The 119,769-nt window shown below is 57.4% G+C and overlaps 1 protein-coding gene across 3 annotated transcripts; it reads left to right on the top strand.

Annotated features, from left to right (window-relative positions):
* Positions 1-2,648: 2,648 nt before the first annotated feature.
* Positions 2,649-119,355, top strand: KDM4B (lysine demethylase 4B). Of its 3 annotated transcripts, XM_027969831.2 has the most exons (24): positions 2,649-2,767; positions 30,636-30,740; positions 37,779-37,944; positions 41,110-41,285; positions 42,087-42,201; positions 45,969-46,162; positions 65,423-65,472; positions 69,161-69,264; positions 73,471-73,608; positions 92,712-92,908; positions 99,058-99,159; positions 99,522-99,721; positions 105,484-105,911; positions 106,191-106,311; positions 106,868-107,046; positions 109,132-109,354; positions 110,885-110,961; positions 111,227-111,282; positions 111,465-111,573; positions 115,089-115,274; positions 115,352-115,516; positions 115,825-115,944; positions 116,408-116,500; positions 117,477-119,355. In XM_027969831.2, exons 3-24 carry the CDS (start codon positions 37,804-37,806, stop codon positions 117,651-117,653), a joined length of 3,351 nt encoding a protein of 1,116 aa, XP_027825632.1. In that variant the 5' UTR covers positions 2,649-2,767; positions 30,636-30,740; positions 37,779-37,803; the 3' UTR covers positions 117,654-119,355. The 3 variants fall into 3 exon arrangements, with proteins under 3 accessions (XP_027825632.1, XP_042106047.1, XP_027825634.1); XM_042250113.1 differs by lacking the exon at positions 30,636-30,740; XM_027969833.2 differs by lacking the exon at positions 99,058-99,159.
* The last annotated feature ends 414 nt before the right edge of the window (positions 119,356-119,769 follow it).

The raw sequence follows: 119,769 nt of genomic DNA, 5'->3' as shown, positions 1-119,769 counted from the left end.
TATTGAGTACAGCACTTTCACAGCATCATCTTTCAGGATTTGAAATAGCTCAACTATTTCAGATAGTGGAGGAATTCCATCACCTCCACTAGCTTTGCTCGTAGTGATGCTTTCTAAGGCCCACTTGACTTTGCATTCCAGAATGTTTTACTTAGTCATAAAAAAGAACCAAATCATGCTATTTGCAGCAACATGGATGGACATAGAGATTCTCATACTAAGTAAGCCAGACAAAGACAAACAACATGATATCACTTATATGTGAAATCTAGAATATGATACAAATGAAGTTATTTACAAAACAGAAATAGACTCAGATTTAGAAAACAAACTTATGGTTACCAAAGGGGAAAGGTGGTGGAGGAAGGGATAAGTATATATAAAAACTGAATTCCTTTGCTGTACAGCAGAAACTAACACCGTATTTTAAGTCAACTACACTAGAATTGTTTTTTAAAAAAGGAACTTGAGGAAAAATTTAAGTCCCCCTAAGCAAAATTGGAAAGCTGACAACCTATTTAGGTACCCTGATTTAAAAAAAATCAGAGTCTGTGAAATTCAAGCACCTGGAATTCACTGTCATATGGGGTAAAAAACTCAGTAGAAAAAAAAAAGGACTTCAGGTGGGAGGGGGAGAATCCCTTTAGGATTGTATTTTTGAGCCCCTATTAAGGCTACCAGATTATATTTCTGTCTTTCCCACAGGTTAGGGAGTTCCTTGGGAGCAGTTACTATTTCCTGTTTTTTAAGTTAAATTTTAACTGCACAAGGGTATATCTGAATATAGCCCCCACGAGGCTACAAAACACCCTAGAGCAGATTAACCTCCTCAGCAGCTACTCTTTTTAAACCAACCTGGATCCCTCCTCTCCAGAAGATTTACTTTTCTAGGTTTGGGGATGGCCTTGTTCTGCGTGGGGCCACAGGCAGGTGGCCCTTAGAAACCACACAGCCATGAGTTGCCCTGCTTTCCTTTCCATAAGACACTGAGTTGTGCACCATCCTGCTGCTGTCCATACGGGTGTAGGGGGGAGTCATTCCTTGACGCGTACTTGTAAATCTACCCCTTTTTAATGGCTACATAGTTAAAAGTATTCCAAAATTAGTTAATTATCTAATCTACAGGTGGATGTTTAGAGCACAACACTGGAAACAAACGAGTACATAACCGCAGCAGCTGCTGCTGCTGCTGCTAAGTTGCTTCAGGGGTGGCCGACTCTGTGCGACCCCATAAACAGCAGCCCATCAAGCTCCCCCGTCCCTGGGATTCTCAAGGCAAGAACACTGGAGTGGGTTGCCATTTCCTTCTCCAATGCATGAAAGTGAAGAGTGAAAGTGAAGTCGCTAAGTCGTGTCCGACTCTTAACGACCCCATGGACTGCAGCCTACCAGGCTCCTCCGTCCATGGGATTTTCCAGGCAAGAGTACTGGAGTGGGGTGCCATTGCCTTCTCCGATAAGTGCCGCAGTATCCTTGAACTAGGCAAGCTCCAAACTCCACAGCCTTTTCAGAGTCCAGGACCTCCGGAAATAGAGCGTAGATGCCCTAGCCACGTTATTATGAAACGCCCAGTTGTCCGATTGACACTCTACCAGATAAAAAGGGGCGTGGCCAGCTACTGCCTGGCATGCAATTAATAACCATCATGATGATCGTGCAAACCTTAATTACATGCTCACTTTGCCAAGTCACATCAAACGATTTACCTGCCTCCTCTCACCTGACTTAAACTTTCCAGGAGAGGGCACACGGTGAGGGATTCTATCGCTCTTGTATCTATTTCACAGGAGAAACGAGGCTCAACAAGGTTACTTCGACCACCGTGAGGCTTGTGGGCCCAGCTGAACTTTGAACTTAAGTCAGGAGGCACCAAAGTCCTCGCCTCTCTTACGTTTTAGGGATCCCGCAGAAGGTCACCTAGCTTTATCCGAAAGCCTTTGCAAAGTTTTGTGGATTGTGACAGAAATGAACTTGGAATTTGTGGCTGGTGGGGGAGAAAGGAGAAATGGAGGCAGAGGCGCTTGCTGTTTGAGTTTTACTTCTCCAGCTCTCAGTGCAAGTTATCTTTGCTATCTCCTGATTGTGAGAATTGGAAAACGTTGAGCCCAGTTTCCGGCTCTGGGTCTCGAACCCCCTCTTCGAAGCCTTCAGGCGCGATGCTGATGCTGTGCTGAGTCTCACGTACTCAGCTGCAGCCTGATAACCGGGGCGGGATTCGGGCCGTGATTGGCACCCGTCCCTGCCAGTCCGCGCCTGAGGCTGATCCTGTAAGCCAATATTCTCTTGCCCCCTTGCGGTCGTTGGGCTGTCCGAGGCGCCCTTGTCAATCCGAGCCCTAGCGCCGTCGGGTTGGTTGCAGCCTCTTAGCTGGCGTGCGTAGCCTGCAATGAGAACCGAGCCGGTCACCGGGCACGTGGGTAGGCGCCGGCGTGTCCCCAGAGGCCGGCCAATGGCGAGGCGAGGCCGGTGGCTGCGCCCGCCCAATCGAGGGGAGCGGGGGCGGGCCGTGCAGTGTTGATGGGCCCGGTGGAGGGGAGGGGCGGAGCTGTCAGCGAAAGCCAATAGGCACGCGGGCGTGGGCTCGGGGGCCAATGGTAGCCGGGGCGGAGCTGGCGCGCGGCCTTATAAGCCCCGCCCGGGGCGCTCGCGGAGGGCTCGGCCGCCAGCGACCGAGCGGGGCCCGGCCCGAGTGGGGCCTGGGGGTGCGACGCCGAGGGCGGGGGAGCGCGCGCCGCTGCTCCGGACCGAGCCGCGCGCGCCGCCTCAGGTGAGCCCGCGGGGAGGCGGCCGCCGCGTCCGAGCGCGGCCCCCACCGTCGCCGCCGCCCCCGCGCCGCGCCCGGGGCTGCGGGCGGGCGGGCGGGCGGGCGCCCGGGACTCGAGGCCCAGGCCTCGGGCGCGGCCTGCTCGGGCCGCGGTCGCCGCGCTTTGTCCGGGCCCGCGAGGCGGTTGGGGGCGTTAACCGCCCGGCCCTGGGCGCCCGCCCGGCCTCGGGCGGGGGCGGTGCGGCTGGACAATGGCGGGGCCAGGGGCGGGAGGCGGGGGCGCCCTCCCGGGGTCGGGGGCGTGCGGGGGCTGGGCCGGGGCGTCCCTGCCGGCCCCGCACAAAAGATGACAGCGTGGGTGGCCCGGCCCGGCTGGCCCTGCTTGGCGAGGCCCTCCTCTTCCATTATTCACAAGAATCCTAATAATTAAAAAAAATAAAGAGACAGAGATCCCAGGCCCTGGGATCAACCCGCCTGCATTTCCGGCCCTTTGGGAACCGGTGGGGTAAACGGGGCGCTTCCCAGTGGTGTCCCCTGAAATGTCCATCATTGCATCTCACCATACTGCCCGAGTCAATCCGCGGTGCCATCGCGGCTTCCAAACTCGCACCCCATTTCCCTGAGCCTCCCCTAAAATAAGCATGCAGTCTGGATTTCTCATTTAAAAAAATGTATCCACTTGCTATGCACAGAACAGTTTCCAGACGCGTTCCCCTAGGGCCTACCCATCTCTGCCCGATCGCCATCTCAAAGCCCCCCTTCTCTGTAGAGGTAAATCCTGGAGTCGCTCCCACGGGGACCCCCTGGGCTGCCCTTTGCCGCCGCTTGGGAGCTGGGGGACGGACTCCTGCCCAAAGGGACCTGCCCCAGATCTTCCAGGGCCTGGGTCTCCACCCAGTGGGCGCGATGACACCAGGCAGAATGGTGTGCAGGTCCACGGGGGCCAAAGTGGAAGGTTCTACCAAGGATTTTTTTTCCCCCGGGAGCGGGGGAGACGTGGACTGCGCCCTGGCGTGTCCCCTCTGTTTGGTCCTGGAGGATCTCTTGTTTTAATAATTCAGGTGCACCTGGGAACTGTTTCCCCAGTTATGAAACTAGTGAGAAGGTTCTGTTAAGTGGAGCCGAACGAGCCTGTTAAGACGTAGTGTGTGCCCTTTTCCATGTGTTTCTGTCCGCGGCATCGATTCAGAAGCTCCTTCGGGTCCCACTGGGAGCCAGCACTGTCTAGGGTCGGAGGTTACTCTCCCTAGCCCTCCGCAGTCATTCCTCCAAATGTCCCCAGGCTGGAGGAAAGCCCTAAGAGGGGCTCATTACAAGAGTCCTCTGGGCTTTGCTGGCTGCCTTGCAAGAGCTGATGGGTCCCCTAATTCTGAAATAATAGCTTCCTTATGAGGCGTCGGGAGGGTTTGTCAACTCCTGGGTCAGCCTTTCCTCGCCACCCTTGCGGAAGCAGTGGGCAGCCTCTTTTCCTCCCGCAGTTTGCTCTTTGGAACCCCGAAAGGATGGAGTGTAAGAATCTGGAGTCAACTTGCGATGATCTGAGGGGAGGGGTTCTGAAACTCGCCGGCCCTCTTTCCGTGTTTCTGATTGGACGCTTGGCAAACGTTGGCGCTCCCCTCTGGTGCAGTGGGCACCTCCACGGTCAGACTGCCCCGCCCCGGGGGGAGGTCACTGAGGGGAGGTCACCCCGAGGGGAGCGGAGGTGCAGTTGGAGAAATGCTCCCAGGTTTCGCAGCGATTCAAGCAGATAACTGTGTCACGCGCTGCGTGTGTGCATGTGTGTGCGTGTGTGTGCGAGCGAGTGTGCGTGTAGCTACTGAGATGATAGGTATACAGGTCTTACTAACAATTGGTTTTCTCACCTTTTCTAATTCTTGCCTCTCTGGGGAGTGGGCCGCTAAGGAGGTGTTAAGAGCTTAAAGGTACAGGCTAATCGGTCATTCGGGACCCCGCCCTCCCTTTGTTGTACTTTTCTGTCTCCTGGTGGAGACTAGTCCCCAGTCCCTCTGGGGTGATGTTGGGGGCCCTCCATGCCCCTCTCTCCCAGGCTGGCCTCTCTGCTGTACTTGACCTCGAATTTCCCCACCTCCTATGCATTTTTTTGCCCCTGCCCTCCTGTGCGCTGCCTCTTCCTGGCCCATCAGAACCCCAGCTCCAGGGAACCCATCTGTTCCTTGGTTCCATCTGACACTCACCTGGCCTGGGCACGTTGTGTTTTGAGCTCTGGGGCAGGTTGCTTGGGTCCCTAACTTCAGGGGGTGCTGGGTCTGGCGGGAGAATATGCCGAGGTGTGGGCATACTGCCCACCGCCAGCCCCCCACCCCCTCACTGGCTCAGGGAGTGGGCATGACAGGCTGAGGGGGTGAGGGCTGATATATGGTCGAATGACCATTTCTGGGTGACTCTCTTCTGGGGATCTGGAAGTGTGTGGGGGGTGGCAGGTTCAGAGTTGTGAGACCTTGCACAGGTTACTTGCTCAAGAGCAAAGCTGAGGGGGTGGTCACCCAACCTTCCCAAACCTCCTGGTCAGGGCTGGTGGGTGGGGTGGATAACAAACTGTGGGCAGACTGCAGGGCTGTGAGGTCCCCACCCTTGCATCTCCCCCTGGGAGCCCCTGGCTGCGCTCCAGAGACCTGCTCGCAGGCTCAGCGCGGCCTTACCATCAGAGCTCTGACCCATCAGAGGGCTTGACCCTGGACTCTTCTGACTTGTATCGTCTGTGCCTGGATTCCTGCCCTGATCTCCATTGCCCAGAGTCTGAAAGACCTACCCCTCCTCTGGGGCAGGCCCCTTCATGACTCTGGGCCTGGCTTTCCTCATCTGTAAGATGGGTATAATAAGAGCCCATGCCAGGGATCCAAGGGAATGAGAGTCAGGGAAGGGCTTCACAGGGCGCCAGGGTGCTCTGTGCTCTGAATCCAGCTCTGGTTTCTCACTGCCCTAGGCCCCTCCCTGCCCTGCCATGCCCGCGCTCAGGACTGGGTTCTCTTGTGGGAGGTTTGCTGTCCTGGACACTGGGGTATTGAGCAGCATCCCTGGCCCCCATCCTGGTGATACCAGTACTCCCTCCCAGTTGTGACAACCACAGACGTCCCCAGACGTGGGCAAGTGCCCTCTAGGGGGCGCTGTTGCCCCCCCCCCCCCCCGTGACCCCCCTCTCACTCTTTAACCTCACAACAGCTTGATATATATAAAATATTTAACCTTGACCCTGATCAACCTCAAATTCTGAGTCCCTTTGTCTGTTTCTTCCCTGACCCCTTCTAAAAAAGAGGCGCTGCTATTTGCAAAGTGTGTCCCTCCCACACTCTGCCAGCTCGCCCCCTGGAGGAGAGGAGCTTGCCTGCAGATGCACCCAGCAGGGGGCCGGCCAGGTGTGAAGTGGGGGTCTCCCGACCTCCACAGGGCCCCCACCCAGGCTTCCACCCACTCCTGGGGTCTGGAAGTGTGTGGGAGGGGCCAGGTTTAGAGCTGCGTGGCCCCTGCCTGTCTGTTGGCTCTGGCCGTTTTCTTCAGGTCGGCTCTGAGGTGAGTCAGTGCTGTCGTCTCTCTTCCTGAGGGTGGTGCCTGCAGCTCTGGGACTGTTACTGTGCCAGCTGCAGGCGCTCTCTGCACAGTGCACTGGACGGCCACACTTACTCACAAAGCTCTGTGCCACTCAAGGCCCGAGGGAATCCGTGAATCGACCGTGTGGTTGGAGGGACTGATTTTGAGTTTACTCCCGGCTTTGATGTGTTCAGGGAGTTTCTCGTGGGCTGGACAAGGCGTCCCAACTAGTCTGTCAATTCCTACTCCGGCTCCCTCGAAGGGCTTTTAGAAACTTGAAAAACCATCTTTCTTTGCTCAGGACCCTCCAGGGGCTTCTTGTCCTTGGAAAAAATTGCAGACCCTCTGAGGGGCCCTCCACTTCCCACCCAGCCCCCATGCCTGCTCCTTTCAGTTGAAACCACCTTAACTACCTTCTCTTCCTGCCTCAGGGCCTTTACACTTGCTGTTCCCTCTGCCAGGATGCTGTTCCCTCAGGTCTCTACCCAGTTGGCTCCTGGTCATTCAGGACTCAGAGAGGCCATCCCTGACCCCGCTGCCCAAGTTCACCCTTTTGTCCACCTTTCTCTCCGTCCTGCCATTCCTTCTTTGTATTCAGCACTACCAGAGATGCACATCCGTCTGTTCACATATTTACTGTCTGTCTCATCCAGTAGGGCCTAAGCCTTTCCTGTAAAGGGCTAGAGAGTGATGATTTTCAGCCTTGCAGGCTGGACAGTCTCCATTCTGACTGCTCCTGTCTACCCTTGTAATACAAAGTACAGAAACCAGTGATTGCGGCTTTGTTCCAATAAAACTTTTATTTGTGGTCACGGAAATGTGAATTCCATGTACATTTCACATGATGAACTGTCTTTCTTCTGTTGATCTTGCCACCCACCCAACCATTAAAAGCCATACAGAAACAGGAGGTGGGTTGGATTTGACCTGTGGGCCATTGGTTGGGCACACCCACAGTAGGATGCGAGGTCCCCACTGTGGGGATGACATCTGTCTTGGTTGCCGTGTGTACCCCCAGCATCTTGGACAGTTCCTGCCCACAGTGGGTGTTCAGTAAACATTCATTTGTTGGATGAATAAGTTTCCATCTTTCCTACAACAAAGTATAGTTGTACTTTATACGTTAAAAATGGGTCTTGGGTTGTTTTGAGGAAATTTAAAGAGCAGGGAATATAAAAAAATGTTCTGGCCCCATCCACCAAAACAATCTCAAAATTCAGAAGAGTAGATGTAGGGACTTCCCTGGTGGTCCAGTGGTTAGGGCTCCAAGCTTCTGCTGCAGGGGCTGCAGGTATGATCCCTGGTCAGGGAACTAAGATCCCGCATGCTGCAAGGCACAACCAAAAAAAAAAAAAAAAAAAAACTGGATGTAAACAAAGGCAAAAATTAATTTCATGGTTGGCCTTGTTGACCTCTCCAGAGTGTCACCTTTCTTTTGCAGCCCCGCAGCAGAAGATTGGGAAGGAGTGTACTCAGCCTAAGCTGTCTGTTTTGATCTGGCAGAGGCTGAGGGTTTAAAAGAAGGATGCTCTTTCCCAATCATTTTGTTTTGTAAGCATCAGACCCACCCTCCTTTGGCCTTCCGTAATGGCTCAGTGGTGGAATCTGACTGCAGTGCAGGAGATGTTGGAGATGTGGCTTTGATCCCTGGGTTGGGAAAATCCCCTGGAGGAGATCATGGCAACCCACTCCAGTATTTTTGCCTGGAGAATCCCAGGGACAGAGAAGCCTGCTGGACTACAGTCCACAAAGTTACAAAGAGTCAGACACAACTGAACCGACAGCACACCACACACATGACCCAACCTCTTTACCAACATCATGCCCCTTCAGAAAGGACAGCGTGGTCCTAGGTTGCAGCCACCCAGCTGCCCGCCTGCCTGGGGACGCTTGTGGGTGTGAGAATTGAGCTTTGTGGGGTGAGTAGAAGAGGGATGGCTGTGGAGAAGAATTGAGTCGGTTAGTGCCCATGGCCTTGCTCCCCCACCACGACTTTTGGGAGCGGAGACAGGCTGACGGGTGATTTCCAAGCTGGGCAGATCATTAGTGGCTTAGATCTGGGTCTGTCCCAGGAGTGTTCTGACTTGTCAAGGAAGCAGACTGTTAATTTACGGTCATGGCTTCTCCAGCTGATTGAAGTAAACAACCTGGAGAGTGTTGCTCAGAACTTCTTTGCTTCCCAAAGTTGCTTTTTAAATTTTTTTGCTGGTCTGTGTCTCTCTCTGCCCCTCCGCCATCTCCTTCTTCCTTCCCGCCTCTTTTCTTTTCCTGTGGCTCCCGTGGCCCCAAGGGCATTGATGAAAAGTTTGCCATGCTGTCTTTGCCTCGAGGGCGGCCTGTGGTTCTCGCAGTGGTCAAGCAAGATCTCTCTGAGACTTGTGTGTGTTTGTTTAGTGGACAAAGAATAAGAATCAGAAAGCGAGGCTCTGAATGGGTCTCTGGTTGTAGCACGGAGCCAGAGGTAATGTGTTTGGCCCCAGCTGCCAGGACTGGTGATTGGTGCTCCAGGTCTCAGGCAAGCCTGGAGGGTGATCTGTGAAGAGGCGATCTGGGGTAGGCAGGCAGGGTTTGTCCCCAGACCCACTTCCTTTCCGTGTTTGCCATTGGGCCCAAGCGAGGGCTGCTCCTGGGCAGGTAGGGGTGGAGGTGGACCCATTTTCATGGTTTTGTGGCTGCTGGCCCTGGTCTCAGGGGAGAGAATGTTGAGAGAAGCGATTTGCAGAGGATGAGCTGGCAGGGGACCTGGAATGGTGCTTTGTGCAGAAGGAAAGCAGGGATCCGGGGGGCCTCCTTTGAGCAGGAGCCAGCCCGAAGCAGCCGGTGGGCTCTTGAGTGGGCTAGAGAGGGGCTGTATGTGCGGCCAGAGCTCAGGACCCTGGCCTGTCTGGGCAACCTATCTGGCGAGGCGGCAGCCTGGGAGCTGCCCCCAGGGTGTCTGGAGGACCCTGGCTGGGCAGCTGGACCGGGACCTGCTCCTTGCATCTTCAGACCCCTGCTCTTCACCCATCTGTCCTTTACAACCCCCTCCAGCAGAAAAGTCGGCCTCCGCCAGCCGGCTCCCTACCCTGCATGGATCTGATTATCTCGGTCACGAGTCAGGAGTGAGCCTTGCTGGTCTCCAGCTTGCGTGTGAGCAAAGACCCTGGAGCTGAAAGTCCTGATTCACTGCTCTGCTCCAGCTCCTTTCCCCAAAGAAGAGGAGGGAGCGGTGAGGAAAGAGAGCTCGGACACCCTCCTGGGAAGGAAGGCGTCTCGTCTCTTGGCCTCCTGGCTGCTTCACCCGTGGCCTGAGCCCAAGCTGAGCTAGAGACCAAGGGGCAGCGTTGTTCTGGAGAAACGGGCTTCTCTGCATGTCTAGACCCCCAGACGGGGCCCCATGGAAGGAAGGGTGGTCGGAAGTCCGGTAGACAAGCTTTGGGGGGGGCGGGTGCAGGCGGGTCTAGGTTGACTAGGGTGGGGAGCGGGGCCCTAGTGGCCTCTGCAAATATCCAGCCATGCTGTTCTTCAACCTCGAGGTGAAGACACAAAATCAGACCCCGCAGCAGCCCTTTCACATGGTCTTAGCCTGGTGGTCAGCAGCTTGGTTTCTCGATCCGACAGACCTGACTCTACAGCAGACCCGCAGCCATCGGGCGTGCGCTGAGCCTGGGTCCATCTGCGTATTTGCTGTCACCCAGCCGGTGGTCCAGCCGCGTGCTCATGGCCAGGTGAACTACATCTCTTTCCTGCCCATGGGGGTCAGGGCCCGCAGTGGGAGCCTGGAGCCGGGCTCTCGGGAGCATCGGGGACAGCAGAGACTGGGGATGCAGAGTGGCTGAGACAGACGCAAACGGAGCACAGGGCCGGGGTGGCATATGCTGCTAGGGTGGCGGCCAGCGGGCGGCAGCAGAGTTGCCACCTGGGCTGAGCCTTGTTGTTATGGGCGAAGTGGCACCAGGCGGAGGACTTGGAGCGGGCACTCGGGGCTCTGCCTGGGAGACCTGCTGGAGGAGGCCAGGGAAGGAGGGAGCTCTCCAGCCCCTTAGGCGTCTCTGGGGACTCCCCATGCCAGGCTCCAAAGGTTAGGGGCAGAGGGCAGCAGCTCTGGCCTCAGGGAGCATAGTCTAGTCAGTGAGGCCAGACCAGAGTTGTTTGAGTCATGTGGGACCAGAGAGGGAGCCACGGATGGCTGCCTGGTGACTGGCTCCGGTGTGCTGACCAGACCTCGAGTTATCTAGGACAGCCGCTCCACAAATGCGCCTGCCCTGCCTTTTTAAAAATATGTTTTTAATTGTGATATTCATCCATGAAATTCATCCTTTTAAAGGGGACAATTCAGTGGCTTTTAGAACATTTACAAAATTGTAAACTGTCACCTTTATCCAATTCCAGAACGTTTTCCTCCCCCCGAAAAGAAAATCCCATACTTGCTAGACAGTCACTCCCCGTGTTCCTCTCCTCCTTGGCGACCAGGAGCCCACTCTCTGTGTCTGTAGACCTGCCTATTCTGGACATTTCCCATCAGTGGACTCACCCTGTGAGTCCCATGTCTGCTGCTTTCACTGAGCATCATGTTCTCAGGGTCTGTTAACGTGGGAGCGAGTCTCAGGGCTTCTGTCCTCTCCGTGGCGCATTGATGCTCCCATGTGTGGGTGGACACGTTGCGTGTTCACTGCCTGCTGTGGGGAGCTGGTAGTTTCTACTTTTTCCTGCCCCTTCTTCTCTGAACCATCTCAGAGTTCCAGAATTTCAGGGCTGGGCATTCAGAATGCTCACCCAGTGCTGTGCCCTCCCACACCCCACCCCGATCCCCCGCACAATCCTTTCCAGGATTCTGCGCCCCGCTCCCCCCACGTCTCGTGCCTGTATGGCCAGTGGGTTTGAACACAAGCTGCTTCCTGGGCCACTTCCCTTTCCTGGTCTGCTCACCCCGGCCCTGAAGGGTTTGTGGGTTGGGTCTTTGAAGGCAGTCCCCTGTGTTGTAAATATCCCCACCACCCCCACAGGGCCCTGTAAGGTACACTAGCCTCTGAGCAGAGTCCTGCCCAGGCTCCCTTGCCTCCAGGGAAAGCGCGGTCATTAGGCTGGGTGATTCGGAAATGCAGCTGGCTTCTCCAGGGACCGCAGGGGCTGGACGGGGTGTGGCTTCATAGCCTCACACAGTGCAGCCAGCCAGCTAGCGTCGGTCCTTCCAGCAGTCACAGAGATGTGACATGCGGATCAGACACTTGCTGCCCCCCCCCCCCCCAGCAGAGGATATAGGAGACCTGGGGGGTCCTGAGTGGCAGGGAGGCAGCTGCCTGTGGCACGGGAGGACCCCGTGGGAGACACGTGTGGACGCTGACGGGATGTCACTGCAGGAACAGCAGACTGTATGGTGCCCCCCGCCAGGCACCGAAACAGGCTTGAACGTGAGAACTGAAACAGCAGAACCCTCAGAAGAGGAACAGGTGAAAGTGTAAACAGTGGCTTTTCTGAGGCATCGCTGCCCAGTAAAGATGCAGAGCAAGCCCCGTGTGTCCTTTAAAGTTTTCTTGAAGGTGAAAGGAAGCAGGAGAAATTAATTTGAATAATGTATTTTATCTAAACCAGTATGCCCCAGAATGTTGCCATTCCAACGTGTGATCATCATAAGAATTGTTAGCGAGCTGTTTTCCTCTTCTTTTCTTGTGGTGCTGTCTTCAACATCCTGTGTACATTTCACATCTCGCGTTGGCCCTGGGTGAGCTGAGCGCTGGGGTGGTGGGGATGCTATATATGGGGGTGCCCATCCCCCACCCCATTCCCACCTGCCTTCTCAGTCCATCAGAAGTTCTGGATCTGTTAGCTTCTAGCTGGGGAGACCAGAGAGACCCAGGAGAAAGCAGCTTGGGGTGAGTGCAGTGGCCTGGCCCGTAGGATGTCGGCTGGAGGGCCAATCCCCATGGGCGGGGTGGCCTGGCCTGGGCCTTGATCCTTCCCATGGACCCTTGTAAGCAGCCTCTCCTCTTTAACCTTGTCCTGCCTAGGTCAGAGCTCAAGGCAGTGCGTGTGTGGCATGGGTGCTGACTGTCCTGGGGGCTTTCAACTTGGGGCTCAGGGTGGTTCTGTGAAGAGAATTGCAGGGACTTGGGGTGCTGCTTTGGCCGTGGGAAAGCTGAGACCTGTGTACAAGCAGAGTTCGGCAGTCACATCCCAGAGCTGCAGTCTTAAGTGGCCTGAGGTATCAAGGTAGGACTACCAGTGGGATCGGCCACTGGAGGCTGGTACCCGCGTGCCTGGCTTGCCTGGGCTTAGATCCCACCTCTGCTGGGTGTGTGCCCTTATCGCCAAAGTGGGGGTGACAGTGGAGAGCTCTGCTTCAAGGGTGGATGAGATTTAACTGAGTTAACCCATGGAAATCCTTCAGGGAAGTAGTTCCCGCCCTGGGGCAGTCCTGCCCCCAGAGGACCCTGGGTGATGTCTGGGAACATCTGGGGTTGTCATGACTAGTAGCGGCTTCTGGCATCAAGTGGGTGAAGGCCAGGAAGACTGCTCAGCGCTCCCTAGGGCCCAGGGTGACCCCCATAGACAGTGACCGGCTCTGATGCCACTGTCTCTCTGGCCCAGGGAGAGCCTTCAGAGATGACAGCGGCAATTTTCCTCTGGGCCTCTGCCTTTCCCTGACTGTGACTCAAGGTGTTGCAAAAGGAGTTTCTAAAATCACTTTCCATCCTGGAATAGCCCATGTTTTCACACTGCTGTTCTGTACTCGTGCAGGGAAGAAAGTTCAGGAACAACAGAGATTACTCAAAGGCACCTTGAAAACAAGTTGGTTTCTTCTCTTCCTGGAGCTTCTTTATGTTAAAGGGGTGGGTGAGAGGGTTTGGCTGGGCTTTTGGACCGGGAAGCTGGGGTGGTGGTCTTTGGGGCGGCTGGACTGGAAGCAGCCAGTGCAGAGCTCAGAGCCCCTTGGCCTGTCCCGCACGCCTCATCCAGGGTCCTCATCCGGTGACTTGGGGTTTGCTGTGGGCCACCTGGCTGAGGACGGGGTTTCTGGGTGAGTGGTGTCCCCCTGGGCAGGATGGTGGAGTTTGCAGATGAGCTCCGGGTGAGGAGGAGGACTGGGTTAGGCGTCCTTGGTGTGGCTGCCAAGATGGGGACGTGGAGCTGTTGCTTTGGGTTCCAGCACCTGCTCCTGAGGCCCCAGGTCTGCCCGTGTTGGTTAGTTTAGCCTTTAGCCAAGAGAAGGCCTGAGAACTTTGGACTGACCAAGCCAGAGTGGCTCTTTTTCTAATAGGACTGCAGGAGAGACGGTCATTGTAAAAATAATGATCTTCCCCATGTAGGCATCAGCAGTTACAGTGAGACAAAACCACATCAGCGAAGGCTGCCGTTGGTCCCTGCTGAGTCCCTGATGTGCGTCCAGGGGGCGGTGTGGCATTGGGGGTCTCTGTGTGCTGCCAGGATCCAGTGGTTGTCTTGGGGGGTGACAGGACATTCTTGTGACCCTGAGAGGCTCAGGCAGTGGTTGGGGAGGCAGGGACTCCCATGTGGGACCTGTGATGTCGCCCTGGGACCAACAGGCAGGGGTCTTGTCACACAGGCTGGCCTCCCGACCCCAGTGTGCTCCAGGTCACTCAAGGGGCAGGGAGTGGGCATTGCTGAGTGGTGGGCCTGCCCCCCCACTCGCCAGACGGGAGAGAGCCTGAACCCATGCTCCCCTTCTGCCTGTAGTGCTGGCTGAGAATGTCCCCCAGACCCGTGGTTTTGTCTGAGCCTCACTGGGCTCCCGTGAACTTGATTGGGGCCATGGAGATGGGCCTGAGTGGAGAGAGTGGCCCAAGAGTGGCCCTTTCTGGAACCTACCAGAACCCTCCTCTGTCTGCCCCCATAGATCTGCATCCAAGCTTTTCTCCCTGGGCACGGAGCAGCCCCACAGCCCTCGCCTGGGATAAAGAGCCCTTGCTAGCGCCCCCTGAATGCTGCTGTGGTGTCCTGGGGTGCTCACCCCCTTGTGGCTCTCAGATGAGCTTGGCGGTAGGGAGGGGCAGTGATGGCCCGAGTGATGGGACTCGGTGAATCATCTTCCCTGGAAAGTGGGGCTGTGCTGGGGTCCCCTGGCACCCCTGTGTACAGAGACCCCTAGCCGTCCAGGCTCTCAGAGGCCCAGGGGACTTTGTGGGGGTGACCAGCTTCTCCAGGGGTCTCTTGGGCCTTAGCCCCAGGCAGTGCTTGGTTTGGAGTCTAAAGCCCTAGCTCAGCAAGTGACCTGAGTGCCTGAACTCTGTCACTGCCACCAACATGGGGTCCCGGTGTCCTCGCATGCCCTCCTTGTTAGGTGACAGCGAGCTGTAAACGGGGTGTGTGTGTTAATAAGTGCTAGTTTTCACCCCTGGTTGCGGCTTCACCTCGTGGGGGCTGTGGTGGAGGAGACAGCAGGAACCCACAGCCCCTGTGGCCTGGGCTCTGCTGTCAGCCGGCCGGCTCCGCGTCAGTCCTGCAGGCCAGGAGCCCTGGAGCTGGCAGGGGGCAGTGGCCCTGTGTGTGATGGGGACCAGGGAGAGGTCTGATCACTAAAGCTGTGGGTGGTGCTTCCTTCATGGTGCACAGGGAAGGCCCCTCCCAGCTAACATTGGGCAGAGATTGAATGACTTGAAGGGGCAGGAAGCTCCTTGTTGAAGCACAGAACATGTGCAGAGGTCCTGAGGTAGAAATGCCGGGGAGGCTGCTGTGAGTGGGAGTGAGTGCGTGCGTGTGGAGTGTCAAGCTCAACTCCCCTGGGAGGTCGAGGTGTGGTCCACGTGCCCAGCCCAGGGGCAGCACTGGCTTCTGGGCCACAGTCGCTCGTCCTGTTGGTTGAGTCAGCCGGCTGTCCCTTTGTTGTTCTCCCTTTTAAATCTTCTCATTTGGGGAGAATTGAGACCTTGCTATTGAGCAGATCATTTCCACCTGGAACCAGGGATTTTGAAATGGAGAAACCTTTGCAGAACCCGGGGCACTCCCTCCCGCCATCTCAAATGCTGTTTTTAACACTATCGTTCTTCCCAGCAGTGCTTCATGGCGGTCCAGTGTCTCATTATGATCCTTGTTGTGAAAATACTATGGTAGGTGTTTCGGGGAAGACATCAGATGAGATGGCAGCAGTCCTGATGGTGGGACATCTCTGAAGGAGATTCGTGAATCCGAATGAGGAAGGGGTCAACATTGTTATGGCTCCCTTTGTTTTATATTTTAAGATTTTTCATTACTAGGAATTTGAACACACAGAAAGGTGCACAGAATCAGATAACCCTGAGTACTCATCACCCAACCCCAGACCATCAACCTGCGTGGCAGTCTGCCCTTCCATCCGTGATGGATTATCCCCTGTATTTTTTTTTTAACATTAAAAAAAAAAATTTACTTAGACCGTGCCACGCAGGTTGTGGGAGCTTAGTTTCCCGACTAGGGGTGGAAACCATGTCCCCTGCAGTGGAAGCTCAGAGTCCTAACCACTGGACCACTAGGGAAGTCCCAGAACATTTTGTTTTTAAAAATTATGGGGACTTCCCTGGCAGTCCAGTGGTTAAAACTTTGCCTTCTAATGTAGGAGGTGTGGGTTCAATCCCTGGTTGGGGAGCTAAGATCCCATGCCTCTCCTGACCAAAAAACCAAACCATAAACAGAAGCAGTATTGTAACAAATTCAATGAAGACTTTAAAAAGGGTCTGCATCAAAAAAGAAAAAAAGAGTTGTGGACTTCCAAGAACTTGCGAAACATAGAACAGGGTGGGTCTCAATGTACTTTTCCCCTGGTGGTGACATTTTGCATGACCAGAATCCACTGTCAAAACCCAGGAACTGGCATCGGTACAGAACACTACAGACCTTACTCAGATTTCCCTCATTTTAGCATGAACTCATTTTTGTGTGTTTCTGTGTGATACCATCACCCGAGCAGACTTGTGTAACCATCATCACAATCAAAATACAGAGCTGTCAAAAAACAAAACAAAACCCTACAGACCTGTCTTATCAACACAGACCAGCTCCCTCTTGCTCCTTCCTTAAAGCATCTCCCACCCAGTTCCCACCCTCAGCCCTCAGCAACCACAGGTCTGTTCTCCAGGTCTATAACCTCGTCACTGTGAGAGATTCAGGGAATTGTAGGTAACCTTTTGGGATTGGTTTTTTTCACATAAGATCCATCTGAGTTGTTGTGTGCATCCACATTCCATTCCTTTTTCATTGCTCGTAGCACTCTAATTATCAAGTATTGTTATTTTAAAAATATTTATTGTTTGTTTACTTGGCTGTGTTGGGTCTTAGCTGTGGGTTCTTTGTTGTGGGACGTGGGCTTCGTGGGCTTCCTTGCGACCAGGGATCAAACCTACTTCCGCTGCATTGGAAGGTGGATCCTTAACCGCTGGACTGCCTGGGAAGCCCCTCCAGTCTTGTTTTATCATCTTTATTTCTGTAAGGTAGGTGGTAGTAGTGATGTCCCGGCTGACATTCCTGATTTTAGCAGTTTGAGCTTTCTCTCTCCTTTCTCTTGATCTTTCTACCTAAATGTTTGTCAGTTTTGTTGATCTTTTCAAAGAACCAACTTTCGGTTTAGTTCATTTTCTCAGTTTTCTATTTCTGTTTTGTTAATTTCTGCTCTGATCTTTGTTATTTCCTTCCTTCTGCTTGCTTTAGGTACTGTTTGCTCTTTTCTTTCCAATGCCTTTAAGGCAGAAGTTTAGATTATTGATCTGAGAGCTTTCGTTTTTGCTTCAAATAGACAGCTATAAATTTCCCTCCCAGTTCTGCTTTTAGCTGTGCTGTGTAAGTTCTGGTTTGTTGTGTCCTTGTTTTCATTCACCTCAAAGTATTTTTTAAAAAATATCTATGTATTTGGGTGCGTCGGGTCTTAGTTGCAGCATGCAGGATCTACGTTGCATTGCGTGGGATCTCCCGTTGCACGCACGGACTCTAGTTGTGACGCAGGCTCCGTCGTATGCAGGGTTAGTCGTTGCTCCAGGGCAAGCTGCCCATTGAAGCTGACTGGTCTGTGGCCCTGATTCTGCCTTGGGGTCCCACATCTGGGTCAGTGTGCCACATCCACGTGGAGGTGGGTCTTGGGGCTTAAGCAGTGCCCGGTGCAAGGAGTCCCAGGTCAGCCTCGAGATAAATTTGTGGCAGGCCAGCGAGCTGGTGGGGCTCTGACTTGGATGTTCACTGTGGCTCTTTCTGTGAGAGTCCAGGTGGGCAGCTTGGCAGGTGGCAGTCAGGATGGCTCTGGGCAGAGAACCAGGGCCAGATAGAGTGGGCGCCTCTGGTCACTGACATCATGGGCGGCCACGAAGTTCTGGGTACATTCAGTTAAAGCTTCATAATAGCATCAGAGTTTTGATCAGAATGTTGGGGAGCTCTCATGCTTCTTTTTTTTTCTTCTGGCTTGGTGTTTTTAAAATTTAATTTTCATTTATTTAAAAAAATATTTATTGAAGTGAGTCTTGGATATACCCTCAGGATCTTTGTTGTGGTGCTCCAGCTCTCTAGTTGTGTTGTGCAGGCTCAGCTGTTGCCTCTCATGGGCTTAGTGGCCCAGCTGCGTGTGGCATCTTAGTTCTATGACCAGGGAGCAAACCTATGTCCTCTGCACTGCAAAGTAGATTCTTAACCACTGGATCATCAGGGAGGTCCCTTGGTATTTTGTTTAATAGCAGATTATTAAGTATTATTCACATCCACACAATCCACCCCTTTAAAGTGTACAGCTCAGTGATTATTAGTATATATAATGTGCTGTATTATATATACATATACATACTTACACATACATACAGGGATGTGTGACAGTCACCACCCTCGAATTCTAGAACGTTTTCATCATTCCAGAAGGAAACTCCGTACCTGTTAAACAGTTCCTCTCCATTCCCCGCTCTTCCTGGCAAGCATGAACCCACTCTATGTCTCTGTGGATTGGCCTCTTCTGGGCGTGTCCCATCCGTGTAATCGCAGAGCCCCCCAGCAGATCTACCTGTCTGTGGGTTTGCCGGCGTGGGTGCTCCGTAGAGAGAGCCCCGCGCTAGGCGGCCTTTGGTGTCTGCTTCTCTCGCGCCTCGTGTTCTCGCAGACTCTGGGCGGCCTTTGGTGTCTGCTCCGCGCGCCTCGTGTTCTCGTGTTCCCTCTCGACGCGTCAGACATTCGTGTGCAAGTTTCTGTGTGGACACAAGTTTGATTCTTTTGGGTAGACACCTAGGAGTGGAATTGCCGGGTCAGATGGAAACTGTGTTTGAGGCTCTAAGAAACTGCCGAATTGTCTTCCTAAGCGGCTGCACCCTGGTCCAGTCCTACCAGTCATAGACGAGGGTTCCAGTGTGGTTTGGTGTTATAAATCTGAATTAGGTTGGGGACCATGATCATTTTGGTGATGGTTTATTCCCAGGCACTCTGCCTCTTTATCCTGAGGTCAGCTCCTGTCCACCTAGATGGACCAGCCAGGGAGCTGCTGGAGGGACAGGACCATGGGTCCTAGGTACAGCCCTCCAGGCGGTTCTGAGTCGTCTTTGTTTTTTTCAAAAGTGACACAAACGTGTTGTCAGTAGAGACAGAAGCCTGTGTGAATTACACGTTTCCCCAGGTCCTGCCCCCCAGAGACCCGTTCTTGGTGTCGACTGTCTGGCCATCACTCTGTGTCCGGTAGACGTCTTTCTAGCTCATCAGCTCCACATTCCTTCGTTTTGTGTGAGTGGGTATGATTTTCTTACTGCTGCTTCTCTCTTGTTTTTTAATGATTTTTTTTGGTTGCATCTCGAGGCATGTGTGATTTTAGCTCCCCGACTAGGGACTGAGCCTGCACCGCCTGCACTGGAAGCGCAGTGTTAGCCACTGGACCGCCAGGGAAGTCCCACTGCCTGTCCTCTTAACTTGCACTGAACTTACTTCTGTTTTTCCTCTCTAACACTGCAGTGAACACCTTGGCTGCTGTCTCCTCGAGGTAGACTCCCATGAGCGTTGTTGCTCAGGCTCCTCTTCTGTCTGGAATAGTGCTTCTCAGTTGTCCCCAGAAAGCTGGGAATACTCTTGCAACAGCTGGAGGCTCTCGTCATCCTGGTGACAGCCCCAGCTTTTGTCCCTCCTTCTAATCTGTCACTTCCTAGTCAAGCTGTTTTAGAGTTGCCAGTTCATAGCCATCCCCCGTATTAAATTGGGGTATTTGTTTTCTGACTTTTAACGGGGATGTTCAGCCTCAGCCTGTGGATATGTCTAAGCCAGACCCTTCTGTGGGGCTGCCCTGGGCCTGGGGGTCTGAACAGCGCCCCTGACCCCCACCTCCGCTACGCTAGGGGCCTCTTTCCTCCCCCGGCTGTGACAGCCACAGATGTCCCCGGATGCCACCAGTGTCCCCTGGGGGACAGTCGCCTCTGGCTGAGAACCAGTGTTCTCTTATAACCCTGTCTATATTAGGGCTATTAGCGTCTTTTGTGTTATACACTTTTTGTCAGTTTCTCGTTTCTCATCCAACTTTATTTTTGATGTGTTGTTACATAGAATATTTTAAAGTTTATTGCCAAATTTGTCCTTTCTTTTAAAGCGCCTGATCTTGTGACCAGCCCAGAGAGGTCCTCCCTTCCTTAAGATGACCACAATGTTGGTCCACTTTTTTTCTCCTCCATTTTTCCAGTTTTAGAAGGATCCAGTCTGGAGGCACTGGGTGGGGCCTGAGCTGCCTATTTTTCCGTGTGGCTCCTGGCTGTGCTGGTCTGTGTGGGTTGGTGAGGCTCACTGCTGGGGCTGTGATCTCGAGCTGGCTCCCCTGGTGCTGGCTGTGTGATGCCAGCTGCCCCGTGCCTCAGCTTGCTCATCTGTGAAATGGGCAATGGCAGCAGTACCTGCTTCCAAGGATCTTGGGGGCTGCTTGAATGTGCCTGGTGCTTAGAGCTGGCCTGCACCTGGTGACCCTGGGTCCCCATCTTTGGCCTTTTCATCTGTCCTGGTCATCCCTGACCCTCACACCAGCTCTGAGGGAAGCCCCAGGCAAACTGGAAGACAGTGATGTTCACGAGGTCAGGGAGTCCATCCAGGGTCCCTGCCTGGGGCTGTGGATGATGGGCAGGGGCCTCTCTGGGCACAGAACGTGTGTACATGTTCATCCTTCACGCCTACACAGATGCCCACAAGATTAGGAGCACATTTGCAGAGAAATAGGAAGATGATTCTCTTAACGATTACTGTTTTAAGTGGTTAGTCATGGAGCGTCTAAGACCTACACACGTGAATAGAGAATGGGCTGGTGTTTTGAGTGTCTGCCAGGTGTGGCCTTCTGGCCAGGCAGGCTTGCTGGGGTGCCCCCTCCCAGGGCGCTGGCATCCACCCCTCTCTCTGTGTGGTGCCTGCCCCTTGCCTGGGCTCTGGGCCAGGGGGACAGGTGGCCTTCACCCAGGCTGCCTCCCTGACCCCCCGAGCCCAGTGAAGATGTAGGTGGGCCGGTAGGCCGTGTTCTTGTCCACGACGTTCCAAAAGCAGGTGCTGGCAGCCTCCGGGGCTCGCTGGCCTTTCGCCCACGTGCTTCCTTTTATTTTTATCTTTTCAAGCCAAGTGCTTTCTTTCTCTCTCTCTTTCTTTTTTTTGAATAAAATTATCTGGGGATGTGATTTCAGTTTTCCAGAAAAGTCACAAGAACGGCACACAGACTCCGCAGACGCCTTTCCCCTGTTCGCTAGTTCTCCACGAGTTCGCTTTCAGTTTGCTGGCTATTATTCCTTTTCTTTTGTTTTTGGCCTCTCTCTCTCTCTGCACATTTTTTCCTTAACTGTTCCAGATACATGCCTCTTTACCTCCCAACACTTCAGTGTTCATCTCTTCTGAACAAGGGATGCTCTTAATCACATTATCAAAATCAGAAAGTGAATTCCCAGAGGAGAGTCCAGGTTCACTCCCTGCATTTCATCCATCATGTTGCTTTCATTTCTGTTTATCAGAAATGGGTCAGTTTCCGAGTCTGCCCTTTAAGCTCATGGCTTGGGCTTTGGGAGAGTTCAGGCCTGTTGTCCTGTGGGGCGTTGCTTGATGTGGGTGTGTCTGGTGGTTCCCACCGTCTGTCAGGAATGTCCTGGAAGTGGTATGGAGTCCCTGGTGTCTGGAGCCCACTTCTGTTGACGTCAGCCTGGCCTACTAGGATAAGGGCGTGTTCACCAGATTTCCCCACCCTGAAGTCACAATTTTATCATTTATAATTGATAAGTTTCTTGCAGCAGGTCCTTGGGGACCGTGTAAACATGCTGTTGTTCCCCAAACAATCACTGTTTTTTTGGGTAGCCATCATTGATTCTTTTTAAAAAAATTAATTAATTGGGCTGCACTGGGTCTTAGTTGGTCATAGCTGTGGTATGTGGGATCAGGGTCCCTGACGGGGGGATCGAAACTGAGCCCCTTGCATTGGGAGTGCGGAGTCTTAGCCTCTGGACCACCATGGGAGTTGCAGTCACAGTCGATTCTTGCAAAGTAGGGGGTTGTCTCATTTCACCACTTCTTCCGCACTTGTCAGTCGGCTTTCTCCTGGGAACAGCAGCTGTCTCTTCATCCCCACTTGTTCGTTGGTGTCAGCGAGGCCGTGTGCATCCTCACCTGACTCTGGGTTGTAACCCATGGCTGTGCTTGGTTTCTGTTACTCCAGTGGTCCCAGATCTCCCCCGGGGCGGGGGGTGGTCTCATCACCTTGTGGCTCCTTGTGTCCTTCTGGCAAGTGCCCGAAGCCTCTGGGCACTTAATTCCCTGCTTTGGGGCCTCAGCTCTGGGCTTGACTTCTCCAGGGAGCCCTGGTTCTTCTTGTGGGTGCTTAGAAGCCAAGACCTGGGTGTTTAGAGTGCTCACTGCCAAAGGGGCGTCTCTGCTGCTGGGCCCTCTCGCCTGGGAAATACATGTGTAAATAAGTACACACGTGCACAGTGTATCTGTGTATGTATACCACACAGACACCACATCTATTTCTGCTTCGGCACACACACGCTAGTGCCCATGAATTCACGTCGACACCTGCACTTTCAGGCCTCCGTGCGGACTGCGTGCCAACCTCCCCTTTCCTGTTCTGTAACCCCTGACTCTGTCGCTGAGAACCCTGCGTCACCCACAGTAAAAGAAGCCTCTGGAATAAGTCAGTGTTTGTTTTATCTTGATCTCAAAGGCATGTAGCTCCAAAGCCATGTCTAAAAGCCACATGGGCCAGTTATTCCTTTTCCTCATCCTTGTGGTTGTGTTATTTACTTGAAATTCGGTATGGTTTGCTTCTGTTTGTATTTCATTGTAGGATTTCTGTCCACCCAAGTTCTTGTTGATTTTATTCATTCCCTCTTTCTTTCAATATGTGGGACATAGCATGGTTCAAGGTCAGAACTGTGCAGAAAGGTGTCTGGAGAGATGTCAGTCCCCCCCTCCCTCCTCAGGAACCATCTCATTAGCTTATGTCTTAGAAGGGCAGACATTTTTTTTTGGCTGTGCAGCACTGAAGTGACTTAGCAGCAGCAGCAGCAGCAGCATGGCTTGCGGGATCTGAGGTCTCTGACCAGGGCGTGAACCCACTCCCTCAGCAGTGCAAGCGCAGAGTCCTAACCATTGGACCTCCAGGGAAGTCCCATGTATGCTTTCTCATTCATGAAAAGTGCCACAGTGGGTTCTCTGGGTCAGAAGATAAGCACAGGTGTTAGCGTCCACCTGTGTCCCTCCCAGGAGGGCTGATGGGTTTGTTCCTCCGGCAGCACTGAGAGGGTCTGGGCCCTCAGCCTCACCAGCAGGGGGCTCTGTTCTCTTTAGAACAGACCTGCTGTCCTGAGCCGTCAGTACCAGGGTCTCTGTGTAGTTTTACTTGACATTTCCAAAAATGAGGAGTGAGGTTGAGCATCACCTAATATGTGAAAAGCCAGTTTGATATCTTCTGTGAGTAGTCTGTTGATGCTTTTCACCCACTTTTCATTGGATTTGTGCCCTTTCCCCCCTAATTTTGTAAACTTAGTAATAATATGTCTTAGGGAGCCCTTTGCAGCATGTATTACAAGCCTGTAATCTCAGTGTCCTGGGTGCATTTTGGCTTTTTAATGGTGGTTTAATTTTGTTGAGATAGTCAGAGTTACGAATCTTTTGTTTTTCTTGTGGCTGCACTGAGCGGCCTGTGGGGTCTTAGGCCCCTAGCCAGGGATTGAACTCGCGCCCCCTGCATTGGAAGTGCAGCTTAACCGTTGGACTGCCAGGAAGGCGCCTGAATCTTTCCTTCTGCTGCCTCTTTTGAGCCGCCGTTGGAAAGCCTTTTCCTCCGTGTTCCCTGTCAGTGCTTGTGTGGGTCCTCATTCCTCATGAGTTCCTTGTGGATCTGACTTGACCTTCCTCCCAGTGGTGGACCCCCATCCCAGCCCCATTGTTTAAATTCCATCCTTCCCCAGTGCTTTGAGATGCCACCCTGCCTCCCCCGCCACCTGACCTGTGACCTCCACCCCCAGTCCCCAGAGGGGGTCACCCTCTAGAAAGCTGTGTGCATGCACCTCCCTTTGCGGCATGCAGCGCACATACAGTGTGCCCCTCAGGACTTGGTGGGTCACTTTCCTGTGTTTCGGGCCCACGAAATCTGGGCCTGGTGCTTGCTCAGAAGTCTGTTTCTTAACACCCTCCCCACACCCAGTCACCAGGCCCTTGTGCTCCCAGCCCTGCAGGGGCTGTTCCTGCAGAGGAGCCAGGTTGGACAGGGAGACCATGTGTCCAGGTCATGAAGGCCTGAGGGCAGCCTGCTGGAAGCGGGTGGGGGTATTTTTTTCAAAAATGAGATGCTGCCAGACTGCCCTTGGGAGAGGTCCTGGGGGCCTGTCATCAGATCTTCCTTTCTGGTCCTGCTGAGGCTCCTAGGTGACATGGCCCAGGACAGCTGCCATTTACGAGGGTGTGCTTTGCGCCAGGGTTCTCGGATGCCTCTGTCTGTGGTCAACAGCACGAGCAGGCTGTGGTGCCCCACTTGAGAGGCGAGGAATCTGAAGCACAGGGATTAGGAACTTGCTCCCGGTCATGTGGTGGGTGGGGACCAGGCCTCTAGGGATCCGTGCCGGCCCCTGGAGCCCCACGGTGGTCTCTAGAGAGTAGAGAAGGATGTGCAGTGGGAAGTGTGATCGTGAAGCTGTGTGAAGCTCCGCCACCCGGGAGTGGGCTCTAGAGGCCGCCTCTGGGGTGTAGCTTCTTTTTGTCCTTGGCTCCATTGCTGCAGCATCTAGCGTCTTCTCAGGTCCTTGTTGGCTGCTTCTAGATCTCCTTCCAGGAAGTGTCCATTTAAGTCCTTTACCCACTTGTGAATCAGATTTTGTGTTTGTTGTTGTTGAACTGTAAGAGCGCTTTATATATTCTGGATGCAAGTTCCTTTTGAGATCTAAGGTTTGCAGATATCTTCACCTCTCCTGTGGGTTGTCTTCACCTTCTTGATTATGTCCTTTGAAGCACTAAGTCAGTTTGTTACTTTTTTTCTGTAGTCACTTGTGCTTTTGCTGTTGTATCTAGACACCATTGTCTAATCCCAGGTCACAAAGGTTAATTCATGTGTTTTCTTCTCAGAGTTTTCGCACTAACATTTAAACCCGTGAGCTAATTTTGAGTTAGTTTCTGTCTGTCGTGTGAGATAGGGGTCCAGCTTCATTCTTTGGCACGTGGACATCCAGTCGTCCCAGCACCATCGTGGAAAAGACTGCTCTTCACCCCTTGGACAGTCTTGGCAACCTCATTGAAAACCAGCTAACTTGACATGTTTATTTTTGGACTGTCCACTCTTGTCCACTGAGTTCTCTGTCCATCCTGAGGCCGGGACCACATTGTCTTAATCGCTGCGGCTTTGTCACCCCAAGTTATTTTATTTCGCCATTGATTTATTTGGCTGCCCAGGGTCTTAGCTGCGGCAGGCGGGATCTTTGGTCTGTGTTGTGGCATGCAGGATCTTTAGTTGCAACATGTGGAATCCAGTTCCCTGACCAGGGATTGAACCTCAGCCCCCTGCTTTGGGAGCGTGGAGTCTTAGCCCACTGGACCACCAGGGAAGTCCCCCAAACTATTTTGTATCTAGTCTCAGGGGTGGACGTTAAAGAGAAACAATACAGTTCTTATGCCTCCAGGTGATGAGGTGAGAGCCTCCCTAGTGGGGATCCAGACAACACAGAGGACCCACCTCCTCTCTGAGCCATCACCGCTTCCGCAGGGGCATTTTGTTGTCCATAAGGACACAGGATCTGGTGAGATATCTGTACATGAGCGGCTCTTGTCCCAGGACGTGAAGGCGGATGAAAACACTAGCTTTTCAGGTCTGTCAAACAGGAAGCACCGGGAACTCATGTTCAGCAGGTTGGGTCTTTAATCGGCCCTGAAACCGGACTGCAGGCTGCTGTCAGCTGGCTTCTGCTTTTCTTAGAGGTTTGGATCTTTTGACATCCAGGCTCTCCTCTTCCAACTAAGACCCGCTGTGCGGTGAGCTTCAGAGGAAGAAGACAGAGGTGGTTGTGTTTTAAAGTTTTTTTGTGGGTGTGCTTTTGATACTTTATTTTGAAATAATTTGAGAGGCACTGAAATGTTACAAAAACAGTACCGAGAGTTCCCTGTGTTCCTTTCAGCCAGCCTCCCCGGATGTTAGCACCTGACGTAACTGCAGAAGGGTGACCGGAAGGAGTGATAATAATAGCTTCAGATTTGATTAGGGTCCCAGTCCCCTCCCTGAGAGGGCTTGACCCTCTCAGCCCTGTTTCTGCTCAGGACCCCAGCCAGGACCGCAGTGAAGGTGTCAGCCTCCTTAGACTCCTCAGAGCCAAGGCTGTTTCTCAGTCCGCGTGGCTGTCATGTCCTTGACACTTGTGGAGAGCGCTGCTTGGGGGTTTTGGAGCATCCCTCACCTTGGCTTGGTTTCTCACCGTTACACAAAAGCTGGGCGTTTGCTGGAGGCTGCCCTGGGGTGATGTGCTGATGCGTCTCCTTGCCTGTGGGGTCAGCCTTCACCCCTCGGATAAGGTGGCCCTGGCCGGGATTCTCTGATGTGAAGTTTCAGGCTCTCCTGCTGGGACCTCGAGACAGCGTGCCTATTTCTTATCAAGTATTTGCGTGCCGCTCTCGGTGTCCACCGTGGGTTTTCCTGGCAGCGGTGGTCACTGTGTGGACTCACATTGCATTGCATTTATGTGCCTGCATTCCTCCTGCATTTATGAACTAGAACGCTTTTTTTTTTCCCTTTGATATTTATTGACTTGGCTGTGCCAGGTCTTAGTTGCAGCCCTTGAGATTTTCGATCATCCTTGTGGCATGCAGGATCTTTGGTTGAGGCATGTGGGATCTAGTTCCCTGACCAGGGATCAAACCCAGCCCACCTGCATTGGGAGCCTGGAGTCTTAGCCACTGGACCACCAAGGAAGTTCCTATGAACTAGAATTCTTCTCTAGAAGACAGCTGTCGCTTCTTCCCCTTTCCATACATTTTGAATTTCATACCTAAGGATGGGCATGTGTTTATAGTATCCTGTGGGTTACAGTCCAGGATGCTAGCTGTTCATCTTGTCCTCACTTTTGTCGTTGGGGGCCCCCATCTTTTAGTGTTTGCACCCTCCCTGCCCCCACAAGGGCTCCAGCTCACCTTGTATCTTCCCTGCCCCCGCCCTGCACTTGACTTTCTCCAGGGAGCCCTGGGTCCTGCTGTAGGAGAGGGTGGTTAAAAGCCGACATCTAGGTGCTGGTATGTTCAGTGCTGTGGGTGGCATGGCTTCCCAGGCCCTTGGGTCCATACAACCTGGAACTGTGAATGTGAATCCCTACATAGGGGACATCTGTGCTTATTTCTGTGTCTTTCTGTGTATATTTTTCAAAAGCCCTTGAGTTCATGCTACTTTGATGATGGAGGCTCTGGGTGGCCTCCTTGCCCAGTGATGGGCACACAGAGCCCCTGCAGGCCAGGCTGAGTGACAGGAAGCTCCAGACCCCTTTTGAGAGCTTCTTAGGGCTCATGGCCGAGGGCAGAGCAGGCCAAATCGAGCCCTGAGCCCTCCTGGGTTAGGTAACACACAGGCGCCTGCTTCCTGCCTTTCTGGGCAACAGACACTGGTCAATTTGTCGTCTCTCAGGCCCTGGGCCCAGCTCCAAGGTCATGTGGGTGGCATAGGTGGCTCCACCGGAGGGCCAGCCCTGGGTGGCCCAGGTACCCCTGTGGGGTCTCCATAGATGCCAGCAGTCAATGGCAGTTCCGGTGCCCCAGCATGTAGGAACAGATGGCTCGTCCCTTGTTCTGCCGCTTCTTCTCTGCCCCACCTGCCTGCCCTGTGCGGAGGGCGGAGGAGGAGGTGAAGGAGGAGCCATCAGCATCTGGGGCGTTGGCGGGTGCCTCCAACAGCGACATCATCTGATCGCCGCATGGCGCTTTTTAAAGGAGAAATGGTCAGACCGTGCCTCTTCGAGGTGGTGGTGTCTGAGGCCTAGCCTGTCATCTTGCTGCCTACCCCCGCCTACTGGATACCCCCGTCTACCCTGAGTTCTGTCTTCAGCACGGGCTTTCCGGCCCTGCCAGCTTGTACGGTGGGAGACACCAGGCCTTTCTGTTCTGTTTTCCTTAAAAAAAAAAATTACTTAGACTTTAATTTTTAAACAGTTATAGATTTATAGAGAAATTGAGGCTGGTAGGGCGAGTTCCCTATACCCTTGACCCCGACACCCAGTCTCCAGTTACTCTGTGTTACATGATGGGTGCGTTTGTTGCAATCCATGAACCTTATGGAGACTTTCTTGTAGACTAGGGTCCTGCTTCATCCAGCTTGCCTCATGTCTTCCTGGTGTCCTCTTCTGTCCCAGGACCCTGATCAGGACCCCTGTGATGTTGAGACGTCCCGTCTCCTCAGGCTCCTCTGGGCTCTGGTAGTCCTCAGACTTTCCTTGTTGATGCCCTGGATGGCTTTGAGGAGGACTGGGGTCAGAGATTTTGTTTAACTTCCCTCCGTGGGAGTTGGTGTTCTCTCACGGTGACACTGGGGCGCTGGGTGTGGGGAGAGGACACAGGTGAGGGGCCGTCTCATCCTTCATCTTGGGGTGCCTGCCGTCAGCATGACTCCTCCCTGCTGGTGTTGACCTGGGTCCCCGGGCTGAGGTCGTGCTGGTCAGGTGTCTCCACTGTAGAGTCACGCCACCCCTCTTCCCATGCCGTCCCCTTTGGAAGGAGGTCACCGTGCCCAGCCAACTCTTAAGCCCCCTCTGATCCCTTCATCCTGGCTCCCCTTTGCCAGGTTGGCTGTGGCTGGGAAGGAGGCCAAGCCCCTGGTGGTGTCCTCAAGCCCTTATGGGAGCAAGAGAGGTGGGTGAGCCTAGCCCTGCATGGTCCGGGTGGACAGAGGCCTTGCCTTGCCTGTAGCCTGAAGACTGAGCCATGACCTCAGCCTCAGAGCTTGCAGCCTCCTCTCCTGGGGTCAGTGCTGTCATCCCCCAGAGCACGAGGGCAGGAGGACCTATGGTCTCAGTGACCTTGCAGCTATGGACGGCAATAGACTGGGGTCTGTCCAGCCGAGGACCACAGGCTCAGGTGGTCTCTGCCTAACCACCAACGTGCTGCTGGGTCGTCATTGTCCTCCGGGGGGAGAGTGTGCTGAGAGGCAGTGACAAGTGACAGGGGAGACCCGTGGTCCATTAGACATGCGTGAAGGGGGGGTACCTGTGGGCACTGGGAGTGAAAGGGCGCCCTCCTCCATCATCAGGGGGATGCGTTTGGAAGCTGCCGGGTCAGTTACTCTTTGCTGCTGTAACAAATGACCACAGACACAGTGGCTTAACATAGTGTGAGTCTGTCGTCTCACTTCCCTGGAGGCCAGAAGTCTGGCCCGGGTCTCCCTGGGTTGGGACCAAGGCCTAGGCAGGGCTGTGTTCCTCCTGGAGGCCCCGGGGGTGAATCTGTCCTCTCCATTTCCAGCTTCTAGAGGTGCCGCCTCCTCGGCTGGTGGGCCCTTGTCTTCAGAGCGCGTCGCTTTGACCTCTGCCGACTCTGACCCTCTCACCTCCCTCTCCTAAGGACCCTTGGGTGACACTGGGCCCCCTGATAACCCAGGAGCATCTGCCATGTCAAGATGCTTAATCCTGCCTGTGGTCTGTCGCCACTGAAGAGTACAGTCGCAGCTCCCGGGAACCAGGATGGGAATGTGCCGGGGGCCATTGTTCCGCCAGGCACAGCCGCGTGGGGGCGTGGAGGGGGATGCCAGAGTAATTGAATCCCCAGACACCAGCTCTTGTTGCTGGAGGGGCAGGTGGTAGCCGGGCAAGTGGGAGAGGCCAGGGAGCCCTTGGGATCTCACGTTGCCATGGGCGGCTTAGCAGGTTCAGAGGAGGCGGCAAGCACCCGAGGCTGGTAATTCCACAGCTTGGTGTGGCCTTTCAGCCCTGGAGGTGGGACCTGTTAGAAGGCAGTTAGATCAGGACTTCCCTGGTAGGCCAGTGGTTAAGACTCCACACTTCCAGTGCAGGGGCCACAGGTTCAAAGCCTGGTGAGGGAACTAAGATTCTACATGCCATGTGGCTCAGCTGAAAAAAAAAGTGTACAGAAGACCATGAAATCAATTTAGTGGGTTGTGCCCAATAATTTTAGTAACCCAATTAAAATAAGAAAACGTCAATAGGCATTGTCTATTGAAATGGTGTTTGTGGGACTCATGCTATTTAAAGCTACTGCTGAGTTGGGGGAAGTACGGGGGACCTAGTTCCATGCAGCCAGGACCCCAGGGCCCTAGGACCTAGCTGCCCAGCCCAGAAGGTCAGCCCTCAGCAACCGTGGGCAACATGTGCGATGGCACTGGCAGGAAGGATCTGGCAGACCCCAAGCCCCTGTGTCTGGAAAGTGGGGGTGGGGAGGCCAGACTGCTGGGGCCCTGGCACCACACCCCACGTTTGGAGTCTGGTCCTGTGTCCATTCATCTAGTGTCCCTGAGCCCGGCTGTGAGTGCTGTGATTGGGACCCTGTGCTCTGTGAGGGTCTCAGCTGCACAACGGCTGCCCCTGGGGGTGTAAATGGCAGTCACCGCGTGGCAGTTCCCGTCCAACTGTCCTCCTTCAGGGGCACCTTCCCTGCCTGCGGGGTTCCCAAGGAGGCAGGACTTTGTGTTCATCTCCCAGGAGGGCCTGTACCCTAAGGCTTCCAGAAGCTTCTTGGGTCTGATGTGATTGTTCATGGAGGCCCTCACTTCCTCAGCTGATGTTTAGGAGCTGCGTGTAGACTAGGCCGTTTTCGGGAGGCTTTGGGGGAAAGGTGCCCATGGTTGTGGATTTTCATGTCCCTGGAAACGTCTGAACAGAGGCAGGCGTGCCTGGGCTACACGCAGCTGCGAGCTGCATAATTTGGAGTTGAGATCCAGCAGCCATCAGTTTCGTTCACCGTGGTTTTATTCTGTGCGTTTTAGAAACCATCGCCATTGCTGAAACCCAACAGAAACCCTAAGAGAAGCCACTTACTGGGCTGTTGGTCTCTGCGGCCTCGCTCCCCACGACCGACAAGGAACCGTGAAGTAAGTGCTGTGTGGTTCCCAGGGCTGCTGGTGGAGAAGGCGGCCCTGTTTGGTTCTGAGTTCCTGGGGTGTCCAGGGACCTGATGCCCCAGGAGGAGCCCAGACCCCTCAGGGTGGTTCTGCTGGGTGGGTCTGTTCTCCTATGGGCTCCATGTCTGCACGTTGGGTCCTCGCTTCTAGAAGCCCTGAGAAGCCTCGTGTGTTTCAGGGGACACCACCAGGCTTGCTCAGGACAAGCAGCACTGTCTGTGTCATGTCCCTGGGCGGGATGCCATATCTGGCTTCACCGAGGGGCATATTCACCCCACCCCAGTCATGGGGAGAGGAGGGTCTCTAAAAATGAAGGATTATTTTTTGAATCCTTTGAAAAGAATCCTGTGGCCCAGCTGCTTCTGAGTTTCAGTTCCAGGGTTTCCACCTTCTCCCAGACTTTTCTAATTAACCAGGGACAGAGGGTTCACAGGGGGTGGCCGTGACAGGAGAGGGTGCAGCCTGAGTGTCTTGTGGTCAGCACCCACGGGTCGGGGAGGATTCAGGGTGGGACGGGCGGCCGCATGCTCCAAGCCACGGTGAGGAAGGCTTGTGTTCAGTGTTTACCTTATCCGGAGGCTCCTACCAAGGCCTCATGGCTGATGAGGGCCCTGCATGGACTAGAACGTGGTCTTGTGTGTTCTACCATGATTTAGGAACCCAGGAGTTGGGCCGTGGAGCTCAGGTTCCCCTCTCCCTGGGGTGGCGTGCAGTTTTGCTCCTTAAAGGGTAGCTGTCAGGCTTCTGAGTCCGTGGTGTGGCCTGAGGACCCCTTGGCCCACTGTCTGTTCTTGTAAATAAAGTTTTATTGGTGCATAGCTGCATCTGTTCATTGATGTCTCCCTTCTCACAGTGGTGTGGTTGAGTGGTGCCCAAGGGGCTCTGTGGGCAGCCTCATGATGGGCACATCCTCTTGAGAGGGTCGTGACAAGGAGAGGTTTTTTTTTTTCAAAGTTCAAACAGATACTGAAGATCAGGAGCAATTAGCCCACGTTTTTCAGTGGAGAAATGAGCTAAATGTTTCTTGTTTGCTCCTGTCGTTTTGAGTAAAGGCCCCGACCCTAGGGTACACGTGACTGTTGATTCGCCTGCCGCCTGCAGTTTGGGGGGAGGTACTTAAGTGGAAAGACTGGGTGTCGAACCAGGACACCCTTATTGCCCGAGGTTGTGACCACGCCATTCATGGGGCTTTGCCCCACGTGGCTTATTGAGGTTTCTGTGGGCCAGTGCTGCTGGCCCTGCAGCATCTTCCAAGTGTGGGGGCCTGATCCTCGCTGTTCCCGGGTGGTACATGCTTGCTCTGGGATCAGCCACGGGGCTCTGGGAATGTGGAGGACGGGCCGAGCCTGGGCATAGAGCTCCAGGGCGGGACCTCTGCCTGCGGTGTCACATAGTCCAGCTTGCAGCTCACACCTCCTGACTCCTCCCCACAGCTCAGCCGAGTGGCAGGGGGCCTGATGAGGTGACAGCCTTGCACCTCTCTGCAGGAGCATTGGCACCAACGTGAAGATGCAGGCCAAGGTCACCTGGGGCAGAGACAAGTGGCTGGAAGCAGCTTCCAAGGCTCTCTGGGGCCTCAGGCTGTGCCCGTGAGTCAGCTCTGCGGCCAGAGAAAGACTCCAGGCTCTGTGCATGGTGGGAGGACAGTGGGGATGGGGGGCGGCATTGCAGACCACGGGGTATTGCTTGGTCCTCTTCCTGGTTTTCTAGAAACTTCTGTCTGAGCGAGTGGGCAGAGGTGTTTGTCCTTCCAGGCCGCCCCTCACAGACGCAGTCCCAGGTGGCAGGGGCGTGGTGACTGTTACTTCTTTCTTTCTGTGATGGATTTTTTTTTAATACTCTGTAAAAAATATATTTTTGGCCCTGCTGGGTCTTGGTTGCTGAGCGCATGGTTTTCTCAAGTTGCGGTGAGTCGGGGGTACTCTTTGCTGCAGAGCGTGGGCTTCACGTTGCAGAGCACAGTGTGGGCACGTGGACTTCAGTAGGTGCGTCTCACGGGGCTTAGTTGTCCAGAGGCATGTGGACTCTTCCGGGACCAGGGATCCAACCCGTGTTGCCCGCATCATGAGGCAGAGTCTTAACCACTGACCTGCCAGGGAAGCCCTATGTGATGGATTTTTCTCGTGGTGTTTGAGGGAGATGGAATAGTGACCCCCAGGATGCTCAGGCCCTAATCATGGGACCTGTGAAGATGCTCCCTGACCTAGCGAGAGGGTCTCAGTGGCTGGGACGATGTTACAGATCAGGAGATGGGTGCTCAGCCTGGGTTATCTGAGCTGTCTGACAGCATCACAGGAGTTCTTCTAAGAAGGAGATGGGTTCAGAGGAGGAGACTGGTGATGGAGGCAGAGGTCAGAGAAAAGAGTCTGAGGGACGGGAGATGCCGCACTGCTGGCTCTGAGGATGGAGGGAGGGGCCTGAGCCAGGGAGGTGGCGCCTCTAGCAGCTGGGAGAGTCAGGAGCCCCCCAGAAGGCACACAGCTCATGAGAGATCCGCACAGGACTCCTGGCCCTCACCTCGGAGGGCACTCTGTGCCGTTGGAGCCCTGGGTTTGTGGAGCTTGTCTGGTGGCTGGCAGGAATGTGCACAGAGCTGTGGGCCGCTCTTCCTCTGTGGCTCTCAGCCTTGGCGTCGTTCAGATAAGCGGTAGGAGGGACCCAGCCGCCCCCGCCCTGTGCCCACACAAGCCCCGTCAGGCTGTGGCCTCCCAGCGTCCTGCTCTGGGGCTCTGCTCGCCTTGTCCATCTCACCCCTGGAGCAGGTGCAGTCCAGTGTCACGGGGCGGACTCAGGTTGAGGCCGTGTCCTCGCGTCCTCTGAGGGGCCCCTGGCGCCTGTGATCCCCCGTCTTAGTGTTCCTGCTGTGTGGAGGCAGCACCCTGAGCCCCTGGTCCAGCTGCACAGGCCAGGGAGCAGAAGGGGCAAAGGTTCCTCCGATGTGGGCTGGGGATGTGGAAGGGCATCAGGTAGTGGCCCTGAGTGCCCCCCTGGACTTCAGGCCCTGTGTGATCAGTGAGAGTGCCTGGTGCACAGAGAACCTGGGTGGACTTCAGGCTCCGTGTGATCAGGGAGAGTGCCTGGTGCACAGAGAACCTGGGTGGACTTCAGGCTCCGTGTGATCAGGGAGCACGCCTAGTGTGCAGGGAACCCAGGTGGTAGACGGTGCTCCACGCAGAGAAGGAGGAAGTGGGGAACTGTATGCAGGTTCGAGGGGCGCGTGACAGAGTGCCAGGCCCATGTGGTAGGCTGGAGAGGAGGTCGGGACAGGGCTGGGAATATCACGCCCTGCCTCCGTGGTGGGTTTCGTCTTGGCTCTTGTTGGAGGGGCAGCCGTTCCTCCTGGGCCCAGTCCTGCTCAGGGGCCCCTGGTTGTCGTCCCCTGTTGGGAACTGTGCTTTGGTGGCAGGAGCTGAGCCGAGATGGGGGCAGGCCCAGGGCTGGCCAGGAGTCCCAGGGAGGCTGGGCTTTTCGTGGCAGCAGGTGGAGCAGGTAGAGGGAGGGGCCGGGGGAGAGATCTGGGGGAGAGACACCTCTGGGGTGGGGGCATATTGTACTCGGAGAGCCCCGGAATCCTTTTCAAAGACAGAGCACTCCTCAAGGTTTAGCTGTGTTGTGAGGTTCCGTTTTCTCCAGAGGACATACCTTCCCACACACTGTATTCTTGTCAAACCCCAGAGTTGCAGGTTCCCAACGTCCAGTTCCTGGACAACATCTGCCATTAGCTTCAGAAACCTTTAGTCCAGGGCCCACTGGGTCAGAAAGACGAGACTGTCTCCTGGGGAGGCGGCGTCCCTGCCAGTCACCTCTTGTCTGAATCCTGGGTCTCAGATGGACAGAGTGTGCTTGGCTGTAGGAGGCCCACCCCTTGGGGTGTTTCTTACCCACCCTCTCCTTCCTGAGGCACTCAGGCTCAGCATACTCCACTGTCCCGGGCTCCTGGGGGTGCCTATCCCAGGCCAGGGTCCAGATCCAGAGAGCCTTCTGCTCCTGGGAGGGGCGGGAAAGAACCTACCTGGTCACCGCAGTGCAGCACAAGTCGGGTGGCAACCTTCGTGGGGGGCAGCCAGAGTACCCCCATGGCCCAGCCCACGAGTCCCCAAGTTTGAAGGCCACTGGGGGAGGTACCAGTGCAGGAGGGCCCCTCTGGGCTGGACTCACTGGGACCTAGAGAGCGGGGGATCCCGTCAGCCTGACTCAGTGCCCTCTGTCGTCAGCTGTGCCTTGGTGAGGAGGAGCCGCCCAGGACGGCCGGGAAATGCCCGTCCCGTGTGGTCCTGCTCCTCTGTCCCAGGCGGTGGGGTGCAGGGGGCCTGGGGGAACTGAGCGACTTCACTTTCACTTTTCCCTTTCATGCATTGGAGAGGGAAATGGCAACCCACTCGTGTTCTTGCCTGGAGAATCCCAGGGACAACGGAGCCTGGTGGGCTGCCGTCTATGGGGTTGCACAGAGTTGGACACAACTGACGAGGCTTAGCAGCAGCAGCAGCTTTATTGAGATTGACTCCACCCACCAGCCAGTTCCTCCATTTAAAATATATAATTTTGACGTGTGTGTTCAGAGTCCTGCAGCCGTTGCCACAGTTGACTGGGGAACGTTTCCATCGCTCCCTACAGAAACCCGACCTTGGCCTCTGGGGCCCTTCTGGGTCTGCTCCATCCCACTGTGGCAGGTGTCAGGGCTTCCTTTCATTCCGTGGCTGAGCCACGCTCCCAACGTGCCGCTGAGTGGAGGGGCTTGGTTTGTGTACCTTCATTTGCTGATGGACACTCGAGGTGCTTCCAACTTTTGGCTGCTGTGAGTCGTGCTGCTGTGGACATCTGTGTATAAGTTTTTGTGTGGACAGATGTTTCTTGGGTGGGTACTTAGTGGTAGGATTGCTGACTTGTGCGGTCAGTGCCACATTTAACTTCGGGGAACTGCCGGGCTGTTTTCCCCAGCGGCAGGCCAGCTGGGAGTCGGGCTTCCTGTTTCTGCGCCTCCTCGCCTGCCCTTGTCATTACCTGCTTTCTCACTCTGGCTGCTGAGGGCAAGGTGTATCTCTCTGTGGTTTCCATTTGCTTTTCCCTGGTGGCTGACCGCCTCGAGCATCTTTCCATGCGCTTATTGGCCATCTGTGTCTCTTTGGAAAAATGTCTGTTCGAGTCCTTTGCCCACTGTTTAATTGTGCTGCTTGTCTGTTCACGACTGAGTCGTTAGAACCCCGCTTGTCTTGCCACGGCATGGTCTGGTCAAGAGTGTGTCCGTCTTTCTGGACTGTTCTGTGAGTTCCCTCATGGGGGGTCCTCGGTCCCCCTGTGTTCCCAGAAGGTTGGCCCAGGGCTGGATTTCAGTCAGATTCCTTTTGTTATCTTTTTAAGTAAGCACGTGTTTGATTTTCATTTGCCCTCCTTTAAAGAAACGTGCCACGGGTTATGGAGTATTGGGATTATAAACTGTTTTAATTTTCTTTTTCATATTTACTTACTGAAAGCTTCATTGCAAAGGGCACGAATAAGAGGAAAAACCTCACACTCGCCTCCCTGCTGAGCTGAACCTACATGGCGGTGGCGGGTGGAGAAGCCGGGGCTCTTGCTGGGTGCAGCTGTAGGAAGCTCCACCTGCTCGCATCCCCGCCCCTTGATGGGAAAGTGGAGGGCGCTTGGGTGGGCAGGACCCTGGGGCCACCCCACCCTGCGCAGGACAGGCTGGTCTTGAGGGGAGACAGGTGTCCTGCTTGGGCTCATCTCCCACCAACAATGTGGGGCAGGGATGGGGGGCAGTCCCTGAGGAAGGGTGGGCTCCCCGCTTGGTGATACAGTGGTGACCCTGTGTGTGCCAGGACCCCCAGAGCCTGTACCAGTTCTGCCAGCCGTGAGTGTGACCGTCACAGCGGGGCCTTGCCTGCCGCCCCCGCCCCTGCCCTGTACGCCCAAGTGTAGCGTGGGGTGGCCCAGGGCCCAGCCTGGTTCCAAGGAGCTGCCTGGCTTGGCGGCTGTTCCTGGGCCTGTGGTGCCCTCTAGTGCCCACTGTGGGGAGTGTATTTGGAGAGCTGGTGGCTGTGACTTGGTGAATGGACACCGCCTGCCACTTTCCAGACAGGCAGGAGTCCTGCCCTTCTCACCCCCCCCCCCCCCCCCCCGCCCCTACTCACTTTGTGGGAGTGTGGGCTTGGTGAGTTTTCCTCTGAGTTCTGGGTGTGCGTGCACTGGGGTTCCTACCTTGTCCACATCCTGGAGCGAGTCTGGTTTTCTCTTCTTCGGAGAATTTAATCTGCCAACAGGGACCCTCCCCCTTTGTGTATCCCTCAAGTGTCTCCCTGACTAGAATGGGCCACAGCCTCCCTGCTGGTCCCTGTGACTCTCAAAACAGGATGGGCCTCTCTAGCCTGCAGCCTTGTCACCTGGAGGAGGTCCTCCCACCCCACTGACTCTCCCCCTCTATGCCACGTGGTCCAGGCTTGGCTGTAGCCCGGGGTGATGGGGCTCTGCTCTCCTGGTTTCGGGTCCTGCCTTGTGCAGCCTGTGGGTCGCTTGCATGGGTCGCTGGGGCCTGGGCTCCCTGACAGCAGCTGGCCCATTGCTTGAGGGACCCAGGCGCTGCTTGCCTGCTTGCCTCCTTGCCCATGGTGGCCCTGCCTGAGGAGGGCTTCCCTATTCAGGAAACACACACATATGACCTTACTCCCTTTTCCAGTCTGCCCCATGCCGCTGCCCCTGGATTCCAGCTCCATGATCAATGTCAGTGAATCTGGACATGGCCCTGATATGAAAAGATTTTTATTTCCAGGGCCCCTTGTTTGAAATGGGGGCTCAGGCCTCCAGCATCGCAGGGGCTCTTAGGACGAGTCATCTCTCTTTGTAATTAATTGAAGTCATTTGGTCTTTTGTGTGGGAGATGAAGCAGCCCTGGCTCCCCTGGGCCCCATTCAGCTGCACAGCCTCTGTCCTTGGGTAGGGTGCTTTGGGCCCTTGTGGGGGCCAGGGGGCCGGCTGGCAATGGTGGTGCTGACGTCCTCTGTCTCTTCACAGGTGTGGCCATCCCCCCGCCGCAGCCATGGGGTCTGAGGATCATGGGGCCCAGAACCCAAGCTGTAAGATCATGACGTTCCGCCCAACCATGGAGGAGTTCAAGGACTTCAACAAATATGTGGCCTACATTGAGTCCCAGGGGGCCCACCGGGCGGGCCTGGCCAAGGTGAGTGACCCCTGGCCCTGTAGCCATTTTCCATGGCTGCTGCCCTGTACCCACCCCACCCCCGCCCCGGGACTTGGGGCCCATGAGGCACCCATTAATCCGCTCCTTGAGCCCCTTATTTATTAAGGACACCTGTACGTTCTTTCCCCAAGCCCAGCACTGTTTTGGGCACCAGGATCCCCGAGGGCGTGGACACAGGGTGGGACTCAGCGCGTCATGATGGGACCTGCAGCCACCTCACCTCCCTGGGGCTTCGCAGACTTGATGCTGAAGAGGGCTGACTTTCTGCCTTAATATTCCTCCTTAAACACGTTTTTTTGGAGACTGTCATGTACACGGGCAAGTTCAAACATTGTGATGGGGTCCAGGGAGAGCGAGCGCCCCCCTGACCCCAGCCCGCCTGCCTGGAGCAGCAGGGCACCAGTTCCTGCTTCTCTTCCCGTGCCTTTCCCACACGGTGTGAGCATGCGCACGTGCCAGAGCTGGCTGCCCACACCCTCCTGTGCAGCGGATAGGTCTCGGAGAGCTCCTTCGTGTGCACGTGAGCCTGTGTATGTGTGGTTCTGCCCAGCACGTAATCTGGGAGATTAATCTGGGGGCCTGTTTGGGGTTCTTTGAGTTGCTTCCCATATGCCTGCCATTGCATCTCACACCCAGTCCTCTGTTAGTGATGCTGGGGGTTGCCCAGCCTTTTCTGCAAAGGCCAGATAGGAAATATTTTCACATTCTTGAGCCGGACTGTCTTTCACCACCTCTCAGCTCTGCAGCTGTGGTTGATTCGCATCCCCACAGGCCTGGCCGTGTGCCCATAAAACCTGATGTATAGACATCAAAGTGAAGGTTTCTAGAATTTTCACCCATTCTGAAATAAGTCTTGTCGTTTTCCCCTAACCGTTTAAAAATGAAAAAAAAAAAAAAAACAAAACATGACATCAGCTTGCTGGCTGGACAGAAGCAGGTGGTGGGTGGTCCTGGGCCGCAGGCCCTGGGGTCTGTCCCCCAGGCAGTGTCTGCTGTGAGGGGCAGGTGTGCTGGCCTCCCCCATCCTCGGCTGGCTTTGGTGGCCGTGTCACACCCATGCTTTTTGTCTCAGCTGCGTGGAGAGTGAGAGGAGTGCCGTGGGCCTGCGGGGCCTCCTCCCTCCCATCTCTCTTCCTGGCACACCCCCCTGCTCCCAACCCCCATCGCACAGACTCAGCAGAGCATTTTCATCAAGGCCCCTGGCTCTGGAAGCCCCCTGCCTGGTTCTTGTAGGTTCAGAGCCTGTGTTTGGGGCCGAGAGATTGGCTGGCGGCAGTTGTCGGGCCCCTTTCCCCCAGGTGCCCCATCTGTCTGGGGTGGAGGGGGACTCCTGAGGCCTCCCTTTATCTGGCACGTCTTCTGTCCCTGACCTCGTTCTGCGTCTGCTGGGATGCGGCGCCAGTTCTGTTTTTGGATCCCAGTCGTGCTTTCTGCCAGGAATCTTGTTAACATCATGGAATGTTCTGCCGGCAGCACCTGGCGCTCCCCCCAGCCTCTCCTCTCTGTCCTCTGCTGTCACCTCCGGCTCCCACTTCTGGGTGTTTCCAGTATTTTCTGTCGCAGGGCCACTCGGGGTGCAGACTTGTGTGCTGTGACCGAGTCTCAGCACAGACCTCGCCAGCCTGTATCCTCTGGGCTCTGCATCTCTGTTCTAAGCTCTTCAAGCCGCTGGACCCATTTTTTGCCAGCTTACTTGAATCAAAGGGAAACCACTCAGCCTGGATATTTTTGTGCGTCAGATGTCTTCAGGCACATCTTCTCTCTGCCCTTTGCTTGAAGGTTCCTTTCCACTCCTCTTAAGCGGTGTTTTCTGTGCCGTGTTTGCTATGGGCGGGCAGGCCTCTCTGGAAGGGCCAGGTGGGGGCAGGCGTGGCTGCTGGGAGAACTCCCCCGCTGTCACCGAGAGATGCTATGAGGAGAGTCACGCCGACGCACACGCTTGCACGCGCACCCGCCCTGCCCCCGTCTTCAGGGACGGCGTGCTGATGCCTCTCCAGGGACAGACGGGTCCAGGGAGGCACCCTGCCACGTCCCTCTTCTCACCCCCCCGCATACCGCGTATCACTTCTTCCCCGCGCAGCCCTCAGCCCTGCCAGTCTCCTTGGAGAAGGGGCTGGGTGTCTTGCTGGCCTGAGCGAGCTCTGCAGACACCAGGTCCCCTTCACTCTAGTCACCCCGGCCGTGACTGCCCTTCTGGGGTCGGGGTGTGTGTGTGGTGTTGGGGTTTCCTTTTCCATCAAAGATACGTTTGATGACTGCCCTGCAACACCAACAAAAGCTCTGTTGGGCTCAGGGCAGCTGGGTGGGGGTGGGGTGAGCACTCAGTGTGAGTGGAGGGCTGGAGCTCTGGAGGGTGGGGGACTCTGGGTATGTGTGGGACTTTCCGGATGACCAGCCATATTCCTCAGCTGTTCTTGTGCTCTGGGCCACTGCCCAGCTGGGGTCCTTTCCTCAGGCTGCTGGAGAAGGGCCGAGGGATGAGGAGTCAGGAGGGGGAATGGCCTGGGGTCCTAGGGCCGGGATTAAGGGTGGTTGGGGTCCTCAGTGCATCCCTGCCTGGCTCCTCTGAACACCAGGCCCGCCACCTTCAGGCCGGCTTGGGGTTCCGCTGGTTCCCAGGAGCAGAGGCTGGCCCCTCCCTTGCATCTCACAGGGTCCCCTCCACGTGCACCCCAGCTGCCCACTGCTCCCGGCTTGGCCATTCAGCCCGTGTCCCTGTTCCCTGGGCTGTGTGGTCTCTTCCCAGGAGGTGTCCCAGAAGTGGGGCTCCTGGGATGGGTGTTCACTGCAGCATCCGCAACTCTGCTCTGGGGCCTCATCCATGGGAGTCCTGAGCTGGGCACGCGGTGGCCAGAGGGTATGAGAGTGGAGCCCCCGGATGCAGCGAGTGCATACTGTGCCAGGCAGCACCCACAGCCCACCCTGCCCACAGCTGCTCACTGTGTGATCACACAGATCCTAGGCAGCTGCGCAGTCTGCCCACTGCCCAAGCTGGTGATGCCCAGGTTGGCCTGGCCCTGGGGCTCCCGGGAGCTCGGTGATGTGGATGGGGGTGCCCAGTCCCTTGGTCTCTCTCCATCTGGCACCTGGTCCCGAGCGGCTGAGCCCAGGGAGGGGCCGCTGACCACTCTGCTGGTCTTACAGATCATCCCCCCAAAGGAGTGGAAGCCGCGGCAGACGTACGACGACATCGACGACGTGGTCATCCCAGCGCCCATCCAGCAGGTGGTGACGGGCCAGTCGGGCCTCTTCACACAGTATAACATCCAGAAGAAGGCCATGACGGTCGGCGAGTACCGGCGCCTGGCCAACAGCGAGAAGTACGCAGGCTGGGGCGGCGGGAGGCGGCGGGCGGACCGTGCCCACAGAGCCTGCCTGGGGGCCCTGGGTGGGCCCAGCACCCGAGACTCTCAGCCCCCAGGTTCTTACGGGGCGAAATCCAGCCCCTCACCTGAGCCAGGGCCACGCTGTGCACGCTGAGTGGCCCTCAGCACTGACTGCAGAAGGCTAGCCTTTGAGGGCCCGCCCATGTCCCCCAGCCCTGGAGTGCCTCCCTGCTCCTCCTGGGATGTCTCAGCTCTGTGGCACTTCCTCAGAGGGAGGCCCCCTGGCAGGGTCTCTCCGAGCTCCTGGTTCAGCAGGGCCCACATGGGCACACACTCCAGCAGCCCGTGGACACTCTCCCTCTCTGTGGGGCTCTCAGCCTCCCTGGCTCGCTGAACCCGTTGGTGCATTGCTCGCAGTGTGCTTGCTTGTTTGCTTTCAAACAGGCATCCTGTGAGGCAGGCGTTGTCTGCCCCCACCCCATGGTGCCCGGCCCGTCATTGGTACCGTCTATATCTTCAAGAACCGTCAGAGACCAGGTCCCTCCTCCAGCTCCCATGCCCCTGGCCTGTGGTCTGATGTGGGGGTCCTGGGCCCCGAGAGCTGGTGAGACAGGACCGCTGGGCACTGTTCCAGGCTGGACTGCCCGCCCGTCCACCCACCGCCCCGATGGTCATCACACCTCGTCCTCGTGCTCCGGGGCTGGGCCCGCACCTGGGTGGCCTGCGCTTGAGCAGAGCTCCTCCCTTGGTTCACCCAGCAGATGCCCTGAGCCCCAATACCCTGTCTGTCCCCAGGTACTGCACGCCCCGGCACCAGGACTTCGACGACCTGGAGCGCAAGTACTGGAAGAACCTGACATTTGTGTCACCCATCTACGGGGCTGACATCAGCGGCTCCTTGTACGATGACGTAAGTACTGAGGCCACCCGGCGTCTGGATGGACAGTGAGGGCGAAGGGGCCAGTGGGCTTCCCCCGGAAGGTCAGGGCAGGGATGATGCAGGGCGCTCCGTTGGGCTTCTGCTGGGGCTCTACTTATAGGTGGGTGCCGAGCTCAGGATGAGAGAAGGAGGCTGGAGGTCTGTAGACTCTTTCCTGCCAGGTCAGAGTGTAGCCCTGCCTGGATGGCATGCTGGGCCGCTGACCTGCAGCCTGACCACGGGCAGTTTTAAAAAGACAACAGCTACATTCCGTCCCTTGTCCCAGTTGCTGTTTCGTCTCAGTCGTGTCTAACTCTGGCAACCCCGCAGCCTGCAGCCTGCCAGGGTTCCCAGTCTTGGCCTCCCAGGGCCTCTGTCAGTTCCCATTTGAATGCTTTTCTGCTCGAGTTTCTATCACCGCATCTTCCTAGAGACCTGGGAGCTGAGTTCCCAGCCAGCCGAGCTGCCCCTGGCTGCATCCCGGCCCGTCCCTGTGCTGCCTTTGGGCCTTGCTGCCCGAGGCCTGTCCAAGGGGTGAGACCAGACCACTCCCCTGCCTGAGGCTTGATGCCAAGGCCTTGGGCAGTGCTGTTGTCCAGCAGAGTGGGACCATGTTTTGGGGGGATGGTTTGTAAATATTTATGGGACCTCGAATATTTGGGGGGATGGTTTATAAATATTTATGGGACCTCGGATAACCCTGGGATGGACCTAATGGGGTTCATTTCAGGGTTCCGAAGCCTGGCTCTCTCGTAGGTGTTCTGCATTGGTAGGATCCAGGCCTCTCCACTCCCCCTCTGCCCTCTGCGTGCCCCCCACTCTGTCGCTCTGAAGGTTGTCTGCTGAGAACACTCTTGTCCACTCAGCCCTGCTCCCCTGAGGGCGGCTGTGGGCACCACCTGGTCTCAGGCTGGGAGGTAAGGGTGGGAATAAAGCCCCTCCTGAGAGAAGGGTCAGGACCGTCCCGGGCACCCAGGGGAGGAGCATGTTAGAACCAGCGGCTCGTGTTTCCCAAGAAGCATGGGAAACGTGACCTTGCTTGGGTCCCGAGCTGAGTCGCTGCTGGTGTTTCAGCTTCACAGAGCCCGTCTGACCTGCAGCGTCTTCCCTCTTCTGCTAGCGGGTTTGCCTTGTGGTACAAGGCGCCAAGGGCATTAGTTTGTTGCCTGGGAGTCGCGGGTCAGGCTTCTTCAAGTGAGCTCACCCATGTCCGCTAGAACCCAGAGAGATACCCTCATCCTGGGTCCAGTACCGAGTTTGCCCCCCACCCCTGCCTCCTCCTTTCTGGGCCTTGGTTTCCCCATCAGTAAAGTGGGGCACCGTGAGCGCAAGGAGCCCTTCACTGGGGGTATCCCAGACCCTGAGCTCGTCCGCTTGGCCTTGACCCCAGAGTCAGGTGACCTGCAAACCCAGCCCTCCTCTGGACCAGCACGCAGCCCCTGGGAGCAGGGCAGTGCCTACTTGGAGGGCACGGCACAGATGCCCTGTCGCATGCGCTGCTGCCTGGGCCCGTGACTGCCCCTGCGCCATGCCCCTGCCCCCAGCATGTCCCTGCCCTGTGCACCTCCCAAGCACCTCGCCCCGTCTCCTGGCCGCGCACCTCTGAACACCGGGACGTCGAGTTTTGCAGTTACACCGGTGTGTTTTTGTACCACCAGTCAGCTTGCCCTTGGGCCAGTGCAGAGGTTCCAGTGTCAGATTGATGGGGGGCTAGTGGGGCCGTGTGCCTTGCACTTCCTGGTGCTCCTTGGGGTCCATTCATTGCTCCCCCTGCTTCTCTGCTTACCTCAAGGGCCTCCAGACCCAGGGAGAGGGGCTTCACCTCCAGGCCCCCATTTCCCACATCAGGCCACTGAGGCCCTGAGTTGCCCTCCCTAGAGGCCAGAATCAGGGCTGGGCTCCCCCACCTCTCTCTGGTTTCATTGTTTTCATGCCTTCTCCTGGGAGCAGCTCTGGCAGAGCCCTGCGGTGGGCATCCCCAGGGCTGCGTCTGGTCTCTAAACACAAAGAGGGCTATTTCCCCGGGTGGGACAGAGCCCCTGTTCTCTAACTAGCACCCTTTCCCTTCGGACGCTTAGTCCCTACAGGAGCTTCCCCAGCTCTGAGTGGGGACGTCTCGGCTCCATGGCTGGAACCTTGCTGCATCCCACTCCGTGTCCAGTCCCAAGCTGGTGTTAAAATCCAGGCCGGCTGGCTGGTGGCCCCAGCTGCCTCTGTTCTGCGCCTCCAGCCAGCTGCCGTCCTGATTTGGCCATGGGTGGGCCTCCGTGTGGGCGTGGTGGTGGGGGGTCAGTGTTCGCCTCCCTGCCTGCCCGAACAGCCTGGCCCCAGCTGGCCGCTCTGCTGCTCAGTTTATGGATCGTGACTTCTTGCAGGGGAATTTGACCCCAGCAGTCTGATGGGGCAGAAGAATGGAAGTTCGTGTGCTTGAGTACAGGGTGCGTGTGGAGTTGTACGCCTGTTGGTCAAACGACCCGTCATTTTCCACATAGAGTTTTGGAAAGTTAGTGCCAGTTGGGTTGCTTTGTTTATTTGTTGAGTATTTGAGCCATTGCTTTTTAAAACATTATTAAGATATAATTCACATACCATACAAACCACTCGTTTAAAACACGTTTGATACTGTTTAGTTGCCCGGTTGTGTCCGACTCTTTGCGACCCCATGGACCGTATAGGCTGCCAGGCTCCTCTGTCCATGGGATTCTCCAGGCAAGAATACTGGAGTGGGTTGCTCTTTCCTTCTCCAGGGGATCTGCCTGACCCAGGGATCAAACAGGCATCTCATACATTGGCAGGCAGATTCTTTACCACTGAGCCACCTGAAAAGCCCTATTTAAAGTGTATAATTCGGTGTTTTTTGGAGTTACATGGTGGATGTGTAGGCCTGACGGCAGGGTGAATGCACAGGGCTTTGGGGAGGTGCCCCCTAACGTCAGGCAGCTTCTACTGGAAGTGACGCCAGGCTTCTCATGCTTATGGTGGGGGTCTGATCCTGGCCTTCCCCTGCATCCTGGGCTCCAGCCACAGCTCACCTTGTAGAGACCTACCACTGGCCCTGTGAAGTCAGGGCCTGGAACGTGGATGTGGCATGAGGCAGGGTTGGATCTGGGGTATGAAGGAACACCGCCGTGTGCTCAGCATCTCAGCATCTCCCTGAGGCTTCCCCAGGGACTGGGAGTCAATGGAAGCGTGTTTTATGAGCTCTCATGACAAGACTGGGCTTGTTTGCTTGCGGCATTAGGAATAGATGAACCTGGTTGGCGGGGATCCTCCCGCGTTTGCCTGGCTCTGAGCACCGTCCTCGCCTTGCGGTGGGAAGGTGCAGGAAGGCCTGTCTGGCTCTTGACTGTGAGGTCCCGTTTGATGTGTCCTTCCTCCCTCTGTGTCAGTGAGCTCAAGGCATGTCAGTTATTCCTCACTGGCCATGGCCTCTGCAGCATGGCCTTCACTGCCCGTGATTCCCGCACAACCACGCACAGCTCAGTGCAGGATTGGGGGAAGCTGCGTCTGACCATCTGGCCCAGGGTGGGGGCTGGGCGCGGCCCAGGGTGGGTTTTAGACACCAGCCTGAGCGAGGCTGTGAGGTGGGCGGGTGTGCGGCTGGTTGCTGCCTCTCAGTCCCTTTGTGGGGGTCATGTTGCTGCAGGGGGGCTCAGAGGGAATGATGTAGGTGTCTCACTGCTGGCATCTGGGGGCAGGGGTCAGGGGAGCTGGGTACCCAGGGTGGCCAGTGGGCTGACCGTGTGCTCGCCCTGCAGGACGTGGCCCAGTGGAACATCGGGAACCTGCGGACCATCCTGGACATGGTGGAGCGTGAGTGTGGCACCATCATCGAGGGTGTTAACACTCCCTACCTGTACTTCGGCATGTGGAAGACCACCTTCGCTTGGCACACGGAGGACATGGACCTGTACAGCATCAACTACCTGCACTTCGGGGAGCCCAAGTCCTGGTGAGGGCAGGCAGGGAGATGCGAGGGGCTCTACAGGTTGGGGGATATGGCTGCAGTGCTGGGTAGGGCTCTGCCAGCCCAGGCCCCTCTAGACAAGGCCACGCAAGCCCCCCAGAAACAAGCTTCAGATCCCCAGAGCTTGTGGTTTCAGCTGGAGAGCCTCACACTGAATGTGCCCGTAGTCAGGCTTCCGATAGTACCTCGTGGGGTTATGTGAGGCTGTTGTCTTGGGGCTCGAGGAACCGCGGTGTCAGCCTCCCTGTACCTCCCTCTTGACCTCCAGGTTGGAGTGGGGTTGGTGTTGCCCCTCCTGATTTCTGAGGGGCGGGCTCCACCTGCTGTTTATAATGTGGACGCGGGCATGTAGGCCCCTGAAAGGCAGTCTGAGAGCGTCGGGCCCCGCAGGCGCGGCCGGCTGTCCCGTGCGGTGGTCTGGTAGCTCGAGCTGAGCGCTCCCCTGACACGGCTTCTGCTGGTGGGATGGCGAGCGGCTGTCAGTGCTCCTGCGTCTCCAGCAGAGACTCCTGAGCTGGGGCCGCTGGGGCCCCCTGCCTCTCCCCAGCCGTTAGGAGGCTGGTTCTGTTGTCACAGTAGTTGTTGCAGCTCAGAAGGGGACGGGAGCTGGGGAGCAGAGGGAGACACTCAGGAGCTCAGCTGGAGAGCTGTGCTTGCCTCTGTTGCGGGGCAGCAGGGTCCCAGGCGGGCCCTGGCCCAGGTGCCCTGCCTTATCCCAGCAGAGAGCTGAGCTCTGAGAGGAAGGTTACCCTCTGCCCCTAAGTCATGGGGACATCCTGGGCCATTTGCTGAGGGGCGGGGAACAGGCCCTCTGGGCAGAGGGCCCAGAAGCCAGGCTCCCCTGTTGGCTGCTGGCTTGCGACCACCTCTCCTTGCCCCTGCCGTGGACAGGGCGAAGCCCCCACCCACCCCAGTCTGGCCATGGTTCCCGCTTAGTCGGGCAGGGGAAGCTGGGGACGTGTGGTTTCCCAGGGCTGCTGTGACAAAGGATTACAGGTCTGGTGGCTTTACCTCCCTGCGCATTAATTCTCTGAGAGTCCTGGAGCCAGGAGGCTGACCTGGACCTCATGAGGCTTAATCCAGGCACGGGCAGGGCTGGTCCCTCCGGAGGCTCCAGGGAGCACCAGCTCCTGCCTTTTCCAGCTTCTAGAGGCACCACATCCCTGGCTTACGGCCCCTCCCTGGATCCTCACAGCCAGAAGCTCAGCATCTCCTGTCTCTCTCTGCCTCTGACCCCCCCGCCCCCCGCTTACAAGGACGCTGTGATGACACTGGGGCCCTAGGGATGCAGGCTCGTCCCCATCTCAGGGGCCTAGGGATGCAGGCTCGTCCCCATCTCAGGGGCCTAGGGATGCAGGCTCGTCCCCATCTCAGGGGCCTAGGGATGCAGGCTCGTCCCCATCTCAGGGGCCTAGGGATGCAGGCTCGTCCCCATCTCAGGGGCCTCTGCTTAACGCCTCCTGCAGAATCCCCCCTGCTGTGAGGTGACAGGTCGTCAGATCGTAGGACTGGGCCACGGCGGTCTGTGGGGCCGTCTCTCTGCTGGCCGCAGGCGCTCTGGTCTGGCAGCTGTGCAGTATCGTGGGTTGCTGGGCTCTTGTTGCCCTCCCACAGGCTTCCTGTCTTCACCCTGTGCCTCTTCTTGTGTGCCTTTCTGTGGCTTCCCATGAGCCCACGATCATCAAAACCTCTAGGCCCTGGGGGTATTCGTCTTTGGGAGAGATTTGGAGAGAAGTTGGTGGGGTTGGTGATGGTGGCCTGAGTCTCGCGCCTGTGGTGTGGCCCTCTGCACAGAGCAGAGGGGCTTCCTGGTCTGAGTGCTGCCCAGTCTGGGTGCTGCCCAGAGCTGCCCCCAAGGCCCCCCGACAGCACAGCTCCCCGCACAGCAACACTGGGCTGGGACTGCCTGGTAGGAGGGGCCCTTGTTCTGCTCAGGCCAACATCTGGGGGGTGAGGAGGGTTCTGGCGCCGTTTCCCGCAGGCAGTGCGCTCCCCATGGGCCTGGTGGGCAGAGTGCGGACAGATACCCAGTCTGGGGCTGCATGTGTGCATGTGAGTGTGTGTCTGTGTATATGTGAATACATTTGTATGTATTTGTGTGTGTATTTGTGTTTGTGTATATACAAATGAGTGTGTTAGTGTATATGAGTATATATATGAGTGTGTATATATGAGTGTGTGTATATGAGTGTATATGCTTGTCAGGTATCTATATATGTAGTGTAAATGTGTGTGAGTGTGTGTGTATCAGGTGCCTGTGTGTGTGTATATTGTGTGTGTGCTGCTGGGCCTAGCTCCCTGGCCTGGTCGGTGGAGGAAGAACAGCCACCAGGGTCTCTTGAGTGGCTGTGTCCAGTCTTTTTAATTAAATGAAATTAAAAGACGCTTGCTCCTTGGAAGAAAAGTTATGACCAACCTAGACAGCTTATTAAAAAGCAGAGACATTACTTTGCCACAAAGGTCCATCTACTCAAAGCTATGGTTTTTTCCAGTAGTCATGTATGGATGTGAGAGTTGGACTGTAAAGAAAGCTGAGTGCCGAAGAATTAATGCTTTTGAACTGTGAGGTTGGACGGTCCCTTGGATTGCAAGGAAATCCAACCAGTCCATCCTAAAGGAAATCAGTACTAAATATTCATTGAAAGGACTGAAGCTGAAGCTCCAATACTTTGGCCACCTAACGCAAATAAATGACTCATTGGAAAAGACCCTGATTCTGGGAAAGATTGAAGGCAGGAGAAGAAGGGGATGACAGAGGATGAGATGGTTGGATGGCATCATCGACTCGATGGACGTGAGTTTGAGTGAACTCTGGGAGTCAGCGATGGACAGGGAGGCCTGGCGTGCTGTAGTCCATGTAGTTGCAAAGAGTCAGACATTACTGAGCAACTGAACTGAACTGTTCAGTCCTGCCCCGACACTGCTCCCCAATGACCACTAGATGGCACTCTCACCCTTCTCTCCTGGCCATGGCTCCAGGCGCAGTGGTGGAAATCTCCCACTTTCTTCCTAGACTCTTTGCCTGGTAGGGGCAGCGATCTGTCGCCCCCACAGCCTCCTGGGAACAATGGCAGGAGGAGAGTCTGCCTCCTGGCAGTGGGACCGCTCAGCTCTGCTCAGCCCTGGGTTTGGTTGGCATCTCTCATCAGGGGGTCCTAAGAGGAGAAAACCCACCTCTTCCTTATAAAAAAGAAAGAAGAAAAAGCAAGCTGCCGCTGCTAGGTCCTGGCATGTGCTCGGAATGGGAGGTGGAGCTTTCAGACACAGGCCTGCCTGGAGATGGGGTGACCCCTGGAGACTGGGGCCCTATGTGTTCTCTGGGACATGAGGCTGGGGAAGAGCAGCGAGGGCCCCCCGCAAGAAGAGTGCGCAGGCACACTGGGGTCCAGGGCGATTGGAAAGCAGTGGGACTGGGTTCCAGGGAGGTCCCTGAGAGAGGGGACGCTGGGGACATGAGGGCCAGCAGCCCTGGGTGACGGGGCAGGGTGGTGTCTGGCTCTGCACACTCCCTGTCCCCCGGGACGGCCCCCAGCACCTTGCGCCCTGTGCTGCACCCCTGGTTTGCTTGGGGTGGCCCCTGCTGTTCCCCCCGCCACCTGCCCCCTCCAGCCCGATTCCTGAGTGCTAAGAAGCAGCCAGAGGGGTGTGCTGACCACAGCGCTGGTTCCCTGAAGGAAGAACATTCTGGAAGGCACTGGACATGAATCTTGGCTTCTGGTTCAGAGGGGGTGGGAGTGCACGTGGGGTCCCTCATGCTGCCAGTGTGGCTAGTTCAGCTGGACAGGGTGGGGACCCCAGATGCTGGCACGGCACCCCATGCTCGTCCTTCAGTGGTCACGTGCAGGCTGTGTGTGATGCAGGTGTCAGTCTTTCCCTGCCAGACATGGACCCCGTGGAGTCAGGGCCTTCGGTGCCCCCTGCGTCCCCATCCCCAGCAGCCTTACGTGGGAGGGGGAGGGCTCTGACTACCAGGAGAGCTGGGAGCACCATGGGCATGGAGATTCATGGCGTGTGGAGGCCACATTCCCTCCTGGGCCAACGCAGACATCACCCTGGGGGCAGGGTGGCAGGGGCTGCCGAGGTGTTCTCTTGTCCCTGGGCTGGGGATTCAGGAGCCGCCCAGGATCCTGGGAGGGCGGTGCCCTGCTCCCCACCCTTCCCCTGGGCCCTGAGTGTTCCCCAGTGGATCGCACGCCCACATCTGTCTCCCTGATCACACCACGCTCTTGTGTCTGCAGGAGCTTAATTGCAACTATTTCAGTGTTACGGTGGCAGCACTCTTCTTTAAGTGTTGACTTACTCAGGTTGTCTTCCTGAGCCTTTCTGAGCCTGTTGTTACTTTGGCAGTGTGACTTGAGTGTCGGCGTGATGCGAACAGCCTGGTGTCGATAAAGTCGTGGAATTTACTTTGCGAGGCCGGCACTGTGCCACACTCAGGCAGCAAGGCTAAGGATGCCTGCAGGTCTGAGGCTCCAGATCCCTTTAGAGACAAGATTTAAAATAGACCTGGCCTTGCCGCAGCCTGGACCTCGGGCAGTGAGGCCAGGAGGTCGTGGGTGGCGGGAGGCAGCCGTTGCAGTTCTGTGTGATTCGGGGACCCCTCCTGTTGGGCTGGGCCTGGGTGCAGGTGGTGCTGGGTCAGCATCCCAGGGTCCATGTGTCTTCCCGGGCTCCCTGGGCAGCACACTGCCAGAGACCACAGGTGAGTGTGTGGCACACCTGCCTATGCTTGCTGCCTGGACATAGGGCTGTATATCCATACGTAGCGGTCGGGGGACTGGGCGGCGGGACCAGCTGTGTTCCCTGTGGGGAGTGTCCTGGCCGTGACTTTGGACTCTGCGGTTGGTTTCCCCCGGCTTCCCCAGCTGCTTGTGGTTGCTGGGGCATCAGGCTCGCCCGAGTCAGGGCACGGAGGAGAGGCTCTTAGGTGCTCAGTCCTGGGGTATAACGGGCGGATTGCCGCAGGCAGTCGGTGGAAGAGGGTGCAGGCGGGAGAGCCTGGGAGTGGAGAGCCTGGCCATCTCCCTGACCTTTTAAGGAGCCTGAGCGCTGCTCTAGGCGTGGTGAGAATTTCTCCTTTTGACTGCTTGGCACCTGCAGTTTTTCTTTGGCATCTTTGCTCAGGGGAGTTCTGTAGGAGAGGGATCAGGCAGGCTTTCTTTTGCTGCTGGGAAATGTAACGCCAAGCAGGCAATTGGCTGAGTCTGCACTTGGTACTCTGGAGGTGTGCGTGTGTGTGTGTGAGTGTGCATGTGTGTGCATGCATGGGCATGAGTGTGCTCGTGTGTGCACAGGCACATTTGAAGGTGTGTGCTCCCTGCCTTGGGGCCCAGGGAGGACGCCAACTGGTGTTCCCTGCCCTTTGGCTGCAGCTTGGGGAAAAGGCTGTGAGTTAGGCTCAAGTCTGTTGCTATTTGGGGGCGGGGGCTGCTGGGCTGCTCCCCTCCCCCTTGATGAGTGCCCTGCTGGCCCCTGGGGACCCCCTTGCAGGCCCAGCCCAGGCAGCAGCTGCCCAGTGCCCAGCTGTGCCTACTGTCCCAGGGGACCAGCTCCTCCCCACCCCCCACCCCCCACTCCCTCCTCCTCCCTGACCGCAGGCTGCAGGCTCCCACTCCGCCTGCAGGTGGCGCTGCTTTACCACAGTGCTGAGCCCTCTGTGAGGGCCTTGGCTTTGTTGTCCCCGGTGGCAGAACTGGGAATTCTGATGCTGGATGGAGCCAAGCAAAGAGACCCCATGCGACCTCCTAAAGGCACAGGATGCTGGCACAGGGCTGGGAGAAGCAGTTTAACAGGAGCCCAGGAGGGCTGAGCCCCTGGGGCATATGGGAAGCACAGCTGTGTTACTCCCCTTCCCTCTGGGACCTCTTCTCCTCCCCGCATAAAGCCCTAGGCCCCTTCTTGTCCAGACCACGCTGTCTTCCCTGATGCCACCAACCCCACCTTTCTGCTTGTCAGGGTTGTGTCAGAACTCTAAAACCAAAAGCTGGCCTTGGCATTCGGAAACTAACTCCTGGAGTTGGAGAGACCTCCCAGTCTCACACCAGGGCATCGAGTGTCATCAGGCTGCGAGGGTAGGATGGCATCGCTACGTATGCTGGCGGGTGAGACAGCCAGCAACTTCAGAGGGTTTTGTGTGGCGTGGCTCAGCATGGTTTGAATCACAGATCAGCCTAGTTATCGGACTGCTTCTCGCCAGCCTCGCTTGCACTGACCCCGTGGAAGCCTGGTGCTGCCCCTGCAGAGCTGGACAGTTTTGTCAGTTGACAACCCATGCTGCAGGCACCTCAGGTGGATTGGGCACCCGGGAGATCCCAGGGCACCCCTGGGGGCCTGCGCCCGCCTACTGCCCGCTTGGCAGTGGGATCCAGTCCGGAGGCTGCTTCCTGGGATCTCGCAGTGCTGGGGGTACAGGCACAGTTGGTGTTCGTTCGGCGATGCAAAGCGGTTTCACTTCACACTAGGCAGAGCTAGGTCAGCCTTCTGCGGAGGAGGATCTCACCATATGCTCTACTCCACAGCCAGTGAGGTTGAGGGGGTGATCCGCTGAGGTTCCTGGTGGTCTGATGCCTCGTGGTGAGCCTGGGCAGCCAGGAGGCACTCCGGCCCAATTGGCTTCTTGGTGGGCAGGGCTGGGAGGGCTCGTGACGCAGGGTGCCCTGCACAGGTGGTTTGCGATCCACTGAGAGACCATTTTCCCTGTTCTTTCCGTGTTTGCCACGAGCTTGTCTGTTTACCCACTGTCTTGGTGGCCTACTCCCTCCCTCTCTTTTTACAAGAGTTTGTTTTTTAGAACTGTTTTAGATTTGCAGAAAACTGAGAAGCTAGCGCAGAGTCCTGTGCACCCACCACCCAGCTCCTCCTTAGTTCAGATGTGGCTGGAGCATTTGTTGCAGTTCATGAACCTTATGGAGAGATTCTTGTTGACTGGGGTCCTGCTTCATCCAGCTTGCCTCGTGTCTCCCTGGCGTCCTCTTCTGTCCCAGGACCCCCGTGACGCTCAGACGTTCTGTCTCCTCAGGACCCTCTGGGCTGTGATAGTCCTCAGAGTTTCCTTGCTCTTTTTTATTTTTTAGAAATTTATTTTATGGAAGTACGTACAACAAAGGGATTTAGTTATATGTTTGTATATATACGTACACACACACGCTTTTCATGTTCCTTTCCACTGTGGCTTACCGTAAGGTCTTGAGTATAGCTCCGTGTGCTCTACAGTGGGGCCTTGTTGTCTGTCCATCCTAAAATAATTTGCGTCTGCTCATCCCAAACTCCCACTCGACCCGTCTCCCCTTGGCATCCGTAAGTCTGTTCTCTCTCTGTGCGTCTGTTTATTTTTCATAGATAATTTCATTTTCTCATATTTTAGATTTTATTCAAGTGCCATCGTATGGTATTTGTCCTTCTGTTTGATTTACTCCATGTAGTACGATCCTCTGTAGGGCCATCCATGTTGCCGCAAATGGCATTATTTCATTCTTTTTACTGGCTGAGTAATATCCCATTGAATACATAAACCACATCTTCTTTACCCACTCATCTGTGGATGGACAGTTAGGTTGTTTGCGTGTCCTGGCTATTGTAAATAGTGCTGCAGTGATCACTGGGATGCATGTATCTTTTCGAATTACAGTTTTCTTTGGATATGTATGCCCAGGAGTGGGGTTGCTGGGTCATGTGGTAACTCATTGTAGTTTTTTGGGAGAACCCTTATGCTGTTCTTCACAGTGGATGAACATTCCACCAACAGTGGGGAAGGAGTCCCCCACTTTCCTTGTTGTTGATGCCCTTATGATTTTGAGGAGGACTGGGGTCAGAGATTTCATAGAGCTTCCCTCCGTGGGAGTTTGTCTGGTGTTTTCTCACGGTGACACTGGGGCACAGGATGTGGGGAGAGGACACAGGTGAGGGGCCGAATCATCCTTCATCTTGGGGTGCCTGTCCTCAGCATGACTCCTGCCTGTTGGTGTTGACCTGGGTCCCCGGGCTGAGGTCGTGCTGGTCAGGTGCCTCCACTGTAGAGTCACGCCACCCCGTTCCCATATGGCCTCCCTTTGGAATATACTTTTTTTTCCCTTCAGTGCCTCAAATTTCAGAAAAGAAAAGAATAGTGAGCAGAACAGCCTAGTGTCTGACACCCAGATTGGACAGTTGTGGCCGATCAGGCGTCCTTCCGTTGGACGTCTTTCATCTCTGTCTTCCGCCTCCCTCGCGCTGGGCGGTCTCTGTTCCCCACTGCTCCATAGCTGATCCCACAGATGGACATCTCACGGCACCCAGGAGCAGGCCTGCTGGGGCCTTAGTTCAGGGCCTGAGGCAGAGTCGAGTGGTGGCGGGCCAGGCCCCTACCTGGGGCTCTGGAGAAGGTCCACTTGGCACTGGGGGTCCTCTCACACTTGGACCTTCTGACTTAGGGTGGGCCCAGTGCCTTTCCAGGGCTCAGCTGATTAGGTCAGGCCCACCTAGGTTCACCTCCCTATTTTAGGATCTGCTGATTTGGGGCCTCAGTTGTAACAGCCAAGTCCCCTCCAGCAGCACTGAGAAGGGTGTCGGAATGACCGAGCGCAGGGGCACCCGAGAACGGTGCCTGTCATGGTACGCTCCCTTCTCGGTGGATGTTTTTATCGTGAGACTTAACACAGAACAGAAAATCATATGGAATGCGTACTTGTCCAAGGGAAGATAATTACATGCAGTTTATCAGATGGCTCCCTGTCACCTCTGTGTAAGCCCCCAGGAAGGACGATGTTGGAAAAGGAACTGCCTCATTCCCTGTCCCTGACCCACAGAGCTGAGATCACCCTCCCGATTCTGGTGGTCTTCCTGTCACTGCTTCTCTGGGCTGTTTTCCACGTGTGTCTGAGTCCCTGGGGGACACGGCTGCGTGCTGGCCGGGTTTGAAACCCCAAATCCTGGGCTGATTTGTCTCGCGTCTCTGCTCTGGGTCTGTGAGGGTGTGCCCTGCCACACGTGGTGGCGCTACCCATCTTCACGGCTGCAGCATTTCCTGTCACGTGGCCGCGCCTCCATCTGTGTGTCTGTCCCCTTGTGGGTGGACGTTCGGGTTGTTGCTTCCAGTTTGCGGCCTGGCCACACTGCGTATTACCTTTTACCTGCTGCTCGTGAAGAAGTCAGTCACTGTACGTGACAACGTGACATGACAAGAAATAGCGGCAGCAGTAGCCACGTTGTCTTGCCCGCAGCTCCTTCACAGACAGGACCAGATTGCTGAGACCGTGGCTGGGGAGTTGGGGGCTGGGGCCGGGGCCAGGCTGTGGGGTGAGCCCACATTCCTAACCACTGCTCCACCCTGCCCCTTGAAGCATCGACCTGCAAACCAGGCAGGTGCTCCCATGGGGACAGGCTGTGTCCCAGTTGGCAGAGGGGGCTCGAACTCCGAGGTGTGGATCCTTTTCTTACAGAGTCCCCCAGACATCTCTGAATCAGGCCTGCTGAGCTGAAGTCAAAGCCTGTGGATCCTTGTGAGAGATGGAGAGGCTGCGGGGCTCTGGGGCCCAGGCCAGCAGAGGCTCTGCCACCTTAAACACATGGCTTCTGAGGTCACCCTGGGCAGAGACATTCCTGTGGGGCAGAGGGAGGTGTGTTCCTGGAACTGTGATGGGCGGGCTAGGGAGTCAGTACCTGGCTTCTGCCCACGTCTCCTTGGCCAGTGCTGGGTCATGGGGCCACACTTTCCAGCACTGGAGCCAGGAGTCATGGTCTGACCGTGTGTTGGGAGTGCAGGGAGGGAAGAGGGCAGGTGAGCCATAGCCTTGCCGCCTGTGGGTGCTGGATGAGGTGGTTTTGAGGTTATAGAGGAGATGGGTCAGCTCAGGCCCTGACGAGGTGCTCACTCTGGGCCGACCGTGAACCACACCAGGGCAGATGCCATCTGTCAGGGCAGGAGCTTGTGTGTGTAGCCCCGCTGTCCCCCACGCCCAGCCCCAGTGGGGCATAGAGGGCCAGGCAGGAGGCAGGCAGCAGCTGGGACCACTGAGATGGATGGAGGCAGAGAGGCTGCTGGGCTGAGGCTTGTGGGAGGAGAGGCCACTGGGAAGCCCATGGAAGGGCCCTGATGGAGGGCGGGCAGGCAGAACAGGAGCAGAGAGATGGGAGGGCCCTGAGTAGGGAGTTACCCCATGATTCCAGAAAGAGCCCTCCGGCCAGGGGGACGCTAGCTGTGGAAGGGAGACCGTGGGGGTTGGTCTGGCAGGTTGGGGTTAGCCCTTGCTGCCTGGGCAGGCCGGCCTGCCTCTGTGGGCACAGCCATCTCCTGTCTGTTACTCATGGCTGCAGGCGTGGCTGGCCCGTCGCACAGCCCTCACACTTGGTCTGGCAGGAGCAGATGGTCCTTCATTTTGGAGTCTTTTGTTCAGAGTGGGCGCTTTGGGGTTGGAACGGCCAAGGCTGTGCTGGCTCAGGCTGTTTGAGTGATCGCTATGTTTTTTGCTTTAGGGTAGCAGGGGCCAACCCCCCCACCCAGAACTCCAGGCTGGGGCACCAGGCTAGTCGCTTTAAGAAACCCTTGGTTCTAGAGAAATGTCGTCGCTGGGCATCTGTCCATCCTGAGATGCCCCAGCAGTGTTTGGATTAGAGGTTGGTTCAAACCTCCATGGTCTTGGCCCCAGGAGTCGCTTACCCTCCCACCCATCCTGTAGATCCGGCTCTGTGTGCTGGGTCTTGTTTCCATGGCAAACTTCTCTGCTGTTGGCCGCTTTCAGCTCCCTGGAAGGGAGATCCCTGCGAATCTGAGCTGAGGGCGTCTTCGTCAGCTTTGCTCCAGAACCTGGCTGAGGACGAGTTTCCCCTCACGTGGGCACAGCAGCAGGAGGTGGAAGCAGGGCTGCGCGGCCGGCAGGCTCACAGGGCGGGCGTGAGACGCGCTGCAGGTGCTCTCTCTGCGGCTCCTCTCGGCCTGTGTGCTCTAACTCTCCCGAAGCACCGGGGTCCCCACACGCGGACAGGCTGGAGCCGCTCCACTTCGAGGCCGCCCTGGCTCTCGCAGCCCGAGGACAGACCTGGACCCTGGGCACCCTCTCCAGCTCCCCCAGCTCCCCCCACACCCTGGCCTGGCCTGTGATGTCCAAGTCCTGCCCTGCAGATGCTCCTGCGCTCTGTGGACCTCCCTCTGTTCTTTCCTGTTCATACCTTCTGTGTGTTTCTGCAGAAATAAATCGAGGAGGGAGGGTTGTCCCCCACTGGAGCGGAGGCCATGGGCCTCAGCACGCTGGCAGGCTGCCTCCTGGTTTTATAATCAGCAGTTGAGGCCAGTTCAAGGGGGAGATGGCGGTGGCTTTTCCGGTGGGATTGGATGCTCACTGGCACTGCGTCCCCACAAATTGACCCCCCGTCACTGGCAGCACGAGGCCCTCTTTCCACTCTGACCTGAGGCTGTACTGATCGGCTCGCCTTTAAAACCTTACCTGAGAAGGGCCCCCACAGCTTCAAAAGCAACGTTGAAACCCAGCTCACATGTGACTTGGCATTTTTTGGTCCTGTTGTATAACAAAAATAATTCAAGGACCTGAAATAGACTAGGGCTGGAGATCAGATGCCTCCAATTCAGCGTTTAGTTGCCTTTAACACTTGCCTTGTAAAGCCTGCTCCTTAATAAAAGTGGTGACCGTTTCTTGTGAACCGGGCCCTGGGGCTGGGGGTCACTGAGGTGCTGACCCACCCCCAGGTTCCCTGGCCGCTCACGGGGCAAGTGTGCAGGCCAGGACGCCGTCCACCCACTTCCTGAGAGGCCTGGGTGGCCCCTCCGCCTGCAGAGCGTCCCCCGGGCTGGCGTCCCCACCTGAGGCTCCGCATTTTCTCAGAGCAGATGCTCCCAGGACTCTGTTTATCTCATGCTCCTCTCAATGAAAATGTCACTATTTGAAATCACTGACACTGCTGGCATGAGACACCAGATTCCATCGTCTATTGTCCCGTGAAACGATCCATTAAAGATAAAACCACCCGCAGCTCAGTGAGGTTCTATCCTGGGGACAATCCTCCTAGGTCCTTGGCTGATCCTATCTCCCCAGCAAGTGTCTGTATCTGTCACATAAAGGGCCCCAGTTCCGGGACAGATGAGGGGGGCGGCCTCCTCGTGCAGGCTGCGCCTCGGAGCCCGAGATGGGAGCTCCTGATAGAAGCAGGGCCGCCGTCCTTTCCTTCGCTGTCAGGCAGTTTCAGTCACTCTCAGGGAGCCATGCCTCCCGGCCTACGGCTCTGCACAGTGGTGCTCCAGTAGGGGAGGGGGGCGTCCCTTGGTGGGGACCCCCACCCTACCCACCCCCCCAACCTGGGCTGGAGTCTGACCTGGAGGCGCACTTCCCTGCTCTCCTGAGTGTTTAGAAAGGGCTCAGTCCCTGCTCCCCATGCTAGCAGGAGCTCTCCCACCTGCCCAGGCAGATGGGGTTGGTGGCAGCTCTTCGGCCGTGCCCTCCCAGGAAGGCAGGGGAGCCCGGGCATCCCGGTGTTCCCAGGGCTGTCCGTCCGCCCAGCCTTCAGACCCGCTCCCTCGTGTTTCAGGGGTGAGCAAGCCTGTCTGCCTCTCTCGTGTCTCTCATTTCTCCTGCCTGGTGCTGGGCGGTCGCTTGTCCCCCTTTAGCCCTCCTGTCAGTGTGACTGCTAGTAACGTGCCTTTCACGTTTGAACCGTCATAATGAGGCCGCCCGCTTGTACCTGACAAACTAGCCTGCCTTGTGTGCGCTCTGGAGTCACTGTTGTCGTGATCACATCTGTTATTGCCTCCTTTACTGAAGGACAAGGTTGGGGGCATGGGGGCGTTTTGTGGTACAGGCTCACCTTGTTTTATTGTGCTTCGTAGATGCTTCGATTTTTTTTTACAGATTGAAGGTTTGTGGTAACCGTATGTTGTCCAGTAATAGCACTTTAGAGTAAGAGAGCATTTTAAAATTGAGGTATGTGCAGTATTTTTTTAGATATAATGCTCTTACTGTACACTTAATAGACTACGGTAAGGGTACGGTCTAAATGTACCTTTTCTTATACACTGGGAAACCAAAACCTCACGTGGCTCAGTTAATCGCGGTGGCCTGGGACTAAGGGCGCCAGATCCCTGAGCTCTGCCTGTGCGCATCTTGCCCTGGCCCGCTCCGGGCGGGGATACCGTGCGGCTCGTTGGCGGCCTCGCTGAGGGCTTGCCGGTCTCCTGCGCCAGACTGGGGATTCTGTGAGGGGCGGGGGCCTGCCCAGGTTTCTGTTTGCCCTCGTTTGCGGTCAAGAATTCCTGCTTCTGGACCCCAGACAAGGGAGAGGGTTTACCTTAGTGGTTTTTGTAGTCTTCTGAGAAAGTACAGACGAAGCCTGGCTATCTATGTACTGATTTTTTTAAATTTTTAATTCTGCACCCTCACTTAACTGTTTAGTTCTTTTTTTAAAACGTTTTATTTAATTTTTAATTTTTTTTCTTCGCTTTTTGGCTGTGCTGGCTCTTCTTTCTTACTGCAAGGAGGCTTTCTCTAGTTGCGGTGGGCCGGGGCTACTCTTCATCATGGTACACAGGCTTCTCATTGCAGTGGCTTCTCTTGTGGAGCACAGACTCGAGGGTGCTCGGCTTCAGTAGTTGTGGCTTCAGGGCTTAATTGCTCCACGCCAGGTGGGGTCTTCCCAGAGCAGGGATCGAACCTGTGTTCCCTGCATTAACAGGCGGATTCTTCACTGCTGACCCACCAGGGAACTGGACTATTCCGTTCTTAATTTCCCAGCTCTCTCTCTTAGAAGGTCGTATTACTTTATGTGAGAAGTGTGTCTCCTCCCTGTTGACCATTATTCCCCTTATATCTTTTTGTCGGCTTCTCCCCTGGCCAGCGTCTTCATTGCAGTACTGTGGACCGCTTTGCCCCGACTTTCTGGGGTGCCTCTCCTGCCTCACCCCGGTGAAGTGTGACCGTGGGAAGGTCCCTTCCAGTTCTAGATAGCTAAGAATTTTTTATACTGGATGGTTTGGAAGTTTATATAAATGAAAGTCATCTGAAGTTCAGGGATGGGTCGGTAGAGCAAGTCTCTGTGGCTCATCTCCGTGTGGCTCATCTCTGTGGTAATCACATTCAGGGTAACTGTGTTTCTCTGGCCACTTGGCTCTGCACTGCTGAGGAGTGGAGCGTGGCTGCTCTGGCCGGGCTCATCTCTAACCAGTGTGGAGACGGTGCCTGGGTAGCTGGGAGTGTGAGGGGAACCCTGCTCTGTGACCAGGTTTTCCTGTTTGGCCCACCCAGACCACGGGGCAGTGAGCTGAGACTGTCCAACTGACGGTGTGGCTGGAGAGCACACGGGCCATGATGGGCTTTGTGCTTGAGGATCCCAGTAAACACAGCTCTTCTGTCTGGCCAGCACGTGGGGCTCTGGGGCCGCTGGCGTTGGGAGCTGCCGGGTCTCCCAGGGCGCGTGCGGGTGGCTGGCTCGTGCCTCGAGCGAGCGTGGTCTCGGCACTTCCCTGGACTCTGCCTTCTTGTTTCTGTTCCTGTCGTTACAGCCTGTTAGACGGCGAGGGGCCTGTCTGCCCCGGCCTTGTGCAGACACTGTGAAATTAACTTCCTCGCCCTCCGACTCGCATCGGGCTGAACTGACATTTCCAAAGGGCTCCTGGCTGGACCCCTGCTCTTGGCTCACGTTCCTTGGCAGAGAGGAAGGGGGAAGCTGAGCCTCATGCTGGGGGGAGCTGTCAGGCCAGTGATGGAAGAAATCCTGAGCACTGTTGTCACCAGCGAAGTCACACGCATCTCCGGGAACAGATACCGTCCGTGTCATGGTGCTTCCACCCTGGCTCCAAGCAGGATGGTCCTGCAGGCCTGGGCAGAGGCCGGGTGCCTCGGGAATGGGCAACAGGGTGTGAGAGGCAGGCCCCCTCAAGTCTCGTTACCCTGGCAGCTGGCAGGAGCATGTGGGAATTACCTTGTTGCCATGGCAATGTGCCCTGCTCACAGGGAACTCGATCCTCTCTGCCAGGCCCTGCAGTCCAGGGTGGGCGGCCAGCTGAGCTAGTGGGCCCTGTGGGGGTACACTCTCTCCCACTGGAGTGGGTGTTCCTTGTCCTGAGAATTTGTCCCATGACCTCAGGTTTTCCTACTGGTCTGAGAGGCAGTACCCACCTGTCGTTGTCTGTCCATGGCCCGGAAGAGGAGGGGCAGAGGCCAGCCCCCTACTTGCCTCATCTTCTGAGGTCTCATGTGGCTGTCCCAGGGCAGTGGCACATGACTCCCTGGACCTTTGGGGGTCAGTTGGACACACGGGTGCTGTGGTGCACACCTGCCAGTGTAGCCGTCCCTCCAGGGAGGTGATCCCAGGCGCCCACTCCCAGGACAGAGGGCACTAGGTGCCGGGAGTCCACACCCACAGAGGCCCGGGTACCCTTGTGGCCTGAAGCCACTTGTTCCGTCGGCAGAAGTGATGGCCCTTGAGCAGGTCCCTACTCCCCACGACGGCCTGTGTTCCTCTTCCTGACACACTCATTTAATTTTTAACTCACAAGGCATTTGCTTATTTATTTTCATTATTCTTGATAATAATTCTAAGCCATTAGAGGGGAAAATTATATTCAAAAATGCTGTTTCACACTTTATTTGTTTGATGATTTAGAGCGATAGAAAATAGCACATTTGCTGGCTTTTATAGTCTGATAATTATTCACATCCATCAAGCCATTCCAGGGGAATAAACAAAACACCAAGAAAATGACACTATTAATAGCATCCTTTGCTGCGGACGGGAAGACTCTCCGGCCCGCTATCTCTGCAGGAATGCAGGCGGCCCATCCCCGGCCCAAGGTGAGAGCTGCCCGCAGAGGGCATTTCCTTTCGATTGCCCTGTGTTCCTGGGCTCAAGAGCCACCCTCCTGCTGGACTGAGGCCTCTGTCCACCAGCACCCAGGAGCCCCAGCTTCCTTACTAGACTCGGCTTGGTTGAAGCAGGGCCCGTGGGATGCCCACCTCTGTCGTCCAGTCTCAGTGTGTCCCTGGCCCCCGTAAGCATGTCCAACCCCCACACCCATGTCAGGATGTGGATCTCAGATGTGATTGCTGGCAGCCATGGCCCCAGGCCTCCCTCTTACCCTATGCCAGGTGTGTGGTTTCTGCATTGCCTTTTTGGGGGTGGCTGTGATTGGGGGCGAGGGGTGTGTATCCACTCCTCCAGGCCTCAGTTGTAAAAGAAGAACCTAGAGGAGAGGCTGGCAGATGCCCACCTTGTGGTGCAGCCCCCCTGTCTCTCCCCAGACCAGGGGGCCGCTTCCTTCTGGATCATGACATCCGGGCCATGATCACCATCGTTCCCAGAAACATCTGCCCTCGTCAGCCGGTCACTTGAACAGTGAAACTGCTGGACTGGGCTTGTCTCATCACTGTCATGTGGCTTTGCACACATCTTGTGTGCCCGCCTGGGAGCCAGCTCCAGAGAGACCTGGCTTGGTCTTTCCCATCACCTCCATGGCTATGCAGCAGATCAAAAACCATTTTATTGTCTCACTGAAGCCCTTGATACAGAAGACTGCCTTTTTGAAAAAGGCATCTGGCAAGCAGTGCCCGAATTCGTCTCTCTCGGCCTCCTCAGCGATTCCACAACATTAAACCTGGAGTTATGGAGCCTGTCAGGCCCTGCTGCAGCCTCGCGGGGTCCCGTGCCTGTGGTTGCAAGGGCCACCAGGCCAAGAGCACTGAATTTTCCACAACTTTCTGGTTGAGTGTTGGCCAGAGTACTTTGTGTAAGAACTGTCACCACCAGAGAGAAAGGGTGGAGGAAGAGGGGTGCATAGGAAGGGCTGGGAAAACACGTGGGAAGGTCCAGAGGGACCTGCCTGGCCGGCCTCGGGACTGAGGCTCCCCATGCTGTGGGTGGAGGAACCAGGGTGGCCCCCTCCGCGGGTGGCCTGTCCCTCTGCAGCTTCCCCCACGGAGCTCCCCTATTTCCGACTCTGTCCCCCAAACCCCCGGTCTGTTTTCCCTCCCAGTGGTCCCCAGATTCTGGGAGTGGTGCTACCCTATCCTGTCTGGCCTGTCCAGGCTCTTCTGCCGTGACTGGGCCGTCTGGGACTGGACCCTACCCCCCGGGAGGAGCGAGGGGCTACTGGACCAGGGAGATGGCTGTAGTGTAGCAAGACTTGCAGAAAACTAGCCTTGCTGGGGAGGGGCGCTCATGCTGGCAGAGAGCAGGATTGGGGAATGAAGGGGGCCTGGGTGTGGGCTGGGGCAGGGCCGCCTGCCACCCGGGAGACCTCACACCAGCCCAATTGTGAGGCGGATGTGGTCCTGGCAGACAGTCTGTCCATCAAAATAGGCATGCATCCTTTGCCACCCAGGTGACCAGGGCTGCCATGTCCAGAGAGCAGCTGCCTGGGATCACAGGCGGGCAGAGCGGATTGGTTTTGGCCATGAGGTTTGACCTTGTGTTGGGGACAGGGTTCCTGGGGAGCAGGACAGACTGCTCCCATATTGGTGACCAATAAAGCTGACTCTGTTTTATGGCCCTGGAACCTGCTCTCTAATAGCCAGACAGATGCTTGCTACCTCGAGGGTGAGTAAGCAGCCCAGCTCAACCCAAGGAGCCCCTCTGCCTTCTTCCTTTCTTTTTTCTCCTTCCAGACCCGAGCCCAACCCGGTGGTGTGATGCTGGGTGGGGCTGTGATGATGTAACATGACCTGGGCCCTGGCTGGAGACCCCGTGAGGTTCTGCCATGAAAGCCCCTTGATTTGGGGACTTTCCTCCAGTGGTGAATGTCTGCTCTGCAAGGGAGGCCAGTCCTGTGGCCCACTCACCTGGGCCTCCATTGCACTGCCCTTGCTCAGGGGCCCCAGAGGGGAGGGCTGTGGCTGGGTGGGGGCTCGGTGGGCACCTACATTGCCACAGCCAGTAGAATTCGGGGAGCCTCACGGCTGCACGGATGAAGCCTCAGACACCCTCCCTGCCCTCTTTGTATGGATGGTCCACACTCAGCGCTTACGTAGTCAGAACTAGCACCCTGCCCTCCCCTGATGACGGAGGTTTTCATCCTTCAGGGTCCCTGGAGGCGGGAGGGGGTAGCTCTGGGGCCTCTCAGCACCCCGAGGGGGTCGCCCGGTGGTTGCCTCGTGGCAGGTGCCACGTGCTCTTGGCTGTCAGAGTCCAGACATCCCCGTGGCTGCTGGCTTCTGTCCATGAGTCCTTTCTCCTCTCTCCAGGGGCTGCCCTTCTGAACACTCGGCCCGCGTCCTGCAGTCTGTACTTTCTGATAACAGAGGAGCCACGTGCCAACATATTCAACTTTTAACATCCACCAGATTCAATTAATCTTATCTTTACAACTCCCAATTACAGGCGGTAATTAAGTGAAAGCAGCATTGTAGACCCGCGATATTGCATTAATCATCACAGCCTTGGAGCCGTAAATTAGTTCCTTCCCGGCCCTGGGCATCTTCCCAGAAGGGACGGAATGTTTCATTCTGCTGTTTGTGGGGGGTGACATTAATCCCACCAAGGTGCCTTGGATTGGGATTAACTTTGATCATCTTTATGTAAGCGATAAAAGGCCGTTTAAAAAAAGAGTCACCTCCTCTTTGTCCAGATAATGGGAAATTCTCTGATGACAGCAGAATTACAGGTGCCACAGCTGCCGCCTCCAGGGCCCCGAGCATGCTCGGAAATTCATTGTTTTTATCCTGTTGGATAAACGAGGCGGCATAGTGTTCACCTACCTCCTCCCCTCGCCCCCCTTTATTTTATTAAAGCAGTGATAAACCTCTCCATTGGGGTGGGTTCAGCTGGCCGCCACGTCTGGGCGATCTTCAGTGTTCCCTGTGGTTCCCCCATTTGGCTTCGTGCTCTGGGGGTGGGGTGGGGTAGGGGGGATGCACCCTGATAGGGTCTTGTTCTAGAGTTCCAGGTGTTGCCGGGCTTATTCAGGAGCACAGTCCCCCTCCCCTCCGCACTGCGGCCTTGGGCAGGTCACTCTCCGTGGGGGTGGGGGCATGGAGCAGTATCCCTGCCCCCACCCCCTTGCTGCCAGGACCCCCCCCCCCCCCGCAGTGGTGACAACTGGAAATGTCTCAGACGTGGCCTGGTGTCCCCTGGGGGGAGGATCGCTGGCTTGAGAGCCACTGTCTGGAGTTTTTCCCAACAGGTCTGGAGGCAGATGGTCTGATGACTGTAGTCGGACGCTTTACCACCCTCGCTCCTCCTTTGGACAAAGGACACACCCCACATTTGTTTGAAAATTGAGGTATCCACCTGGACACACACTGTCAACTCTGACATGCCTGCCTTCTCTCGTAGGTATGCCATCCCCCCGGAGCACGGCAAGCGCCTGGAGCGGCTGGCCATCGGTAGGTGCCCGGGGCCCCGGGGCTGGGTGGGCGGCGGGCGGCAGCCCCACCCTCCCCGGCTCCCTGCTGTTGTCTGGGTGTCGGTGTCCCGCACCGTGCCTGCTTGCTCCCTCTGGGTCAGGCCCTGGTTCCCCCGTGGGTCTGTCGCTTGACGCACGCTGCACGAGCGTTGGTGCTTCACACTCTCGTTTTCCAGACTCTGGGCATGGAGTGTGGGATGTGACCCCAGGCTTTGCAGGCTGGAGGCAGCCAGTGTTCTCGCCCCCACCCCCCAGCTCCTGGGGCTCCATCCCACACTCCTCTGTCTTGGTGGAGCCTTACATGAGAAGTTCAGTTCGGAGGTCCTCACAGTGCTGCACGGCCGAGGGGGCGCCATGGGGCTGTCGGCTGTCCGTGCAGGATTGGTTTGCCTGGGCTCCCTCAGTAATGTCCCGCTATCTGCATTGAGGCCGTAGCTGGGGCCTCTTGGGCTGACCGGATTTATCAGAGAGGGTCCTGGGCTGTGTCCGGACAGGGGGCCACTGACCACTTGGATATAGGAAGGCCCTCAGGGCATGGAATCCTTCAAGACAAGCAGACACCCCTGTTGGGAGGCCCTGAGGCCTCTGTGTGCCCCACCGGAGGGCCAGGCCATGGCCCTGACTCACTCTCACCATGGGCCTGCCCTGTCCCCACGGAGGCTCTTGTGTCATGAGGGTGGATGGCTGTCGGTGCTGGACAGACAGTAACAGACACCTGGCCCAGCCATCAGCCCTTGCTCCACAGCCAAGAACGGCCCCTCCTGCACAGGTTGCATCCAGGTGGGGGTGAGGGTCTGCCTCTAGACAGTGCTGGGCCTCTGGCCACCCTGACCTCTGTGGCAGCAGCAGGCAGCCCGTACCCTTAGGCCGTGGAACCTTCCAAAGCCATGGCTTGGTGCTGACGAGGCTCCCTGATGGCTCGCCACTGGCCTCCATGCCATTCCCACTCTGGGGAGCATGTTTCTCCTGGTGGAAACTACAGGACAGGCAGTCCTGGCAAAGGCCAATTGCGCTTACTTCCTATGATCTAAAGGGAAAGCCAAATTAGATTTTTTTCCCCATTATCTGACTTTTTAAAATGCCAATTAAAAATGTCTTTTCCTGTTGTATTAGCTTCTGGTTGATGTAACAAATTACCACAAACTCCCAGGGGGCACTAGTGGTAAAGAACCCGCCTGCCAGTGCAGGACACATAAGAGACCCAGGTTCCATCCAGGAGGGAAAGGGAAGATCTCCTGGAGAAGAAATGGCAACCCACTCCAGTATTCTTGCTTGGAGAATCCCATAGTCAGAGGAGCCTGGCAGGCTGCAGTCCTTGGTGTCACAAAGAGTCAGACACAACTTAGCACGAACGCATCACAAACTCAGTGACTTAAAACAACACAGATCCCCTCAATTTTGCTGTGAACCTTAAACTACACTTTTTTAAAAAGTCCTGATTAAACCCCCACAGACTTGTGTTCTCACGCTTGTGGAGGTCAGACATCTACAGCGAGCCTCCTGGGGCTGAGGTCGGGCGTCAGCGGGCTGGCTCCTTCCTGAGGCCCCCTTGGTGGGGTAGGGTCGGACAGAACCCAATCTCTGGCCTCTCTGACTCCTGGAGGCGCCCCGTCCTGGACCCGGGGCCCCATCGCTCTCGTCCTGTCTCGCTGGCCCATGGCTTCTGCTGCTATGGCTGGGCCACCCTTGCCCCCGTCTTAGAAGGACCTTCTGGAGGCCACAGTCCCCATCCCCAGGGGTCCAGGCCCATCTTACCTCAGGGGCCTGCACTTGGTCCCATCTTCAGAGCCCTTTTCTCCAAGGAGGGGACCTTACATGGGCTGTGGGGATCGGGGCGTGGGCGTCTTGGGGGAGCCATAGTTCAGCCCCCACCTGCAGAGCCAGGAACATCAGCACAGGTGCTCTCTCTGGGGACCCTAGGCCTTGTCTTCAGCATCTCTGCTCTTGCTGTTTGGTGGGGGGCCAAGGGTGTTTGCAGCTAGCCACACCCAGCTGTTCTCCCTGAATGTGCCTTCTCTATTGGAAGAGTGTGGGGTGATCTGAGCAACTAGAGAAGCTGGAGGCAGCCGGAACTGCTGCCGGGGCCTTTCTGACACCTGGACCTGGATGCTGGCTCGCTGCCTGGGCATCTGTGGATGGCTTGGTTTGGTGGCCAGGGCTGGGAGAGGATGGGTGGGTGAGCAAGCAGGAAGGTGGCCCTTGTGATGTCAGGCTGCACCTGAAATTCAGGAAAGGGGCTGGCAGATCTGGAGGAGGGGTGGGGGACCTCATGGTTCCTCTACAGTCCCTCGCTCTGGCTGCTCTCCCCTCCTCAGAGGAAGGATGGAGGAGGCTCCAGGGCTGGTGACTCACTGCCCTCCTGGGTGTCCCTTCCAAACTTTTTGGGGGCGTGCCTCCTGGGCGGCTTTGTTGAGATGGGTGGAAGGGGGTTGCAATTAATATGGAAAATGAATAGCTGCGCTCTGAATGGGCTCACTGGGAGGGTTGTGCAGCCCACGGGGAGAGCGTTAATGTGTTGGTGCATTATTGGTGCTAATCACTTAAAATGTGCGCCTTTATTAGAGCTTTAATGAGAGCCACTTAAACTGTGCATTAAAAAGAGGAACTGCAGAGAGGGCGGCGGGCCGGGCGGCAGGCAGCCGTAACTCTAATGGAAATGCTTTTAGTGCAGCGCAGAGTGTGGGATTCTGTCGTCCTGGCTCTTTCCAGAACCTCCACACTGGGTCCTTGCCTTCAGGAGCCTCCTCCAGCCTCGGCGTGTGGGTGGGGCCATGTGTGCACACAGACACATGCACACACGCACACACACACGTGCACACGTGCCCATCGAGGATGTGTGCTGGCTGGTCTCACTGGAAGGGCCCCGGGGCCACCCCTCACGCTGCTGCCTTGGGGACGTGTCTCACACCTCGAGGAGCCGTGTGGCCCTCCTGTGCCCACTCTGTGCGGTTTAGGGTGAGAATCTCAGCCACCATGGGCAGAACCTGAGGTTGGCTTTTCCTTAACCACGAGACTGGCTTGTTAGTGACTTGAGTTTCAGCCAACATGTGATGTGGGAACAGTGCTGAGCTGTGCTGGTGAAGCCTGGTATCTGGGTCTAGGTGTCTGGGCCTCCCATGGACTCACGGATCATCTTTTAAATTAGCTGCATGGCGCGCTCTGGGGCAGAAAGCAGAGGGGCTGTGAGCACAGATAGAGGTGCAGGCCTGGGTCGCCCACTCTACCCCCATGCCTGTGGGTCTGGGCCACAGGTGGGTGGGTCATATGACCACGTGGATAGAGAGCCCTTGCCCACTCAGGCAGCCCCCCTCTTTGTTGTGGACTTGGTCAGTGAGTGGGGGGTCTCACACTCACTCCACTCACTCCTCATCCCACAACTTGTCAGGCTCTAGAGAGCAGCTCCGCTGTCCTGTCTCGTGGTGGCTCTCTCACGTGGCCAAGTAACCGTGTGGAGGCCCCAGTGGGTTTTGCCTGAGGGGAGCTCAGAGTCGGGGGCAGTCTGTGGGCAGTCGTGCCCCAACTGCACACCTTGTCTGTAGTCACGAATGTGGTGCTGTGTGTGGGTACATTCCGCCTGGTGGGCCCCTGCGTGGCCTACGGGGCCACAGGAGGACAGGGCTGCCTGGCCACCCCGCCCCGTCTGGCTGACACTGTCTCGTCTGCTCCAGGCTTCTTCCCCGGAAGCTCCCAGGGCTGCGATGCCTTCCTTCGGCACAAGATGACCCTCATCTCGCCCATTATCCTCAAGAAGTACGGGATCCCGTTCAGCCGGGTATGTAGGGGTGGGTATGTAGCCTGCCAGTGGTTGGCTTCTGGGCCCCGGGCCCTGCTGACCATGAGCACCTCAGGAAACTGGCGTCTTCACGCTGGAGAAGGTTCTAGAAGCAGGCTGGGGTCGGGCCATACTGTTGGGCCATCAGCTCCTCCATGGTGGCGGTGAGGGTGGAGGTGAGTATCAGGACGGGCTTCCCTCATGGCCCCTCCCAACCCAGACTCGAATATCTGTTGGTCCTAGGGTCAGACTGGGGAGTGAATGGCGGGGTCAGCTCCTGATGACCCGCAGGAAGTGCTGAGGAGCTGGGCCCCGCTTTGTGGGAGCCCCATGCCCAGGGCAGACGGCCTCACTCCAGAGGGAGTGGATACCTGTTTAGAAATGAAGCGTCTGACTCGCCCGCAGCATGAGAGCTGCGATCTCATGCAGTTTCCTGTAAGGTGTCCACATGGGGCTGTGAGGGGTGAGGTTGCACTGGGGGCTAAGTTGGCAGGGACCCCACCACCTGGGGGAGTGGGGTGGGCAACAGGGACTGAGCTCTGGGGCTGGGCGCCTCTGTCCCGGGAGTGTGTCCAGCCGTCGCCACTCCAGGCCAGTCCCTCCCCATAGACAGGTCTCCTGGACACAAGGGTCCAGGCGAGTGGCCCATGCCTGGAACTTTCTGGAAGGCATGTGGGCCATGGCCCTGAGGGCAGAGGCAGCCCAGCTCCTGCAGGTCTCCCCAGAGAGTGATCTGTCAGGCACAGAGCGAGCTCTGCGAGCAGACTTCCACGCCTGCCTTAGCCTGGATGTCAGCAGGTCGGAAACTGGTTCTGATGTTTGAGGCACGCAGCCGCAGCATCACCATGCAGATGGGGGCGTGGCCTTCCTGCCAGGGCCGCCGCCGCCACTCGCGCTCTTCAGGTAGCGGGTCCCTGTTCTTCTCTCTGCCCCCTCTGTCTTCTGGTCGGAACGTTGTTTGTTACCAGGAACCGTGCAGACAGATCATAGCCTTGCTCACGAGACTGAGAGGTCCTTGTTTCCCATCACTTTGTCCAGAACATTCTCAACTCCCTGCATCCTGGAGAGGGATGCTGGTCATGGGAGTCAGCTAGTGGGTGCTGTCCATCCTCCCAGGTCGGTGCCAGTGTGGTCCTGCAGCTCATTTGTGAAATATCTAAGCATGACCCACAGGCAGTGGCCTCCTGCTGGTCACTCTGCTGGTGACCCAGGAGAGGTGGGGCTCAGTGGCCATACCGGCTCCCATGGGGCCAGGACAGAGCTTCACCCTGAGGCTGTGGGACCCAGGCCCTTGTCCGGCAGCAGAGAGCCCTCCGTGGGCTGCAGGCCTGGGGACCAGGCTCCAGGCCCTGCAGAGTCAGGGATGGACAGACACCTCTCTCAGGGCTCCACGTGTAGCCCCTCATCTGAATTCCTGGTAAAAGAGTCACTCCACACTCCACTTATAAATCTTTGTAATGGTATTTACTTCTGGAAGAAAAAGCAGATCAATAGTGGAGCTTTTTAATAATTAAAAGTGTCTGTTTCTGTGATCTGCCACAGACTTCCTCATTCATTCTTCGAGAGCTCGAGGGGCAGCCCAGCTCCGGGCTTACCCTGTGACTGGCATGCGGGGCCCAAGCTCCCTCCCCTCCTGACTGCTCCGCCTCAAGGCCGATCCATCATCCCTGACGCCTTCTAATTTATTGTCAGGCTAACGTTGATGGCGGCGACATGGAGGACAGCCTGCACGGGCCCGAGGTGGAGCCACCGAGATGTAGATTTTCTCATGGGAGCATAATCTTCTTGTCATTCCAAATGAGCACACCTTCCCTTCTGGGCCTTGATTTATGGGAGGGGTTGGGCGGGGGCCTCCAGCTTGGTGACAGGGACCCCGCTGCCTCCCTGAGGCTTGAGCAGACCAGCGTTGCTCAGAGGCATCAGAGGAAGAGTGATACAGCACTCTCTGGGATCAGCTCAAGTAGGATGAGAAAATCAGTAACTGGGTTTAACAGGCCATCCCCAAACCCGAGTTTATTTACCATTTCATGAACTCCTGAGTCCTGCGACAGAAGCCAACCCAGGGGGCCCTGCCTGAGGCCGAGGATGCCGGCCGCTGGCCCTGGGGACGTTGCCCATCCCCACCTCCCCCTCTCCTACTGTTGCTTCATCCCTGCACACAGCTGTCACTTGGACTGGAATTTAAAAATATAACTTAATGCACAGTGACTTCCCTTGATTGGTGCAATTCATTATTTGAAAAGGAAAATATCAGCGTGTTCTTAAGGACTGGCTTTCCTCCAGGCTACATCAGTTTTGATTGATTTTTGACTCTGTGGTTGGTTTCTGGACGTCTCACCCCCCACCACCTCCCACCGCTCCCCTTCCCCTGCCGAGGTTTGACTCCTCGTCAGTTCCGTAGATAAATCCAGCGATTTCTACTCGTCTCCTTGGGGTTATTAGCAGGGCGCAGAACCACAGTCAGTGACGAAGCAGTGAACGGCCTCCAAGTGGGGCAGGAAAATTGAACAGACACACTTGGCAAAAGGAGGCACACGCCTGCAACGGCAGGTCCAGACACACCAGGACCAGATGTGGTGGGTGGCACCTGGCAACCTGGGGGCAGGGCTGGAGCCTGTACCCCCCACTTGGGCCACGAAGACTCCTGACACTGCTGAGGGGGCAGGGGGATCTCGCTGTCACTGCCACTTGGTGCAAGATGGGTAGCTGTCATGGAAAGCCGTCGGGCAGTTTCCTGGGGCCCCAGTTCCCCCTCCGTGTCTGTTTACTCTGGAGAAACACCAGCACCATCTGGAGAAGTGGTTCCACTGGCCCCGCCGCTCTGCTTGCTGCATCCCGACCAGGGAACAACCACAGGCCTGTCAGCAGGAGGCCAGATGAGCAAGTAGGACACGTCCTCGTGACAGGAGGCCCTGTAGGAACAAAAAGGAGACAGCGGAGTGCCCACTGGGACGGATAAACCCTGAGGATGTGCCAAGTGGAAGAGGCCAGACCCAGAGTACAGACGATGTGGTCGGTGTCTGTGACACCCTAGAGAGACGTGGAGGATGGGATGGGGCGGCGTTTGGGGCCACAGTCCCTGGAACTCTAGACAAGCTGATCTCTGCTCCCAGCTCAATCCAGGAAATGATGGCCCTCCGGGTCACTCCTACACACGCCTCTATTCCAACAGCTCCACCTTGCATCGCAGGACATCATGAGCGGACGTGCTGGCTGCTGTTACTTCTCATCCCTTTCAGAACAGCCTGCTGTTGGAACGACTGCTGATGGCTGGGGGCGGTCAGTGGGGAGGGCCCTGGGGAGGAGGCTGCAGCCCCCACCTCCTCCTCCAAGTCTCAGGGAGGCAGTACTGGACGCCTTTGTGGTGTCATCATCCCTTGCCCCTCATGCCCAGCTCCTGGGTTTGGCGTCTTTGATGCAGAGGCCGGACCAGAGTCTGGCTGTCCAGACCATTTTGAATATGCCTAGAAACATCAGCTCCTCCTGTGGGGTTCTGACCTTGACATGTGTCCTCCCAGCCCGCCGACACGTCACTTCAGTCTCTCTGTCCTCACTTGGAAGGACCTACGTCTTAGGATCTAGTGGATAGGCGCCCTGCTCACAGTGGTGGGGTGACTCAGGCCAGGATCTGGGGCCGTTTCATGGATGGGCCTACTCCTTCCTCGCATGAGGACTGGACGCTGTGCTGCAGGCTCACACGTGTCCTGAGCTCCCAGACCTCTGAGCGTCCCCAGAGCTGACCGGCCCACCTTGCCAGCCCTGATGCCGTGTGGGAACATCTCACAGTGGACAGGAGGTGTGATAGCCACCTGTCTACAAAGCAGAAGCCGCCCCCCACGCCAAGCAGAAAGCACCTAGCGTCCCAGTGCTGCAGCTCGCCTGTCTGAGAGTCCAGACTGTCCCCTTGGGCCCGGTGGGGCCTCTCTGAGCGGTGGGGCTGGCAGCCACCCCAGCCACTCGCCTCACCTGCTCTACCAGCTCCGTGAGAACCAGGCTGCAGCCTGTAGAACCTTGGCCTTTCGCCTGGCCGCCTCCGTTGGCTCCTGAAGTCAGGTCCCCACACTTGGTGAGGTGTCCTGGAGCCCACATCCCCCTCCTGGGCCCCTCAGTGGCTCCTGGTGGCTTTGCTGCCAGCCTGTGATGCCCCATGTTAGGCGTTTCTTCCGGCTGGGCCTCATCCCTCACCTGTCACCCCTTCCTCCTCAGATCACACAGGAGGCGGGGGAGTTCATGATCACGTTCCCCTACGGTTACCATGCTGGCTTCAACCACGGATTCAACTGCGCCGAGTCCACCAACTTTGCCACACTGCGGTGGATCGATTACGGCAAGGTGGCCACCCAGGTGAGTGCACGCTAGCCACCCACCTGCCCTCCCAGCCCAGGGCCTAGGTGACAGCCACTTATATTCAGCCTGGGGCTCAGACTCTCCATCAGGGTCTGTTTCTGGATCCTCAGCAGACATGTCCTCAGCTCATTCCTCACTTGGAGGGAAGAGGGCATGGGCAGCTCAGGTGGTATGCAGCAGCCGGCGCCTGGCCAGGCCTGACTCAGGGCTCCCTCTGTCCTGGCAGGCCCAGGTTTGCCCCCACCATCTGGGGGCCAGGGAAGATTTGTTCCTTGTTAGTTGACTCTTAAGGGGCCTCTTGGTCAGGTGCGGGGTTTGCTCTGGCCCCAGAGCCTGTCTTCACCAGTCTGCAGTGTGTGTGTGTGTGCGTGCGCATGTGTGTGTGCGTGCATGTGCAAGAGAGAGCAGCGCCCTGGCAGGGCAGGCCCTGTGCTCGAGCCCAAGAGCCCAAGAGCTTCCTGCTGCCTCGTCATCTGCAGTGGTCACTCAGAGCCCAGGAGCCTCATTTGTTTTCCGCAGTACTTTGCCGACCTGCCCCCAGAGGGACGATAATCAGCCTGCAGACCTGATGCTTGAACTGAGTGCTTGTTATCAGCTTCTTTTTCCCCCGCGTGCACCCATCTGTGGTCCTGATGGGCAGCTCAGTGGGGCTCAGGGCCCCACAGTGGCGTGTCCAGGGAGCAGCTGGATAGTGGGCAGGTCCCTGGGAAGGGGATGCTGCTAGGAGGACTGTTGGGCATGCAGCAGGCCTAGCCCTTCTTTGGCAGCTGGGACCAGTGACCTTCCTCCCAGGACTGGCACCATGACCGCCCTGAGGAAGCCAGTGAGCTCCACCCATCCGGCTGGGCTCTGGCCGAGTGGCCCCGGCTCTCAGGTTTCAGCTGCTTGAATCTTTTCTCTCCAATGCAGAAAGGGGCCTAGCCTTGCACACATCTCACTCTGGCGCTGAGCACAAGGAACAGGAGAGGCCCCTCACTGCCTGTTCAGTGAAATCGGGGTTCCTCGTACCAGCCTCCTCAGCAGAGCCCTGGGGGTCTTCCGTGGAATCACTCAGCTGTTCAGAGTCAGGGCCTAGGGTTAGGGAGCATGATGGGTTTCTACCAGACACGGAAGTGGGGGCAGTGTGGACCAGAAGAACCCCGAGCCCAGATCCTGGTTTGGTCAGTCCACCTTTGACCCCAAATCTTTGCAGAAGTGGGTCTAGGCTGTGACGATTGGGCATCATAGCCTGGAGATATGGCCTCATGGGGAGGGAAGTTGGCATCCAGGTGCAACATGTGGCAAAGAGCAGGAAGGCCCAGACTGAGGGTTCTCAGGATGTTCACAGACTGGAGCTTGGTAGTAGACAGGGTTAAATGAGATCCATTGTGAGAGGGAACATCTGTTTCATTTCACGTTTGAGTGGGGTGAAAGACTGAGTGTGCTTAGCCGCTCGGTAGTGCCCAACTCTGCAACGCCATGGACTGTAGCCTTCCAGGCTCCTCTGTCCATGGGATTCTCCAGGCAAGAAACCTGGAGTGGGTTGCCCTTTTCTCCTCCAGGGGATCTTCCCCACCCAGGGTCAGACCTGCATCTCCTACGTCTCCTGCATTGCAGGTGGATTCTTTACCCACTGAGCTATTGGGGAAGAGGGTGAAAGACTAAGAAAATTAAGCTCTGGGGGTGGCCTTGTGGCACATCTCTGCTATACAGCACGGTCTAGACGGGTTGGCTCATCTCTGTTTTTCTAATGATCTCTCTAACTTTGCTGTGTCAGTGCAGTTGAGAAAAGGAAATAGGCTTTGCAGCCAGGAAGACTGGAGAGGCGCCCCGGGATGTGAAGCGTTGGGCTTTTAGACTTAATTCAGAAAATCGTGGTGAGAGTGTCTTTGGCAGAGAGTCTGACTTGGCTAAAAGAGGAGAAGTGGGGACGTCAGGATTGTCCGCTTAGATCCAGAGGAATAATTACACCTCCTGGGGCGTGTTCGCATTGTCGCCGAGAGTTCCACGTGTGCAGGGCTGCCTGGCTGCATCGGGCGCTGGATTGAGTTGTCAGCCCGGCGGGGGCTTGTTCTGGAGGCACTGCTGGAGCCAACCCTGCCACGGAGCCAGTGGGGACTGCCCGGATATTAAAAGTAATTTTGGGTTCAGCCATGTGTTCACAAACAAGTGACATCTGGGAGGTGCAGCCTGAGATGGGGCTCCACGCTTACATTGCCGGGCGGCGTAGCATGAAATTACTGAACCAGTGTGGTGCTCTGAGCCGGCCCAGGGTTCCAGGGGCCTGGCAGCTGGGGTAGGGCCCCCGCAGGAGTGGCCCCTGGCCCTGGGGTGCCCATCTGTGTCCACCTGATGTCAGCTCCTGGGCTGTTCGGTGGTGACCCGCTGAGCTCCGCTGCCCTGTAACTAGTCCGGGATGGAGAGGCTGCCTGGGTGCTTGGCCTCGCAGATGACAAGCTGAGCTATCGGGCAGGGGACTGTTCAGGTTCCGTGGTGCTAGGGCTGTGGATTTAAGGGAGGGGATGGGGTAGAGGGGCAGCCAGAGCCCCCTTCCCACTGAGCTGGGGCCTCTCCTTGCAGCCTGAGTGCCTGCCCCCCTAGTCTGTGTCCCCTTCTAGCACATTCCTCAGACACAGCCCAGGGGGAGAACGTCCACTTCCCAGGTTCTAGAGACCCTTTTACTTGCTGGTTTATTAGCTTCTCAGGCTCCCAGTGAACCCCCGCTCCCCCCATCGACCCGTTTCTGTCATTCTCTCTGTTGACACATGAAATGCTGAATGCCCAGGCTCGCCAGCCTGTGTGAACTTCAGGCGTGCCTGTTCTTTCTTCCAGATCAGCGTCAGCAAACGGGGCCCACAGACGAAACCTGGCTGGCTGACTGTTTTTGGTACTGTCTGCAAACAGCTATGCTTAGATGTCTGTGTTCTTCTGGCCACGTCACGTGGCATGTGGGATCTTAGTTTCCCAAACCAGGGATTGAACCTGCGCCCCCTGCAGTGGAAGCTCAGAGTCTCAACCACTGAACCTCCAGAGGAGTGCCGAGAGTTAGGTTTTTAAAGAGCTGGGGGAAAAGAAAATCGAAAGAAGTTATATGTGACACATGGCAACTAGATGAAACTCACGTTTCACATCGATAGTTTTTTAATTAATCTATGTATTTGGCTGTGCTAGGTCTTAGTTGCAGGATGTTCGCTGATTAGGGGTTGAACCCAGGCCCCCTGCCTTGGGAGCTCCGGGTCTCAACCACTGGGCCACAAGGGGAGTGCCGATAAGTAGAGTTCTAGTGGCATCGGCGCACCCATTCATTGACATGCTGTGCAGCGGCTGCTTGCATTCCGGTGTGGAGCTGAATAGGCGTGACAGGACCATCTCACCTGCAAAGTGGAAAATATTTGCTGTTGGCTCTTGTCAGGAGTTTGCAGTCCCTGGTCTAAAGAATCGATTTTGTGGACACCCTGGCTCCAGGCAGTCAGGGCTGAAGGGTCCCCCTCACTCTTTCCTCCACAGCCCCCAGGGTCTGTGGCATCAGAGTGGCTGTTCCCTCGAGCACGTTGGCCCCCAGCTGCTGCCTCATTGATTTTAACCAAGGAAAATTTATACCCATGACTGGGGGATTGGGTAGACTATGGAATATTATGTGGCCACAAAATTAGGTTCACTCTTTACTGACATGAAAAAATGGGCACGGCATTTTGGGTGGAAAAACTAGGTTTTGGATCATGAATATGTAATCCCATCATCCCATCATGTGTGTATGTTGGGGCGAGGGAATTTACCAAATGTTGATCAATGTTAGCTCCATGAGGTAGAATTTGAGGACTCAGCAGGGCCTGAGATCAGAGCCAGCAGCAGCCAGTCCTGGCTCAGGTCACGTGCTGCTGCTTTGGTTTTGAGCTATCCCTTTCCCTTGACCTCCTCCCCAAGCTCCGCAACCCCCTCCTGCAGCTACGTCTCTCTCTCCAGCTTTCCTGATGGATCTTGCCTGCATCAGGCTCTGATTCTGGGCCTCATGACCGGGCCTGCCGGTATTCCAGGAGACACCTTCTCCACCTCCGTGTCTCCCAGGCTGGCTGCCCCCTTCAGGCAGGTGTCCAGGGCTTGGCCTGGGACTGCAGGGGCCACCTCCACAGGCCTGTGCTCCGTTTCCAAGAACAGAATTCCCCAGGCAGGCGTTGTAGTGGGATTACCATTCGGGAAGATGAGAGGGCTGCTCCGTCTTCACTGCAGAAAATGAAGTGCGCACACATCAGCCTTTTAGGTCTGAGCTCGAATTAGTCTTACAAGGCTGCACGCCACATTGGATTAGCTGCGTGGGCTCGTTGCTCCCGCGGTGGGCGGCACTGGGTGAAGCCTGACAAGGGCCTCCTGCCTCCACCGAGGGCGCCCCACAAGGCGCAGGAGTTGACTTCGGATTAAACAGAGCAAGAGAGATTTAGAACCCAGCTTGAATGCTGGGAGCCCCGCACGCTTAGTTGGTTTTCTGCCCATTGTCTGGGCCGCTGCCTGGCAGCGCTCAGCCTCCAGGCAAGTCTGCTCCCCGGCAAGGTGTCTGCTGAGAGTGGAGGGCCGGAAGATGTGGCCCCCACATCCCCCCACTTCTGGATCTGGGTTGGGGGACCTCCCCTGAAACCCCCCTACCTGGGCTACCTTGAACTTCACTGCTGTGAAATGTGAGCCAAATTGTCCCCGCTGCTCCGAGGATGCTTGCCTTCTGTTTGGTGACACTACACCTGCTCTGGGTGATTAACCCAGAGCCCCTCCCCATAAGGGGAGGTGACAGAATAGGGGGAGGCGGGGGCGGGCAGAGGAGGGCCTAGGACAGAGCCACGTCTGTCCCCCCCAGACGGACAGATGCTTCTCTGGCCCACCCACACCCGCGGTGCTGGCCTGGGCACCCTGACTTATGGAGCTGTGGTGGCCAGTGCTCAGGGTTCGTGGCCAACTACCGTAGGAAATATGCTTGCCTCCCCCAGGCTCCCTATCACTCTGTCCCTGCAGCAGCTTGGAGCCTGTCCCCCGCCATATCCTGCCCTGGGAACTCAGGATGCACACAGCAGTGTGGGCAGGAATGGAGCAGAGGGCACGGCCCCCGCTCTGCCTCCCCGCTCACTTTGGCTTTGGCTTTAACTCTGACCATCTAGAACAGGTGCGACCTGATTTGGAAGGAAGGGTCTCAGGCAGAGTCTCCCTGCGTCACTGTGACCTTGGGTGGGCGGTGGGGGGTGGGGGGGAGCTCCCTCCTCCCTCCTCCCTCTGGTCGTGACCTGATGTCCTCTGGGCAGGGGTGAGAGCCTGGTCTGGAGAGAGGGTCGGGGGCAGTTGTCCCGCCACCTTTTCCGTTGTCACCACCCCACCCCCACAGACCACTTGGACACTTTTGTCCTCTGCCCATCGTGAGGTTCTGACTCCGTGGGTACACCCCACGTCTTTTCAGAGGGAAGCCTTTCTGCCCTTGAGAAGGAGTCTTCTCCCCTGGGGACTGTGTGCCCCGCCCCCATGAGGACACTCCCAAGGATGGGTCTGGGGAGCAGCCTTGGAGGCAGAGAGAGACACCCCCACCAGCTCATATGCAGGCAGGACTTCCACCAGCCCTGGGTTCAGAGCCCACCTGTCACCCCTGCCCCACTCTCTGCTACTGTGTCTGGGGGGCTGGTGGGGGACATATATGCCCCAAGGCCCTCCGAGACAGCTTTGCAGCTGAGAAGCCTTCTGTTTGTCTTCTGGGGAAGTCATTGCAAAGAATCACAAATGCATTGTAGCTGCAGCTCCCTCCCCCAGGGAGCGCGCCAGTCTGTTGCATCCCCTGCACTCCCCTGGCTTGTGTTCATTCTGGCCGTCAGCCCAGAGCCCCTCTCCCCCACTCCTGTCTGCTGCCCCCCACCTCCCGCCCAGCTGCCTGGGGTTGTCGCCTGGGTTACAGGCGGCTGTGTCCAGGCTCCCCACTCAGAGACTGGCCCTAGAGACACACACTGAGTGCTCTTGCACTGGTCTCTCTGGGGGCTGCCCGCTCCTCACCGTGCCACTTCAGCCGGCGGTTCCCCTGGTGGGTTGCCAGCGCTGGGTTGTCCCCACCAGCAAGCACATGACCACATGGCTCTGGCCTGGGTGCTGGCCGCTGCAGGCTGCACACCCCCCTGGGCCTGCTGCCCCTTGTCCTCATGGCTTTGCTGTGTTTTCCCATGAGAACTGGGAGCGTGTGATTCAGATCCACAGACCAGAGTTTCTGCCCCTTGGCACTGTGAATCGCAGGACTGCACCATCTGTGGGCCGTCCCTGCTGGGGCCCCACCCACTCAGCTCCAGGAGCCCCCCAGTGTGACAACCACAGGCATCCCAGATATCGCCCAGTGTCCCCTAGGGCGATTGGATCCCGTGTGTGAAAGCCATGGGCCAACGGGGCTCCTCAAGGGGGAATCTTTGCCCTGCGAAGGTATCTAGCCCGTATTGCCCAGAGATGCTGCTGGAAGGTCTGCTCCGGGAGAAGTGGCTGCGTCTGGCCCAGGGAAAGCGTAGAGGTCTTTCTTAGGTCAGGCGGTGGTCTGGGTCAGGGGACTTCAGGGGACACCAGCACCTGGACCTTTCTACTGTCCCGCTGTGGACAGAATTTGGTTCTTGGCCATGATCAATACTGCGACTTGGGATGGTGAGGTTTCTACAGAGGGTAGGTGGGCTGGCTCCCCTTGGAACCTGGAGAACAGAGGGAGAGAAGTCCACCGGGTGTCCCGGTCACCAGCAGGGCTGTGGGTGAAGGGCTGTGGCGATGGAAGAGCTGAGGGGCTAGTGGGGTCTTCAGGCAGGACGCCATTGGGAAGCATGGCCCAGAGCGCCTGGTGTATTAGCATCTGGGTAGAGAGGGAGGAAGAAAAGCGATGACAAACCTGGACAGCATATTAAAAGCAGAGACATTCCTTTGCCCACTAAGGTCCATCTAGTCAAAGCTATGGTTTTTCCAGTAGTCATGTATAGATGTGAGAACTGGGGCATAGGAAAAAATGAGCCAAGAGAATTGATGCTTTTGAACTGTGGTGCTCTTGAGTGTCCCTTGGACTGCAAGGATCCCAAAGGAAATCAGTCCTGAATATTAACTGGAAGGACTGATGTTGAAGCTGAAGCTCCAATGCTTTGGCCACCTGATGTGAAGAGCTGACTCACTAGGAAAGATCCTGATGCTGGGAAAGACTGAAGGCAGGAGAAGGGAATGACAGAGGATGAGATGGTTGGATGGCATCACTGACTCCACGGACATGAGTTTGAGCAACCTCTGGGAGTTGGTGATGGACAGGGAAGCCTGGTGTGCTGCAGTCCATGGGGTTGCAAAGAGTCTGACACAACTGAGTGACTGAACTGAACTGAGAAGGGGAGAGGGGTGGGGACCCTCACAGGAGGACCAGCTCGGCTGCTGGGCTGCAGCCACAGTGCCACGTGGATGAGGCTTTTCTGTGTGGAGGAGGAAAGAGAGTGACCTTCTGGTGGGGGTAGCATCCTGGGGGTCAAAGATTCGACCTGTGACCTTGCCCAGCCCCTAGGAAGCAGCCTCCCCAGCGGGAGCCCTGCACCTAATGGTTTTGTTTATGAAGCGCTTCTGAGGGCTTCCAGTGGATTTCCTAATGAACTGGTTTGTTATCCCGTCTCTGCAGCGAGTGGGTGATTACATCAGAAACAGGGGGCCAGGCTTCGAGCCGGCCTGGCAGATGCCGGCTCCTCAGCGGGGAATCTTCCCTGTCCCTGGGTGTTTAACGCTTTGTGGGCTGACGCGCCCCCTGCCCCCACCCCAGGATTGTTCCCTCGGAAGCATGTGTGTCGCTCCCCTGTCTGGATCTGCTCAGCAGCAGCCACCCTGCAAATCCTGGGAGACAGGAAGAAGCTGCTCAGAGGGGGATACGGACGGGGGACAGGACACCTGGGATGCTCAGACTCCGGGAGACCACAGCAGGCACGATGTGGGGGACAGGCAGTATCAGCCAGCAGGGGCTTCTGGAGGAGGGAAGGTTCAAGACCCCGGCCCTGTCACACCTGCATCTCAGACTTCTGGCCTCCAGGGCTGGGCGGGGACAACATCCTGTGGCTTTTAGGCCCTCTCTCCTGTTGATGGCATTCTGTGACAGGAATACGCCAGAGTCTTGAACACTTCCATCCACCAGAGGAGCAGGGATGTGACCCAAGTCCTCCGAGGATGCTGCCAGCCCTGCTCAGACTGGAGCAGGGCTTCTCGAACAAGGGGTGGAGGGCCGATCACCCCCAGCAGAGATGCTGCAGGGTGTGTGCATTCCTAGGGATCAGGTTCCAGTGGGCCCCCAGTTCCCTAGTTCCTGGCCCCTGGTGGAGAGGGTGGGGCAGGTGCCCCACAGGAGCTTCTTGTAGGGAGTACAGTGACTCTTTACAGAGTGCCCCCCGGGGTCCTTCCCGCCCACTTCCTACAGCACAGAGGGGTCTTACCCTCAGTGGGGGAGATCTGGCTTCCTGCCCCTGCTACAGCCCTAGACCCTGTCCTCTGCCTCCACGAGATGGGGCATTTGTGAACCTGGAGTTGGGGGTGACTGTGGTTATTAGTGGCTGCCCAGGTTCCCCTCCCTTTGCGATGCCTTCTGCAGCTGAGAGGCCGAGGGAACCCTGAACTGAGGGCAGACACCCCAAGGTGGGGAGGGCCGTAGGGATGTGAGGGGGTTTCTTTCAGAATCGGAGCTTTGAATACTGTGGACTTAACACGTGGGATAAAGAAAGTAGAACGGAAAGGAAAAAGCAGGTCACATCCGTCAGGAGACAAGGAGATGGTTGCCGTTAGCAGAGTCCGCCGAGTGAGGGAAGTTAATAGTCACCATGGCCAGGGCCGTGCCAACTCAGTGCCTGTGTGTTCTGAACCACGTGGCAGGAGACTGGAGACGGCCTGATGCCCACGTGCGGATGGGCCGTCTGTCCAGGCGCCGAGACACTGCACCCCAAGAGGAATGAGGGGCTGGTTGCCTGCTCCATTCCAGGGGGAGACACATGGGAACGGTGGTGGGCAGGTCTTCTCTGGGAGGACAGGATGCCTCTGTCTTGTGTGGGGATGCAGAGGATACGCCTGGAAGGAGGAAGTGGGAACTGCGGGGTTGCGGATGGAGTGGGGTGGGGGAGCGGAGCAGGCCTGAGTGTCTGTTGCCCTCTGTTCCTCAGACTCTGCACCCTGCGAGGGGCTGGCTGTTAGCCCAGTCCATCCTGAGCTGCGTCCCTGGGCAGCTTGGGGCTCTCTGTGTGGGGGGAGGGCCAGGGAGGGGCACATTGGTGAACACCTGCCAGGAGACGGGAGCCCTCACTCTCCTCTGGTGAGGATCCCCCTGAGTCCTGGGCCCTACCTTCTTTAGATCTCAGGCCTCAGAGCCCAAATGGTTTGGTCCAACGTGTGGCTTCACAGTTTTTGTGTGTTTGTTCCCCAAAGAGGCCCCCAGCTTGAGATGAATACAGAGCCCCTGGCAGTGCCTTCTGGGTTTCTTGTCTGAAGTCCTGACCAGGGAGACCCACAGAAGTGGAGGGGGCCTCAGGGTCACCGGGAACAGGCTGGGGTCAGGGAGTGTCTCAAGTGAGGGCGGGGTCAGTGGAACCCCTCTCCAGGCCGTGGGGCTTGACATGAGGGAGAGTTTCTTTTTGTGCTGAGGTGTTAAAGGAAGGTCTGGCTTTCAGTAGGTTTTTCATTTGATCTTTCATTACACTTTCCCAAAGCACGTCGTTTTATATGATTTCAGTTTTGCTGGGGATTATTAAAGTTTGTAAAGCGTAATTCCTTAGGCTTTGAGAATGTAGTAGCAGGCTGGGAAACCAGACAAAGAGCAGCCTGGCTGCCTTTCACCGTACAGATGAAAGGGAGGAAGGGGGCCTGGAGGGGAGAGGTTCAGAGGAAGAGGAGGGAGGGTTGGAGGGGTCTTGTTTTACTATCAGGATGCCCCAGTACTGGGAACATTGTTTAGGTGATCCCATTTCCAACCCTGATGGCATGAGGCAGAGGAGAGGATGTGCAGCCTTGTGCCGTCACAGTTGGAAATGAGATCACATGAGCAAAGCTCCCAGTACTGGGGCATCCTGATCCTAAAACAAGATCCTTGTCTCGAAGGCAAGCCAGCGCCACCCTCCCTAGGAAGGTGCAGGGTGCATATCTGAGCTTGTGGGATGTTGCTTTCTGATGCCTTCTTTCAGTTCAGTTCAGTCACTCAGTCGTGTCCAACTCTTTGCAACTCCATGAATCGCAGCACACCAGGCCTCCCTGTCCATCACCAGCTCCCAGAGTTCACTCAGACATCCATCGAGTCAGTGATGCCATCCAGCCATCTCATCCTCTGTCATGCCCTTCTCCTGCCCCTAATCCCTCCCAGCATCAGAATCTTTTCCAATGAGTCAACTCTTCGCGTGAGGTGGCCAAAGTACTGGAGTTTCAGCTTTAGCATCATTCCTTCCAAAGAACACCCAGGGCTGATCTCCTTCAGAATGGACTGGTTGGATCTCCTTGCAATCCAAGGCACCCTCAGGAGTCTTCTCTAATACCACAGTTCAAAACCATCAATTCTTCGGTGCTCAGCCTTCTTCACAGTCCAACTCTCACACCCATACATGACCACTGGAAAAACCATAGCCTTGACTAGACAGACCTTTGTTGGCAAAGTAATGTCTCTGCTTTTCAATATGCTATCTAGTTTGGTCATAACTTTCCTTCCGAGGAGTAAGCATCTTTTAATTTCATGGCTGCAATCACCATCTGCAGTGATTTTGGAGCCCAAAAAAATAAAGTCTGACACTGTTTCCACTGTTTTCCCGTCTATTTCCCATGAAGTGATGGGACCAGATGCCATGATCTTCGTTTTCTGAAATGTTGAGCTTTGAGCCAACTTTTACACTCTCCTCTTTCACTTTCGTCAAGAGGCTTTTTAGTTCCTCTTCACTTTCTGCCATAAGGGTGGTGTCATCTGCATATCTGAGGTTATTGATATTTCTCCCGGCAATCTTGATCCAGCTTGTGCTTTTTCCAGCCCAGCGTTTCTCATGATGTACTCTGCATATAAGTTAAATAATCAGAGCGACAATATACAGCCTTGACGTACTCCTTTTCCTATTTGGAACCAGTCTGTTGTTCCATGTCCAGTTCTAACTGTTGCTTCCTGACCTGCATATAGGTTTCTCAAGAGGCAGGTCAGCTGGTCTGGTATTCCCATCTCTTTCAGAATTTTCCACAGTTTATTGTGATCCACACAGTCAAAGGCTTTGGCACAGTCAATAAAGCAGAAATAGATGTTTTTCTGGAACTCTCTTGCCTTCTTTACATTTAGCAAAATGCTTGCTGAGGGGACCCCGGATTCAGTGGGACCCACTGCAGCACTGTCAGTGGCTGGGCATGTCCTGGGAAGCCCTGGGGAAGGGTAGGATGCTGGGGTGCTGGAAGGAACCCTCATTCGCTTTCTCTGTAGACACCCTGCTCTGACCTTACACTAGAAGTAGGCATCCTCCGGGGACTTGGAGAAAGGAGCAGGGCAGTAACGTTTTCTGAGACTTTCTACCTCTGGAAATAGGGAACAAACAAAAAGGGCAGAAAAACAGCACAGTGGAAAGGCTGACCCTGGTGTCTGAGGCGCTCTCCGAGGAGTTTCTACTGAGGACAGGGCTGATGGTTTGGCTGGGTGTGGAGTCTCTGTGGGCAATGGTTTCCTCCAGAACTTGGAGGTCTGACTCACGCGTGGTTTTTGTTCTCTACCGTGGCAGAAAGCCAGCTGCTCTTCCAGTCCCCCATCCTGGGTGGGTGGCAGGTGTTTCTCCGTTCTAGAAATTTCTTGAATCCTCTTTGTGTTCTGAAGTTTCTTTATTACGTCCTTGGTGTGAGTCTGATTTTAGCCACCTGACACTCCCTCGGCCCTTTTTTGGTACACCATGCTGGACACGACTGAGCGACTTCAGTTTCACTTTTCACTTGCATGCATTGGAGAAGGAAATGGCAACCCACTCCAGTGTTCTTGCCTGGAGAAATCCCAGGGATGGGGGAGCCTGGTGGGCTGCCATCTGTGGGGTCACACAGAGTCGGACACGACTGAAGCGACATAGCAGCAGCGGCGGCGGCGGCCCCAGGTGCACCTGTCTTATGAGTCCCTTAGCTGTGGTTTCAGGAGAGCAGGAAATGGCTCATTTAGACCCCAACCATCTGGCCATGGTACTGGCCTCCTCCTGCCCAGCAGCCATGGGTATGGGATGGCTCGAGGGAGAGTTTCATGGGCCTGGAAGGGTCAGCAGGTAGAGTTGGACCTTGTCAAGGATCAAAGCCAGAGATGAGTGAGGGTGCAAGGAGGAATGGAATGGGGTCCCCTGCTCCCCTCTCCCCACTGAAGCCTGGCTTTACTCGGGCCCCGCAGCTCAGAGACAGAGCTTCCTTCCCCACAGGAACGAGGAGTCCCCAGGAGGCGCCACTGCTCCACGCCCTCCATGTGGGGCACCCTCCTTCTCGGCCTGGACAGCTCATGCCGAGCGCTGCTGGACCCCAGGGGCCATCCTCTCTGATCCACACAATTCTCATTTCTGTTTTTTCAAGCTATGGAGAGGAAAAAAAATCTATTTGTGCTGCTTGGCTCCCTGCTCTGGTCGCCAGAGGCAGACCTTTGCTCTGCCTGTTTGCTCATTGTCCTCAAACTCGGCTGTAGGCCCTGCAGGACCCAGGCACGCGTGTCACTGCTCTGATGCGGCAGGCTTCCGACGCAGGTGACAACCCCCCTGCCTCAGCTGGGCGCTTGGAGCAGGCCCAGGGCCCCTGAACTCCACGGGCGTAACTCTCACCGTTTGTCATCTGGAAGTGACAGGCATGCGTCCTGCTGAGCCTCTGGCAGGCGCTGTCAAGACTCGGCCTTCTGTGCGAGGCTGTGATGGGATCGAGCTGTGGGGCAGGGGTTCACGTAGGTGGGTGCTTCCATGGCAGGAGGCGCCCTGTTGGGGCACCCTGTGTGGGGAACAGCCCAGGCCCCAGCGGCCAGGGTGCTGCCCTGTGTGGAAACCCTGATGGCCCTGAATCCTCCCTGCCCCCTTCCTTCCTAGCCCCTCTGTCCTCTCCCCTCCCCCATTCACCCCCTTCTCTCTGTGAATCCCTTCCTTCTGCAGAACTGAAGCAGGCCGGCCACATGTACACTGGGGTCCTTGGGGACCCTCGTGAGTCCCTGGGGCTCAGTAACTGGGAGGAAGGTGAAGAGGCAGGAGGAGCGCTCCTACCCCCCGCCAGGGCCTTGAAAAGGCAGAGAGTGCCCAGAACTGGAGGGGCTGGATTGGAAGAGCGCACAGCGGGCCCCTGGTCCTGGCAGCCACGGGGGGTAGCTCAGCGGGACCTCAGGGGGTGTGGCCCATCTTGGCCCTGAGTTCCTGCCCCCCTCCGCAGGTATTTAAGGAAGTTTCTCCCCATCTCCCTGGAAGCTGCTGCAGGGCCAGGCCTGTCACTGGGCTGAGGGGCCACAGCCATTTAGCCTGAGTAGTAAGGAGGGCGTGACGGTTCCAACGTGAGAGCTAAAAGTGGGAAACCATTTTGCTCTGGGACTTTACGGCTTCAATTGCCAAATCTAATTTAGATCAGAGCCTGTCTTTTTAAATGCCCAAATCTCGGGAAACTGAAGCCTTGGAATGTGCTTGTCAGACTGTTCTGAAGCTCCAGGAAGGTTTGTATCCGTCTTGCTCTGAGATGAGACGGAGCCAAGCCTGGACCTTGGGCCTCGTCTTAGATGCATCTCTGAGGTGTGAATAGAACATGGCTGCTGGGGGGTGCAATGTATTAGGGTGGATTCAGTAAGAAAAGGGGCCCCACTTGCACACCCCCCAGCATGAGAAATAGAATAAAACTCACCGTCAAGACTGGCCCTCTTGTGTCTTCTGCCAGAGGCCCTGGCAAGGTGACTGAGGGACTGACCCCTTCATTCTTTAGGTGTCATTCAGGGACCTTGATTCCCATGTTCCTCTACTTGTGAACACTGGCGTTGTTAAGTCAGAAAACCTCGGGCTGGCCTGGCAAAATATGAGATCTGTGGCTTGAGGTTAGGAGCTAGCACTCTCTAAGAAGCAGACTTGGTGCCCCCAGACTACATGGGGCTGGTCCCTTTGTCCAGCCTCCCGGTCCCCTTTGAGATGGGGTCCAGGCCCAGCTAGGGGGTGTGCGCCACTGGCCCAGGCCCACCAAGGTCCCAGTGAGCTCTGGGGGTGGGGGTGTGTTCTCCCAAGAGCAGCTGGCTTGGGTTGCTGGTATGAAGGCAGGTGCAGCCTAGAGGAGGTGATTCCAGGGCTGGGCCTCCACACGCCAGGTTCTAGGTGCTTCCTGGTACCTGTGAGCACCGGATCCTGACAGCAGGTGGTGGGGAGTGTGCAGCTCACTCTCCTCAGTGAACACTGGGCCCATAGTAGGTTTCCACATAGATACCAGTCTTCTGTCAACTGAGGCTGCTGGATCGCAGTACTGATAACTGGGCAGCTGAACTGCAGATACTTATCCCTCGCATTTCCTGAGTCCGGGAGCCTGAGACCAGGGTGCTGCTGGGGTTGGCTTCCTGGTAGGAACTCCAGTCCTGGTACGTGGACTGCCAGCTTCCTGCTGTGTCTTCACCTGGGGGTGGCGGGGGCCGGAGTCCTGTTTGTCTAGCCTATTCTTCTTATAAGGACACTGGTTCTATAGAGTTAGGGCCCCAGCCGCTTGACCTCATTTAACCTTCTTCACCTCCTGATTCCTTCTCTGTATGTACAGACACATTGAGGGGGTCAGGGCTTCAGGATACCTTGTAAGAGGGATTTTGTGACTTAAGGTTTTTCAAACTTTCTTTAAAGGATAAGATAGTGAATATTTGTGGATTTGGGGGCCTTCTAGTCTCTGTGTGACTGCTTGGCCCTGTGGTAGCATTAATGTGACTGTAGCTGGGGCCATGTGCCAATAAAACTTTATTTACAAAAACATGTGGCAGGCCAGATTCCATAATCTGCCTGGCTCTCAACCAACTTAAATGATGTACCTGCTCAATAAAGAGATTTGGAAAGAGAAAAAGCCACAAAATCATTTAATCCCCATTCTCCCATAAAAAGAACTGTGGTTGGGGTTTGACAAACGCCCTTGGCTTTCTCTGAAGATTTTTGGTTGTAACTGGGACTGTACTGTAATTGTGATTATGCATGCTGTATTTCTTATGACAGCAGACCCCTCCTGAGACCATTTCTGTAGTTGAGCTGGTGTTTAGGACTAGTTACCAGCCCCCGCAGGGCTGTCTGCGGGCTCCGCACCTGTCTAGTCGGTCCGCAGGTGTAGAGTGGTGTGGCTAGAGTTGTCCTGAGGTGTGTGCACGTGGTGTGTGCGTGCACACACAGTGTGTTTGTGTGCTGCAGCAGCAGTCTTTGGATTTCACGCCCTTAGGTGTGGTCCTTGGGAGGGGAGGCCTCCCCTCCGGTGGTCAGAGCTGCGCCCTCACCCTCCCTGTTGCCAGCCTTCCGCTCTGCATGTTGCCGCTGTCTGCTGCCAGGGCAGATGGGGTTCATCCTGTCCCTCCTCCTCTGGTGGGGGATGTGGGAGCGGAGGCCTTGTGTCTCCTCTCTGCTGTCACTTTAAACAGCTCTGTTCCTTCTGTGTCCCGCTGGTTAATTAACTTGGCCAGTCAAGGGCTCTCTGAGCTGCACTTTGTGGGGCTGTCGGACCCCCTTGATGAAAGGCTGCATCTGAGCCTGTTTTGTTCTGAGTGTTGAGGCACTTCCTCCCTCTGCTTGCAACATGGGGGGAGGCCACAGAATTTGGGGGTGGGGCCCAGTCAACGGGGGCCCAGAGCCCCCTGTGGACAGGCCCACCCTGGAGGTGGGCAGGGACCCACAGCCAGTGCAGCCTCTCGCCTCCTGGCCACGGGGCCCAGGCCCAGTGCAGCGTGTGTCCCACCCCAGCCCCTGCCCCTTGCTTTGCTCCTGCTGTCTGCGGGTGGCCCCTTGCCCCAAGTGCTGCCTGGTGCAGGACGCTCCAAAACAGGAGCCCCGCCCTGCAGCTCTGGGGGCCAAGTCTTTAAGGTACAGAGGCCCCTGGGGCACGCTCAGGCTACAGGGGGCCAGCGGTCCTCCCCGCCTTCCAGCCCATCTCTCCATCAGAACTACTGGCTGGCAGGCACCCGGGGAGAACGCTTTCCGGCTGGTCCCAGCTGACAGGGCTGCTGAGCACGGGCACTGGAGGGACAGTAGAAGATGCAGTCAGCTTTAGTGGCTCTGGCAGGGCCTCAGGATTGGCTGGGAGCCAGACAGGCTGCCCTGAGGGTCGTGGCCCGAGCCCCCTTTCCAGGCCAGCCCGGCAGCTCATGGCCCCATCCTTATTCACAGGCCCAGATGGAACAGCGCTGTGGGCAGTTCCACTGTGCGGGGGTCTTAAATCAGGAGACGGCAAGGGTTGGGGCTGTGGGGGCGAGGGGGTGCTCTGGTGTGCTCAGCCCTGCAAGTTCTTTTCGCTGGTCTTAGCAGATTTCTCTGCCAAACTGTGAGCTGAAACAAGGTGATGGGTCTATGGTGTCTGCAACCCTGGGCTCAGCTGCTCTGCCCATGGAGGTGACTGTTTCCCTGTCCTAAACCAGAGGTATCTCTTCTGTCCCCCAGGACCCATGGAGCCTTGGCTCCGTCCCTCCCACTGCTTTCTCGCCAGTGCCCATGCTCCCCGCACCTCCATGCCCACCAGCAACCAGCCCTGCCCCACCAAGGACCACACGGAGACATGAGGGCTGCTGTTCCTGGCACTGACCCTGGCTGGGCTATAGGCCATGATGACATGCCCCAGGTCTGCGCCATCCCCTCCAGGGCGCACATGGGTGCTTTTATTAATTACTTAAGGAAAAACAATTGCATGGTCACTCGATACAAATCCCTCAAGCTGCTGTTGGTGGCCACACCGACCAGGCCGCAGCCGGCCAGGATCCCAGAACCCAGGCGCCATCTGGACCCCTGCCACTCCACAGCCAGATTGTACTGCCAGCCTCTCTCTCTCGTACAATTTTTCATTAAATGATTGAGTTTGCTGGAAATCGCTGGGTCGTAAGTATTCCCTCGCACTTGATGTGGTTGGCTTATTGCTGTCCCCACACTGAGCTCCCAGATCTGGCCTGGGAGCAGGCAGGGTTGGGGAGTAGGGGCTGCAAGAAATGCTACGTTTGCCCCCCACCTCCCTGCCCAGCATCCTCAGACTTCCAGGTTGTAAATATCTCACTGTTTCTGAGCCAGCTGAGGGAGGTTGGGAAGGACTTGTCAGGGTAGGTACGTAATTGCTGCATTCAATTAAGTCTTTTCCTTCTGCTCCCTTCATTTCCATTGAGAAAGTGGCAGTGACGGAGGTGGTTGTACACGGAGACGGTTGTACACAGAGGCAAGACGCGCATTTAACATGGAAACGCATTCATAACATCCTTTGAAATTGTATGGGATGAAAAAATAAGTGCATATCCAATTATAAATGCATTCATACATATGCGCATCCATACACACGCTTGCATTTACCTGCGGGGGCATGTGCATACACACTCAACCTGGGACATAAAAATCCTGAGACATTTTTAAACTGTGGTTTTGGGAATAAGCATCTCCTGTGCCTGTTTCTCTGACAGGCGGGCATTGGAGCAGAGCTGCAGAGGTGGCAGTGCAGGTGCTCCTAGGGGCAGCCGCCCTGCGGCCTCCTGTTGCCACTCCTGGGACTGGCGTGGCCCCCTAAGGAGGCGAGGACCATACCCTTCAGAGGAAGGCGAGCACAGCCCTGCAGGTCAAGCCCACCCCAAGGAAGCGCCTCTCCCCGAAGCTGGCCTTTCCTCTCCAGCAGTGGTTCCCAACCTTTTTTTCACCGGGGACCGGTTTTGTGGAAGATGAAATTTTTCCACGGACCTGGGAATGGGGGGTGGTTTCTGTTTTGCCTCCTGGTCACCTCCTGCTGGGCAGGAGGTTCATAACAAGCTGTGGACCAGGACTGGGTTGGGGATCCCTGCCCTGGAGTCTACCCCTGGAGCTGGCAAACCATGGCCTGTGCCACATCCAGCCCTCTGCCTCTTTTGGCAGTAGTTTCACTGGCATTCGCCTACCCCCATGCGTTTATAAGTTGGTCTTGCTGCTTCCCAAGTGACGACAGAGCTGAGAGGTTGTCACAGAGCTCAGTAACCCATGGAGGTGGAAGCTTCCAGTCTTTGGTCCTTTCCACTCTCTGTGGGCAGGTCACCAGCCCTGCCCTAAACAGTGGTCCCCTCTGTCCCTCCTACTATCTCGCCATGGCCTCGGCCCACAGGTAAGTGGAAGGCCAGGGCTGCCTGGCTTCCTTCTCTTGACTGAAGGCGCGCTGTCCTGAGCCCAGCTTCTGCAGTCCTTGCCGGGCTTCTCCAGCCCCCAGCTCCCTGGGACATCCACGGTGCCTCCTGCTTGGGGCCTGGTTCCGGGGCATTTCTGACAGTGCGATACAAGGGAGAGGCTCCCAGAACACGTGGTGTGTGTGTGTTGAGGTGTTGAGAGTCTACACAGCAGAGGAGGGTGCAGAAGGACCCCATCTCAGCCCATCCTCCTCAGGCTTGTTTGCCCCTCACTTACCATGCCCAGGCACAAGGGGCTCCCCTGGCCAGGCTGGCATTGTGGCGAGCTCTGCCCGCCTGGGGTCCAGTGCCAAGCCTCCCAGACTCTCAGCCTCCTCCCCTGAAGCCAGTGGCGGGGACTCTGGGCCGTTTGAGCACCTTCTCCACATCACCTTCACTTCTCTGTCTGGCCCATGGAGATGGACAGCTTTCCCCTCTTCCTAACCTTTGTAATCACCGCTGTTACAAAACACTGCATGAGCGTTTTACCTGGTTGGGGGCACGTGCGTCTGACTCAGGGGGGTTTGGTTTGAAGTGACTTCAGGTGGCCGAAGCTCAGACCACGCGGCCTCTGGGCTCCTGAGTGGGTCTGGGCACCGCAGTGGACCCACTGCAGATGGGGTGTGACTCGCGGGGGTGGCCAGGGGTGCCCGCGGGGAATGCAGCAGCGTCTCCCCCCTCCCCCTCCCCACTGGGGTGAGAAGAGGCGCTTTCCTGTCTCATGAGAGAGCTGGGGAGGACCGGGTGGGTTCGGCACGCCCCAGGTGGGGTGGGCTTGCAGGCCCACGGGCTCAGCCGTCTCTCCCTTGCCCCCATGCAGTGCACGTGCCGGAAGGACATGGTCAAGATCTCCATGGACGTCTTCGTGCGCATCCTGCAGCCGGAGCGCTACGAGCTGTGGAAGCAGGGCAAAGACCTGACGGTGCTGGACCACACGCGGCCCACGGCCCTGAGCAGCCCCGAGCTGAGTACCTGGAGCGCCTCCCGGGCCTCGCTCAAGGCCAAGCTCCTGCGCAGGTGAGCTGCCCGGCCGCCGCGGCCGCTGCTCCTCCAGGCAGGCGGTCCCCCATTCTCCCTCTTCTCGTCTCTCCTCCTCCACCACCCGCCCACCGCTTCCCTCCTCCACCATTTCTCCTGCTTCGGAAGCAAAGTGTATTCTCAGGCTGACTTCTTCCTCCAACTCCTAGGGCATCGCCGCCTGCGCTGTCTATGTTGCCAGGGTCTCGGGTTCCCTCTCACTCCTTGTCTGCCCTCTCAGGGCCCCACACACTGTCTGTCTCAGGTGTTTGGTTCACTGTCTTGGGTGCGAGAGCCCCATTTCTGGATTGGGGCTGCAGGACCCTTCTTGACTCTTGAGCGAGGACAGGAGCTGTGGGGCCTAAGGTCTCCCCCTACCCAGATGGGAGCCTCACTCCTGCCCAGCGTGTCTGTGGCTGCTTGTTCTGGTGCCTCGGGTAATGTGTTCCTTGCATCCTGTTTGCAGATGGTGGTTATGGTGGTTACGGGGGTGGTCACATAGACCTGTCCCCTGGACGCTCTCTGCCCCCCATTCCACCTCAGAGGCCTCCTCCCAGCCCTCCTGCCCAGAATGCGTGTTCCTGCCCAGCTCCTGCCTGGTGTCAGGTGGGGAAGGAGAGGGCACCGTGGCCACCCCTCCCGGCATCTGCGCTTGGCATCTGGCCGGGAGGTTGCGGGTGGCAGAGAAAGACAGCATCGTGCAGCCTCGGAAGTGTCCATCTCCATCGTGTTCTTTCTCTGGGGAATATCCCGGCTCTCGAGGCCTGAGCTGCCCATAGACAGAGTTGAAACAGATTCCGTTTTGGTGCCCAAGGAACAGTCAGCGGATCCTCACCGGGCTTGGGGCATGGCTAGGGCAGATGGGGCAGCCCAGAGCATCACATGTGTCTGTGTCTGGGCTTCGAGGCCCAGCAGGCTCTCCTGTGACCTCTCAGCTCCATGGAGGTCACCCTGGATTGTAGACAGTCTGTTAACAGTGAGTGTGGTGTGTCTCAGTACTACTTTATTTATGGACATTGGAGTGGGAATTTCATACCATTTCCACATGCCATAGAATGTTATTAGCCTTTAACTTCTGAACCACTGAAAAACACGAACACCATTCCCAGTTTACGGGCTACACCAAAACAGACAGTGAGCAGATCCAGGCCTCCACGAGGCTTCCGTCTGTGGCCCTCGGTCACTGCTGGCAGAGCTTGTCCCCACTGGCCACGGATGGTGCCTCCCCAGAGCCTGGTCCCTGAAGGCTGAGGGGCTCGGCCACTTCACTCCTTGGGCAGTGCCTCCTTGGTGGCGCCCTGGGAGAAATCGTCCTGGCTGAGTGGGCACACCACCCAGCGCCTTCTCTCCCAGGGGGCTGGTCGCCTTTCTGTGCTCTCACCCGTGTGTTTCCACCCTCGCCCCCTCTCTGAGGACATGTCTCAGCGCTCCCGCTACTCCTGATAGCCTGAGGGAGGGGAGGCTCTCTGCTGATCGCTTCTGCTGTCTCTCTCTTTGATTTCCCGCTCTCCTGTGTGTTCCTCCCCGAGCGTACTGCCTCAGGGTGGCTCTTCATCTCTCCCAAGAGCGGGAAGTGAGCCTGCTGACTGTCCAGCTTCTGGCTCCCAACCCGATCCAGCGTTGCAGGACGGTTGGCTGGTGGTGGCTCAGGCTAACTGGTCAGTGGAGCGATTCAGGGCTCACTCCAGGGGGAGGAAAGGGATGAGGGGCTGTGAGAGGAGCCTGCCCAGAGGACAAGGACAAGGCCTCAGGCCAGGCCACACTGGAGCTGTCTGTGTACAGAGGAAGAACCCCGCGCCCCCCAGCGACTCCCCCGCCCCCGCCAATGTGTCCCACAGCACAGGGCTCCTTCCCACCTTCTCTCTCTGTATGCCAGCCTGGGACTGAATGACCAATTAGGTCATGTTCCCAAGGATACGTTTAGTATGTGAGATAAGGCCGAGTCCCCCACTTTGTGGGGGGGCATTCTGTGAAGAGGCTGACAGATGAAGGGCTCAGGTGTGGAGCCCCAAGCCCTGGCTGGGTGCTGAGGCCCCCCACTAGCAGCAGAGGCCCTTGTGAGCTTCCCTGCTGGCTGCCCTGCCCTCACCCAGCTGTGCCTGGCCTCCAGGGCCACCAGCTCCCTGAGCCTCCCTTGTTGGAGAGTTGGTTGAAGGGGGGGGCACCACCCAAATATCCTTGTCTCAGGCCAGATTGTTGGGGGAGAACAGAACAAATTGTGGGCGAGAGACAACAGAAGCGCTCAGCAGAGAGCCTCCCCTCCTCTTGGGCTGCCGGGAGCAGCGGGGAGCGCTGAGACAACGTCCTCAGGTTGGGATAAACCTGAGTCTATCCCTAGGCCAGAGTCTCCCTCCAGGCCTGCTGACATCCTCTGAGGGGACCGTCCAAGCTCTGGGGGTGCTGGAGCAGCAGCATCCTAGGCTCCACCCACTCGATCCCAGGATCACCCCCCAAGTGTGACACCCACACACGCCCCCATTGGGGTGGGCTCCTCACCTGCCGTCTGTGGGCCCCCCTGCCCCCCATGTCCCTGTGTACCCTCTGTACCCTCGCCACCTCTTCTGGGTCACTACAGTGGCTCCTCAGTCCTGGCTCAGACAGCTCATCCAGCCGCCGCCACCCCCGAGGGCCCAGCCTTCCTGCCCCCTCCCAGTACCACACCCCAGATGTCACCACAGAGCAGAATCTGGTGTTGGCCCCTTTAGGAGAAAAACGACACTCGTGGATTTACTTCTAATCCCTAAATCTTGTCTAGTGAGCTGACCCCACCCTGTGACAAACAGGACCCATGACCTGTGACCTTGTCCTTGCTGGTGCTCTGCCCAGCTGGTGTCTTGGCCACACTCCCCCGCCCCCACTCCTGCCTGAGCAGCCCTTCTCCGTATGTAGACAGTCCTTTCCGCTCGGCTCCTGATTATTTCCAACAGGCGCTGTGGCGCCCTCATGTTCCCGCAGGTGTGTGTTCCGCCTGCCCGTCATGTGCACCCTGCACAGAGCATCTGAGCAGCCAGGCTCGGTTGGGGGGCGGCGTGCTTGTCTCTGAGTACATGGTCCTCGTCCCTCCCCAGCCTCTGCTGCTGCCTCTGGTGGGACCTCCAGCTGCCCCCATAGGAGGCAAGAGCCCACCAGCCTCACTTACCCAGCCCTGCAGCTCCCACCCACCTCCTCTCTACCTACCATCCTCACTCACCATGGAAACGAGGAGTCAGAGAGGACATCCCTGTCCCCTCTGCTGCCCCCAGACCTGTGAGGGGCTGGCCTGGTCTCCCCACCTCCCTGCGCCTGATGCCCTGGCCAGACTGGACACCACTGTGCGTCCAGCTCACTCCCACCAGCTACCCTGACCATGCCGTGCTCCTGAGCCTTCCCCCACCATCACCTCCTGGCCTCTCAGAAGGGGCCATGACCACAGGCTGCCCCCTAAACCTCTGAGGAAATTCAGTGCAAAAGGGTCTCAAACAAAAAGCAGGACCTTGCAGAAGAGGCCGACAATGAGCAGAAGAAAACTTACTTCTTCCCTGAGAGAGTGGGTGACTTGACATTTATGGAAGAACCTGCTGCGTAAAAAAGAGACTTTTAGAAGAGGTGGCACTTGGGCATTTAAGAGAGAAAAGAGATGTAAGAGGTGGGTTGGGAGACACTTCACAACATGGGTTAGACAGAAGACACCCAAGCCTCTGGAACAAATAAACAGGTCAACAGAAAGAACATGGGGCCCAAATGGAATCGAACTTGGCGATTGTGATGCTGCAAGCTAGTAGACAAAGGACAAGGCCCTCAAAGGTCAGGAGAGCAGTCGTTTCAGCCCAGAAGTATGGACCCAGCCAAGTTACCAACCACGTGTGGGAAGGGAGCAAGTCCCAGGTTTCCCCTCCTGCCGAAGAAAGCTGCTGGAGGATGTGCTCCGGCTAAACAAGGGCATCAACCACGAGAGACATGCGGTCGAGGAAACTGGATCCAATTCAAGAGAGTCCAAGGCAGCCTCAGATAAGGGGGTGGCCCTGGGTTGTCATTTGGAAGCAAATGAGCCCTGCCCAGGAGGCAGCACTGAGAACTTGGAGATAGCTAGGAACACTAAGCATCAGGGATAGGAGGCCAGTTACTGACTCCAGGACGAGAAAGCAAAGACTGCAGTGCAAGCAGGTCAGCTGCTCATGGACAAGCTATGTTTATGGGATCAGAAAGACATGATATGGAGGTGGCCCCAGGGATCCCGTGGCAGCCAGACAGTGATTAGGGTGTGTGAGGTGATGTACCTCCTCCAGCTGTTAGCCCCGGATCCTCCCAGTGTTGTTCCCAGCTGATGTTCTCACGAAACAGATTTTCTTTGCATGCAGCATTCACTTTGCTGTCCCCTTTGCAGGAGGGCACAGTCCTTTGCCTTCACCTTTGTGCCTAGTTTCACTTATCATGGGGAGTCCTCAAACTAGTGAGGCCCAGTAGCTGCTGGGGGTTTTGGTGCTAGGGACAGAGCTCTGAGTCCAGTGGTGTGTTTGCTAATTTTATATATTTATGTATTTGTGGCTGTACTGGGTCTTCTTTGCTAGTCAATGAAGACTTTCTCTAGTTACGGCTTTCTCTAGTTATGACAATCAGGGGCTACTCTCCAGGTGCACGTGGGCTTCTCATTGTGGTTGCTTCTCTTGTGGAGCACAGGCTTTAGGGCGCATGGGCTTCAGTTGGTTGGGGCGCACAGGCTTAGTTGCCCCGCGGCATGTGAGATCTTCCCAGATCAAGGATTGAACCTGTGTCTCTTGCACTGGCAGGCGAATTCTTTACCGCTGAGCCACTGGGGAAGCCTCTCAGTAGTGGGTTGGGGGCTAAGGAGAGTCTGGGCTCTCTAGGGACCCTGAAAGTGGGCAGGGCAGGGTCTGAAGTGGCCTCTGGGGCTGGTTCCAGGTGGGGGGAGGGAACTTGCTGCAGGACACAGAGGCCAGGTGAGTGGCCAGGAGGAGGACAGCCTTCTGGGTGTGGTGGCCAGTGTAGGGGTTCGCTTGGGCACCTGGCCCTGCAGCGTCCCCAGACCCTGAGAGAAGCCTCCAGGTTACCGTGAGTGAAAAGCCCGCAGCTTCCCACCTGTCTCTGAGTCAGGGCTTCACCCAGTGTGGAGAGTGTCCCCCAGTGGGCCTGAGTCTCTCGGGCTCCCTCCCACCTTGCCATGCCTGCCTGTTCTCCCGCACCCCTCCCCATCGCCGTGCACCCCTGCACGCCATGCTGTGTGTGATGCCATGCTCTGCCCATGCCACGCCCTCCCTGGAATGCTCCCCACTCCCGCCTGTGGCCATCGGGGTGGTCCATGCTGCCAACATCAAGTAGGGCGTGTCACACGCTGGGCCATGCCTGGACTCAGGGCATAGAGCAGCTGCCAGCCAGGGGTAGGGGCCTGCTGGACAGGCAGCCAGCAGCAAAGGACCAGAAGTGGTCAGTGGTTAGCATCAGGGGACAGTTAGAAGTAGGCTTTCCAGGAGCCAGTGTCAAGGGCTAGGGCCACCACAGACACCCCAGGAGGAGGTGGGGGTCCTGGCATCTGGAGCCCTTGGGGGCCCCGCCCACCCAGCCCCAGTCAGATGGTTCCTCATTGAGCGCTTGGTCCTTGTTAGTGCCTAGACTCTCCGGGAAGGTCTTGGTGTCTGAGCCCGCCAGGGCACCTGGAGCGCTCCCCCGGGCGGGAAGCCCTAGCCTGCAGCCTGGGCTGGTCCACACCCCACCTCTGCCCCAACTCCTGGGCCAGTCACACACCTCCCGTGGTCTCTAAACTGCTCTGTTCCCTCCCTGGAAGGTTCTGGGAACTGGCAGAGACATCCTCCCAGCCCCGAGCCTGGCAGAGGTGCCCTGGCCACTAACCTGCAGCCCGCCCCCCTTATCGCTTTCCTTTCTTCTTTTTAACCCTGATTCCCCCTGGTTTTCACTAAGAAGCTGTAGCTCAGCCTAATCTGGGATGCTCACTTGGGGCCCGAGGACCTCCCTCAGTCCCTGGAGGCAGGGGCAGGGGTTGGGGGCCGGGTGCAGCTTAGACAAAGGGTTGCGGGATCACTGCAGGCTCTGGGCACAGAGCTCCTGTGGGTGGAGACACAGGGAAAGCCCAGGCGGTGAGCCATCTGGGGTTAACACGAGCCCTAGAGAAAAACCCCCTGACGTTTACATTCTAGACAAATTAGTCTGAAGGAAAACAGACACTGGAAAAAGACTGAGGAGGAGAGAAAACCCAGTCTAGAGAGGAAGAAAGAGCAGACCAGGAGACCGGGGCTCTCGTAAGTGCACCATTTGTCCGTCACGCAGGCATTTTCCACCAGCTGCTATTTCCACCCGGGTTCACACTCCTGTCTCCCCCGCGCCCTCCACACACAGGCTCTTAGAGCCGTCCATCCCTGCATCCCATCACGAGCTGCCATCGCACCTGCTTGATACTGCCCACCCTCGCCATCATCCTCCCCTCCCCCAGGCCTCTCTCCCTCTACCACCCCTGCCCCCAGGAGCCAACCCCACCCAGGGGCCTGCTTCCCCTGCCCTCCTGGGGGACGCTTGTCTGGGTTCTCTCTCTGGGCTGAGTGCACGGCCCAGGGCTTCTCCCTTACATCATTTCACCTCCCCTCTGATGCGTCTCCCTTTCCAGGTCTCACCGGAAACGGAGCCAGCCCAAGAAGCCCAAGCCCGACGACCCCAGGTCTCCTGGAGAGGGGGCAGCCGGGGCAGCCCTCCTGGAGGAGGCAGGAGGCAGCACGAAAGAGGAGGCGGCACCAGAGGCTGACCCAGAGGAGGAGGAGGAGGAAGCCCAGCTGCTGCCACAGGGCCGGGAGGCCGAGGGCTCAGAAGGTCAGTCCAGCTTGGCAGCCTGCGCTGGCCAGGCCGGAGGCCCTGCGCTTTCACACTCCAGTCTGTGTGCGTCCTGGGCAGGAAGGTGCTTTCTAAAGATGCACATTCTCGTGTGGGGTCGGGGGGGTTGCTCCGGAAAGTCCTTCCCCTCCCAGAAACCGAAGAGAGCCTGTCCTAGCCCGTCTGGTGGCTGGGGCAGCGTCCACAGGCCAGCAGCTGAGAGTCTTAGGCTTTGCTCACTGGTGCTGAATGCTGGAGCTCAGGGTGCTGGCGTGGCCCCGTTCTGGGGAGGGCCTGCCTCCTGGTGTGCACACGACCCTCTGTCGCTGTGTCCTCAGCCTTCTGGTCTCTAAGGTCACTGATGCTTCGCCAGGGTCCCCCCCCTTGACTCAGTCACCTCCCAGCCCCGTGACGCTGAGGCACAGAGTTCAGCATGAACTTGGGGAGACAGACATTGAGTCCGTAACAGGTGCCATCTGGTCAGTCAGGGAAGAGGACGCCCTGCTGCTAGCTGGACATGGCTGTGGTGGGGCTGCCCTGCCTCCCTGCTGGTGTTGAACAGAAAAGTGTATCTGGGCGCCGTGGTGGGGTGTCTCAGAACTGTGCCCTTTACACGCCCAGGGGCTGTTAGCCACGAGTGTTACTCCTTGAGTGTGTGAACGTCTGCCACACCCACATTTTATGCGCTGCTTTTCTTTTCCACAGCTGGCTTCGTTTTCCTCATTTTCAGATTCAGCTGCTCACATGTTTGCACGTAGCACCTGCCCCCCCGCCCAGGTGTGAAGGAGGGGCTGGGTGAGGCGAGGGGCCTTTGGCAGATCTCCAGGTAGCCCTGCCTCAGGCCCCCATCACAGGCTGTAGGTTGCTGGAGGATTCCAGTCAGGGCCCCCGGCCTGTCCTCAGGCCTGTGTCTTGTTGCTTATGAGTTCAGCATGGCCCCTGCCCAGCTTGGGGTCAGGCTCTCCTTGGGGTCCTGTGGCTGGTGTCACAGATGATATGGTGTTCGAGGTGACTGTCCATGTGACTCTGTGTGGCGGGCATGAACCTTGGATGTTTCCACCGGCTGGAAGGGGGTGTGTCCCTGCGAGGGGCCTCCTGAGTTGGAGACAGGGGAGATCAGAAAGTTTCCTGGGAAATCACATTGGTGCGTGTCCGAAGATAGCCTGGCATGCTGCTTACCCGGTGGGCCTCGTGAAATAGCCCACCTCCACCCAGGAGAGTCTGGACAGCCTGAGGAGGCAGGCAGGCCAGGGGGAGGGAAGTGCATGTTGGCACCATCTGGGCGCAGGCGAGATCACCCCATAGAAATAGACCCAGAGCCACATCACACTTGTTTACAGAACACGTGGTTTTCACAAAGATCCCACTTGTGATAAAAGCAACCAGAGAGTGATGCAGTCTGGAGCAAATCTCCCTAGAAATAAGACCTTTATGGGAAAAACCAGAGATGTTTTTGAAAGACAAGGAGGAACCAAACACAAATGGACTTGTGCGTGTTAGGAGGATATGTTGATTTCACTGCAGCCAGAGGGATGCAGGCCCAAGGAAGAGAAGTCAGGAGAGGTCAGGGCTGCAAGACCGGAGGCAGGAGCTGTCCCAGGCTGCAGTGAAGACCACCACTCCTCCCCAGGGCCACCGATCTTCACACGCAGCCTCGTATATATATATAACACTTGCACCCATATCCCAGTTACTTAAAGTTCTGAAAACAGGCCAGGCAGACACTGGATGTTTAAGGAGCATCCGAGTCTGTTCAGCTGCCCTGACTGAGGCCCCGAGTCGGGGCTTCAGGAACCACGGGGCAGTGTCTCCGGTCTGGAGGCAGGAAGTCCAAGGTCAGAGTGGCTGTGGGGCTGCTCCTACGTGGGGGAGGGTCTGTTCTGGCCTCACTCCTCGGCTGGTAGACAGCCAGCTTCACACTCACACAGTGAGCCCGTCTCCGTCTTGCCTGTTCACAAGGACACTGGTCACGCTGGCAGAGGGCCCACCCCGATGATGACCTCATCTTAGTAACTCATCCCATCGACTGTTAAGGGACACCCCCCGCCCCCATCACCACCTGCTGGATGCAGCCCCTTGCAGCAACACTGCCCCCGCCTCAGTGACTCGGGATCCCGAGAGCTGGCCTCATGCCTACGCTCAGCAAGGCCTCTTCCACGGTGAGACTCTGGTTCCTCTCTGGTTTCCCTGTTCTGAGCAGGCTGCCACCTAGACAGTGGGAGATGTGGCAGGTGGGCTCTGTGTCCTTTGAGAGGGAAACGTGCTGCAGATAGGACTGGGCAGGATACGCGCCCGCCTCCGTGGCTTCTGTGCCCCCTCTGTTCTACTTCCAGGGCCCCAGCCCAGGGCCCCAGGACTTCTCCAAAGGGCTGCAGGGCCCACGTTCTTTGGTGAGTTCCTTGTTGTGTGGCTGTGGACCCAGGAAGAGTGGGGACATTCCCAGGGAGGCGACCCTGCTCCCCAACTCGTCACCCCGTCCCTGTTCCAACCCAGAGCCTGGGCCCCAAATAGAAGGAGCTGGACTTTCGGGCATCTTCTGCAACATGGGCCCCTTGAGAGAGGAAGGGGTCCCTTCAGGGTGTGGCAGGGGGCTCCCACAGCAGGGAACCACGCTCTGGTCAGCGGCTGTCGGAGATCACTCTGGCGGAAGATCGCTCTGAACGCATCAGATAAATAGTGCTCGCAGCCAGGGGTGTCAGCAAACGTGTCCAGTAATGAGTGGAAGACTTTAAAGTGGTTTCTAGACTTCCTTTCATGCCAGCTTAAAGTCTCTCAAAGCTATGAGTGTAACGACTGCCTTGGGCATGCAGATGGAGTCTTTGTTCTATGTTTGCATCAGGACCGCACGTGCCACTCACACTCAGGAGGCTGCCTGACAGAGGAGGCACGGGGTGGGCAGGGTAGAGGAGCCTGGACACCACGGAACAAGAGGAGCCAGGCTGGCTGATGTGTCGCTGGGCCTGGGGACGGGGGCTGCTTCCCCTCCCGCCTGCCCCGGGCCCCCACCCTGCTCCATCAGCTTCCCCTGCCCCCAGCCTGGGCCCTGGGCCCTGGGCCAAGCCCTTAACAGAAGGCAGAAAGGCCACCCATGTCCACCTGGCCTGCTGGGACCACGGGGGCTCCCTCCTCCTGCCGGGCTGTCTGGCCAGCTCTGGCCAGGCGTGGCCGCTGACCCTTCTCGCAGCTCTGGAGCCGGGGGTGGCAGGAGCAGCCAGGACTCCAGGAGGGCTGGTCCCAGAGCTGTAGTCCCCACCGTCCCCCCCCGCCCCAACCCCGCACGGTGCTGTCCTGTCTCTAGGCAGAATCCTGCCCGAGGGCTGGGAGGGGCCGTGCAGCCCTGCTGGGTCACTTCCCTTCCCCCACGCCTCTGCCATTCTGCCCCCACAACAGCCGGGGGCGTGAGAGGGGCTGTGTGCTGGAGCTGCCATCCCAGCTCTGTCAGGCAGGCCAGCTGAGGGGCTTTCCACACGCGGCTCCCCTTGGGCTGCGGTGGTCCCCATGGCATGAGGACGGGGCCCTCCCCACTGTGGTGTCCCTCTTGGCCTTGGGTTGTCCCCTCACGGGGTCCTCTGGGTGTGCCCCCTCCTCAGACTAACATCTGTGTGCCTGCGCTGTCTGAGAGCCAGAGGGGACAGTGGTTTCCTCAGAAAACAAAGCCACTCACCCGACAGCCCAGCCCGTGCTGCGTGTCGGGGCAGCCCCAGGGCCGTTTCTGTAAGTCCATAGATCTCAGCCTTGGCCGCCTCCCGGCCGGCCGCTGTCACCAAGCCCTGTGAGTAGTGCTCCCCCGTCTCCCCCTCCCCATCTCCGGGGACAGAGGCTGGCCTTCCGTTGCCAGGACCTTCCACGTCCAGCATCTGCCAGGGAGGAGCAGGTTGTCTGGTCTTTTCTCGGCCAGATCACTATTCCTGGGATGCTGGTGGTTGAGGTCCCTCTGGGTAGGCGAAGGCATGAGGGATCCTGCTGCTGTCCTTGCCCTTGGAAGGTTCAGGGCCAGAGGGCGTGGGGACTGGCAAGCACTCCCTCCTCTGAGCATCTCTTGAAAAGCGTGGCTGCCTGCCCAGGACCCGTGGGCTGGCCCGCCATCACTGCGGGGCTGTGGTGAGCAGTGGACAGAGGGGCCGCCATTGCTATGGGCCAGGCTGGCTCTGAGCTCACCCGGTGGGGGCTGCTGGTGGGAGTTGGCTCTCTCCCAGCGCTCAGGCCAGGGGTCTGCCTGGAGGAAGGGAGAGAGGATTCTTGTTTGATCCCTTCCTGGGTCAGGATGATCAAGGACTAGATGGATGGCCTTGCCCTTGGGAACATCGTCCCGATTGTGCCGTCGTGTTTGGCTGAGGGACGTGGGTAACATTTGGACAGGTTTTTATAGCACGAGATCAACGTGGATGCCGGGTGGCCGACCAGACCCTGTCACACACCCCATTGTCACGAGTTTAGCAGGAAGAAGGACCAGTACTTCCCCCTTGAGCAGTCCTTACTTTCCCAGCCTGGTTTGCGGGGGCCCAGGTGGTGACACGTCGGCACTGACAGCTCACGGGTACCAGCAGCAGGACAACCAACTTGTCTTCTGGGCATCAACCACTGTCACACCTCATGTGATGTCACAAGAATGGGGACGCAGGCCAGGCAGGGAGGGCCTGAACTCAGTGCCCATTCTCCAGGTGGGCAGGCGGGGCCCAGGGGCTGTGCAGGCCTTGTGGAGACCCCCACCCGCACATGTCCCCAGTGACTGTGTGATGATATGACTACAGACTTGGTGCCTGGAAGTAACTCTCTTTTTGTCTGACGTTCCTAAGAGTCAGGAGTCCCACACAGATCCCACTGGGCTGAGATCCAGGTGTGGGCAGGGATAGTCCCTCCGGAGGCTCCAGGGAGCACTGGCTCCTGCCTTTTCCTGCTTCTAGAGATACCGCCTCCCTGGCTCACAGCCTCTCCCCACCCTCACAGCCAGCAGCCCAGCATCTCCTTGAGCCCAGCGGGATCCTCTGCTTTTGAGGACCCCTGTTAGCACTGGGGTCCACCTCGGGGTCCTTGGCTCACCCTGTCTGTGGAGTCCCCGCTGCCAGTGTCTGGCTCCACGTCCTCAGGTCCTACGCTACGGCATGGGCGGCCTTGGAGGCCGTCACTCCTCCAGCCACACCACTCAGCTCCGTTTATTTCAGGAGCTGCATGCCCACTGTGGCCCTGAATTAAAATGCTGCTGAAGACACTGCCCACCTCCCTCCCCACCCTGCTACCTCTCAGGAAGCCCTCCCAGTGCTGGCCCTCAGGGGCCAAAGGGTGTTCAGGCCCTGAGGACACTTCTGTCCCTGACACGTGGAACCACTTGTTTAAGGTTTTGCTTTTAAAAAATTCTACAAGCTGTGTGTGGCAGCCACAGAAACGGGAAACCCAGATACAGGAAAAGAAAACGTATCCTGCTCCTGCCCCTTCCCCTTTGGAAGGACCTTTAGCGTGGGTCTCCCCCCAGCTACTTGGCGACAGCTCGACTCGGTGCCCCGTGCGAGGACACCGCTTGGTGCTCTTCCAGAAGGTTCCCTGGGCCCGGGGCAGAGCTCCACGGCCAGGTTGCCGCTGCTTCCAGCTAGGCTGCCTGTCAGGGGACCTGGTTGCAGGTGGGACTGCCCAAAGCCCAGGTTCCTTGGGCAGGGTTGGGGAGGGTGGCCTGTCTTGGGCAAGGGGGCTGGAAGGGGGCTTCTGGCCACTGACCCCTGGGGTGCCCTGGTCCCTTCCTCTGACTCATCTCTCTTCTGTCCCTGCAGAGGACGGGAGGGGCAAGCTGCGGCTGGCCAAGGCCAAGAGTGACCGGAAAAAGAAGAGCTACGGCGCCCCACACCCCCACTACCCGCTGCTGCCGCCACCCCCGTCCACCCAGTTCACTGAGGAGGCACCCTTGCTGGAGATCCCGGGACCTGCCCCCGGCCTTGAGGCTGCCGAGGAGAGCCCCCCGCCACCGCCCCTCAATGTGGTGCCCCCCAAGGTCCCTGGCGAGGAGCCAGAGGCAAAGCCGCGCCCTGTCATCCCCATGCTGTACGTGGTACCTCGGCCCGGCCCTACCGGCAACAAGGGCCGTATGTCCTGCCAGCAGGCCTCGGAGCACTTTGCCCAGAAAGGCCCCACCTGGAAGGAGCAGGCCACCCCCATGGAGCTGACGGGGCCCGAGGAAGAGAGCGGAGCCAGTGAGGGGCAGGTAAAGGGGCAATGGGTACTGGCTGGGGGGGGCGTCCGCCACCCCTGTGTGCCGACCGTGGCCTCGCTTGTCCCAGATGAGCCCTGTGGCTCCCATCCCGGAGGCCAGTGACACAGATGTGGTTTAGCAGCCACCGCGGATCGGGGCTGCACTTTCCTGGGGTCTCCTGCCCCCGACTGGGGACTCTGGGGTCCTTTGGAACCGGGCTCTGGCCCCAGAGAGCAGTCCCTGCTTCTGGCCCCAGAGCTGCCCCCTCAGAGGCCTCCTGTGCTGTTTTAGAATCCGTCCACCTTTTCCAAGTTGAAGATGGAGATCAAGAAGAGCCGGCGCCACCCTCTGGGCAGACCCCCCACCCGGTCCCCGCTATCCGTGGTCAAGCAGGAGGCCTCGAGTGATGAGGGTGAGTGAGGGGGTCACTGGCTCTGCTGGGTCCCTGCCCCGCCTTCTTCTGCCGCCCGCCCATCCAGCCTGCTCACTCCCACCCCAGCGCCCCCGCGCAGCATCAGACCCTCTCCTCAAATGCCTCAGGGCTAAAGTGTCCCCCTGCCTATTCTACAGCTCCCAGGTCCCATAAATGAGCACCTTGCTTTGGGCAGATCCCTGGGGACCACCAACACAGACCAGGGTGGACGGCACCCCAGTGCCCTCAGGGAACGCAGGAATGGGCCTTGGGGCCCCGGGGACAGCCGGCCGGGAGCCACAGCCAGCAGAGGCCTGCCCAGTGACAGATGGCAGGTTGGGCAGGATGGATGTCTGTTGGTGGCCTCCATCTTACAGGACGCGGGGGAGACAGTGTCCCCACCCAACTTCCAGGGGTCTCTGCCCCCCGCCACAGCCCGACCACCCTGTGTCCTGTCCCCACGTGGGATCGGCCCTGAGCCGGGGACCCATCCCCGAGCACACTGGGCAGTGGGGTCCTCAGTGCTGACACCCCTCCCCACTCCCCTTTACTTCAGAATCCTTCCCTTTCTCCGGGGACGAGGACGTGGGTGACCCTGAGGCCTTGAGGTCATTGCTGTCCCTGCAGTGGAAGAACAAAGCATCCAATTTCCAGGCCGAGAGGAAGTTCAACGCGGCAGCCGCCCTCACAGAGCCCTACTGCGCCATCTGCACTCTTTTCTACCCGTACAGCCAGGTGAGCCAGCGCCGTGGGACCCCAGGTCCACACCAAGCCAGGAGTGTCTGCCTGCTCCTGTGGGCGCTCCGCCAGAAGCCAGCCCTTGCACCCTGAAGAGAGGGTGTCGGGGACCAAGAACCCATTGTTTTGGGGCCACAGTGGGCTCAGGGGAGAGCCTGGCTGGCGGGGCATGAAGCTAAGGCCCCAGTGAGGGCTACGGGGAGAGAGCCTGGGGTCTGAATTTCACTGGAAGGTAACTTACTCACAGGTATCAAAGAGGATACAAGTGCAGGAAGCGCTGTTCTCTGAGACGCCCTCAGCCTGACCCTGGGGCCCAGGAGTGGGCCAGGGAAGGGCCTGCGTGGTGAGCAGGGGTCTGGAAGCCCTACCAGCATGGGGCTGATGACGGTGGGCTGGGGCCAGGCAAAGAGTCCCCGCGTGGCCTGGCCCGGACACAGCCCCGACTCTGTCCTGAGTTCCCAAGTCGTGAACCTGGCCTCTCCCCGCATTCTGCCCTGAGCCGTCCACTGCCAGGTTTCCTTCTTCACCTGTTTGCTGCCCTGGCCCTGACCGCTGCCTGCCTCCTGCCCTTCCTGCTAGCGTCTCACCACAACCACACACGGCCCGGATGGAAACGCCCAGCCCTCGGCCTCTCCACGTGCCCCACAGCCATCCTCTCCTGTGACGCCTGCCACCACCCCCACATAGTATGCCCTGTGCTGTCCCCCAGCATCTCCCATGCACCCACCCAGCTCCCTGCCTGGCCAGGTGGATTTCTGTACATTCTTTGGTTCCATCCCACTTGCTACCTCTTCCAGGAAGCCTTCCTGGATCTGCTGTCCCTGGCTGACTCAGGCCCACCTCTGCTTTTGCTCCTGCCCTCTGTTTATCAGCCCTGGAGGAGAGAATCAGATCTCACTTGCTTTGTGATCCCCAACTCCTAGCCTAGTGTCAGACGTTTTCCATGCATTAGCTGGGCTGACCGAGGTCTGTGCACCATGCTGGGGTGGCATGCCTGTCTCCCGGGCCCTGCTGCTCTGAGCGGCTGGGACCTGCTATCCCTAAGGGATTCAACACCTGGTAGTGGAAACAAGTTAAGATGTGCCATCCGGACATCTTTGCCAGGCGTGACCTCCTCAGTGCTGCTGGCATCTGTGCTGGGAATGTCTGCTTAAGAGGCGCATCTCCTTAATTCCAGTGGCTAAGTGAAGCATCATGCCTGAACTTAATCATGCCCACGGTGCTGGCGGGCCTCCACGGCCACAGCCCTCAGCATCAGGGCCAGGCTCTGCCTGTCCTGCGTCATGGGAAGAGCTATGGCTGGACGTTGTGCCTGTCTGGAAACTAGCCAGTCCCCTCATCCATGGTGGACCCCCCATACAGGCACATACAGTGCATCAGACCAGTGGTCCTGGTGACCGCTTTCCTTCTGCTTGAGCTGGGCAGAGTCCTCCCCTCACTCTGGGGGTGCTGGGGAGGCTCATCTGGGAGCCCCACCATCCTGTGACAGGCCCAGTGTTGCTGGATTTTCATCACAGACTCTTCATCTGATTGGATCTGGGGGGCTTGGGGGACTGGGGTACAGCGGTCATGGCGTGCAAGTCATAAGTATAGATACACAGGTAACATGGCATCAGGTGATGGTCAGGACCACGAGGCTGACAGTGGGCAAAGGCTTGGGGGCTGCTGGTCACGTGAGCGAGAGATGAGCACCCCAGATGGTGGGAACTGCACATGCAAAGGCCCTGGGGCAGGGCCCAGCCTGGCATTTGGGGTGTTGGGGAGGGACAGCGAGGAGGCCCCTGTGGCTGGAGCAGAGCAAGCCCAGGGCAGTGGGGGCAAGCCAGTCAAGGACTGTGGGGTGGCGTCTGTGCTGGGTCTGGATGTAACTCTTAAGTGGGAGAGTTTGTGGCTGGGTGGGACACGATCTGACTCTCTAGAGGAGGATCTCTCAGGGGGCTTCTGAAGCAGGGCTGGGGTCTGGGAGGGTGTCAGGGAGAACTTGTGGTGGGGCAGCTGCAGGTGTCCCAGTAGGGTAAGCTGGGGCTGGAGGTCCCGCCTGCCCTAGGGTGGGCTCTCTGCTGAAGGCGTCCGTTCCTGCAGTCCCTGCAGACTGAGAAGGAGGCTCCCCAGGCTGCCCTCGGGGAGGGCCCGTCGGCCATCCCACCTTCTAGAAGCGGCCAGAAGACGCGGCCGCTGATCCCCGAGATGTGTTTCACGGCCAGCGGGGAGAACACGGAGCCGCTCCCCGCCAACTCCTACATCGGCGACGACGGGACCAGCCCGCTGATCGCCTGCGCCAAGTGCTGTCTGCAGGTCCATGCCAGTGAGTGCTGGGCCAACACCTGGGGGCTGTAGGTGGGCGGCGCGTCTGCGGGGCAGGGCCGCCCCTCCCTCTGGCTGCTGCTTCCAGCATATAGAAGGACCTGGTGTCATGGCATCAGGGTCTCCATCCTTGGGGGGCAGACGTCCTGCTGCCCCCCAGTCAAGGTAGGCCTGCCCGACACTTCCTTCTGGAAGGTTCCACTGTGGCCTGCCCTCTCCTCCCAGGGCCTGAGGGGCAGCAGATCGGGTCCCTATCAGGGTCTGTGACGCTTTTAAATGCTGTGCCTTGGGGCTGAGGCTGGAATTGATGGTAAAGCTGAGATTCTGCAGAGGTCCAGGAATCTGATTTATCTCTCCCGTCGGTGATTCCCCCCCCCCCCCACCTCTCCCCAAAATCCTGAAAGCCCAACCTACCAGAGATAGGAAGATGGATGTCTGTTCCCTTCTTGGGTGGAAGGGGCTGGCGAACATCAGATTGTGGTCCGGGATGGCGAGAAAGCTTCCTGGAGATGGTTAGTTTTGGTGTGGCCTGTGGAGGAAGCTCGCCATACATCTCTGGCGCCTTGCCCCTGCCAAGGCCTGCCTGGAGCTGGCTCTGTCTCCTGGCTGGCGTCTGGCTCTGAGACACGCTCCCTGGGTGTTGGGTGTGGGGAGCGGGTGGCAGCAGCGGAGCCCACCACCCTGCTTCCCTCGAGGGGCCCCGCCCAGCTACGTCAGTGGAGAGAAGGCTTAGGAGACAAGGCTCAGCACAGGCGTCTCCTTTGGGACCTGGCACTAGACAGAGGGGGAGCCCGCACCTCCTCCAGGAGCTGAGACCACACCCCCGGGTCCAGCCTTGTCTGAGGGCCCAGGGGACAGAGTGGGGGCCTCTTGGGTACCTTGCTGGCCCTCAGGGGCTCAGTGAGGACACAGAGCCCCCTTCCTGCTGTCCTGCTCTCTCCTGGAGTTTCCCTGGGGACCCCTTGGTACTGCCTGACAGCCCCCTGAGACTTCAGAGCCCATTTGGTGGGCAACAAGCCCCAGCTGCTTGAGGGTCCCTGCAGTATTACTGGGTGGCAGCGCCGATGAGGCGGGGCCCTGGGGCATGGCCCTCCACCCCTCCTCCATTCCCCCTCCCCATCTGTGAACCCAGCCACATCCCACAGCCAACTCCCTGGGTAATTACAGGGCCTCTCACTGCTTTCAGAAGCAATGGTTCTGAACTCCGGACTCCCAAGGCCCACTTTTCATCTTATGCAACGTCTGGGTCCCCTTGCTGCTCTCTCAGCTCCTCCCAGACTGGGGTAGGGGGCAAGGGCCAGGCTGAGCCTCCGACCCGGAGGAGCTCTGGCGGCAGAGTCGGGGGCGGGGAGCCTGCTGTCCTTCCCCATCCCTTTCCAGACTTTCTCGGGCTCTGTGTGCAGTGGTCCGGATTGAGGCCGAGCAGGTGGTGAGCGCAGTTACTGCATCCGGAACCCCCCGCCTTCCCCCCACTGGCCTTTGATAGCCTGCCCGCAGCCATGGCGACAGACTCGCTTGCCCTGTCTTCTAGGTTGCTACGGCATCCGCCCGGAGCTGGTCAACGAGGGCTGGACGTGTTCCCGGTGCACGGCCCACGCCTGGACTGCGGTAACTCGCCCCTGCAGCTGGGGTGGTGCTCTGAAAGCCAGCGCGGCCTGTGGGGGAGCCGGGCCTGGGCCCCGGGCTCGCCCGATCCCGCGGGGAGACCTTGGGCTGGCTGCCTCACCTCCTTGGGTCTCGGGTGGAGCCCATCGCTTCGGTGGCCGCTAGTGTGAAATGTAAGGACCGCTGGCGGGGGCCGGAGCAGATTCCGGAGCAGCAGGCGGGCGGTCCCGCCCTGCACACCCCTCAACGAGTTGTCTGGTCCCCGCAGGAGTGCTGCCTGTGCAACCTCCGGGGAGGCGCTCTGCAGATGACGACCGACCGGAGGTGGGTGGAAGGGCCCCTTCTAGGGGACGGGGGTACCTGAGGGGCGACTCGGGACAGGGACAGGACCAGCAGGAGTAGATGAGGTCCTGTCGGCTTGGCAGGCCCATGCCCACAGCTTTGATATGACCCTAGAGGGGACGAGGCCCACCTGTGACCCCTGACCCCTTCCGCTCCTCCCCCAGGTGGGTCCATGTGATCTGCGCCATCGCTGTGCCGGAAGTGCGGTTCCTGAACGTGATGGAGCGCCACCCCGTGGACATCAGCGGCATTCCCGAGCAGCGGTGGAAGCTGGTAGGGGGCCCTTGAGTGCTGCCCCGAGGGTGGGGTAGCTGCCTCGGAGCCAGGAGGTGGTTTCAGTGTGGCCAGCAAGTTACTCTTTGAGTAGGCAGGGGGTGCCTCTCTGTGGCTCAATTTCCTGCTTTTTACACAGAAAAGCCACCGGCGCTCTGCCCAGTTCTTTCTTGCTTAACTTGTAATCGGCGATCAAATGGAATTTTAAGAACATAATAGGCAAGAAGATCTTCATCAGACGTAACTGAAAATTCACACACGTTAAATAGCAGCTGCCAGTTTCCCTTCCCTCAGCCCCAGAAATCACCTGTCCTCTCTGCTTCTGTAGGTTTGTCCTCGCTTCCTCTTGGACATGCAGATTTGCAGCAGGCGACTCGCTTATTTCACGGAGCATAACGTCCTCAGTGTGCACCTGTGTGGCTGCAGATGGCAGGGTTGCCTTCTTTTTCATGGCCGAGTAGCATTCCATTGTGTCTCTACAGTGCGTCGTCTTCGTTTTCTCTCCGCGGATGCTTAGGTTGTTTCCAGGTCGTGCCTGTTGTAAGCAGTGCTGCTGTGAACATGGGGGTGCAGGTATCTTTTCAAGACAGTGATTTTGTTTCCTTCAGCAAAAGACCCATGAGTGGAATTGCCAGATCATATGGTAGTTCTTTTTTAACTTTTTGAGGAACCACCGTACTGTGTTCCATAGCAGCTACGCCAGTGTGGGTTCTGACCAGCAGTGTGTCATTTCCTTTTCTTTCTGTCCTCGCCAATACGTGTTATCTCGTGTCTTCTGGATGGTGGCCATTCTAAAGGTGGTTTTGATTTGCACTTCCCAGATAATTACTGATGTTGACATCTGCTTACATAGCTGTTGGCCGTCTGTATGTTTTCTTAGAGAAATGTCTAGGCAAGTCCTTTGCCCATTTTTAAACTGGGCTTTTTTGCCTTTTTTGCTCCTCAGCTGTGGGAGCACTGTCTCTGGCTCCTCTAAGGAGCATAGCCATCCTTGGGCAGGAGTGGTCTTGCAAGTTTCAAGTTCCTCCGGCTCTTGCTGATAATGTCTCCTCCCCACCCTCCCCCGATCTGGGGCAGCCTTCGGGGCAGTAAGCCGTAGTCAGTAAGCAAACACTGGCTTTCATTCTCAGCTCTGCGACCAGCCAGCTGTGTGACTCCAGACAGAGTCCTTGATCTCTCTGTGCTCAGTCTTCTTCTCCATAAAATGGGGCTGCTAACAATCCCCTGCATGGGGAGCATGAGCTGGGCCACAAAGGGAAGTGCACCAGCGCCTGCTCCCAGGTCATCACCTATGAGTCTGCAGGGTGGCCTTGTGGGGAACATGTAGGGGGTGGGATGTGTCTTACAGCCTCCAGGAGATGGGTCATTGGCCCGGGGTACGGACAGCATCCTGGCTGTTCTTGCCTGGTTTATTTCCCAGCTGCCTGGGACAGGGCCTGGGTACAGAGGCTTCCAGGCCTCCAGCGGGCAGGAGGCAGAGAAACAGGGCTGTAATTGGTGAGCCTGGTGAGAAGGCCCAAGTGAAGGCTCAGAGGCACCACCCTGGAGCTCCTAGGTGCAGGGCCTCCGGGCAGGGCAGAGTGGGTGGCTGGTGGGAGCCATGTGGCAGGGGAAGGGGCCTGGTCAGGAAACGTGGGGCTCAGGCCAATGCCAGCCCCGCCGGTCAGGATGGGTGTTAGGAAGAGGCTGCAGCGGCAGTGATTTCTCCAGGATCGCGGGCGGCAGAGGCCTCATTATTCAGGTGGAGTGATGGCGCGGTGTGCGGCGCCAGATAGATCCTGCCTCCCAGACGCTTTATGGATCATCTGACATTTCCAGCTTGCAGCCTCTTCATTACCGGCACTTGTAACGATGAATTAAAAATCCTTTTACACGAGGCTCGCTTGTACTGCCTAATGGAGCCTCACAAGGAAGCTGGCAGTTAACTCCTGCTTGTCCGGCCGCCTGCCTGCCTTCCCAGGGGCACGTGCCAGCCGCAGGCCTGGGGACGGTCATGCCTGGCCATCCGCCCATCCTTCCGTCCCCAGGATTCTCTGGCCGCTGACCCTGGTGAGTAGCGGCTGCCCCAGCCGGCTGGTAGCTTGAGCCTGCTGCCCATCCCCTCACCAGCCCGGATCAGCTTAGGGGGCAGTAGAAGTGAGGCTGTCAGGGCAGGCGCTCAGACCAGCTCTGCCCTTCTCCTCAGCTCTGCCTTGAGGTGTCACATCTTGATGGAAGGGAAGGTGGATGTGTTTGCCAAAATTGGCAGGAAGGCCAGGGGCGGCAGGGAATGGCTTGACGGGGGAAAGGCCTGAGACACAGGACTGTGCCTCGCGGCCTCTGTGGCTGTTGGTGCAGCAGCTGCGGCCCTCAGCCTCCTCCCACGGCCCATCCTGCACCATCCCCCGACCCCCCGTCTCCTGCCCCCACCTCACAGCCTCCAATGAGGGAGATCCGGACAGGACTCAGCCTGAGGTCATGGCCGGGCAGACGGCTCCATGGGGGCCTGGCCCGCTTTCCTCATGCTGTGGAAACTCAGAGCGGCGAGCTGCCCACCGGCCGGGCTTCTCCCGGGCCTTGGCTCTGGGGTCTCTGCCTCCTGGTGCGGAGCCCAGTTCTCAAGGGCCATGTCATGTGTCTCCCCTCCCCCCCACAGGCCAGCGGGAGAATCAGGGATCAACAGTCTAACAATGAGATTTCATTGCCATCGACCGGCACGGGGCTGCACTCCTGCAGCGCCCTTGCTGTGGGGCTTCTCTGGCTTTTGAACGTGGTTTACAGAGCGATAAAGGCCGGCTTATTAAACGCCCAGAGTCGTCGGCAGGTGGCTGCTGAGTGGCAGCAGGGTGTGGGCATGGGCACAGTGTTGATGGCTTGGGAGCTGACACCCAGCAGGGCAGGTCACCCAGGCGGGTGTTCCCACAGTGTGGGCCCCCTGCCCCTCCTTATGAAGGGCCACACTGCAGTGTTTTTCATTCAAAATTAAGATAAAATCTCCCATTTCAGTGGCTTTAACTCCATTCACAGATTTAGGTAACCATCATCTCTAGCTAGTTCTAGAACATTCCACCGCCGCAGAAAGACCAGCCCCCCTGATTGGGTGACTGCCAACCCCCCACCAGCCCCTGGAAACCCCTGACCCCACTGCCTGTCTCTGTGGATTGGCCTGTTCTGGACGTTTCCCATCAGTAGAGTCACACCGGCTTTCTGTGTCTGCTTCTCTCGCTGAGCATGCTGTTTTCAGGGTCCCTCCACATGGTAGCAAGGTGCCTGCTCAGGCAGCTCTATGGAGGGGCTGGTGGAAAAGAGGTCTAGAGGTGCTCCTGGGGGCCAGCTGCAGGCTGAGTTGGTGGGCCTGGGGTGGTCAAGACGCTCCCAGGATGACCCCTCCATGGGGCCAGGCCCCTGCACTCCGGCTTCGGGTTTCAAAGTCACTCCCAGGAGACAGACCTAGGGGCCCAGCAGGGCAGGGGCTCCCAGCGCCAGGGGGCGGAGGTGCCAGCCGGAGCCCTGTTCCCACTGCCGTCCCCCCACAGAAGTGTGTGTACTGCCGGAAGCGGATGAAGAAAGTGCCGGGCGCCTGCGTCCAGTGCTCCTGCGAGCATTGCTCCACCTCCTTCCACGTGACCTGCGCCCACGCCGCCGGCGTGCTCATGGAGCCGGATGACTGGCCCTACGTCGTCTCCATCACCTGTTTCAAGCACAAGTCGGGGGGCCACAACGTGAGTGCCCGTCTGCCCCCCGGTCTGTCCCCCTGCCCCTCTGTCCCGCTGTGTGCTGACATCCCCTCCACCCGCAGGTCCAGGTGATGAGGGCCGTGTCCTTGGGCCAGGTGGTCATCACCAAGAACCGCAACGGGCTTTACTACCGGTGCCGCGTCATCGGCACCACCACGCAGACCTTCTATGAAGTGAACTTTGATGACGGGTCCTACAGCGACAACCTGTATCCGGAGAGCATCACTGTGAGCGGCGAGGGGCGGGGCAGGGGGCAGCGCAGGCGCAGGGCGGGCATTGCCCTTAGGACGCTGGGGGGTGGCCCGATTCCTCACGGGCATCTCCTGCTGGAGAGTTCTGCAGGAGGGCAGGCCACAGGGCAGGGTGGCAGCAGACGCTGGGCACCCGCCCGTAGCTCACCCTGACAGTTTAAGCTGAGAGCACCACCTGCTTCTGGTTGGGACCTTTCTACTGAATGGGACCTTTCTTAGCCCAGGCCAGCGTGGTGACCAAGGCCAAGGGCGCCCCTCACCCCGTCCCATCCTTCCCTCCACAGAGTAGAGACTGTGCCCGGTTGGGCCCGCCACCCGAGGGCGAGTTTGTGGAGCTCCGGTGGACTGACGGCAACCTCTACAGGGCCAAATTCATTTCCTCTGTGACCAGTCACATCTACCAGGTGAGGGGGTCCTGTTTGCCGGGTATGGGCTGGGGTGGAGCCCTCAGCAGGGTCCTTTGGAGACTGTGGAGCTAGCCTCTGAGGTCAGCGCAGGAGGGAAGGCAGGAAGGCCTTCTGACTGTCCCATATTTTCCCCTTTGGAGATGTCTTCTCGATTGTGTGTGTGTGTGGTAGAACATACTTAACGAAATTTACCACTTTCACCATTTTTTAAATGTACAATTCAGTGCCCCTGATTTTTTTTTAAAAATCAAGTTGGTTGTGAGTTTTTTCTCATGATCATGGAAGAAAAGTTATTGACGTGTGAAATCTTACAAGAAAATTCACCCCCTATCCCAGTGACGAAGACAATGACGGGTGACCCTGTGCTGTTTTCCCAGCGGTCGCCTGCAAGCCAACCGTGAGTGGGTGGGCACGGGGCTGGGCTGGGTGGGCCACTAGCTGAACTGCATCCCCTTGGCAGGTGGAGTTCGAGGATGGGTCCCAGCTGACGGTGAAGCGTGGTGATGTCTTCACCCTGGACGAAGAGCTCCCCAAGAGGGTCCGGTCCCGGCTGGTAAGTGGCCAGGAGTTGGGGCGGGGGTGGAGGCATGGCTGCCTTGGGGAGCAACCCGTCCAGGCGGCCTTGGCATCCTGCCTTGGCCTTTGCTGGTTTTGAGGCAGGAGGGGCAGTGGGAGAGTTGGCCCGGCCAGTAAGGAGGAGACAGCAGCACCCGAGCGTGGATCGCAGCTGCACGTTGGTGATGCAAAAGGGAACGAAAGAAGCTGGCCTTTTCTCATGACTTTTCGCCATCTTCTTTCTTTTGGGTTTAACCCAGAGGCAAACTTTTGAGAATCAGGGGCTGCGGCTGTGGGTGGAAGAGCCAAGTCAGAGCTGGGGGTCCCAGATGCGAGGTTCCTTGGGGGACGGACAGGAGCTGCTAGGCAGACCAACGGCCTGTGTACAACCCGGCCTTGCCTCCCAAGTTCTCTGGACGGCAGGGCTCCCCCCCTGCTAGGGGGCCAGTGGCTGGGAGGCTAGGCCCCTCCTCTGCCTGCATGGGGGGGTCACTCGCAGGACAGGATGGGGGTTCACGCAGAGGCAGGAGGGGCTGTCCCCAGCAGCCAAGGGCCATTGGCCTCCAGCAGGGCAGGCATTTGTTCCAGCCAGGCCCCCAAGCACAGCCTGTATTTCAGTCCATTCTGGCTGCTGTACCATACTGGACAACTTAAACAATCTCGTAGGATTCTGGAAGCTGGAAGTCCAAGATCAAGGCACTGGCAGGTTCAGGGTCTGGTGAGGGCAGACCCTGGTTTACGGCTAGCTGCCTTCTGTGTCCTCAGGTGGTGGCGAGAGAGAGGGCGCTCTCAGGGGTCCCTTGATAACGGCACTGATCCTGTTCTCAAGGGCCATTCTCTCATGACCTCTTCTTCCCCAACCCCATTGTGCTCTGCTGGGGCGGGGCTTCAGCATAGGACTGGACCTTGGGGGACACAGATCTCCACCCACAGTGCCCTTTCCACTAACCCCCACGCCATCTGCTCCCCTGTAGTCGGTCAGCACAGGGGCCCCGCAGGAGAGCATCTTCTCCGGAGAGGAGGTGAAGGCCGCCAAGCGCCCTCGGGTGGGCACTCCTCGCGTCGCAGAGGACTCAGGGCGGAACCCGGACTACCCGGCCTTCATGGAGAGCCTGCTGCAGGCGCAGTGCTGGCCCGGAGCCCCCTACTAGGACCACCGGCCGCCCGTGAGCCCTCGGCCCAGCAAGGCAGGCGCGGCGGGCCCTGGCGTTTGCTTGCTGTGAATCCCTGTCCTCGCCTCCCAGCCCGAGAGGCTACCTCGGCGACAGGAGCGAGCAGGACGCCGCACGCGCCCCCGGACTCAGGGAGCAGGGCCAGGCGGGCTCTGGGGGGCCGGCGGGGGTGCGCACACCACCCCCTTGACCCAGATTCGTAAACCACGTAAGCTCTTCTTCTCGTAAAAGGTGCTACTGCATTGCCTGCCTCCTGAGCAGCCGTGGAGATTGTGACTTCTGTACATACATCACCTTTGTGAGGTTCTTTCTATAAATACCTATTGTTTAAAAAAAAAAATGCAAGAAAAAAAGGAAAGAAAAGGAAAAACCACATCCCAAAGTTGTTTTCTAGATTTGTGGCTTTAAAAACAAAACGAAATGAAACAAATGTCTTTTTTTCTCAGAACCCGGTGAGCTGCCCAAGATAAAAGCAGCTCAGCTTTTTGTTTGTCATGTTTTCTGGTCTCACTTGCTGTGAGCGGTGGGGATGCGCTGTAGCAGCGGTGAGGCCTGGGGGCACTGGGAGGCAAGGGCAGGATGCCCCTGACGGTGGTGCCAGGTCACTCACTCACTCCCAGTCGTGAGATCGAGAAGGTCTGGGCAGCTGGCACCACGAAGCCAGCACCCAGCGGGAGGAGGCTGGCAGCTCCTCTGGCGGCTTCCCCCTTCTCTGCGTGGCCTTTTGCAAAATAAACGCTCTCTCTTCTGGTGGCTCCATCTTCTGCTTCTTCCCCTGGGAAGAGCCATCTCCCAGCTGAGGCCGCAGGTGGGCGGCCCTCAGGGGTCTGGCTGCTGCTCACACGTATGCAGGGGGTCTTCCCCAACCCCGAGGGCCTGGTACATCCTGTACAATCTCTGTGACGCGTGAATTTGTGTGTCTGGGAGAGAGAGCTCTCAAGAGGGAATCACGGCTTTCAGCTTGGAGGGAATCTGCCCCAGAAGGCTTATGGGCTGAATTTCCAGGCAGAAAAACATGTTCCTCATTCCGGGCTAGGGGAGGAATGGTGCTCCCCACCACATCTCAGCCACCCCATGGTCCCCTGCAGAGGAGTTGAAAGCGTCATTTGCTTGTATAAAGATTTTTTAAGTTTAAAAAAGAGGTTCTAACAGTTGCCAGGCCAGAGAGAACCAAGTAAGGAAAGTGGAGAGAAGCTCCCTTGGTGGGGGGAAGGGCAGGTGCCCTAGAGGGGCGGGCGGGGCGGCGGGAGGTGCCGGGGAGTCAGCGGAATGTGGGGGTTCCCTCTGCATGCAGCAGGCCCCTGCCCCGGGGCGCTGTCCCTGTGTTCATATGTAGTTTGAAAATGCTATTTATATTGTAAAGAGAATAAAAAGAAGCAGGCAGACGCCCCTGTGGCTCCGGGTCGGGCAGGTGGGCCACCCCTGTGGCCAGGCCCTCTGGGTTCCACTCCATCCATGGTGGGTTCCTGGACCACTTGTGCAGACAGGCAGTGGCGCAGCCAAGGGGGAGCGTGCTTTCCCTATGAAGGTGTATCTGTGTCTGTTTGTGAAAGCAAGAGACAAACCCCCCACCCACCCTGATTTTTTTCCACCTGAGGTTAAGGATGCGCTGTATTTCTGCCTAATTCCCCTGCCTCTAGGTTCATAATGAATTAAAGGCTCGTGAGCACTGCGAATTACAGCTCCAGGTGGCTGCAGCGTCTTCTTTTGTCTTCTCCTCTGAGTGGGTGCCAGGGAGGTGGGCAGCAGTCTCCAGGCTGGGGTGGGCTCTGGGTGTGCCCTCCAGGAGGGAACAGGTGTGGTTCCTCCCCAAAGGGTGGCCCCACAGCCTCTGCTTTCTGCCTCCAGGATGGAGGAAGTTTCCATACAGAGCTAGACATCTAAAGCTTGTGTCCACACAGACATCTGGCCCCCGAGGCTTTTGAGTCTCCCTGGGGCGAGGCCCTCTCCCCCCTGCCTTCCCAGCCTCTGCCCAGTTCTTGTGACACCTGAGCCAGGGGTCGTATTTTGTGGTGGGCAGCCATTGGGCCTATGTGAGACAGCAGGGTCCACGTGGGGTGAGGCTGTACCCCCCCCAGTATTCGTGAACATGTTA

The sequence above is a fragment of the Ovis aries genome, chromosome 5, assembly GCF_016772045.2.
Source record: "Ovis aries strain OAR_USU_Benz2616 breed Rambouillet chromosome 5, ARS-UI_Ramb_v3.0, whole genome shotgun sequence".
NCBI classification, from domain to species: Eukaryota; Metazoa; Chordata; class Mammalia; order Artiodactyla; family Bovidae; genus Ovis; species Ovis aries.
The sequence above is the reverse complement of the archived record's forward strand: the minus strand, read 5'-3'. Positions and strand labels throughout refer to the sequence as shown.

Excerpts from the sequence above, each read along its gene's own strand:
- KDM4B (XM_042250113.1), top strand. The coding sequence starts at position 37,804 with ATGGGGTCTGAGGATCATGGGGCCCAGAACCCAAGCTGTAAGATCATG. Across the intron at positions 106,312-106,867 it reads GGAGGCCTCGAGTGATGAGG|AATCCTTCCCTTTCTCCGGG; the intron begins GTGAGTGAGGGG and ends CCTTTACTTCAG. Across the intron at positions 109,355-110,884 it reads CTGTCTGCAGGTCCATGCCA|GTTGCTACGGCATCCGCCCG; the intron begins GTGAGTGCTGGG and ends CCTGTCTTCTAG.